Source organism: Musa acuminata, chromosome BXJ1-10 (genome assembly GCF_036884655.1).
Source record: "Musa acuminata AAA Group cultivar baxijiao chromosome BXJ1-10, Cavendish_Baxijiao_AAA, whole genome shotgun sequence".
In the NCBI taxonomy this organism is placed as follows: domain Eukaryota; kingdom Viridiplantae; phylum Streptophyta; class Magnoliopsida; order Zingiberales; family Musaceae; genus Musa; species Musa acuminata.
This window is the reverse complement of record NC_088336.1, coordinates 832,501-934,094: the sequence shown is the minus strand read 5'-3', so window position 1 is coordinate 934,094 and position 101,594 is coordinate 832,501. Positions and strand designations below refer to the sequence as shown.

At 42.9% G+C, this 101,594-nt stretch overlaps 1 protein-coding gene across 2 annotated transcripts; it reads left to right on the top strand.

Annotated features, from left to right (window-relative positions):
• Nucleotides 1-30,167: 30,167 nt before the first annotated feature.
• On the top strand, nucleotides 30,168-92,710 carry LOC135595140 (chromatin remodeling protein EBS-like). 2 transcript variants are annotated; one of them, XM_065085662.1, is made up of 6 exons: nucleotides 30,168-30,307; nucleotides 30,375-30,450; nucleotides 30,541-30,883; nucleotides 30,983-31,051; nucleotides 60,670-60,808; nucleotides 92,302-92,710. In XM_065085662.1, the coding sequence occupies exons 2-6, from the start codon at nucleotides 30,378-30,380 to the stop codon at nucleotides 92,326-92,328; spliced, it is 651 nt and encodes a 216-aa protein (XP_064941734.1). In that variant the 5' UTR covers nucleotides 30,168-30,307; nucleotides 30,375-30,377; the 3' UTR covers nucleotides 92,329-92,710. The 2 variants fall into 2 exon arrangements, with proteins under 2 accessions (XP_064941734.1, XP_064941733.1); XM_065085661.1 differs by having other exon boundaries at nucleotides 30,177-30,450.
• Nucleotides 92,711-101,594: the final 8,884 nt, after the last annotated feature.

The window sequence follows — 101,594 nt, the reverse complement described above, 5'->3', positions numbered from 1 at the left end:
AGTATATCAATGGCATATGGAATATTTCGGAGCATCCCAATAACAGATGAAACATTTTGGAGCATATCAATAGTGTATGAAACGTTCCAGAGCATATCAATGACATATGGAATATTTCGAAGTGTAACAATAACAGATGAAACATTTCGGAGCATATCAATGGGGTATGAAATGTTTCAGAGCATATCAATAACAAATGAAACATTTCGAAATATATCAATGGTATGTGAAACATTTCAAAATATATCAATGACATATGAACCATTTCGGAGTATATCAAAGAACGAATACGAAACAGAAGCTCAAACAACGAATTTGACATTGCATTCATATCATTCTTATCCAAAGCATGTATAGAAACATATAACCAAAGATCTAGATATCATATTAAACATACAGAAGGTGAAGTGGGATGATAACATAATATGGTACATCCATTTTTGAATGACCACCAAATATAAGTCTCTCACGTCTGGGAGCTCTCCCACGTTTGGGAGCTCCATCCACCCACGTCTGAGTGAAGTCATAAGGGCAGGTAGAGCATCATAGGCTCTATGCATAACTCCCTTCACCATTTCTGACAAAGGTTCACAATATCCTACAAACACTAGAGTACAAAAGGATAGCATGAACAATAAATAGCACATATCGGAAGCACATGGGGAACAATAAAACGTATATGTACCTTTACGAGTCAATATGAAGTAAGCAATAATCTTTCACAATTATATTCAGATTTGAAAAGAAATGAAAGCAAGAGTACACACGGATTTCAGGCAATCATATATAGCTCAATTCAAATAAGAAGGTTAGATGAATTCAATATCCAAAGGAATGAAACTGGAATAGGCACATATCGAAAGCAAAAGCGGAACAATGGGATATGCATGTGCCTATATGAGTCAATGTGATATAGCATAAACGTTACACAATATATTTCAAGAATGTAAATAATTTATAGACAAGAGCAAACCAGAATTCAAGCATTAATATAAGCCTCAATTGAGTAAAGGGAACTGAATGAAATCTATTTCCAAACGAATGAAAACAGATTATGCGAAATCGACCAAAGCTCGATTTCTAACAGAATTCGAGTGGCACACTGAACAAATGATTTAAACCATCAGTCATGCTCTAATTTACTAAAAAAAAATATCATTAGAAAGATATTTCAATCTAGTTTCTAATGAAATAAGTTTTGTATGAATTTCCAACAAGGAGTTACCATTGATTTAGTAACCAAAGGTCAAAAACAAAATCACTATTTTGCAAAACTCATAGGGTCTGATTCAACAGATAGCAGGATAGGCATTTGAATTCAAAATTTTTCAATCTATATAGAGAAAGAAAGGTCTACAAGTCTAGTTTCAAATGAAGTTAGTATGGTATAAATCAAAATTTTTAATAGGGACTTATAGGCGTTTTAGTATCAAAAGGTTAGAAATTTTGATCCTTGTTTTGTAGCATCCATAGACTCATTTAAAACAAAAGTTTGGATAAGTATTCGGTGTCCAAAATTTTCAATATTAGTGTTAAAAGAAAGTATAAGAGTCTAGTTTCAAACAAGTAAGGTCCTACCTAAATCCACGTTTGGTGCTAAAAATTATGGCTGAAACAATCTACAAGGGTTAGTTTACCGAAAAATTTCAGATCCATGGTTTTGTGTCTAACAAGAGAAAGATCATGTTCTAAGCAGAAATCTTTCAGATTATTCAGAATCAATATGAGAATAGAGACTAATATTTCTATAGGATGGGATTAGAACACTTGTTTTTGAGAATTATGACCCCAAATGGGAAGATTTGAGCAATAAACCTCAAAGCCCCAAATTTCTCTTCTTCTTCTTCCCCCTTTTTTTTTCTCTTTTTCTTTCTCTCTTCTTCTTTTCTTCCATGCAGCTGCCTTCTCAGGTTTCTTGAGAACTAAGGCAGAGAGGCTTAAGTAGTGGGTCTTGTAATTTTATATATTTTGCAGATTAGTCCTTGCATTATTATATTTACGACTAGGTCCTCAGGATTTACATATAGGTCTTCAGGATTTTTTTTTTTAAATAGATCCCCAAATCTTATGAATAAGTTCTTAGATTTATACTTTAGCTCTTTTATCGAATTTAAAATAGATACTTACATTATAACTAGAAACTTATACGAAAATTTTGAAATGGGGGATGTTATACTCTCCCCCCCCCTTTAAAGAAAAATTTAGTCCTATAAATTTATCATACCTCTATCGATGAAAAGTTGAGGATAAACTTTTTTCATTTCTTCCTCTAGCTCCCAGGTTGTTTCTTCTCCAGAATGATGTCTCCAAATTACTTAACCAGAGGGATGACCCGATTCCTTAGGATTTTTTATTTTTTATCAACAATCTGAGTGGGCTCTTCCACATAAGATAAATCTTTATCGATCTCCATCAGCTTGTACTTAATGATATGAGAAAGATCAGGTATATACTTTCTAATCATCGAACCATGAAATATATTATGGATATGGCACAACGATGGTGGCAAGACAATCATGTAAGCGACAGAACCAACCCTCTTAAGGACCTTAAAAGGTCCAATAAATCTTAGACTTAACTTTCCTTTCTTCCCAAATCTTATAATGCCTTTGGAATGAGAGACTTTTAAGAACACAAAATCTCTGATTTCGAACTCAATATCTCATCTTCTATTATCAGTATAACTCTTTTGACGATTTTGAGCAGTTTTTACCCTTTTCCTTATAATTTGAATTTTTTCGATAGTTTCTTGTACTTTGTCTAGTGCTAATAACTTTTTGTCACCAACTTCCTCCCAATATATAGGTGTTATGCACTTTCGCCCATATAAAGCTTTATAAGGAGCCATCTGAATACTTGAATGATAACTATTATTATAAGTGAACTCAATAAGTAAAATATCTTTATCCCATTCACCTTTCCAATCCATAACATAGGCTCTAAGTAAATCCTCAAATGTTTGAATTGTTCTTTCTGACTGACCATCAGTCTGAGGATGATATGCAGTACTAAACTTGACTTTAGTGCCCATAGATTCCGGTAATCTTCTCCAGAATCTAGAGAGAAATCTGAAGTCTCTATCAGAGGTGATCTCCTTTGGAATACCATGAAGTCTTACTATTTCATTGACATATAAATCTATAAGTCTATCAAGCGAATAAGTCATATTAATCGGTAGGAAATGTGCAGATTTTGTTAACCTATCAATGATAACCTAAATGGCATCATGCTTTCTAGAGGTTCTGGGTAGTCTTGAAACAAAATCCATGGTAACACATTCCCATTTCTATTCAGGAATATCTAAAGGTTGCAACACCCCTCCAGGTCTTTGGTGTTCTACTTTGATTTGCTGACAAGTCAAATATTTTGAAACATACTTTGCAATTTCTTTCTTCATGCCTTCCCACCAATAATGACTTTGGAGATCTCTATACATTTTAGTGCTCCCAGGATGCATGGTGTACTTTAAATTATGACTTTCCTTTAGGATTTGGTTCTTGATATCTGGTTCATTTGGTACACATACTCTATCCCCAAATCTCAATAGGCCATCCTTTGAAACTTGAAATTTTGGCTTCAATTTCTTTTCTACTTCATTCCTCAAGTAGATTAAACGTGGATCTCATAATTGTCATTCTTTAATTTGTTGAATAAGATCATATTACACTTGAATGGAGGCTATCAATATCATTGAGTCTTGCTCTTTCCTCATAGCATTCAAATTCAAATTTTCTTCTAATAACTTTCATTGCTTCATGACGAGACTAGCCATAAAACTTGTAAATTTTCTACTAAGTGCATCAGCTACAACATTGGCTTTGCTCGGGTGATAACGGATGGCACAATCATAATTCTTTAGAAGTTCTATCCACGTTCGCTGTCTCATGTTTAACTCTTTCTGAGTAAAAATATATTTTAAACTCTTGTGATTAGTAAAGATTTCAAATTGTCGACCATACAAATAATGTCTCTGAATCTTTAGAGCAAAAACAATTACTGCCAATTCTAAATCATGAGTTGGATAATTCAATTCATAACCTTTTAGTTGTCTAGAAGCATAAGCAATCACCCTCCCTTCCTGCATCAAAATACATCTAAGGCCTTTTCTTGAAGCATCAGTATAAACTACAAATCCCTCACTACCACTTGGAATAGTGAGAATATGGGCACTAGTCAATCTTCTTTTTAACTCTTGAAAACTTTGCTCACAATCATCACCCTATACAAATTTTACATTCTTTTTAGTGAGTTTGGTGAGAGGTTGAGCGATTCGAGAAAATCCCTCCATAAATCTCCTGTAATAACCTGCTATGCCCAAGAAGCTTCTAACTTCTGTTACATTTGTTGGTACTTCCCATTCAAGTACAGCTTCTACTTTCTTTGGATCAACAGATATACCCTTTCCTGAAATCACATGGCTTAAGAAAGCCACTTCAATTCAACCAAAATTCACATTTGTTGAACTTTGCATACAACTTCTTTTATCTGAGTATAGACAATACATTGCTAAGTGTTCCTCATGCTCCTGATTACTCCTTGAATACACCAATATGTCATCAATGAATACAATTACATAGTCATCCAAGAGCGGTTGAAATATCCTATTCATTAGTTCCATAAAAGCTGCAGGAGCATTAGTTAAACCAAAAGGCATCACCAAGAATTCATAGTGACCATATCGAGTTCTAAAAGTTGTTTTTGGAATATCCTCCTCCTTGATCTTTAATTGATAGTAACCTGACCTTAGGTCAATCTTAAAGAATACTCTTTTTTTTTATAGTCATCTGATTCAATTGTCTAAAATTAATGTAAAATCTCAATGTTCTATCCATCTTTTTAACTAATACCGGAGCACCCCATGATGAAATATTAAGCCAAATAAAATCCTTATTTAATAGTCCTTGTAGTTGCTTTTTCAATTCCACTTACTCAAATGATGTCATTCTGTAGAGAGGCTTAGATATTGGGATTGTCTCAAAGACCAAATCAAAAGCAAAGTTACGTTTTGGAGGTAATCCGGGCAAATCATCTTGGGATACATTAGGCAAGGAGATAAATCATGTCCAATACTCTCAAAATAAAAGATGGGTTGATCTAATATGCAAAAAGTGATCATTTGTTATATAACAATCTATACTGGTATGATAAGGAGATAACCAATCCATACCAAGTATAATATCAAAACTCCAAATCTCTATTAGAACTAAATAAGCAAAAAGTTTAAGTTCTCCAATAAAAATCAGACAAGAGAACTAGATTCAATTTCATTATCAAAGAATCTCCAATGATCGTATTTACAAATAGCACATAATGCATTAGTCTTGGATGAATACCAAAGTGGTAAGCAAAATATTTTGAATCAAATCATAGATGAGACCCATGGTCAAACAAATATTTGCATTCTTTCATAAACATGAATAATACCTTCGACCACTAATTCAGAAGTTTCAAAATCATATTCAGTGATAGCATATACTCTGACATGGGCTAATGATTCAGGAGGCAATGACTCTTTCTTCTTGTTCAAAGGGTAGTTTTTTATTTTATAATCCAACTTTCCATAAGCAAAATAGGCTCTAGTCACCCGAAAACATGAACTTGTTTCATAATTTAACTTGCAATTTACACATAATCGAGTCTTTTGTGATGACTTCCCTTTTCAAATTCAGAGGTCTTGACCCTCTTGTTATTACTTTCTGATTCATTTTCAATCATATTTTTTTGGTAAACTTCTCCTTATCATTATTTCCACTGATCTCCAAAAATTCTTTTCATTGTTCCCATTAATGACCAACCTCTACTTCCAATATACGATGGCAAAAAAAATCGTTTGATCATCGGAACAATTTTGAACATCAAATATCTTATCCATTTGCATTATCCATTTTCTTACCACCAATGAAATTAGATTCAGCATGCTTTCATTGCGCTATTCTGATTTAGTATCCTCGATCAACCCTTTCATCCCCCTTAATTAATCAGAAACAAATGAAATAAGAGGACCAAATGTTCTCATCATCCTAGATTCCTAAAATGCATCAAAGAAAATTTCTACCAATCAATATAGTTCACTAGACCTTAATATATTTTGCACGTTTACATATCAAATATTTCAGTGATCCTCAAACCATGCTCTGATACCACCTCTGTCACGCCTCTCAAAAATATCGATGATATTAAAATTTTCATCACAAACCAATCCAGGATCCAAACTAATATTTGAGGACACTGAAAAACATACTATCAAATTCACATCTATAAAACCTATCCAATTTATAATCATATATCATATCACTCGATAATTCACATTTATGACAACCCAAGCCAACTTAACAAACATGAACAATATTTATAAATCAAAAAGCTAAGTAATTTATATAATCAGAACTCTAACCATTTACCACAAGTTCATATCATCATAAACTAGACTTAACATTCCGAAATTCTAAATAAGAGAGATCTTGTAACACTTTTACAAGGTATATCCATTTCGGTTCATCGACAACATTTCATTACATACAAAATATACTTATACAACAATAACATAATAATCAACAAGACTTGCCCATAATTCTGAATAGCTCTCCACTGCCTTAGCCCAATTCAAACATCTCAAAGAGTGACAAGCTGACCTGAAAGATTTTATATAACAACAGAGTGAGCTAAAAATAGCTCAGCAAGTGACAAAGCATATTCAGAACAAAAGGAATGATTTCAAACAAGTAAGGTATCATAATGCAAGACAGAATACAAGAATTCTCAAGGATACCATCTCATTAGATACAAAATCATATGTGTCATGCCATTCAAAATATATTTGGTTCATAACAAATGGAGCATAGAGTAATTGGAGCATATCAATAGCGTAGGAAATGTTCCGGAGCATATCAAACGCAAATGGAATATTTCAGAGCATCCCAATAATAGATGAAACATTTCGGAGCATATTAATGGCGTATGAAATGTTCCGGAGCATATCAATGACATATGAAACATTTCGAAGCGTAACAATAACAGATGAAACATTTCAGAGCATATCAATGGGGTATGAAATATTTCATAACATATCAATAACAAATGAAATATTTTGGAATATATCAATGGTATGAGAAACATTTCAAAATATATTAATGACATATGAATCATTTCGGAGCATATCAAAGAACGAATATGAAATAGAAGCTCAAACGTCGAATTTGACATTGCATTCATATCATTCTTATCAAAAGCATGTATAGAAACACATAACTAAAGCTCTGGATATCATATCAAACATACAGAATGTGAAGTGGGACCATAACATAATATGGTATATCCATTATAAAATCATATCGGAAATATGTTTAACTTAAAAACATTCATAAGATTATAATGAGCAAGTAAAACAGTTTGCAACAAAGGTAAATAGTAAAATAGAAATATAAACTGAGTTTTATAGTAGTTTGATCGTCATGACCTACGTCCACCCCCGATTCCTCTTTCGTCGAGGCTATCAACGTGTTAGAACCCTTGCAGATTCTAAACTTGGGGTTGATCTCTTTAAGGGATCGGCCTCCTTGGAACTCTATAGGGGTTCATCCCTCCAAGTTGCTGCTCAAAGGCTGCACAAAAGATTCATCTATTGCTTGTGAAAAGAGGTGGAATACATGACTATTTATAGGGCTTCTAAACCCTAACTCCTAATAGGACTCCTACTCAAGACTCCTACTTCTAACCAACTCCTAATATGACTCATACTCAAGACTCATATTCCTTTACAACTCCTTATTTTTCTCTAAGAAACAACCTCCTACATGAATGTCCCTCTCAATTAGGACTCTCCTAGTTAGAGTCCTAACAGAATGTCCCTTTCAATTAGGACTCTCCTAGCTAGAGTCCTAACAGAATGTCCCTCTCAATTAGGACTCTCCCAGCTAGAGTCCTAACAGACCCACCCTCTTCAAATCAGCCTTGTCCTCAAGACTGAGATTCCATGAACTCAAGGAACCGGGTCTTCAGCTCCTCATATGGTTCCCATGTGGCGTCTTCAAGTGGTAGATTATTCCAATGCACTAGTACTTCGGTAGATGGATGTCGGCGATGCATCACGATCCTGCAATCGAGGATGGCTTGTGGTTGGGCTTGAATAACTCCATCCTCAGTTGTGTTGGGTAGTTGGATCTGGGGTGACTCGTGTTCTCTCAACTTGGGCTTTAGGCATGATACGTGGAAGACAGGGTGAATTTTGGCATCTTCAGGTAATTTAAGTATGTACGTCATGGCTCCAATACGCTCTGTGATCTGATAGGGCCCATAAAAACATGAGGATAGCTTCATGGAGGCTCGAGTGTTGATAGAGAGTTGCTTGTATGGTTGTAGGCGAAGATAAACCCAATCTCCCATTGAAAATTCTCTTTCACTTCGTCGTCTGTCGGCTTGCTGCTTCATTCTGGCTTGAGCGGTAGAGAGATTATCTTTTAACAGTTGTAAGAGTTTATCCCTATCAATCAATTCTTGGTCAACCTGATCTACCCTGGCTGAGCCAATTGCATACTTTGGAATCACAAGGGCTGGTCGACCATACAATGCTTCATAAGGGGCACATTTTGTAGATGAATGATATGTAGTATTATACCACCATTCGGCCCAGGGAAGCCATTTCGGCCACTCTTTTGGTCGGTCGCTAGCGAAACACCGGAGGTACGTCTCTAAGCACCTATTTACCACCTCTGTTTGGCCATTAGTTTGTGGATGATACGCTGTGCTCATCTTGAGTTTGGTGCCTTGTAACTGAAATAACTCGGTCCAAAATTTACTAGTGAAGATCCTGTCACGATCACTTACGATGGACCTTGGCATCCCATGCAGTTTAACAATATTTTCTATGAAAATCTGGGCAATACTAGCAGCAGTGTAGGGATTTCTCACAGCAGAGCATATTTCGTAAGTCAATCAACCACCACGAGAATCGTGCTTTTACCTTTGGAAGATGGCAGCCCTTCAATGAAGTCCATGGAGATGTCAGTCCACACTGAGTCTGGTATGGGTAGTGGTTGTAGCTTCCCTGGATTTGCCACAGTTTCACCCTTGTGCTGTTGACATACATCACATTGTGCCACATATTCAGCAATAATTTTTTTCATCCCTCTCCAATAAAAATTTTGCTTCACTCTTTTGTAGATTCTTAGGAATCCAGAGTGCCCTGCTGAAGGTATGAAGTGCATTTCATGCAAGATGATTGTGATGCAAGGGGAGTCAGGTATAAGCACAATGCGACCTTTGTAGCGTAGATCCCTCGAATCCCAGGTGTAGTGGGCTATTGCACTTGGATCCTCCTCCAATTTTTTTATGATGTTGCTGATCTCTGGATCCTTCTTCCATTCTTCCCTAATGTCCTCGAGGAGACCGGTGGTAGGAAGGGAGATGGCTGAAACCTTATCTTATTCAGGTAGCCGTGAGAGTCCATTTGCAACAACGTTTTCTTTCCCCTTTTTGTAAATAATTTCATAATCAAATCCAAGAAGTTTGGTTACCCATTTTTGCTGCTCAGGGGATGATATCTTTTGCTCCAAAAAGTACTTGAGGCTTTTATGGTCAGTTTTAATTTGAAATCACCGGCCGATCAAGTAGGGTCTCCACCTCGTTACTGCGTATACAATGGCAAGCATCTCCTTATCATATACTGACATGTTTTGATGGGAGGGAGATAATGCCTTGCTAGTGTATGCGAGTGGTCAACCATTTTGCATGAGAACAGCTCCAATTCCGACTCCAGATGCGTCGGCCTCAATGATGAAGGGTCTATTGAAATCTGGTAGTGCAAGCACCGGCGTCGTTGTCATGGCTGCTTTAAGTTTGTCGAAGGCAGCAGAGGCTTTGTCCGACCATTGGAAAGCATCTTTTTTCAGTAAAGAAGTGAGTGGTGCACTGATCTTCCCATAGTCCTTAACAAATTTTCGGTAGTAGCCCGTTAGTCCAAGGAACCCCCGCAGTAATTTCACGTTTGTAGGTTTCAGCCAGCCTTGCATTACCTCAATTTTTGTTGGGTCTACCGCCACTCCTTCTTCTGATATTATATGCCCAAGGTACTCTACTTTTTGCTGGAGAAAGCTGCACTTTGGTTGCTTAACAAAAAGAGTATTCTCCTGAAGGATCGTCAAAACAATCCGTAAATGCTGAAAGTGAGTCTCAAGAGAAGGGCTGTAAACGAGAATATCATCGAAAAATACCAGCACAAATTTACGAAGAAAGCTCCGAAATATATCATTCATGAGACTTTGAAAGGTTGAAAGAGCATTAGTGAGTCCAAAAGGCATTACCAAGAATTCATAATGGCCATCATGTGTGCGAAATGCAGTTTTTGGAATGTCATTGTCACATACCCGAATTTGGTGGTAACCGGATCGGAGGTCCAACTTCGTGAAGACTCGAGCTCCTTTCAATTCATCAAGAAGTTCATCCACCACTAGTATTGGGTATTTGTCCTTGATGGTGATGCCATTTAAAGCTCGATAGTCGATGCACATCCGCCAAGTTCCGTCCTTCTTGCGTACAAGTAGCACCGGTGAGGAATAGGGGCTGCAACTTGGCCGAATCACCCCTGTTTCAAGCATCTCCTTTGCGATCTTTTCAATTTTATCTTTCTGGAGATGAGGATATCGGTACGGTCGAGTGTTCGCTGGTGGCTTGCCCGAAAGGATTGGAATTCGATGGTCATGTTGCCGAGAAGGAGGAAGACCGCGCGGTTCAGCAAATATGTCGGCAAATTCAGTAAGCAATTGGGCAAGATTTTGATCTTCTATTTCTATTTTCTTCCCCTCTGGTTGCTGCTGGAGGTGCATCAAAAAGCCACCATTTACCTTGTGTAAAACTTTCTCCATTCGTTGGGTCGAAACAGTGGTAACGTTGCTTCCGCGCTTCCCGCGTAGGATGATCTGTTTGCCCTTACAGTAGAATTTCATAATTAATTTAGAAAAGTTCCAAGAGACATCACCTAGTGTAGTCAACCATTCTATACCAAGCACTGCCTCATAGTCATCGATTGGTAGGAGGAAGAAATCGATGATAATTTCTTGGTCTTGTAGTAATAGTTTCACCAGCGAGCATCTTTGGTCGCACTTTAGGATTCTGCTGTCGGCAACCTTTACATCGAACTTGCTGCAACCTTCAATATGCAGTACCATCCGAGCAGCAACCTTACTATTCAAGAAGTTATTAGTGCTATCCGTGTCGATAAGAACAATGATCGGCTGTTGTTTAAGAAGGCCTCCAACTTTCATCGTTTGCGGATTTGAGTAGCCGGCTAATGCGTGTACCATAATGTCGATCGGTTGTGGCTCTTCTTCCATATCTTCTTCTTCATGTTCAAGACTCTCTTCTAGATGTTCAATGACCTCTTCTTCTACTGGTTCAATCATAAGAAGTCTACCTTTTTTACAGCGATGCTCGCGGCTCCATAGCTCGTCGCAATGCCAACATAACCCCTTCGCAGATCGCTCCCGAAGTTCTTCTCTTATTAACCTTTTCGGTGCAGGGACTTGGTTGATAGTAGGGGGGGTTGAGGGTTTTAGTATTGTAGGTCGTGGAGTGATCCTAGTCCTCCGGGCTTCATGGTTCAATCGCTCCTCTTGAAGTCGTGCGAAAGAGATGGCTGCCATAAGCGTGTAAGGTTATCGCGCCTTAACTTCTCCCCGGATCTCCGGCTTTAAGCCCTCAATAAAGGTCCCCAATAACTGTTTTTCAGACCAATCACGAGTTTGATTAGATAACCTTTCAAACCTGGTCTGGTACTCCTGAATGGTGGAGGTTTGTCAGATCTTTGCTAGTTGTCCGTCAATGTTCTCGTAATAAGTTGGTCCGAAGCGGATCAGTAGTCCTTCTTTGAATTATCGCCATGAAAGGACTCCATAAGTATGTTCAAACCAGTCAAACCATTGTATGGCATCCCCTTCAAGATGTATAGCTGCAATTTCCACCATGGATGCATCCGCAGTTTTATGGTATCGAAAATATCGCTCCGCGCGCGAGATCCAACCAATTGGGTCTCCTTCTTCCCATCTAGGGAAGTCCACTCTCATGTGCGAATAGTTGGGGTCGATCATAGAGCCTCCCCTCTCTTGGAAGTCATCTCTTTGGGCATGATGTGATTGGTTAGAGCTCTCTCCTTGATGTGATTTCTTCGGGCTTGGTGGTTGTCCCAAACTGAATTCGGTAAGGAGAGTCCGAATCTTATCCTCCATTCGTGCTTCAAATTTAGCATTGATTGCCTCCTCAGATGCCATAGTATATGACTCCAAATCTGTGATGTTAAGATCTCTCTTTTGTTGACGGGTTAAAGGCATGTATAGGTTTGATAGAAATCAGTGAAAGTTTGCTGCAGAATTGTGTTGTCTTGTAAGAGCAGAATTATCGTCGAAAAAACAGCGGTTTCTCGACGAAATCTCCACAAAAAATTTGAAAGATTTGAGGAGGGAATTGACAGCAATATCTTAGTTTATATGATAGCAAGGATGTCCAATTTAATCAAGAAAATTTCGGTAGTAACAGCAAGAAAATTGGTGTAAGTTGCGATAACAGAATTCTCGTCGAAAAATTTCAGCAACTTACGATGAAAATTTGCAGCAATATAGGAACGAAATTTTTTTTTTTTTTTGGATTTTCGAATAGGGATAACTAAATTGCAGCAGCAGTAAGGTAGGAAACCAGAACCTGTTGCAATTCACGGGGAGATCAAAGGATGATCTGTGGTGGTGGAGATGACGGTGGAATTTGGCGACGATCTTTTAAGCAATTGTGGGAATTGCTTTGGGCGGTTGTGGAGGGTTGATGGATGGCTGTGGAAGGGCAGCGAGATGCCAAGAATGCTGCTCTGATACCAGGTGTTAGAACCCTTGCAGATTCTAAACTTGGGGTTGATCTCTTTAAGGGATCGGCCTCCTTGGAACTCTATAGGGGTTCCTCCCTCCAAGTTGCTGCTCAAAGGCTGCACAAAAGATTCATCTATTGCTTGTGAAAAAAGGTGGAATACATGACTATTTATAGGACTTCTAAACCCTAACTCCTAATAGGACTCCTACTTCTAACCAACTCATAATATGACTCATACTCAAGACTCCTATTCCTTTACAACTCCTTATTTTTCTCTAAGAAACAACCTCCTACATGAATGTCCCTCTCAATTAGGACTCTCCTAGCTAGAGTCCTAACAGAATGTCCCTCTCAATTAGGACTCTCCTAGCTAGAGTCGTAACAGAATGTCCCTCTCAATTAGGACTCTCCCAGCTAGAGTCCTAACACAACGTTCACTAATGATCTTCTTTCCAACAGGCAAAGATTAACTACTTTTACAACTCTTTCTCCTTTAGACCTCATAGGCTCAAGAGAGAACCTTTATACCTCTCTCTTTTAGACTTCACTCCTATCTTAGAAATCTTCTAACTCTAGAAGAAATAGACTCACTAACAACACTTTTTTCTCAAGTATATTTTTCCCCTTTTCTACTCAATTTCATGCTCTATTAAGCAAGAAAGGGTAGGGTATTCATAGATACCAAATGGCTTAGAAAATTAAGCCAAAAAAGTTCTTATCTTAGGTTTCCTGGGTCCTAGCGGTACCACCACCTATGCTGAGTGGTACCACCGCTTGACACTGGGCGGTACCACCGCCCGACCTAGTGGTACCACCGCTTGACAACATAGAAAAGTGTGCTCTTCCGTCGAGGCCATGACCTACTTCGAGACCACTCTCAATTCCTCTTCCGTCGAGGCCATCAACGTTCACTAACAATCTTCTTTCCAATAGGCGAAGATCAACTACTCTTACAACTCTTTCTCCTTTAGACCTCACAGGCTCATGAGAGAACCTTTACACCTCTCTTTTTTAGACCTCACTCCTCTCTTAGAAACATTTTAACTCTAGGAGGAAGAGACTCACTAACTTTAGAGAGATTATAACACTATTTTCTAAGTATATTTTTCCCCTTTTCTATTCAATTTTATGCTCTACTAAGCAGGAAAGGGTGGGGTATTCATAAACACCAAATGACTTCAAAAATGAACCCAAAAAAAGTCTCATCCTAGGTTTCCTGGGTCCTAGCGGTACCACCATCTATGTTGGGCGGTACCACCGCCTAACATTAGGTGGTACCACCGCTTGACCTGCTGGTACCACTACTTGACAACATGGAAAAGTGTGCTCTTGACTTTTTCAGCTCATAGGTGGTTTCATCTAATCTTGGGTGACCGAATGAGCCTTCCACTTAGCCCAAAATAGTCCCAACTTATGCCCAATAGGCTCCTAATTGAGTTATCATGGTTACACCCGAAACCAACTCAATTATGACCTAAACTAACTCGATCTAGACATAATTAATTACAGGCATTTATTGTTCGATATGTTATTGGTTCATCCGATGCTTCATCCGATGCTTCGATGCATCATCCTCTCCTTCGGTATATTGCCCAATCGACATGTTGACTCCAGTAACTTCTGATCTCCTTGGCGCAATGTCCGATCTTTTGGCTCGATGCTCAAACTCATGGCACAAACACCTTTTGCTGGAACGTCGACCGATCCTCCGGCTCGACATCTAATCTCTTGACATATTTCATTCTGGCCCAACGTCTGATTCATCTTGCTTTAATAGATTTATCTTTCCTGATCAAAGTTTATCCTACATCACTCAAAATGCAGATTAGATCATAAACTCATCAATTAATTTCATCATCAAAATATGAGATTCAACAAAGCAAAGATTGCTAGCTTGCAAATCTCAAGAGAAGTAAAATTGCTAACTTTCACATCTCTAAAACTTGCTAGCTTACATGTTCTAAAGTGTTGTAAAACTTGTATGTTTTAAAAAACTTGATAGTTGCACTTTTCTCCTTTTTGTTGATGACAAAGGGGGAGAAGTTATGATAATTTAAAATTTGAATCATGCATGGTGTGCTTTGATATTTTGAAATTATGATTATGCATAAAATACTCATGATTTTATGATGCATGCAATGATAAAATACTCATGATTTTTTGAATTCAAAATTTCTTTTAATATGTCATATTGATAGGGGGAGTTTAGTTTAAACTCCATCATCAATTGGTTGTCATCATCAAAAAGGGGGAGATAGTTGAATCTCATATTTTAACAATAAAATCAATTAATGAAGTTATGCTTTAATGTACATTTCAGTGACATAAGACTATCTTCGATTAGAAAAAGTAAATTAATTGAAGCAGGAAGAATCAGACATCGGGCCGAAGTGAACATGTTAGAAGATTGGACGTCGTGCCGAAGGATCAGTCGACGTACTGGCAGAAGAACTTCGTACCATGAGTTCAGGCATCGGGCCAAAGGATCGGACGTTGCACTAAGGAGATCAGATGTTGTGAATGGTCAAGATGTCGATTAGACAATACACTGAAAGAGAGGACAATGTACCGAAGGAGCGGATGAAGCATCGGATGAACCAATAACATATCTTATAATATAAGAGTCATGCTTGTAATCATTTATCTAGATCGAAGTAATTTAGGGGACTAATTGAGTTAGTTTTTGGTGTAATCATGCTAACTCAATTATGGGCCAATTGGGCCTAAATTGACTCTTTTGGGCCAAGAGGAAGGCTCATTCAGTGACCCAAAAGTTAGGTCAGACGATGGCACTACCTATGAGCTAGAAAAGTTAAAAACCCAATCTCTAAGGCTGTTAGGCGGTGGTCCCACCAGACTAGGCGATGGTACCACCTAGTGTCAGTGTGTTTAGTGATGGTACTACCAAATTGGGCAGTAGTACCACCCAATGTCCGACTGGCAAGCGTTGGTATCGCCTAGTACCGGCGATGGTATCGCTAGTGCACCTGAAACCAAGGATGACACTTTTGGCTCTATTTTTAAGCCATTTGGGGTCTATAAATACCCTGTTATTTCCTCTTTCCTACTTGAGGTAGCAAGAAAAAGAGTAGAAATAGAGAAAGAATCCTTGTGAAAAAGAATTGTAATCTCTCTCGAAGTATAGTCACTTCTTCCTAGTATTTAGAAAGTTCTTCTAAAAGGAGAAGTATGGTCTAAGTATCAAAGAGAGTGGTGTAATAGTTCTCTCCTAAGCCTATGAAAAAAAGAAAGAGTTGTAAGAGGGTAATTGATCTTCACCTATTGAAAGAAGATTGGTAGTTAAAGTCGGTAGCCTCGAGTGAAGAGGAATCGAGAGTAGACATAGGTCACAATAATCGAACTACTATAAATCGATTTGTATTTACTTTATGCTTTTCATTTTTATTATAAATTGATTTACTTATTCACTATGCTTACGAATGCTTTTAAGTTAAATATCTTTTCGATATGGTTTCTATCGAATGAAGCTTTTTTGAATCGACATAATTTTACCTAAATGCTAATTCACCCTTCTCCCTCCCCTCTTAGTGTCGAAACGATCCTAACACTTAATTATTTATTTTTATAAAATATTCATGTTATTTATTTCTATTATATATTTATTTTTGAAAAATATAGCTTTCAAATCCCTTATATGACATACTTGATATCAATTGCCTCATTGGTCCAAATTACATGAATTGGCTCCGCAACTTGAGAATCATTCTCATGGCGAAGAAGATCACGTATGTCCTTGATACAATAATACCTATGCCTGAGGAAGGGGCAAGCAAGGATGAGATTGCTCACTACGTAAAGTATATAAATGACTCCACTCTTGCTCAGTGTTATAAGTTGGGCTCCATCACTCTCGAGTTACAAAGACAGCTTGAAAGGATAAATGTCAAATCCAATCTCCTATATCTCTGTAAATTGTTTGAGGAACAAGGAAGGATTCAATGATATGAGATATCTAAAAGTCTCTTCCACGCTAGAATGACTAGGGGATACTAGTTTAGAACCATGTCCTTAAGATGATTGAGTGGCTAGAGAAACTCACGGGTCTAGGAATGGTCCCGAGGATAATATGTGTGTGAATCTTATGCTTCAGTCCCTACCATATTCATTTTCATAGTTCATCATGAATTTTAATATGAACAAGCTTGAGGTGACTCTCCTTGAGCTCTTCAATATGTTGAGGGAGGCTGAGAGCACCATCAAGAAAGAGAAGCTAGAAAGAAAAAGAAGAAAAGGAAGGCAGAGGAGTCTCTTAAGAAGGGCAAGGGCAAAGGCAAACTGAGTAAAGCAAAGGTTGCCAAGAAGGACCCAACAAAGGACAAAGACCAATGCTTCCACTACGGGAAAGACAAGCATTAGAAGAGGAACTGCAAAGAGTACCTTACAAAAAGGCGAAATAGAAGCTTGGAGAAGCTTCAGGTATATTAATGATCATTCTTCATTTGTCAGATTCTTATGATAACACATGAGTATTAGAAACCGATAGTGCTTATTAGATCTACAATTCGTTGAAGATTCAGGCAAGATTTAGGAGATTAGTTTCAGATATATTCATGATCATTCTCTATTTGTCAGATCTATAATACCTTAAGTACTTAAGAAAGACTAAGGATCTTTTACTAGTATATGGAGAAAGTTACCTTAGGGTTGAGGGCTATATAGACTTGAGTTTCCAATCTGATGTCGATGATAGCAAGTCTAATTCAAGGTATGTGTTCATATTGAATGAAGGAGCAGTATGCTAGAAGAGTTCCAAGTAAGATACTACTACTAACGACCATAGAGGCAGAGTACATTACTGCGATAGAAGCAATATAGGAGGGAGTCTAGATGAAGAAGTTCATCATGGATTTGGAGTCATGCCAAACAGTGAGAAGTCGATTCCCTTATATTGTGACAATAATGGGGTAATTGCTCAAGCAAAGAAACTCATGTCTTATCAGAAGCCTAAGCACGTTCTAAGGAGGTTCCACTTAATTAGAGAAATTGTGGCCTGAGGAGATATAATAGTAGAAAGAGTTCCACTCGAAGATAATATTGTAGATCCACTAACGAAGTCATTGTCTCATATTGTCTTTGAGTATCATAGGGGTTTGATATGAATCAAACACATAAGTGATTAGCTTTAGGTCAACTGGGAGATTGCTAGTCATAGGTGTCCTACAAGTTAATCACATGAGTGATGGCACATATGACATGATTCCTTTCCTTTTTTGCTTATTATTTATTTGATATTTTCTCACTCTATATTACCAGTTACATATATTGTTATGTCCATGGATCTATGCAATGAGAATCAGATCGTGATAAGATCACGAAAATAAAACCGATTCGCCTTTAAACCCAAACTCTAAATAATTTCGGTCATATGTTACTCGAGAGAGATATCGAGATAACCAGATAGACTGGTGTACTGCTCGTGATGGAGGTAGTTGGTCTCATAATTGCTCGTGAGGGGACATTAGGGATGTAATGCAGGTGCTCATTAGAGAATAAGTTCATTGATTGATCCACTCACAGAATACTAGATGGTTGATGATACCTTATTGTCATATAACGATTTCATCATCCTAGTGGTGTATCTGGTCCTTAGACTAGAGATACCAAGGATGTCTTGTATGAGTACTCCACTCTTTATATTGGACTTATAGATTTAGAAGTTCCAAATCTAACATAATCGGTCATCGAAAGTGACAGCTAACCTTATGAGGGCTATTGAGTATCGATAGAGGATTATCATCTCTCGGTGTCATGAGAGAAATATCTCAAATATTCTTACTCAAGCAAATTCTTGGCTAGGGTCATTCGGATTGAGAGAGAAAGAGTTCTCTGGGAGAATTTGATTAGAGCGAAACTCGAGTACATACCATATGGGCTTGACAGCATCATCCCTGATATATAGTCTATGAGATATTAGATGGATGAGGGACTATAGATAGGTCCAATGTATTAGATTCTCTGGTATCATCTAGGGACTATGGTGTAGTGGCCTAGTATGTATACAATCGATGAGTCAAGTGAATTATTTTAGAGATAGTGTTTTATTGAGCCAAAAAAAGTTTTGACAAGTATGACTCATAGCTAACTTGATATTGGGCCTAAAGGGTCACATATATATGGTAGGTATTACGACGAATAGAGATTTAGATATGAGATATATATTGGAGCCTCTATCTTATTGGATACCCAATAAGCTCCTAAATTATTGGATCCTATAGATGAGATCCAATAAAAGCCAATAAGAGATTATTGGATAGAGATGCACTAATCTAAGAGGCTTGGATAGTTGAATAGAGATCCAGTACCCAATAAGACATTAACCATTAGGGTTAAGTTGATAGGGGGGCCTCTATAAATAGGAGGAAAACTGTTGGGAAATCTTGGGGGCGACATCATATATGCAGCGGAAGAACAAGAAAACAAAATCCCCAATTCCCAAAAAGATGTTCGTCGTCGTGCAAAGATTGGTGCACAAAATCCGCGAAACTTAAAACTACGTATAGAGTAGATTATGTTACCTAGGGAGATCATATATCCATGTTTCCTTGCAGATCCTTAGGAGAGGGTGAAGGAGGTCAAGCGTCCTCCTCTCTAGCAGTGATCCACACAGTAGGGCTGCGACGACGCTCCTCAAAACTCCAGGCCTACTCTAAGATGGAGAGGGGGAGGAGAATAGGAGAGGCAAGCAAAGGCTCTAGCCTATGAGGCTCTGAATCCCTCCTATTTATAGAGGTCCCCTATCAAACCCTAATGGGTCCTCCCCTAGTGGGTATTGGATCTACATCCAATAAGACAAGGGCTCCGTCGGATATCTCATATCCGAACCTCTACTCATCGCAATGCCTACCATATGTGTGTGACCCTCTAGGCCCAATATCTTGCTGACCGTGAGTCATACCTGTCAGAACTCCTTCTAACTCAATGAATTATTATCTCTGTAATAATTCACTTGACTCATCGACTACGGACGTACCAGGCCACTACGCCGTAGTCCCCAAACGATACAGGGGAATCCAATCCATTGGACTTGTCTGTCCTCAGTTACCATGTACCTATAATCCATCATCCCTCTAATATCTTAGAGACCGTATATCGAGCATGGTGCTGTCAGACCCATACAATTTCTACTCGAGTCTCGCGCTAATCGGATTCTCTTAGAGAACTCTTTCTCTCTCAACCCGAATGACCCTAGCCAGGGATTTGTCTGAGCAAGAACACATGGGATATTCCTCTCATGACGCCGAGAGTGGATGATCCTCTATCGACACTCAATAGCCCTCGTAAGGTCGACTACCACTCCCAATGACTAGCTGTACTATATCTGGGACAGCCAAACCAATAAGTCTGGTATCAAAGAGTGGAGCACTCATATAGGACATCCTTGGTGTCTCAAGTCTAAGGACCAGATACACCACTAGGACTACGGAATCGCTGTCTAACAATAAGGTATCATCAACCATCCAGCATTCTGTAAGCGAATCAATCAGTGAACTCGTTCTCCAATGAGCACCTGTACTGTATCCCTAGTGTCCCTACACGAGCAGCTATGAGACCAGCTGCATCCATCATATGGATGGGTATATAGCACACCAGCATGTCCGGTTATCACGATGTCCCTCTCGAGTCACCTATGATCGGGATTATTTAGGATATCTATTTAAAGGTGAATTGATCTCATTATCGTGATCTCATCACGATCCGATTCCCATTGCACAAATCTAAGGACATCACAATATATATATGCACATATACAATAGTTATAAAGTGATATACGCCAAAATATAATAAGCAAAAAGATTCTGTATCAAGTCACACGTGCAATCACTCACGTGATTGGCTTGCTGGGCAACTATAACTAGCAATCTCCTGCTTGACCTAAAGCCAATCACCTATGTGTCTGATCCCCATCAGACCCCTGTGATGCTCAAAGACAAAATGAGACAACGGCTTTGTCAGTGGATCTGCAATGTTATCTTCGGATGGAACTTTTTCCACTGCTACATCTCCTCGGGTTACGATCTCTCTGATAAGCTGGAACCTCCTCATAACACTTCTAATGAGACCCGGGTTCCCTTATTTGAGTAATCGCCCCATAGTTGTCGCAATATAATGAAGTCGACTTCTCGCTATCCGGAACGACTCCCAAATCTGTGATAAACATCTTCAACTAGACTCCCTCCTTTGCTGCATCTGATGCAGCAATATACTTCGCTTCTGTGGTCGAGTCAGCATTAGTATCTTGCTTGGAACTCTTCCAGCACACTGCTCCTCCATTTAAGGTGTACACATACCCTGAATTTGACTTGCTATCATCGACATCAGTCTGAAAACTTGAGTCTGTGTAGCCTTCAACCTTAAGGCTACTACCTTCATATACTAGTAAAAGATCCTTAGTCCTTCTCAAGTACTTAAGGATACACTTTACTATTTTCCAGTGCTCCAAGCCTGGATCCGCCTAATACCTGCTCGTGACACTCAGAGCATGCGCTATATTAGGCCTAGTATATAGCATGGCATACATAATAGACCCTATTGCTGAGGCATAAGGTATCATATCCATGTTCGCCCTTTCTTGAAATTTTTCATGCCAAACCTTTTGACAATGGTTTCTATGTACCTGGACTGGGACAAGCCAAGCATCCTTTTGGATGTATCTCTATATATTCAAATCCCCAAGATATAGGATGCTTCCCCTAAGTCCTTCATGGAGAAGTGTCTAGATAACCAAGCCTTTACTATGGATAGCATTCCTACGTCATTCCCAATGATCAGGATGTCATCCACATATAATACCAAAAAGGTGATAGCACTCCCACTTACCTTCTTGTACACACAAGGCTCATCTTTGTTCTTAACGAAGTCATAAGATCTGATTGCCTCAACAATCTTATGTTCCAACTTCAGGAAGCTTGCTTTAGTCCATAAATGGATCTAAGCAACCTACACACCTTATCTGGGCAGTTCTTGGACATGAATCCCTCAGGTTGCATCATATACACCTCCTCCTCGAGGTTTCCATTGAGGAATGCGGTTTTTACAACCATCTGTCAGATCTCATAATTATAGTGTGCTGCAATAGCCAATAGAATTCTAATGGATTTTAGCATTGCTACGGGTGAGAAGGTTTCGTCGTAGTCAACACCTTGCCTTTGACGATACCCCTTAACCACTAGTCTTGCTTTATAGATCTCTACCTTTCCATCTACTCCGATCTTTTTCTTAAAGATCCACTTGCAACCGATGGGTACAATACCTTCGGGCGCATCAACCAAGTTCCAAACCTTATTGGAGTACATAGAATCCATCTTAGAATTCATGGCTTCTTGCCACTTCCCAGAGTCTATACTCATAATAGCCTCCTCGTAGGTCTGAGGATCAATATCCTCAACATCCTCTCCTCTAATATGTCCCACATATCTCTTAGGAGGATGAGATACTCTATCAGACCTACGTAAAGTTGAAACTTGTGTATTAGGTACCTGAACAGACTCGGGCTGTAGAGTGGTGCTTGAGCTTGGTTCTCTAACCTCGCTCAACTCTATCATTCTCCCACTGTCTCCGCCAAAAATGTGTTCCTTCTCAAGGAACACTGCTCTCTTAGCTACAAAGACATTTTGGTCTTCGAGATGATAGAAATAATACCCACAAGTTTCCTTGGAGTATCCCACAAATTTGCATCACTCTGTCCTTGATTCTAACTTATCGGGGTTGTGTCTTTTAACGTGGGCAGGGCAGCCCAAATCTTAACAACCTTAAGATCAAGCTTTTTCCCTTTCCATATCTCATATGGTGTAGACACTACCGACGTAGTTGGAACTCTATTCAGAAGGTAAGCTACGGTCTCTAGGGCATGTCCCCAGAATGAGATGGGTAGGTCAGCAAAACTCATCATGGACCGTACCATGTCTAATAACGTACGATTTCTCCTTTCAGAGACACCATTGAGCTGAGGTGTATAAGGAGGTGTCCATTGGGATAATATCCCATGGTCCTTGAGGAACTGAGTAAACTATGTACTTAAGTACTCATCTCCTCGATCTGATCGAAGAGTTTTGATACTCTTTCCAGTCTGGTTCTCCATCTCATTCTTATACTCTCTGAATTTCTCAAAGGCCTCGGACTTGTACTTCATTAAGTACACATATCCATACCTTGAGAAATCATCAGTAAAGGTAATGAAGTAGAAGTAACCACCAATGGCATGAGTTGACATGGGTCCACATACATCACTATGTATGAGTTCCAACAGCTCAGTGACTCTCTCTCCAGTTCCACTAAATGGAAAGTTGGTCAGTTTTCCACGAAGGCAAGGCTCGCAAGTTGCATATGACACATAGTCGAATGGATCTAGATATCCATCATTTAGTAACTTTTGAATCATTCTCTCATGTATATGACCTAGCCTATAATGCCATAGGTATGCACTGTTCACCTCATCTCGTTTCCTCTTAGACACTTTAAATTCATGATATGTGGAGTAGTGTCTAACATAAATAAACCATTATGCAATGTTATTTTCGTGATGATCTTATCATCTAATAATATCGAACAACCATTGTTCTCAAAAACAAAGTTATATCCACTAATTGTTAAACATGAAATGGAGATAATATTTTTGATAATAGAAGGAACAAAATAACATGTATCTAATGCAATAAAAGCTCCACTAGGTAGATGTTGGGCGACCTCGCCAACAGCTACTACAGCAACTTTTGCTCCATTACCCATCTTGAGGTCCATCTCGCCTCTCTCTAGTCTCCTAGGCCTTGCCAGAACCTGCAACGAATTGCATATATGATAAGCACTACCGGTATCCAATACCCATGTATTATCATAAGAGTCAGACAAATGGAGACTGATCATGAATGTATCTGAAGCTTCATCAAGCTTTTGTTTCGCCCTTTCTGCAAGGTGCTCTTTGCAGTTCCTCTTCCAGTGCCCATCTTTACCATAGTGGAAGCATTGGCCTTTGTCCTTTGTTGGGTCTTTCTTAGCAACCTTTGCTTTACCCGGTTTGCCCTTGCCCTTTCCCTTCTTAAGGGACCTTTCTGCTTTCCTTTTCTTTCTGGTCTCACCAGTGTAGAGAACTAGCTTCTCTTTCTTAATAGTACTCTCTGCCTCCCTTAACATATTTAGGAGCTCTGGGAGAGGCACCTCAAGCTTGTTCATATTAAAATTCATTATGAACTGTGAAAAGGAATCTGGTAGGGACTGAAGCACAATGTCCACACACAAGTTATCCTCTAGGACCATTCCTAGACCTGTGAGTTTCTCTATCCACTCAATCATCTTTAGGACATAATTCTGAACCGGTGTCCCCTCAGTCATCCTAGCACGGAAGAGGCTTTTGGATATCTCATATCACTAAGTCCTTCCCTATTCCTCAAACAATTTATGGACATGTAGGAGAATGGATCTGGCATCCATCTTTTCATGTTGTCTCTGTAACTCAGGAGTCAAAGAGCCCAACATATAGCACTGAGCAAGAGTGGAGTCATCAATGTACTTCACGCAGCAAGCGATATCATCCTCGCTTGTCCCTTCTTCGGGCGCAGGCATCACTGTATCAAGGACGTATACGATTTTCTCCACCATGAGAACAATTCTCAAGTTACGGAGCCAATCCGTATAATTTGGACCAGTGAGGCGGTTGACATCAAGTATGCCACGTAAGGGATTCGAAAACGACATTTTCTGAAAATAAAGATATAGCAAAAATGAAAAACATGCATATTTTGCAAGAAATAAACTATCAAGATATGGACTTCTATCTTAATATGCTCCCACTATTTTACTAACGAGTCACGCGACACCCTCAACACATGAAACGGAAGTCTCCGACAGACTTCTAGTGGGGATCAGGATCCAATCAGCGTCTTAGTGTAACCTCGAGGGACTCGACCAATCACACTAAGCCTAAAAGGTAGGCAACTCTTACCGATCACAACTCCTTGTGATTCCCGTCCTGTTCGGCCTCCGAATCACCATGGCCTCGAGGGACTCGACCAACCATGATGCTCGGTTAAGTCAACACCTTCGTTACAAGATGAGTCTGATTTGATGATATACCCTCGAGGGACTCGACCAAGCATACCATGCCCTCATGTCACCGGTAACATCTCTATGTCATAAGCAAGATAACGAATCGTGATATAGGTGAGTCTCGAGGGACTCGACCAACTCAACCTACACCGGGAATCGGTTCCTACTTATAACGATGGAAGGCCACGTGGGTCAATCTAATTGCCTCACGTTTACCGATTTAATATTATCGAGAGAGATGTTTCTATGATTTGGTCTCCTAATATGACATGTCACACATATACATATTTAATATATATCTACATCGCATGCAAATATATATACATATCTAGTATGTGTAAAAGCAATCACACCATATGATCATGAACCACAACCTAATGTGATTAGGCCCGAGCCAGTAGGCATAATCACTCACATCAAGATCTATATGTGCAACGATGCATCTCCATGCCCTGTGATCGTCCATCTCGTCCTCGTCGGTTCCGTCAACATCTTGATGCATCTTCATGCATCGCGATCATCCGTCTCGTGGGTCCCGCTATCGCATCCACGCTCCCGCTGCGCCTCCTCATGTGATTACAACTTAATCATAGGCACGCAGGCCTGACAATAAATGAAAAATATAATGGAGGCTCGCAGACCTCAATAATATTAATTACAAGTACAGACATCACACGGTTCATGATCATCCGTCCAAACATCATACATCACATGTATAAATAATCATCATCATGTAGGACTACTAGATAATAATAAAAATAACAATCAACTAAACTTTTTAATTAATTAATATTTTCTGAAATCAGGGACATGTAGGAAATTTCTCAATTCCTAAGGGTATTTTCGTAATTTGGACAAAAATAGAAACTGGAATTTCTCAAATTCACAGGGACAAAACTGTCTTTTTGTCCAAAACCCAAATTCCCTCTTACTGCTACCACCGCTGCCACCCTGCTGGCGGCGGCCTGTGCGGCGGGGCGAGGGCGCTACCCTCGCCTACAAGCGACACGCCCGCTGGCGGCGCTGCCGCTGCAGGTTGGCGCCTCCGCATGCGCCACCGCCTCCGCGGGCGGTTCTGCCGGCGGGGCAACGCCCGCAGGCGGTGTTGTCCCGCCGGGCGACCGCCCCTGTGGGGGGGGATTTCGCCCGCGGGAGCAACGGCGGCAAGCGCTGCTGCCCTGTGGCGCCTCACCCCGCGGGAGAAGCAGTCGCAGGCGCCTCTGCCCGCGGGCTGCCAGCCCCGCCGGACGCAAGCCTGCTGCAAGCAAGCTGCCGGCCGGCTGTTGCAGACGCAGTCCCTGTGCTGCCTGCCTTCGGTTGCGCTGCATGTACGTAGATCGAGGGCAGCAACTGTTGCTGCCCTTCCTTATTTTTGCGTCAACGATTTTGACGTCAAAATTCTTCCTAAACACAACACACGTAGTTCAAAACCAATCATTCGCACGAACAACCTGGCTCTGATACCACTGTTGGGAAATCTTGGGGGCGACATCATATGCGCAGCGGAAGAATAAGAAAACAAAATCCCCGATTCCCAAAGAGATGTTCGTCGTCGTGCGAAGATTGGTGTGCAAAATCCGCGAAACTTAAAACTGCGTATAGAGTAGATTGTGTTACCTAGGGAGATCGTATATCCCTGTTTCCTTGCAGATCCTTCGGAGAGGGTGAAGGAGGTCAAGCGTCCTCCTCTCTAGCGGTGATCCACACAGCAGGGCTGCGACAACGCTCCTCAAAACTCCAGGCCTACTCTAAGGTGGAGAGGGGGAGGAGAATAGGAGAGGCAAGCAAAGGCTCTAGCCTGTGAGGCTTTGAATCCCTCCTATTTATAGAGGTCCCCTGTCAAACCCTAATGGGTCCTCCCCTAGTGGGTATTGGATCTGCATCCAATAAGACAAGGGCTCAGTCGGATATCTCATATCCGAACCTCTACTCATCGCAATGCCTACCATATGTGTGTGACCCTCTAGGCCCAATATCGAGCTGGCCGTGAGTCATACCCGTCAGAACTCCTTCTAACTCAGTGAATTATTATCTCTGTAATAATTCACTTGACTCATCGACTACGGACGTACCAGGCCACTACGCCGTAGTCCCCAAACGGTACAGGGGAATCCAATCCATTGGACCTGTCTGTCATTAGTTACCATGTACCTATAGTCCCCCATCCCTCTAATATCCTAGAGACCGTATATCGAGCATGGTGCTGTCAGACCCATACGGTTTCTACTCGAGTCTCGCTCTAATCGGATTCTCCCAGAGAACTCTTTCTCTCTCAACCCGAATGACCCTGGCTAGGGATTTGTCTGAGCAAGAACATATGGGATATTCTTCTCATGACGTCGAGAGTGGATGATCCTCTATCGACACTCAATAGCCCTCGTAAGGTCGACTACCACTCCCAATGACCAACTGTACTAGATCTGGGAAAACTAAACCTATAAGTATGGTATTAAAGAGTGGAGCACTCATACAGAACATCCTTGGTGTCTCAAGTCAAAGGACCAGATACACCACTAGGACTACGAATCGCTGTCTAACAATAAGGCATCATCAACTATCCAGCATTCCGTAAGCGGATCAATCAGTGAACTCATTCTCCAATGAGCACCTGTATTGTATCCCTAGTGTCCCTACACGAGCAGCTATGAGACCAGCTTCATCCATCATATGGACGGGTATACAGCACACTAGTCTGTCCGGTTATCACGATGTCCCTCTCGAGTAACCTATGACCGGGATTATTTAGGATATGTGTTTAAAGGTGAATCGATCTCATTATCGTGGTCTCATCATGATCCGATTCCCATTGCACAAATCGAAGGACATCACAATATATATATGCACATATACAATAGTTATAAAGTGATATACGCCAAAATATAATAAGCAAAAAGATTCTGTATCAAGTCACATGTGCCATCACTCACGTGATTGGCTTGCTGGGCACTTATGACTAGCAAAAACAAAGGGCCATAGGCGAGACCCCTTTTGGCTGCCATCTCCTATTTTCCTCTCCCCCTCTCCTCTTCAGCCAACAGCCCCTATTTGGAGTTTGCGGACGGTAAGAAGAGGCGACCCCTTCTTTATCGTGTGGTGCGCATGGAAAGTAAGATTATGCAGCGATTTGAGGAGTGTCTTCGCAGCCTATATCATGTGGATCATCGTTAGCGAAGAGAATAGTTGACCTCCTTTATCCTCTCTCACGGATCGGTAAGTTTTCAGGGATATATGATCTCCCTAGGCAACATATCTCTCTTATATGTGTAGTTTTCGGTTTTGTAGGTTTTTGCGCACCAATCTTCGCACGAAAATGAAACCTTATTTTTCTATGGGAAATTCTAGGATTTTGTTTTCTATTCTTTCACTACGTATATGATGCTACCTTAGATTTCCCAATACACTAGTCATTGGATGAAGAGGGTTTTTTTAGAAGACTGCAATAACTACTACATCGAGAGGCCGACCCATTGCTTAGACTATCAAGAAGTGGAGACCCTACATACTCGATCAATGAGTCATGATGTGCCATAAATATCCTATGACTGAAGTGCTGAAAGAAAAGCTCCTAGAGTTTGATACTATTCAACCTTGAGGACAAAGTTAATTTGAAGGGAGAGAAATTATTAGGATCCCCTTTTATTTTCTGAGCTTTGAATAATATTTTATTGAGTTTGTCTAGTTTAGTAAGAGTCAGATAAGAGCTTATTTGAGATTTATTTATTTATTAGGAGTCAAAGTCTTGATGGACTTAGGGGTGGAACTCTATAAATATGGATGTATTTGTTTTTTTTCATCATCTATCAAATATTATTTCAACATTTTAGCAAAACCTAGGAGGCTGATCTCCTCGAAGTGATCAAAGAGGTCAATCCCCTCGAAATGATCATATCTTTTCTTCCTTTTTTTTCTATGATAAAATCCTAGAAATCTTATCGATTTCATAAAAAAATTGATATTTTTAGATTAAAAATAGATATACACAACTTACATTGTTTTTGAATGAGGTTATATAGAGCCCCAAAAATAGTACAACCCCATTAAAAAATGATGCAACTCAAGTTTTAAAAGAAATTTTTTGGTATCTTTAAATCCTTAGAAAACATTCTATAATTATATTCAAGTAGTTTTTGGACCATAATTTCAAACGCATAAAATGGTGCAAAATTCGTCAAAAACAAATATAAACTTTTCAGAAACATTTGAAATGATCTCAGATATACAAAATGACATGATTTTTGTCATTTTTATTGAGTCTTTTATGGTATATTCTAATTGCAAATGGGTTGAAATTTTCCAATTTCAACTAATTTTCATAAATTTTGATGAATCCTATGAACCAATTTGTATTATATACATACATACATACATACATACTATATATATATATATATATATACTTGTTATTAGTTGGGAAGAATTATGAAAGTTTGGTCCAAAAACAACTTAAATATAATTATAGAATGTTTTTAAGGTTTGAAATATACCATAAAGATTTTTAAGACTTGAGTTACATTGTTTTTAGATGATGTTATGCTGTGTTTAGGTCATATTAAAAAATAGAATAACCCCATTCAAAAATAGTATAAATTATGTGTATTTTTATCCAAAAATAATAACATTTTTAGATACATTGAAAATATCTAATGAAACCATATTTTACTATTTTTCTATCTTAAGCAATTAAAATAGATAATTTTGATTAAGTCAGCTTTTAAAAGTTAGATATTTTGATATTTTTGATAAATTTAAGATGAAATTAGAAGGTTGCAATTATGCCATTATTTTATCATAATTTTATTATTTTTATAATATTTGTATTGATAATTTTATTGTTAAAACACTATATATTAATATTATTTATTTCGAACCAATTCAAGTTTGGGTCAATTAAATACCATGTTATGATTTAATGTAATAAATTTGAAAAGAGAGAGAGAGAGAGAGAGAGAGAGAGAGAGGAGGAAAAGACATAAGAGTCGTTGAGGATTTGATTACCTTTATTATTTTGAAAATTAGGACTCTTTGTGAGAAAAAAATAAAAACAGGGATGTTTTGTAAAATTTTTTTAAAGAATTTATTCTTAAAATTTAAAATTTAGTATAAAATATAAATTTAGCATCTCAGCCATTCTTTCTAGGTGGAAATTGGTAACCAATGCATCTCCAAAGACACCCAGCTCAGAAAAAAAAAAAAAAATTAACGCAAATCCGTTACTTAACCGCACAAAACAAAGTATTAAAAAAGAAAAAAAAAAGAAAAAAAAGGGCCACCGCCACTCTTGTCGGAATCCAACCAGAGATACTCTTTCCCTAGGGTTTCCATGACTCTTGTCTTTCCCGTTTTCTCTACCCTCAACACCATCAGAGTTGGAGATCCAAACTATCCGTTACTCTAACCAAAAGTATGTCCTTTCTCTGAGAGAAAAAAACAGATCAAGTAGTTCGATTGATATCTTTTCTCTGTTTTAGCTGATGGCCAAGACCAAGCCGGGTAAGAAGGACCTCGACTCCTACACCATCAAAAGTACCAACAAGGTCGTCAAAGGTATTATGTCAATTTGTTTGCGAATGGCGTCCTTCTTGGATCTATTTCTCTGTTTTGGCTGCGATTTTTGTGTTCGTGATGGGGTTGTAGTGGGGGACTGTGTGTTGATGCGGCCTGCGGAATCGGGGAAGCCACCGTACGTTGCGCGGGTGGAGAAGATCGAGGCTGATCACCGCAACAATGTGAGGGTGCGTGTCCGGTGGTACTACCGCCCTGAGGAGTCTATCGGTGGCCGCCGGCAGTTCCATGGTGCGAAGGAGCTCTTTCTCTCCGATCACTATGATGTGCAGAGCGCTCACACCATCGAGGGCAAGTGCATTGTCCATTCCTTCAAAAACTATACCAAGCTGGAGAATGTTGGTGCCGAGGACTACTTCTGCCGCTTTGAGTACAAAGCGGCCACCGGGGCGTTCACCCCTGACCGCATCGCCGTGTAGGCTCTGCCTGCTTTGGATCTGTTTTCTTCCTTTTCTCGATCTTAGCTTTCTCCTAATTGTATGTATATCTGTTAAAGTGCTATTTTGCATTACAGGTACTGCAAATGTGAGATGCCTTACAACCCTGACGATCTCATGGTCCAATGTGAGGGATGCAAGGATTGGCAAGTGACTTCAGCTAACCTTTCAAACTCTGCTCTTTTTTGTTTTTCTTCGACTGTTCCATGCTTACTTGGAATTTTTCTTTTGACTCTTTTCTATCTACTCATGAAATTTTATAGATATGCTAGTTGCTGCTTACCAGTACTATTCTGTTCCTTCAAGCAAGGGGAGAACTACAGAAATATCAAGATTTTGTCATTCGTTTTCAGTTGACTTTCCCTACTTCAAGTTTGTGTGGCTGGTTCTTTTCATTGTGCTGCTTTTGTGATCGCCTTAAATCAAGGATGCCAATTTCAATGTGGAACTGTGGCGCACCAGCTGATCTTGCTCAACTAGGTTGGTTTAACCAATTTTGGCCTAGGAAGAGGGTGGGGTCGGGGCTAATATTCAAAGGCTGGGTTGGGTTGTGGTGGGTACAGTATCACTTAAAATGTGTGAGTCGGGGGTGATACCATATTTTTCTTAAAATGGATTGGGATTGAGGGGGAATTCAGGAATTTTTGAGTGATAGGGTGGAGGTGGGTTGAGTGAAACCCACAACTCACCTTTGCCCTATGTCATTGCCATCCCTACTATGAGTACCTAAACTGCTCAAATTACAAGATGATCTCTCTTAATATATCCTGATTAGTTTTTCTTCCTCACTTGCAACAATATTTCACCCTGTATAGTTGTATGAATTTGGATAGTAGTTGTTATTAGCCTTGAGCTTTTACCTTCTTGCATTAGGAGAAAGACAATGCTTTGTTTAGAGTTCCACATTAATTCTCCATAATATCTCCTTATTTCAATTTGACATAGTTAGAGTGTTAAGTGCATCACTATCATCTTAACTTCATAGAAAACCTGGACATCTATGGATATTTTATCAAGTATATCATCTACTATGCCATAGTAATAGTTAAAAGCATTGTTCATTGAGTAAAGTTAGGTAGTTAAAAGTGGAGACAAACATCATTAGTTATGTGATCTATAAACAAGATGGCCAAATGAGGTGAGATCTATAAATAGTGTAGCTAGATGAGGTGAGTCAATGATGATTATTGTTGTGAAGAGGGTAGGAGATAAAAGATCTAGAATGATATAAATGATAAAATGCTCTTGATTCAACTAGAAGATCCTCTAATTGTTCATGAATTATATGCCTTTATGTGTCCTTACGAGTGGTGGAGATTTTGTTGATGTGTCGAAAGGTTGCATGCATTGATTCATTAGAGCATTGATTAAGTCATCGTAGCTTTGGTTGAGTCATGGACCTGAATATACCCATATTGGCTTTGATTGGATTGTGTTGGGCCCTTACTAGGTTGATACATGCTTTAGTAGTGGCATCGCCCAAGTAAAGCGGTGGCATTGCCTAATGTTGGCGGTGGTACTATCTAGGTCATGGTGGTGAGCACTGAGCAATTCTTGATACTGAGATAATGAGGAATGAAATTTGAAAGGCTAATAGTTGTATTTGCTGGAATAAGTGTTTTGGATTGAAAAGAAATAATTCAAGATAATACTTTCATAAAATCGATAAATAGCTCATCACCAAATTTAAAATTACAAAGGGATACAGAAAATTCACCATCCCAAGGATATTAAACAAGGATATAGAATTGAAAATAAATAACTCAGCACTTAAGGAAATGTCCAAGAGATACAGAGACGAAACCCACCACTCTTTAGTAAATAAACCAAAGAGATACAGAGTTAAAAGAGAACTCAAAGAGGTTCTACAAATACAGTCAGATTCTAAAATTGTTTCTAACTTTAAAACACCAAAATAAGTATTAGTGCATGAAATAACCTTTCATGCATAGGGAACTACGAAATGTATTGTTTTGCAATTGATAACTAAGTCCTTTAATGCATTCCTTAGTCATGAAGAAAAGTTGAATTAGCTCTCTCTTTAAATTTGCTCACTAGCTGGAAGTTAAGAGTCTGAGTTTTTTCAACTTATAAAGGCATGCCCCTTAACTCTTTAGTAATCAATTTAGGCTATTCAATCAAGTTGGGCCATCTACAGGTTTGGATAATGGGCTTGCAACTCATTTGGCTTATGGGATATCATATCTGAAAGGTCTAGATTAAAGGCTATAAGACAAGCATTTTAGGCTGTAGAGAATACCATAGGATCATCAAGATTTACGCGAGTTGATTGTAGGAAATTAGGCACTCTCGTGTCAATCTCCCCTGGTTGAAAAAACTTGTCCTTAAGTCCTCATTTGTTCCTTCATCATGATAAGGACTTAAATTAGCCACATTGAATGTTGGAGACACTCCATAATCTTCTGATAGCTCGATCTCATAAGCGTTATTGCCAATTCTCTTAAGCATCATAAATGGACCATTAGCCTTTGGTTTCAATTTCCTAAATTTGCCTGGTGGAAACCTCTCATTCCTTAGATAAATCTAGACTAAATCAACATAATTAAACTCCACATGCTTTCTGTATTTGTTGGTAGCTTGCATGTACCTCTCATATTGCTTCTTAGTGGTTGCTTTAACACTCTCATGCAACTTCTTTATCTTCTTAGCTCTCTCTTTAGCATCTCCACTAAATTGTTTAGTTGTAGAATGAGGAACCAAGTCTAAAGGACCAATAGGATCAGCACCATGAACAACCTCAAAAGGACTCTTACCAATGCTGTGATGCATGAAACGGTTGTAGTCAAACTCAATTGTGGAAGAATGAGATCCCATTGCTTAATGTTCTTACCAACATTGCTTCTAAGCAAGTTTCCCAAGCTTCTGTTCGTTACCTCTGTTTGCCGAAAATGCTGAAGTTACTAAAAGATAATCTAACTACAGCCCAAGCAAGGATGAAATAGCAATATGATCAACACAAAGGCAAAAGAGAATTTTCAGTAGGAGATTGGGTCTTTCTACGCCTCCAACTATACAAGCAAACATCAATCCAGATCAGAGCATCTATGAAGCTTTCACCTCGGTTCTATAGTCCCTACCAAATTATGGAGCGTATCGGAGTGGTAGCATACAGATTGGACTTACTTGCTAGCACCCGAATCCATCCAATCTTTCATGTGTCGTGTTTAAAGCTCAAGCTGGGACAAAACGAGACAGCCCAAAGCCATCTACAAAATATAACTACCCAAGGAGAACTCCAGACCCAGCCGAGTGCCATTATTGATCGACGGATCGTGACTCGGCGTCGACGACCCACTACTGAAGTGCTAATACAGTGGACGAACCTACCAGCAGAAGATGTCACTTGGGAGAACTATGACGACTTGAAGATCAAATTTCCAGAATTCATGGATCGTCAGCCTCGAGGATAAGATTGATTTGAAGAGGGTGGGTCTGTTAGGACTCTTGCTAGAAGAGTCCTAATTGAGTTTCATTAAAAGTGACATTCATGTAAAACCTACCTAGTCGACCCCTATTAAAGAGGTGAAGAGATCGGCTAGGGTTAGGATTAGTTGGGAGGTTGCTTTTTAGAGTAGGAGTCTTATTAGGAGTTGGTTAGAAGTAGGAGTCTTGAGTAGGAGTCCTATTGGGAGTTGGGGTTTAGAAGCCCTATAAATAGTCATGTATTCATCCTCTTTTGACAATCAATATATGAATCTTCTTAGCAGCCTTTGAGCAGCAACTTGGAGGAAGGAACCCCTATAGAGTTCCAAGGAGGCCGATCCCCTAAAGAGATCAACCCCAAGCTTAGAATCCGCTAGGGTTTTAACAGTTGATTCAACAGTCATTATCCATGAGATGGTGATACCGTGTAGTCTTGGGTTTGGAAGGGTTGCACTACTTGCATTTGCACCATGAGTTTGTTGGACCATTTTTGAAATATATGCACAAACAATGATATGTCTGCCATTGGTGGTTGCAAATAGTTTTAGAGCCTCTTCTGTTAACATTGATAATTATCAAATTTTGGTAACTAGGGTGGGTCAACCATGATAGTCAAAATGTGAACATTTTGCCTTGAAGTGACCAATTTTACTGACTGGCCTATCTAGTTTTTTTTGGCCTTGAAGTTTTACCTGTATTGCAAGAAATGGGGTGACGTTGCATCCATTTTGCAGCTACTTGAGTTTTACACATTACATGGTGGTATTTTAAACTAGGAAGTGAGCTTGCTTCATATTTCTTTCATGAATTTCAAGCAAGTAGCATAGATGATTGCCCTTCTTGATTAGAAGATTAGAGGAAGATAGTTGGTTAAACAAGGGAAAAAAAAAACAAATGAAGGACATTGTAAAACACGATGATTTACAGAAATCTTAATTTAGACATTGAGAGAACAAGCATTGTTAATCAAACAACATGATAATCTACAAAAATCTTAATTTAGACAATGGGAGAACAAGCATTGTTAATCAAATGCGTATCAATTCCGATGAGGGGGAGAGGCCTTGGCTGCATATTAACTGTTTTGAGTTGGGTGAGAAGTTGATCCATGAGTCTCTAGTGCTGGGTGGCTCTAAGAACGTTAAGATTTCAATAATTTGATAATGGTGGATGTAGGCTATTTGGGGGGAAGAGAGGAAAGAAAGGTAGAGCGATAAATCTTAGATTTGTTCCAAGTCTTCTGGACTCACATCTAGCAGAAAATTATGGCCCTTATAGTGAAAAAATGATGTTTCATTTGTTCAATAACTTAAGATCTCATTTCAATCGTTTTGCCCCTTTCTGTAGGCTCCAAGTATAAGAAGAAAGGAAAAATAATAATAAGAATACAAAAAAATCATGCCAAGTCTAATCAATAATTTATGTTTTCGTTCATTAGAGAAGATAAGTATTTGTCTTGGAAAATAATTTTTTATAGCCTTTCATTTTCGGTTAGATATTCCTATCTCTCCTTTTTCTTTGTTTATTTTCCTTTGCTTTTTTCTTGATTAAGTTGGGAAATAGAGGTAGAAATGTAAGAGATGTTCCCATGTGGCAATCTTTAAGTATTCCACAGGATTTCTCTATGATATTAAAATTATTTTAAAGGTGAAAAATAAAAACTAAAATTTGAACATGTTAGTAGAATATGAACCCGAGTTCATCATGGATCCAAAGGGATTCCAGTTGACCTTTCTTCTTTTCATGCCTAGTATGAACCTAGAAAGTCTCAATTTCCAACACCTATCATTATAACAGTACATTTTAAAGCTAAAAACACGTTCAATATCTTTGGCACAGAAGTTAGTATTGTATAATCTTTTTAATGCATCTATATACTACAATATCGACATATTTAATACTTTTCTACTCCTAGCCAGTTATTTAAAAAACGCTATGTCACGAACGGTCGTCGCGCACCCGCAACAACTTCGTACAACGAATCGTTCGTCGCCCTCATCTACATGTACAGTTGCTTGGCAGCTTGTTTTGTCTTGGTTTTGAGTCCTTTTGCTTGTAAAAATGTAAGTTCGAACAAGTTGCAGCGCTATAATGCGACCGCTCACCGAACCAAGCAAAACAGCCCCAAAACGGCTCCGTTTTCGCGTGCCACGGGTTGATTTCTGCAGCCCACTGCCGTAGCCAAAACGTCAACCATCTCAGCCCTTTGGAACCACCCGGGTGGCACAGGGCTGGATGGGGCTTCGGTATAGTGTCGGGTGTTGAACAATCTTTCGCAAGTTCGCACGTTACCTTGACGGGAACTTGTTGTCGCGCCCGGCACTCGGTGAATAGCTGTTTGTGGACTTGCAGCTGTTCGTTCAACCTTCTAAATTCCTTGTTTCCCCCTCCCTCTTTTCTCTTGTGCACGCAATGTGCTCGCTGAATTGCTTGTAAAGCTTCCCTTTCTCGCGAGACGTCGGGACTTGTCAGTCGCTTGTTCTTCGAACTAATCAACTTTCTCTTTTTACAGGTCCTTCGGGACCTGCGAGAGGTTGCAAGTGGGCTGATCTTTGCGGACGCAAATCGCAAGGGCGAAGCGCGACTTAGGCAATGCAAGCTAAGTTCGCGCCTTTGCCGCAAGGGTGCCTCGCTGTCACGGCCTTAGCTGGAATTGCCCAAGGCGTGAGGCACCCTTGCGACAAAGACGCGAACTTAGCTTGCGTTGCCTAAGTCGCGAGGCACCCTTACGGCAAAGACGTGAACTTAGCTTACGTTGCCTAAGTCGCGCTTCGTCCTTGCGATTTGCATCCGCAAAGATCAGCCCACTTGCAACCTCTCGCAGGTTTCGAAGGACCTGTAAAAAGAGAAAGTTGATTAGTTCGAAGAACGAGCGACGGACAAGTCCCGACTTCTCGCGAAAAGGGGAAGCTTTACAAGCAATTCAGCGAGCACCTTGCGTGCACAAGAGAAGAGAGGGAGAGGGGGAAAACAAGGACTTCAGAAGGTTGAACGAACAGCTGCAAGTCCACAAACAACTGCTCACCGGGTGCCGGGCGCGACAACCCGTCAAGGTAACGTGTGAACTTGCGAAAGATTGTTCAACTCCCGGCACTATATCGAAGCCCCATCCAGCCTTGTGCCACCCGGGTGGTTCCAAGGGGCTGAGATGGCTGACGTTTTGTGAGCGGAATTGGATTGCAGAAAACAGCCCGTGGCACACGAAAACGAAGCTGTTTTGGGCTGTTTTGGGGCTGTTTTGCTCGGTTCGGTGAGCGGTCGCTTTGTAGCGTTGCAACTTGTTCGAACTTATATTTTTACAAGCAAAAGGGCTCAAAACCAAGACAAAATATGTTGCCAAGCAGCTGTGCATGTAGTTGAGAGCGACGAACGGTTCGTTGAACGGAGTTGTTGCGGGTGCGCGACGACCGTTCGTGACATTCTCCCCCACTTAAACTGTCGATGTCCTCGTCGACCCTTGTTGGTAGTTGTTGATAATTGTTTCTTCATGTCGCAGGGCGTCTTCGGGCTCCTAACTGACTTCAGTTCGGGGAAGCTTTTGCCACTTCACCAAGCACTCGGTTTGCTCAGCTCCATTGGGTAGCTTTATCTTGTGATCCACTAAAATGGTTTCAACTCGCTTCTCGTAGGAGACTTTGGTTGGGTGTAGCCGAGTTGGAACACTTCGGGAAGCATCTTGCGGATCCAGGTGGTAGGCTTTTAGGTTGCTGGCGTGAAGAACGTTATGAATTTTGAACAACGCCGGCAGCTGCAACTTGTAGGAGACGTTGCCTACCTTGCTGATAATTGGGAAGGACCCTTCATACTTGCGCACCAATCCTTTGTGGACTTTGTTCCTAAAGAATTGGAGTGATGCTGGTTGGAGCTTTACCAACACCAAATCGCCGACCTTGAACTCTTGCGGTCGCCTTCCCAAGTCTGCCCACTTCTTCATCCTTTTTGCCGCCTTCTCCAAGTAAGCCCGCGTAATATCTGCATTTCGGTGCCACTCCTTTGCGAAGTGGTAGGCTGACGAACTACTCCCAGTATACTCGATTGCCATGGTGTGAGGAGTTGACGGTTGTTGTCCTGTAATGATCTCGAAGGGGTTCTTGTTGGACGTAGAGCTCCGCTGTAAGTTGTAGGAGAATTGGGCAATGTCCAACAACTTCACCCAATCTCACTGGTTGGCACTCACGTAGTGCCGAAGATATTGCTCCAGGAGCGAGTTTATCCTCTCGGTTTGACCATCCGTTTGGGGGTGGAGGCTTGTGGAGAAGTATAACTTGGATCCCAACAATTTGAATAGCTCGGTCCAGAATCGTCCCAGGAACCGAGCATCTCGATCACTGATGATATTGTGCGGGACTCCCCAATACTTCACCACATCCTTCATCATCAGCTTGGCCGCCTCCTCTGCTGAACAGTGTAGGGGAGCAGTAATGAAAGTTGCATACTTTGAAAATCGATCGACTACCACGAGTATCGATCCGAGTCTCCCTACTAGTGGCAAGCTTGATATGAAGTCCAAGGAAATGCTCTCCCACGGCCTTTTTGGTACGGGCAATGACTCCAAAATTCCCACCGGCTTCTGCTGCTCCGTCTTGTCTTGTTGGCAAGTGTGACATGTTCGAACATATTCCTCCACATCAGTCCCCATCTTCGGCCAGTAGAAGGCCCTCTCCACGAGAGCCAACGTTCGGTGAATACTTGGGTGTCCAGCCCAAAGGGAATCGTGACACTCTCTTAAGACTTCACTCCTCAAATTGTACACTCGAGAAACATAAACCCTATTCCCTTTTGTGTAAACGAGTCCTTCTTGGACCCAAAATCGTCGTGCCTTGCCTTCTTTGATGAGCTGCATCAGGGCAAAGTAGCATTTCTCTCTTTTCACGAACTAAGTGTTCTCCCTGAGAACCTTGAAAATTGTCCGAAGGTGCTTGACATGCTCCTCGAGTGTTTGACTGTAGATAACGATATCGTCCAAGTAGACGACCACGAACTTATCCAAATACTCCTTGAATAGCTGATTCATGAGAGTGCAGAACATGGCCGGAGCGTTGGTTAAGTCGAAAGGCATCACCAAGAACTCAAACGCTCCATACCTGGTCACACAGGTAGTCTTCGCTTCATCGCCTTCATCAATGCGCACCTGCCAATACCCCGACCTAAGGTCGAGTTTTAAGAAATACTTGGCTTTGCCCAACTGGTCGAACAAGTCCGCGATGAGCGGGTTGGGATACTTGTTCTTCACCGTCACTTTGTTGAGGGCTCGGTAATCGACGCATAGTCGGAGGCTCCCATCTTGTTTCTTCTGGAAGAGAACGGGAGCTCCGAATGGTGCTTTAGAGCTGTAGATGAGACCACCGCAGAGCAGTTCACCTAACTGCTTCCTGAGTTCTGCCAACTCTGGCGGGGGCATGCGGTAGGGTGGTCTCGCTGGAGGCTTCACTCCTGGCTCCAGCTCGATGTTGTGATCCACGCCTCTGCGTGGTGGAAGAGTCTTTGGCAATTCGGGTGGCATAACGTCATTGAACTCTTTCAAGACGTTCGCCACCACAGCAGGTTCTTGAATGACCTTCTCGTCGAGTGGCTCTAGCTTCATAGCAGCTATGAATGTTAATTCACCTTTTCGCACCCCTTTCTTCAGTTGCAATGCCGATATATGTTGGGGTTCCTTGGTTCCTCTCCGAGAGACGGGAACCACGCAGGGGTCGTCAACTCCCATCATACACAGGGAGTTTAGGAACGGCGTTGGCACCAACTTCGCCGCGTGCATGAACTCCATTCCAAGAATCACTTGGAAGTCGTCCAGTGGCACCACCATTATGTTGGTGTTCCCGCTTTATGTTCCGATCTTGATGGGAACTCCTTTCGCCAACCCGGAGATTCGCTTGGCCTCTGAGTTCACCGCCTTCATCCGACTTGGGCTCTTCTCCAAGATCAACCCAAGTCGCTTTGCTTCTCGATCGGCAATGAAGTTGTGGGTAGCACCCGTGTCCACCATTGCATCGGTCGTTTGGCCATTTAGCTTGATGTCTACGTACATCAGCTCACCACTTCTTGCGTTTTATAGCTTTGTCTTCGTGTTCTCCCCCACTTGACCACACATGGCGTTCAACAAACGCATTGCTCCCATCCGGGGTCCTTGCGACTCCTCGTTGTCGCTGCTGTATTCAGAACTGCTCGAACTAAGAGCGACAGCTTTGCCCTTGTTCGATCGGGGGGGTGGATGAAAGCTGTTAAAGCATTGAGTGCCTGTTTTTGTGGGCAATCTCTCACCATATGCGACCCTCCGCACAAGAAGCATCATCCAGGTTTCGGGGCCTTGCCTTTCGGGCTTGGCCCTTTGTGGGAACTCTTCTTCCTTTGTTCGCCCCCGAGCTCCTTCCTTCGAGAATATTTTGGAGAGCGATTGCCTAAAGATTGTTTCCTTTTTCCCGGGTCTTCGGAGGAAACAAAGTCGGTGAGCCTTTCTGCGGCAGCAATTGCCCCGATCACGTCGATGACATTCCTTCGATTTAGTTCTTGTTGAGCCCATGACTTTAAACCATCGAGGAAGCTGAACAGCTTATTCTTTTCGGACATGTCCTGAATGTCTGGCATTAGCGCAGAAAAGTACTTCACATAGTCTCAGATGTAAGTATTTTGGCGGAGTTGTCTCAACTTCCTTCTTGCGACGAGCTCGGTGTTCTCCGGTAGGAACTGAGTTCTCAACTCCCGCTTCAAGTCCTTCCATGTGTCAACTCGACACTGACCTTGTTGGATCTCCTCCCAACGGGTTCTCCACCAAAGTTTTGCATCTCCGTTCAGATACATGGTTGCTATGGAAACTTTGGTTCTTCAGAATCAAGTCTCGTAACTCGAAAGTATTGTTCCATGTCAAATAGAAAATTCTCGAGCTCTTTGGCATCTCTGGTCCCTCCATAACCATGAGGCTCCGGTGCTCTCAAGTTTTGTGGCGGCGCAACGCGGGTGTTGCTTCCTCCCGCATTTAGTGCTCTTGTGAGCATGGTCACCCTCGAAGTGAGTTCCGCCATAACTTCTTGCAAGTGTTGTACGGAGTCTTTGGTGTCATCTGACAATCGGTCGACTAGGGCCTCAACCTTATCGATCCTGGACTCTGCTTCTTCTTGCGAGCTCTCTACCCCAACAAGCCTTTGTTGGCCTTGGTAGAGTTCCTCCAAGCTCGCTTCAAGAACATCCAAGCGGGTTTCCGCCGTTGTGAGTCTCTCCTTGTGACTCTTTTTCCCGGTTGGCGCTCTAGATTGCGCCTCCTCCGCTCGCGGAGAGTAGCCAACTTCTCGCTCATCTTGTTCGCTGTCGCGTTCCTCTTGAGTGGCTCCAACAACATGAGAGCGAGTGTGCACATACAGCCCACCTGCGGTTGCTTGGGGCAAGGGTCCGGCTTGCCCCGTCTTGCTGGATTCGCCACGATGCTTTGCCATGGCGAAGTTGCGAAGTTCCTTCGCTGCTCGCTTGAAGTGCTTGCCCGCTCTGATACCACAATGTCACAGCCTTAGCTGGAATTGCCTAAGGCGTGAGGCACCATTGCGATAAAGATGCGAACTTAGCTTGCGTTGCTTAAGTCGCGAGGCACCCTTGCGGCAAAGACGCGAACTTAGCTTGCGTTGCCTAAGTCGCGCTTCGCCCTTGCGATTTACGTCCGCAAAGATCAGCCCACTTGCAACCTCTCGCAGGTCCCGAAGGACCTGTAAAAAGAGAAAGTTGATTAGTTCGAAGAACGAGCGACGGACAAGTCCCGACATCTCGCGAAAAGGGGAAGCTTTACAAGCAATTCAGTGAGCACCTTGTATGTACAAGAGAAAAGAGGGAGAGGGGGAAAACAAGGACTTTAGAAGGTTGAACGAATAGCTGCAAGTCCACAAACAGTTGCTCACCGGGTGCCGGGCGCCGAGCGCGACAACAAGTTCCCGTCAAGGTAATGTTCGAACTTGCGAAAGATTGTTCAACGCCCGACACTATACCGAAGCCCTATCCAGCCTTATGCCACCCGGGTGGTTCCAAGGGGTTGAGATGGCTGACGTTTTGTGAGCGAAAGCGGACTGTAGAAAACAACCTATGGCACACGAAAACGGAGCTATTTTGGGTTGTTTTGGGGCTGTTTTGCTCGTTTCGGTGAGCGGTCGCTTTGTAGTGCTGCAACTTGTTCGAACTTACATTTCTACAAGCAAAATGACTCAAAACCAAGACAAAACATGCTACCAAGTAGCTGTACATGTAGATGAGAGCGACGAACAGTTCGTTGAACGGAGTTGTTGTGGGTCGTGACGATCGTTCGTGACATCGCGACTTAGGCAACGCAAGCTAAGATCGCGTCTTTGCCGCAAGGGTGCCTCACGCCTTAGGCAATTCTAGCTAAGGCCGTGACATTGTGGTATCAGAGCGGGCAGGCACTTCGAGCGAGCAGCGAAGGAACTTCGCAACTTCGCCATGGCAAAGCATCGTGATGAATCAAGCAAGACGGGGCAAGCCGGACCCTTGCCCCAAGCAGCCGCAGGTGGGCTGCATATGCACACTCGCTCTCATGCTGTTGGAGCCTTTCAAGAGGAGCGTGACAGCGAACATGATGAGCAAGAAGTTGGCTACTCTCCGCGAGCGGAGGAGGCGCAATCTGGAGCGCCAACCGGGAAAAAGAGTCACAAGGAGAGACTCACAACGGCGGAAACCCGCTTGGATGTTCTTGAAGCAAGCTTGGAGGAACTCTACCATGGCCACCAAAGGCTTGTTGGGGTAGAGAGCTCGCAATAAGAAGCAGAGTCCAGGATCGACAAGGTTGAGGCCCTAGTCGACCGATTGTCAGATGACACCAAAGACTCCGTACAACATTTGCAAGAAGTTGTGGCGGAACTCACTTCGAGGGTGACCATGCTTACAAGAGCGCTAAATGCGGGAGGAAGCAACACCTGCGTTGCGCCGTCATAAAACTTGAGGGCACCCGAGCCTCATGGTTATGGGGGGGCCAGAGATACTAAAGAGCTCAAGAATTTTCTATTCGACATGAAACAATACTTTCGAGCTACGAGGCCTGATTCTGAAGAAACCAAAGTTTCTATAGCAACCATGTATTTGAATGGAGATACAAAACTTTGGTGGAGAACCCGTTGGGAGGAGATCCAACAAGGTCGGTGTCGAGTTGACACAAGGGAGGACTTGAAGCGGGAGTTGAGAGCTCAGTTCCTACCGGAGAATATCGAGTTCGTCGCAAGAAGAAAGTTGAGACAACTCCGCCAAAATACTTCCATCCGAGACTATGTGAAGCAATTTTCTGCGCTAATGCTGGACATCCAAGACATGTTCGAGAAGGATAAGTTGTTTAGCTTCCTTGATGGTTTGAAGCCATGGGCGCAACAAGAACTACATCGAAGGAATGTCGCCGATTTGGTTGGGGCAATTACTGCCGCAGAAAGGCTCACCGACTTTGTTTCCTCCGAAGACCCGGGAAGAAGGAAACAATCTTCAAGTAATCACCCCCCAAAATATTCTCGAGGGAAGGAGCTCGGGGGCGAACAAAAGAAGAAGAGTTCCTATAAAGGGTCAAGCCCGAAAGGCAAGGCCCCGAAACCTGACAGATGCTTCTTGTGCGGAGGGCCACACATGGTGAGGGAGTGCCCACAAAAATAGGCACTCAATGCTTTAACAGCTTCCATTCACCCCCCCAAATTGGACAAGGGCAAGGCTGTCGCTCTTGGTTCGAGTAGTTCTGAAGCCAGCAGCGACGATGAGGAGTCGCAAGGACCCCGGATGGGAGCGATGCGTTTGTTGAATGCCATGCGGGGTCAAGTGGGGGAGAACATAAAGACAAGGCTACAAAAAGCAGGAAGTGGTGAGCTGATGTATGTAGACATCAAGCTTAATGGCCAAACGACCCGTGCAATGGTGGACACGGGCGCTACCCACAACTTTATTGCCGATCGAGAAGCAAAGCGACTTGGGTTGATCTTGGAGAAAAGCCTAAGTCGAATGAAGGCGGTGAACTCGGAGGCCAAGCGAATCTCCGGGTTGGCGAAGGGAGTTCTCATCAAGATTGGAACATGGAGCGGGAACACCAACATGATGGCGGTGCCACTGGACGACTTCTAAGTGATTCTTGGAATGGAGTTCATGCACGCGGCGAAGTTGGTGCCAATGCCGTTCCTAAACTCCCTGTGTATGATGGGAGTTGACGACCCCTATGTGGTTCCCATCTCTCGGAGAGGAACCAAGGAACCCCAACATATATCGGTATTGCAACTGAAGAAAGGGGTGCGAAAAGGTGAATTAACATTCGTGGCTGCTATGAAGCTAGAGCCACTCGACAAGAAGGCCATTCAAGAACCTGCTGCGGTGGCGAACGTCTTGAAAGAGTTCAATGACGTTATGCCACCCGAATTGCCAAAGACTCTTCCACCACGCAGAGTCGTGGATCACAACATCGAGCTGGAGCCAGGAGTGAAGCCTCCAGCGAGACCACCCTACCGCATGCCACCGCCAGAGTTGGCAGAACTCAGGAAGCAGTTAGGTGAACTGCTCTGCGGTGGTCTCATCTACAGCTCTAAAGCACCATTCGGAGCTCCCGTTCTCTTCCAGAAGAAACAAGATGGGAGCCTCCGACTATGCGTCGATTACCGAGCCCTCAACAAAGTGACGGTGAAGAACAAGTATCCCAACCCGCTCATCGCGGACTTGTTCGACCAGTTGGACAAAGCCAAGTATTTCTTAAAACTCGACCTTAGGTCGGGGTATTGGCAGGTGCGCATTGATGAAGGCGATGAAGCGAAGACTACCTGTGTGACCAGGTATGGAGCGTTTGAGTTCTTGGTGATGCCTTTCGGCTTAACCAATGCTCCGGCCACGTTCTGCACTTTCATGAATCAGCTATTAATGGAGTTTTTGGATAAGTTCGTGGTCGTCTACTTGGACGATATCATCGTCTACAGTCAAACGCTCGAGGAGCATGTCAAGCACCTTCGAACAATTTTCAAGGTTCTCAAGGAGAACACTTTGTTCGTGAAAAGGGAGAAATGCTACTTTGCCCAAACAGAGATTTTATTCTTGGGGCATCGAATCGGTGATGGCTCCATTCGGATGGACAAATCAAAAGTGCAAGCAGTTGCGGAATGGCGAACTCCAAAGAAGGTGCTAGAGTTGAGATCCTTCCTTGGTTTCGTCAACTACTATCGACGCTTTATAATGGGGTATTCGAAGCGTGCAACTCCACTGACGGAGTTGCTGAAGAAGGAGCAGCCTTAGAAGTGGTTTGACAAATGTGAAATAGTATTCCAAGATCTGAAGGCTGCTGTGTTGGAAGAACCAGTGCTCAAATTGCAAGACTATTGGGAGCTCTTTGAAGTCCATACAGATGCTTCAGACTTCGTTATTGGGGGAGTACTCATGCAGGAGGGTCATCCGGTGGCCTATGAGAGTGGCAAACTCAACGAGACCGAGCGGCGGTATCCGATGCATGAAAAGGAGATGATAGCGGTGATCCACTGTCTTCGAGTTTGGCGACACTACCTTCTTGGATCGCGATTTGTACTAAGGACATACAACATCGCTTTGAGCTATTTCAAAACTCAGAAGAAACTCTCCCCAAAGCAGGCACGATGGCAGGACTTCCTGGTTGAGTTTGATATGGTAATGGAGTATAAGCCCGGAAAGGCGAATGTCGTGACCGATGCATTGAGTCGGAAAGTGGAGCATGTGAATGTTAGGATCGGAGCGGCACTAAGAGGGGGGGGTGAATTAGTGCAGCGGATTAAAACTTCGATTTTAATCAAAATCTTTCGTACGTTAAGAACGAAACTTGAGAAATTTAACTTGAAGGCGTATTCTTAAAGTTGCGCAGCAAGAGTAATACAAACTAAAGCAGTAAGAAGATTTGCAGTAATGTAAATGACAATAATAAAAAGCAAACCAGAGATTACGCCGATTTTTAGAGTGGTTCGGTCAAATGACCTACTCCACTTGCGAGGCCCCTCTTCGATGAGGCTCCCACCTTCCACTAGCAAGTCTCTTGAAATGGAAGGGTAAACACCCCTCTTACAACCTTTTACAAGCAGCTCAACCTCTTACAAATTTTCAATAAGAAAGAAGGAGGAGAACTCTCTAGCAAATTGAAAACAAGACTTGCTAAGACTTTCTAAGACTTTTCTCTCAATCAAAATGCTTCTCAAAAGTTGTTCTCTCAGCTGAGATTAGAGGGGTATTTATAGGCCTCAAGAGGATTCAAATTTTGGGCTCCAAAATTTGAATTTTCTTAGGGTTTCCGGTGCTGGAGGTGCCACCGCCCAATCAGGCGGTGCCACCGCCCAGCGCTCGGGTGCTGGACGGTGCAACCGCCCAGCCAAGGAGGTGTCACCGCCCAGCTCTCGGGTGCTGGGCGGTGCCACCGCCCAGCTAGGCGGTGCCACCGCCTACAGTGTTTTCAGCCCGACTACAGTGTTTTCAGCCACTAGTTGGGCTTCAATCTTGGCTCTCTAGTTCGCTGGTTTAGCTTAATTTTTAGCCTAAACCAACTCTGACTTTGGGCCCAGTTGGCCCCTAACCAGGATATAGGATTATCTCTTAATCCTAATCCTAATTACAGGTGAACTACATAACACAAAAAAAACATCCTAAGCAAGTTTTTTAACCGCGAACGTCGAGTCTTGTTCCGGCGAGCTTTCCGACGAACTTCTTCCGACGGACTCCCTGCAAGCTCCCAATCTTTGTGATGACTTTAACGAGTAGCCGAGCCTTCTCGGTGATCTCCGCGAGCCTCCGACGATTTCTTCGGCGAACTTCCGACACGTTCCCGATTTCTTCTCGGATGGTTCCGGCAGCATCTCCGATGATTCTTCGGTCTCTTAAACGTCCATCGAGCTCGACTCCGGTATCCTTGCTTTATGTTTTCTGGTTATCGTAGTTAATCCTGCACACTTAACTCAATAATATGGATTAGATCAATTAACCCACCAATTGATTATATCATCAAAATCCGAGATTCAACAATCTCCCCCTTTTTGATGATGACAATCAATTGATGACGGAGTTAAACATAACTCCCCCTATCTATATGCCATATTATGAGAAGATAAAAAACACTTGAATTCCATCCCATTGGATTCAAGCATAACCCGATAAGTTCTAATCGTAGAACTCTATCGTTATCCTCATTAAACAATAGTAAGTACGAAACTTTGATGAAAATCTTTTTCAAGTCGAAAGATAAGAGACATTTTACTATGACAAGAGATAAAGATTTTCAACTTGAATTGCATGATTATACATTTTAGACATGCATTCAATATGATCAATCAATCTTACGATATTTTCAAGGATTTTGCAAGGCATATAAGATAATCATCGATCGATCACTTTTCTCAAGGATTTTGCAATTCATATTTTGTCATGCTATTAAGAATGCTATTAAGGATTTTGCAAGTCATCACTTTTCTCCCCCTTTGTCATCAACAAAAAGGAAAATGAGACTTGAAGCACATATTTTGTCATACAACGATTTTATCATTGAAAATTAAGTATGCAAAAATATTTACGCAGAGTTCATTTTAGAGGAAAATTCAGCATGCATTCATATTATCTAATCTCTTCTTTCTATGAATAATAGAAATTGTAGATGTATAAGAGAGAGATTGGGATAAAAAATTCAAGTAGTAATTTCACGAAGTCAAGATCATAATTCGAATACAAACTCATTCAAATCGTCAAATTCATGAAAATCTCAACATTACTTTTTAATCATCACATAAGGCATTTAAAGAATTTTTGAAACATAGGAGAATGATGAATTTAAGCATACAATGTTTCGATCAAATTCAAGTCATGAATGCCAATACTTTCATATTTGTAAGTATCAATTCATGAATGCCAAAAGATATTATTTGTGATTCCAATTTTGCAAGATCAAGATTATGATTTAGATAAAACTTATTTAAATCAAATCGCTAACTTGAAATTCATAATCAAGTCATCAAAGTCGATTTCGAGATTTCACAACATGTCATATGGAATTTGAAGGAGAATGAGAGATGGAAAGAAGATGAAAAACTTTACGGAAAATCCAATCAAACAAGTTTATTGTTTAAGGACAATTTAACATACCTAATTCCCTTCTAATGAATTCAAATTGGTCTTCATTCAAGGCTTTTGTGAATATATCTGCTAATTGATGCTTTGTGTCAATGAATTCTAGAACAACATTATTGTTAAGGACATGATCGCGTATGAAATGATGCCTAACGTCGATGTGCTTAGTTCTAGAATGCTGAATTGGATTTTTAGTAAGGCATATGGCACTAGTATTATCGCATTTTATGGGAATATTTTCAAGGTGAATTCCATAGTCTTCTAATGTATTTTTCATCCAAATTACTTGTGCACAACATGCACTTGCAGCAATGTATTCGGCTTCCGCCGTAGATAGTGCAACTGAATTTTGTTTCTTGGAAGTCCAAGAAACAAGTGCATGTCCTAAAAATTGGCATGTTCCGGATGTACTTTTTCTATCTATCCTGCATCCGCCAAAATCGGCATCTGCATAAGCTATTAGATCAAATTTTTCAGATTTTGGATACCACAATCCTAAATTTGGAGTTCCTTTAAGATACCTAAATATTCTTTTAACACTCTTAAGATGAGATAATTTAGGATTAGATTGAAACCTAGCGCAAAGTCCTACACTAAACATAATATCCGGTCTAGTCGCAGTGAGGTAGAGTAGACTACCTATCATTCCCCTATATGTTTTTTGATCGAAACTTTCACCATTTTCATCCATATCTAACTTAGTCGCAGTACTCATAGGGGTGTTTATTGCTTTTGAATTATCCATGTTAAATCGTTTTAACAATTCTAATGTATATTTGGATTAGTTAAGAAATATACCATCACTAAGTTGTTTGATTTGTAATCCCAAAAAGAAAGTTAATTCACCCATTAAACTCATTTCAAATTCAAGACTCATACATTTGGCAAATGATTCACATAGTGATTCATCCGAAGAGCCAAACACAATATCGTCAACATAAATTTGCACAATAAGAAAATTATTTTCAAAATGTTTAATAAACAATGTAGTATCAACCTTGCCTTTGGTAAAATTATTTAAAATAAGAAAGGAACTAAGCCTTTCATACCAAGCTCTAGGAGCTTGTTTTAAGCCATAGAGAGCTTTAGTCAATTTGAATACATGATTAGGAAGAAGAGAATTTTCAAATCCGGGAGGTTGTTCGACAAATACTTCTTCGGAAATAAAACCATTCAAGAAAGCACTTTTAACATCCATTTGAAATAGATTAAAATTATTACTACTAGAATAGGCAAGGAGCATCCTTATGGCTTCTAATCGAGCCACGGGAGCGAAGGTTTCTTCGTAATCGATACCTTCTTCTTGGTTGAAACCTTTGGCCACTAATCTAGCCTTGTTTCTAACCACGATACCATTTTCGTCTTGCTTGTTTCTAAAGACCCACTTAGTACCTATGACTAAGTGGTCACTTGGTCTAGGAACAAGCTTCCATACCTCATTCCTCTCAAATTGGTTCAATTCTTCTTGCATTGCAATGATCCAAAAATCATCTTTTAAGGCTTCGTCAATGCATTTAGGTTCAATTTGAGAAAGGAAAGCGGCGTTAGCACAGAAATTTTTGAAAGAAGAACGAGTTTGAACCTCTTTTGATGTATCTCCTATAATTTGCTCTTTTGGATGAGCATCTACATACTTCCATTCTTTTGGTAAAGAAATTTCGGAAGAAGATGCATTCAAATGGCTATTTTGAGGAGAGGGTTCATTTAAATTCAAATTATCAAAACCAAGATCATCATCAAAATCATTTTTCTTTAAATCGGAAATTTCATTAAAAACTACATGAATAGACTCTTCAATTACTAAAGTTCTTTTATTAAAAACCCGAAAAACTTTAGAAATGGAAGAGTAACCAAGAAAGATGCCTTCATCGGATTTAGCATCAAATTTTCCTAAAGCATCCCTTTCATTTAAAATAAAGCATTTACAACCAAAAACTTTAAAATAGGAGATGTTTGGTTTTTTGTTATTCCATAATTCATAGGGAGTTTTGGATAAGGATGGTCTTATTAGGACTCTATTCATGATGTAGCAAGCCGTATTTACGGCTTCGGCCCAAAAGTACTTAGGTAAACTATGTTCATTCAACATAGTTCTTGCCATTTCTTGTAGGTTTCTATTTTTCCTTTCAACTACTCCATTTTGTTGAGGATTTCTTGGAGTTGAGAAGTTGTGATTGTACCAATTACTTTCGCAAAAATTTTGAAAGTCACGGTTTTGGAATTCACCACCGTGATCACTCCGAATTGATGAAATCATGAAGCCTTTTTCGTTTTGAGTGAGTTTACAAAATTTAGAGAAACACTTGAAGTAATCACTTTTGTGGGCTAAGAAATAGGTCCAAGTGTATCTAGAGTAGTCATCCACAATCACAAAAGCATATTTGCTTCCACCTAGACTTGTTGTATCAATTGGTCCAAATAGGTCCAAATGGATCAATTGTAATGGTCTAGTAGTGCTAATTTGATTTTTTGGTTTGAAGCTTGTTTTTATTTGTTTGCCTAGTTGACATGCATCGCATACTTTGTCCTTAATAAACTTTATATTTGGAATTCCTCGTATTAATTCTTGAGATGAGATCTTAGATATTGTTTTCATGCTTGCATGGCCTAATCTCCTATGCCAAAGCCAAGCATCATTATTTACGGCGGAGAAACACATTTCATTACTTAGTTCATCAAGATTGATGGTATAGACATTATTTTGTTTTAAAGCAATCATAGTCATGTTATGATTTGGTTTTTTAATAATGCACATATTTGATTCAAATCTAACGATGTAACCTTTATCGCATAGTTGACTAATACTCAAGAGATTATGTTTCAATCCATCAACTAGTAAGACATCATCAATGGAAAAATTAAATTTGTTACCAATAGTTCCCTTGCCAATGATTTTGCTCTTGTTGTTGTCTCCGAAGGTAACGTACCCTTCTTCTTTGCTAGTGAGCATAGAGAAATGAGATGGATCTCCAGTCATATGTCTTGAGCATCCACTATCGAGATACCATCTCTTGCTCCTAGCTTGTGGGTTTGTCTACAAAAGAGGATGATTTTTAGGTACCCATTTGATTTTGGGTGCCTCAAAAATTGACCCACTAACTTTGTTATTTATTATTGAATTCTTTATAGTTCCTTTAGGAACCCATATTAATTTTTGTGAACTAATTTTCCTAAATGGGCATTTGTAGGCAATATGTCCGGATTTGCAACAAAAGTTGCATTTCATATAAGAGGAAACATGTAATGTAGGTCCTTTTATGAAAGTGGTAGGATTTTGATGTAATCCTTTTACAAATCCAATTCCATTTCTATTTACGATGTGACCCTTGTGTGCAAGGATCATATCTAATCCTTTGCTACCAACCTTAAACTTGTTTAAGGTTTCCTTAAGAAGCAAATTTTCATTTTTTATTGCTTCTAAGTGCTCACACTTAGAGCATGGAGGAGTTTGAAGACTATCAAACTTATCTTGTAGCAAAGCATGCTCTTTCTTTAAGATACTTAACTTCTTGCTAACAGCTCTACATTAATCAAATAATTCATGAAAAGCGATAGATAGTTCTTCAAAAGATAACTCTTCATTAAATAAATCACATACCTCTTCTCCTAACGCCATTAGCGCGTAATGAGCAACTTGCTCGGTGTTGGACTCCTCTTCTTCGGATGCGCTTGAATCATCCCACGTTGCCTTGAACGCCTTCTTCTTCGATGTTCTCTTTTTGGCTTGAGGACAATCGTTCTTGTAGTGTCCCGGTTTTTTGCATTCATAGCAAATCACTTGGTCCTTCTTTTGTTCAAATTTGTTTTTAAATTTGTTCTTTCTTAAGTATTTCTTAAATTTTTGAGTCAAAAGTGCAATGTCATTATCACTGTCCTCATCACTTGATGTTCCTTTCAAGTGGTCTTCTTGTGATTTGAGTGCCATATCCTTCCTGTTCTTTGGAAGGGGGTTCTCGAGCTCGTCATGAGCTTGACATGTCATTTCGTAGGTCATTAGAGACCCAATGAGTTCTTCAAGAGGGAATGCTTTAATGTCTTTGGCCTCTTGAATGGCCGTAACTTTTGGATCCCAACTTTTAGGGAGGGATCTTAAGATTTTAGTTACTCGTTCAAAGTTAGTAAAATCTTTACCAAGAGCTTTGAGTCCATTGATGACATCCGTAAACCGGGTGTACATGTCTCCGATGGACTCACTTGGTTTCATTTGGAAAAGTTCGTAAGAGTGCACAAGGATGTTGATTTTGGACTCTTTCACTCGGCTAGTGCCTTCATGAGTGACCTCAAGAGTTCTCCAAATATCAAAAGCCGAATCACACATTGAAACACGATTAAATTCGTTTTTGTCTAGTGCACAAAACAAGGCATTCATAGCCTTTGCATTTAAAGCAAAAACCTTCTTCTCCGATTCATCCCATTCGCTCATCGGAAGAGAAGATTTTTGAAATCCATTCTCGACAATAGACCAAAGCTCAAAGTCCATAGAAATGAGGAAGATTCTCATGCGAGTCTTCCAATATGTGTAATCCGACCCATTAAACAAAGGTGGTCGTGCAATAGAATGGCCCTCTTGCATGCCGGAGTAAGCCATCTCTCTTGGGTATTAAACCAAATATGAGAGATAACCTTGCTCTGATACCACTTGTTAGGATCGGAGCGGCACTAAGAGGGGGGGGTGAATTAGTGCAGCGGATTAAAACTTCGATTTTAATCAAAATCTTTCGTACGTTAAGAACGAAACTTGAGAAATTTAACTTAAAGGCGTATTCTTAAAGTTGCGCAGCAAGAGTAATACAAACTAAAGCAGTAAGAAGATTTGCAGTAATGTAAATGACAATAATAAAAAGCAAACCAGAGATTACGCCGATTTTTAGAGTGGTTCGGTCAAATGACCTACTCCACTTGCGAGGCCCCTCTTCGATGAGGCTCCCACCTTCCACTAGCAAGTCTCTTGAAATGGAAGGGTAAACACCCCTCTTACAACCTTTTACAAGCAGCTCAACCTCTTACAAATTTTCAATAAGAAAGAAGGAGGAGAACTCTCTAGCAAATTGAAAACAAGACTTGCTAAGACTTTCTAAGACTTTTCTCTCAATCAAAATGCTTCTCAAAAGTTGTTCTCTCAGCTGAGATTAGAGGGGTATTTATAGGCCTCAAGAGGATTCAAATTTTGGGCTCCAAAATTTGAATTTTCTTAGGGTTTCCGGTGCTGGAGGTGCCACCGCCCAATCAGGCGGTGCCACCGCCCAGCGCTCGGGTGCTGGACGGTGCAACCGCCCAGCCAAGGAGGTGTCACCGCCCAGCTCTCGGGTGCTGGGCGGTGCCACCGCCCAGCTAGGCGGTGCCACCGCCTACAGTGTTTTCAGCCCGACTACAGTGTTTTCAGCCACTAGTTGGGCTTCAATCTTGGCTCTCTAGTTCGCTGGTTTAGCTTAATTTTTAGCCTAAACCAACTCTGACTTTGGGCCCAGTTGGCCCCTAACCAGGATATAGGATTATCTCTTAATCCTAATCCTAATTACAGGTGAACTACATAACACAAAAAAAACATCCTAAGCAAGTTTTTTAACCGCGAACGTCGAGTCTTGTTCCGGCGAGCTTTCCGACGAACTTCTTCCGACGGACTCCCTGCAAGCTCCCAATCTTTGTGATGACTTTAACGAGTAGCCGAGCCTTCTCGGTGATCTCCGCGAGCCTCCGACGATTTCTTCGGCGAACTTCCGACACGTTCCCGATTTCTTCTCGGATGGTTCCGGCAGCATCTCCGATGATTCTTCGGTCTCTTAAACGTCCATCGAGCTCGACTCCGGTATCCTTGCTTTATGTTTTCTGGTTATCGTAGTTAATCCTACACACTTAACTCAATAATATGGATTAGATCAATTAACCCACCAATTGATTATATCATCAAAATCCGAGATTCAACAGTGAATGCCGTACAATTGGAGGGCAAAGGCAAAGCAAGTCAGTTGTACTCTAACTTGCTTTCCAGGATCAGGGATGGACTGTACAGTGATCCCCATGCAGAAGCCCTGATACAACTCATTAAAGAAGGCAAGGCACGACGGCTTTGGGTTCAAGAGGGACTTGTTTACACCAAAGGGAATAGGGTCTATGTTCCTCGAGTGGACAATCTGAGACGTGAACTCTTAAGAGAGTGTCACGATTCCCTTTGGGCTGGACACCCAGGTATTCACCGAACGTTGGCTCTCGTGGAGAGGGCCTTCTACTGGCCGAAGATGGGGACTGATGTGGAGGAATATGTTCGAACGTGCCTCACTTGCCAACAAGACAAGGTGGAGTAGCGGAAGCCGGTGGGACTTTTGGAGCCGTTGCCCGTACCAGAAAGGTCGTGGGAGAGCATTTCCTTGGACTTCATATCAAGCTTGCCACTAGTAGGGAGACTCGGATCGATACTCGTGGTAGTCGATCGATTTTCAAAGTCTGCAACTTTCATTGCTGCTCCCCTACACTTTTCAGCAGAGGAGGCAGCCAAGCTGATGATGAAGGATGTGGTGAAGTATTGGGGAGTCTTGCACAATATCATCAGTGATCGAGATGTTCGGTTCTTGGGACGATTTTGGACCGAGCTATTCAAACTGTTGGGATCTAAGTTATAATTCTCCACAAGCCTCCACCCCCAGACGGATGACCAAACCGAGAGGATAAACTCGCTCCTGGAGCAATATCTTCGGCACTACGTGAGTGCCAACCAACGAGATTGGGTGAAGCTATTGGACATTGCCCAATTCTCCTACAACTTGTAGCGGAGCTCTGTGTCTAATAAGAGCCTTTTTGAGATCATTACAGGACAACAACCATCAACTCCTCACACCATAGCAATCAGGTATACTGGGAGTAGTCCGTCAGCCTACCACTTCGCAAAGGAGTGGCACCGAAATGCAGATATTGTGCTGGCTTACTTGGAGAAGGTGGCAAAAAGGATGAAGAAGTGGGCAGACTTGGGAAGGAGACTACAAGAGTTCAAGGTCGGCGATTTGGTGTTGGTAAAGCTCCAACCAGCATCACTCCGATTCTTTAGGAACAAAGTCCACAAAGGATTATCAGCAGGGTAGGCAATGTCTCCTACAAGTTACAACTGCCGGCGTGGTTCAAAATTCACAACGTTCTTCACGCCAGCAACCTAAAAGCCTAACACTCAGATCCGTAAGATGCTTCCCGAAGTGTTCCAACTCGGCTACCCGCCACCAGGGTCTCTTACGAGAAGTGAGTTGAAACCATTTTAGCAGATCGCAAGATAAAGCTACCCAATGGAGCTGAGCAGACCGAGTACTTGGTGAAGTGACGAAAAGCTTCCCCGAACTGAAGCCAGTTGGGAGCTCGAAGACGCCCTACGACATGAAGAAACAATTATCAACAACTACTAACAAGCGTCGACGAAGGCGACGATAGTTTAAATGGGGTAGAATGTCACGAACGGTCGTCGCGCACCCGCAACAACTCCATTCAACGAACCGTTCATCGCCCTCATCTACATGTACAACTGCTTGGCAGCATGTTTTGTTTTGGTTTTGAGCCCTTTTGCTTGTAAAAATGTAAGTTCGAACAAGTTGCAGCGCTACAATGTGACCACTCACCGAACCAAGCAAAACAACCCAAAACGGCTCCGTTTTCGCGTGCCACGGGCTGATTTATGCAGCCCGCTGTCGCAGCCAAAACGTCAGCCATCTCAGCCCCTTAGAACCACCCGGATGGCACAGGGCTGGATGGGGCTTCGGTATAGTGTCGGGCGTTAACAATCTTTCGCAAGTTCGCACGTTACCTTGACAGGAACTTGTTGTCGCGCCCGGCACCCGGTGAGCAACTGTTTGTGGACTTGCAGCTATTCGTTCAACCTTCTAAAGTCCTTGTTTTCCCCCTCTCCCTCTTTTCTCTTGTGCACGCAAGGTGCTCGCTGAATTTCTTGTAAAGCTTCCCCTTTTTGCGAGACGTCGGGACTTGTCCATTGCTCGTTCTTCGAACTAATCAACTTTCTCCTTTTATAGGTCCTTCGGGACCTGCGAGAGGTTGAAAGTGGGCTGATCTTTGCGGACGCAAATCGCAAGGGCGAAGCGCGACTTAGGCAACGCAAACTAAGTTCGCGCTTTTCCCGCAAGGGTGCCTCGCGACTTAGGCAACGCAAGCTAAGTTCGCGTCTTTATCGCAAGGGTGCCTAATGCCTTAGGCAATTCCAGCTAAGGCCGTGACAGTTAGGCGAGGTCGAAAAACGCCCAAGGCGCTAAGCGCTCGCCTGAGCGAAGCGAGATGCTAAAATATAAAAATATATAATATAATTAATAAATATAATTATTTAAATAAAAATATGCTATTAAATTAAGAAAATCTAAGGTGTAAACTCACAATGTCATATTAACAAAAAGTCTCAAAATTCAAAATAATAAAATTTGACATCAAAGTCATTCATCATAATCAATATTATCATCATTTTCACATAAACCATCTTCATTGAATTCATCCTCTTCCTCGTCCTTCCTCTTTATCAAAATATGTTTCATTCTTTATCTTTAACAATAGCAGGAGCCAAGTTTGATGCTTTTGCACTCATTTTTCTCTTTGTCATCTATCTTGTATATATTTGTAATTCTCCAACACTTAAAGCTCTTGCCACATCTCTTCATTTCAATCAGTGTCTACCGTACGGAATCGTACCGCCCGGTACGGGCAGTACGTACCGATCCGACAGGCCAGCGGTACGCGGACCGCCCGGTACCGGTCCGTATTGTAGCAGTACAGTGCACTGCAACAGTGCACTGTAGCAGTGCACTGTTGCAGTGTAGCAGTGCAGTATACAGTGCTACAGTGTACTGGTGCACTGCTATAGTGCTCGGTACACCTGGGTGTACCGCTCGGTACACCGTACCGTACCGGTACCGAGCCCAGGTCGAAATACCGGTATGGTACGGTATTGCGAACCTTGATTTCAATCTATCATCTTCAAATACAAGTTCGTCTTCAGCATCTTGCAAGTTAGCACCCATTTATCCTACCAATCACTCATTTGAATCATCAATATCTTGTAATGAGATTGGATCAATTCTATTTCGCAAATCATGACGAGTCTTCAAAGCTTGATTATACTTTATGTAAACAAGATCATGTAATCGTTGATGTTCCAACCAATTTCTTCTTTTTCGGTGAATCTGTTATGTCATATAATTTAAAAATATATTAATACATCTATCTAAATAAATAAATTAATCGAAACAAAAATATTTGTGATCCTTACATGTTCAAAGACACTCCAATTTCGCTCACAACCCGAAGCATTACATGTCAAACAAAGTACTTTGATAGCAAATTGCTATAAGTTCGAGGTGAAATTTCTAAATAGACTCCACCATTCAGTTGCAAAATTTATGTTATTATTAGCAATAACATAGTAACATACTACATATTAAATTAATTATATCAAATTATTAATACTTGGAGATGTAGTTGTCCTGGATCGAATTGCCATTGGAATTCCAAGAAGACCTTTGACATTTTTATATAGAGATAATTTATGAATAATCTTATCTTGTACCTCAAGGCTTGGAACTAATCTTGCAACCAACTGATATAACACATCCAAAACTTCTGCATCAAACCCAATAGATTTAATCTTATAAAAGAATTCAGGGTTTTATTCTGATATATGTAAGGGACGATGAAGTTGACAATTCCCTCTGTCGTTAATGATTGTAAAAATTCTCATATTTTTCTTCATTTTCATTAAAAGACCTTTTAATCGTCTCCTTTACTCTATCCATAGCTACAGAAATATATTCCATTACAGACTTATTTTCATTATCCACCAACCGCAGGACTCGAACAAGAGGGCCCATTACCTTTAATATATAAACTACATGATTTCAAAAGGATGACATTAAGATGATATCAGTAGCCCTCTTGCCTTTTGCTTCTTTTGCCTATTTACTTGTTATCCATTTATTAAAGGTAAACATGTTTCTCAGATTATGTTTTTGACGATGCACGCTCTGTAATGTCAACAATGAAGTAGCAAATCAGATGACATCATATCTCACTAATTCTTTTTTGCCTGTGAATTCTCTCATCATATTCAAAGCCCCAATATGATTATAAAGAAATCCAACAATAAAAATTGCTTTTCTAAAGTTTTCTTGATGTTTGGGATCTTTTCAATATCCTCCAACATTAAATCAATACAATGTACTATACATAGAGTACACATGGAGTCCAATATAAGTGTTGTCTTTTTGTTTCAAGTAGTTTACCTGAGACAAATGATAAGACTTAAGAGTTTAACACATTTAATTGAAGATAAAGTAATTAAAAATAAAAAAAAAATCAAAAGATAAATATTATCAGCTAATACATAGTTGTTTCCATTGTCAGTTATGACTTGAACGATATTTTGTTCTCTAATTTCTTTCATGAACTTGTCAAGTAAATCATATATCTTGTCTTTAGATTTTATAAAAGATTAAACATTTATTGACTTCACAAACATAGTCCCTAAAGAATAGTTAACCATAAAATTAATTATACTCCTGCATCTCTTATCAGTCCAAATATTTGACATAATAGAGCAACCATGTATTACCCATGATTCTTTATGACTCTTTAGTAAGTCATTTGTATAATTCAACTCTTTTTGCCACAATGGAACTTGCATCTCATAATAACTTGGAGGTTTTAATCCCGCACCATATCTTCTAATAGCTTTAGTCATTTTCTTAAAATTGTCTAAACGAGCTGTACTAAGGGGAAGATCAGCTTGATAGAAGAAGCGAGCAATGTGCTGAATTGTTCTTCCTCTTATTTCTTTATCACAAGCATCACTTATATTTGTTTGTTTAAATTTTGAGCCTCCTGCTTGCTCTTGTTGCTTCAGTGATCATTGAAATATATATAGATCCCACGATCCCTTTTTACCCTTCTTAGTACTTATAACTTCATTTCCTTTTTTGTCATATATTTTTTTTCCACTTGGGTTTATATTCATAGAATAATCTTCTTCTTCATCCCTGAGATGTTCAACATTATCTTCTGGTAAATTTTCGTAATATTCATTCTTTTGCGTCTTCTTTTCGTTCATATAACTTAGCAACTTTTCTTTTACCTCAGGTGGACACTTTTTGTAAGCTGCTGCAGTCTTGAAATTTCCTACTAGATGTTGTTTTGTATGAAAAATACCACCTCTAGTAGTCTTATCGTAGAACATGCAAGTCATTGCATTAGGATCTTTCGGATCCTTTAGATGATTATACTTCCATGCAGGATCTTTTTTTGATGTCATTGGAGAATCTATTGAGTTGCTCTGTACACTTGCCATTTATCCTGGAACCTAGTAATAATTTTAAATAAATAAAAATTAACAGTATTAAAATCAAAATAATATGTTATTAATCTAATAAATAAAATTCTGTTACTAGTATACAAATAGTAGTATACTGTTAATACACTGTTAATAGTATACTATCGAAGTGAGAAGAGTGTGAGTAAAAGGAAGACCGAGGCTGCTGATTGAGAGCAGCAGTAGCGGGAGCAGGAGTGATGAGTGGCGACAGTGGTAATGACAGCGGTAGCAGCGAGCAGCAAGAACGGGAGTGGCGACAGTGGCAGTGGCAGCGGTAGCGGGAGCAGTAACAATGGTAGCGACAGCGGGAGCGGGAGCAGTAGCAGTGAGCAGCGGTAGGGGCAGCGGGAACGGCGAGTGGCAACGGTAGCAGCGACAGTAGTAGCAGCGAGCAACGGCAGTGGGAGCGGCGAGTAGGGTTAGGGTTGAAGTCGCGAGAGGAAGGCTGATATCGGTGCTTTAGTTGGTTCGATTGAACCAACTAAAGCACTGGAGACCGAACCAGACCTAAAACGCTGGTTTGGTCGCCTAGTTTAACCCGGGCGCTCGCTCGAAGTGCCCGGCGCCTGGGCTCAGGCAAGCGCCCAGGCGGTGCCTCTTTGAAGCGTGTCGCCTGGAAGTGAAGCAAGGCGCTCGGGCCTCGCCTTGCCTCGCCCGAGCGCCTATTGAAATCGCTACTCCTAGCAACATGATGTATTTGGAAATTTTAAGTTACATCCTGTGCTATGACGTTGCATGTGAAGCATCTGTTTCTTCATCAATCCTCAGGATGAAGTCCTTATACCAACGAGCAGTTATTGTTTCTGGTTTCACTTCTCTGCTGTAATTAAACTTTGGTTTACTTATATCACATTTCCTTTAATATAGATACGTATATTTGATTTTCTGAGGTGATAAAAATGATTATGCAAACAGGTTCCATCCATCTTGCATGGGCGTGACAATTGAACAAGCAAAAAAGTTGGATCACTTTCTTTGCTCAGATTGTGAGTCTGAAAATGATGCTGAAAGATCTATGAATGGATTTCCAGCTTCACCATCTTCCGAGCCCAAGGTGATGATAATATTACATATCTGCCCCTATTTCTTGATTGATATTTGCCTTGTTTATTAGAGAATATTATGAAAGGTTTTCCATTGTTGATCTTCCTAAGTTGATTGTTATGGAAAGTGCAAACTCCTGCTTTTTCTGATTTGTAGCTAGTTTTAAAGTCAAGCATCCACCTAACATATGCTTATGATACAATCTGTATTAACCTTAACTGAGTTAAGTTTAACTTTTATATCCATAAAAATTCTGTTACAGTTTATGATCTAAGCACCATCTTGTTGGTATCATCTTCAAAGATTTTGTTCTAACGCAATGTTTGGATTTTTCATTTCTGTAATTTTTAGCCATGTTGGATGTTTTAAACTGTCTTTCATGGTACAATTTTTGCAAACATCGGAGAATATTGTTCAAGATTGCCCAATCAGATCAAAATTAAGAATGTTAAAATAAGACAAACAAATGCACAATCTGAATCTAGAAGTGCATTTTAGAGAATGTATGTAGCAAACAAGTCGGTTTCTGGTCAAATCTATTACAATTAAATACTAGCTAACTGAAATAATGAAAGATAATAAAAACATTCTATTTGCGACTTTTAAATTTGTATGTTTGCATCATATCATTCGAGAATCAGAAAGATGAGCTTCTGAAATTGAGATTTCCATGTATTATCTATGGAATTGAGGTATCTTTGCGTTATCCATTTGAGAATTGAAGTAATAACAGAGAATCTCATTAGAGCTTAGCATGCGCGTGACATTGCCATCAAGTATGAAATTTGGATTAAATTGTGCAAGTCAAGAAGAACAAGTACAATAAACAATTTAAAGAAATCGTGGTTCCCTTAGACATCTAATTGTCTCTACCTTTGCATTTCTGACCATACTTAACAGATATGGATGTTTTAGTTTAAATATTTAAAAGTTGTTTGTGGGTTCTCTACTTTTCTGAAAATTTCTCAACCTTCAAATTATTAGGCTTTGCTCAACGCTGGTTAGTATAGTTCTAGTCTGACTGAAGCTTAACTCTATTTGAATAGTAAGGAGAGTAACTGTAGCCATATCCTTCAAATGCTAAAACAGGGGTTGCTTTGGATTGATTTCACCTGAGAAATTTTGAGGTCTGCAGAAACTTCAAAAGTTTCTTGATTATATGTTATTATTAAAAGGTGTGACAATTTGCATCATAAACATGATAATGAAAAAAATGGTTTTGATAATCTGAATGCAGTGGCATTGGGGATGCCATTATTTCTGTCATATGTGTGATAGAGAATCAATATCAAGTATTGTTATAAAAATCAGGATAACCTGCATCGAAGACAATTTATTTGGGCATCAAAAACAGAAAATACCCTGGCCAAATAATTAAATAAAGAGCAAGAAGTAAGATGATCATCTATTTAAAAAAAAATGATCATCTATATATTCTATGTATTTGTTTATTTACCCGTTCAGATAATCAAATGACTGCCATATTGAATATGTATGCATGACAATGGCAATAGCACGAGAGAAATTGTCATTACAACTATTTTACTCTTCTTCACCATAATGCTTATACAAAAATTAGAAAAAGAACATATAATGTGCATCATAATTTTGGAAGTTGTGACGTGATAATTGCAGGATATCAATTAAGATTGTAAATGAAGTTGATTTGGGGTATGGTGCTTGTTGAATTTGAAAATGAGGGTGTGAGAAAGCAATGTTTAAAATCCTAGTTTCCTGCCAACATCGGTTGGTGTTACGGCTTCAGCATGGATCGTTATACTGGCACTTAGTATTGGTCGGACTACAGAGAGAGAGAGAGAGAGAGAGAGAGAGAGGGAGGATTGATGGAGTAGAGATGGAGGAGATAGAGGGGGAGGTGAAGGAGAAAGAAGAAAAGAGGATGTGATGGAGGGGACAAAGAGGCATACTGGGGTAGTGGAGATGATGGCCCTTATGAGGCAACGATAATAATGTGGCATATGGCGATAGCAATCACGACATTGCAAGGCGGAGGTAGTGACATCAACATTAGGGAGGACAAAGAGGCAAAGGAAAGAGGGGAGAGGGATGCATGAAAGAGAGATCGCGTGTGGAGAGAGAAAGTAAAAAAGAAAATAAAAAAAAGAAAAGCTAGCTGTCAAGAGCTATCTAAATCAAGGTTTTTAATGTTAGGTTTCAAAGAGGCATACTGGGGTAGTGGAGATGATGGCCCTTATGAGGCAACGATAATAATGTGGCATGTTGTCACGGCCTTAGCTGGAATTACCTAAGGCGTGAGGCACCCTTGCGGCCAAAGACGCGAACTTAGCTTGCGTTGCCTAAGTCGCGAGTCACCCTTGCGGCATAGACGCGAACATAGCTTGCGTTGCCTAAGTCGCGCTTCGCCCTTGCGATATTGCTCCGCAAGGATCAGTCCACTTGTAACCTCTCGTAGGTCCCGCAGGACCTGTAAAAGAGAAAGTTGATTAGTTCGAAAGAACGAGCAACGGACAAGTCCCGAAGTCTCACGAAAAGGGGAAGCTTTACAAGCAATTCAGCGAGCACCTTGCGTGCACAAGAGAAAAGAGGGAGAGGGGGAAAACAAGGGCTTTAGAAGGTTGAACGAACAGCTGCAAGCCCATAAACAGCCGCTCACCTGGTCCCGGGCGCGACAACAAATTACCGTAAAGGCCACGTGCGAACTTGCGAAAGAGAGTTCAACGCTCGGTATATAACCGAAGCCCCATCTAGCCCTGTGCTACCCGGGGGGTTCAAAGGGGCTGAGATGGCTGACGTTTTGGTGAGCGGAGGTAGATTGCAGAAATCAGCTCGCGGCACACGAAAACATAGTTGTTTTGGGCTGTTTTGGGGCTGTTTTGCTCGGTTCGGTGAGCGGTCGCTTTGTAACGCTGCAGCTTGTTCGAACTTACATTTTTACAAGCAAAATGACCCAAAACCAAGAGAAAACATGCTGTCAAGCAGCTGTACATGTAGGTGTGAGCGACGAACGGTTCGTTGAATGGAGTTGTTGCGAGTGCGCAACGACCGTTCGTGACATTCTACCCCACTTAAACTGTCGACGTCCTCGTCGACGCTTGTTGGTAGTTGTTGATGATTTCTTCTTCATGTCGTAGGGCGTCTTCAGGCTCCCAACAGGCTTCAGTTCGGGGAAGCTTTCGCCACTTCACCAAGTACTCTGTCTGCTCAGCTCCGTTGGGTAGCTTTATCTTGCGGTCCGCCAGAATGGTTTCAACTCGCTTCTCGTAGGAGGCTGTGATGGGAGGTAGCCGAGTTGGAACACTTCGGGAAGCATATTGCGGATCCGAGTGGTAGGCTTTTAGGTTACTGTCGTGAAGAACGTTGTGAATTTTGAACCACGCCGGAAGCTGCAACTTGTAAGAGACGTTGCCTACCCTGCTGATGATTGGGAAGGGCCCTTCATACTTGCGCACCAATCCTTTGTTGACTCTGTTCCTAAAGAATTGGAGTGATGCCGGTTGGAGCTTTACCAACACTAAATCGCCAACTTTGAACTCTTGCGGTCGCCTTCCCAAGTCTGCCCACTTCTTCATCCTTTATGTCGCCTTCTCCAAGTAAGCCCGCACAATATCTGCATTTCGATGCCACTCCTTTGCGAAATGATAGGCTGATGGACTACTCCCAGTATACCCAATTGCCATGGTGTGCGGAGTCGACGGTTGTTATCCTGTGATGATCTCGAAGGGGCTCTTGTTGGATGCAGAGCTCCGCTGCAAGTTGTAGGAGAATTTGGCAATGTCCAACAACTTCACCCAATCTCGTTGGTTGGCACTCACGTAGTGTCGGAGATATTGCTCCAGGAGCGAGTTAATCCTTTCAGTCTGGCCATCCGTCTGGGGGGGGAGGCTTGTAGAGAAGTATAACTTTGACCCCAACAATTTGAATAGCTCGGTCCAGAATCGTCCCAGGAACCGAGCGTCTCGATCACTAATGATATTGTGCGGGACTCCCCAATACTTCACCACATCCGACATCATCAGCTTGGCCGCCTCCTCTGCTGAATAGTGTAGGGGAGCAGCAATGAAAGTTGCATACTTTGAAAACTGATCGACCACCACGAGTATCGATCCGAGTTCCCCTACAAGTGGCAAGCTTGATATGAAATCCAAGGAAATGCTCTCCCACGGCCTTTCTGGTACGGGCAACGGCTCAAAAGTCTCACCGGCTTCCGCTGTTCCACCTTGTCTTGTTGGCAAGTAAGGCATGTTCGAACATATTCCTCCACATCAGTCCCCATCTTCGGCCAGTAGAAGGCCCTCTCCATGAGAGCCAACGTTCTGTGAATGCCTGGGTGTCCAACCCAAAGGGAATCGTGACACTCTTTTAAGAGTTTACGCCTCAAATTGTCCACTCGGGGAACATAAATCCTATTCCCTTTTGTTTAAACGAGTCCCTCCTGGACCCAAAATCGTCGTGCCTTGTCTTCTTTGATGAGCTGCATCAGGATAACTGCTTGGGGGTCACTATACAGTCCATCCCTGATTCTAGAAAGGAAGTTGGAGTGCAACTGACTTGCTTGGCCTCCGCCCTCCAATTGTGCGGCATTCACACGCTCCACCTTCCGACTCAATGCATCGGCCACGACATTTGCCTTCCCAGGCTTATACTCCATTGCCATATCAAATTCAGCCAGGAAGTCCTGCCAACGCGCCTGCTTTGGGGAGAGCTTCTTCTGAGTTTGGAAATAGCTCAAAGCGATGTTGTCCGTCCTCAGCACAAATCGCGATCCGAGGAGATAGTGTTGCCAAACTCGTAGACAGTGGCTCACTGCTGTCATCTCCTTCTCATGCACTGGATACCGCCGCTCGGTCTCGTTGAGTTTGCGGCTCTCGTTGGCCACCGGATGACCCTCCTGCATGAGTACTCCCCCAATAGCGAAGTCCGAAGAATCTGTATGGACTTCAAAAGGCTCCCCATAGTCTGGCAATTTAAGCACTGGTTCTTCCATAACAGCAGCCTTCAGATCTTGGAATGCTAGTTCACAATTGTTAGACCACTTCTAAGGTTGCTCCTTCTTCAGCAACTCCGTCAGTGGGGTTGCACGCTTCGAATATCCCGCTATGAAGCGTCAATAATAATTGACGAAACCAAGGAAGGATCTCAACTCTGGCACCTTCTTTGGAGTTCGCCATTCCGCAACTGCTTGCACCTTCGACTTATCCATCCGAATGGAGCCATCACCGATTCGATGCCCCAAGAATAAGATCTCAGTTTGAGCAAAGTAGCATTTCTACCTTTTCACGAACAAAGTGTTCTCCCTGAGAACCTTGAAAATCGTCCGAAGGTGCTTGACGTGCTCCTCGAGCGTTTGACTGTAGACGACGATATCGTCCAAGTTGACGACCACGAACTTATCCAAATACTCCTTGAATAGCTGGTTCATGAGAGTGCAGAATGTGGCCGGAGCGTTGGTTAAGCCAAAAGGCATCACCAAGAACTCAAACGCTCCATACCTGGTCACACAGGTAGTCTTCGCTTCGTCGCCTTCAGCAATGCGCACCTGCCAATTCCCCGACGAAGGTCGAGTTTTGAGAAATACTTAGCTTTGCCCAATTGGTCGAACAAGTCCACAATGAGCGGGATGGGATACTTTTCCTTCACTGTCACTTTGTTGAGGGCTCGGTAGTCGACTCATAATCGGAGGCTCCCATCTTGTTTCTTCTGGAAGAGAACTAGAGCTCCGAAAGGTGCTTTAGAGCTGCGGATTAGACCATCGCTTAGCAGTTCACCTAACTGCTTCCTGAGTTCTGCCAACTCTGGCGGGGGCATGCGGTAGGGTGGTCTCGCTGGAGGCTTCACTCTTGGCACTAGCTCAATTTTATGATCCACGCCTCTGCATGGTGGAAGAGTCTTCGGTAACACGGGTGGCATAACGTCATTGAACTCTTTCAGGACGTTCGCCACCACAGCAGGTTCTTGAATGGCCTTCTCGTTGAGTGGCTCTAGCTTCATAGCAGCCACGAATGTCAATTCGCCTTTTTGCACCCCTTTCTTCAGTTGTAATGCCGATATGTGTTGGGGCTCCTTGGTTCCTCTCCGAGAGACGGGAACCACGCAGGGGTCATCGCCTCCCGTCATATATAAGGAGTTCAAGAATGGCATTGGCACCAACTTTGCCGCGTGCATAAACTCAATTCCAAGAATCACTTGGAAGTCGTCCAGTGGCACGGCCATCATGTTGGTGTTCCCGCTCCATGTCCCGATTTTGATGTGAACTCCCTTCGCCAACCCGGAGATTCGCCTGGCCTTCGAGTTCATCGCCTTCATTCGGCTTGGGCTCTTCTCCAAGATCAACCAAAGTCGCTGTGCTTCTCGATCGGCTATGAAGTTGTGGGTAGCGCCCGTGTCCACCATTGCACGGGTCGTTTGGCCATTTAGCTTGATGTCCACATACATCAGCTCACTACTTCCTGCTTTTTGTAACTTTGTCTTCATGCTCTCCCCCACATGACCTCGCATAGCGTTCAACAAACGCATTGCTCCCATTCGGGGTCCTTGCGACTCCTCGTCGTCGCTGTTGGATTCAGAACTGCTCGAATTAAGAGTAACAACTTTGCCCTTGTCCGATCGGGGGGGGGGGTTGGATGGAAGCCGTCAAAGCATTGAGTGCCTGTTTTTGTGGGCACTCCCTCACTATGTGCGGTCCTCCGCACAAGAAACATCCTCCGGGTTTTGAGGCCTTGCCTTTCTGGTTCGGCCGTTGTGGGAACTCTTCTTCTTTTGCTCGCCCCCGAGCTCCTTCCCTCGAGAATGTTTTGGAGGGCGATTACTTGAAGATTGTTTCCTTCTTGCTGGGTCTTCAGAGGAAACAAAGTCAGTGAGCCTTTCTGCATTAGCAATTGCCCCGACCATATCGGTAACATTCCTTCGATTTAGCTCCTTTTGAGCCCATGGCTTCAAACCATCGAGGAAGCTGACCAACTTGTCCTTCTCGGACATGTCCTGTATGTCCAGCATTAGTGTAGAAAATTGTTTCACATAGTCTCGGATGGTGGTACTCTGGCGGAGTTGTCTCAACTTCCTTCTTGCGACGAACTCGGTGTTCTCCGGTAGGAACTGAGTTCTCAACTCCCGCTTCAAGTCAACCCATGTGTCGACTCGACACCGACCTTGTTGGATCTCCTCCCAACGGGTTCACCACCAAAGTTTCGTATCTCCGTTCAGATACATTGTTGTTATAGAAACTTTGGTATCTTCAGAATCGGGCCTCGTAGCTCGGAAGTATTGTTCCATGTCGAACAGAAAGTTCTCGAGCTCTTTGGCATCTCTGGCCCCTCCATATCCATGAGGCTCAGGTGCCCTCAAATTTTGTGACGGTGCAACGCGGGTGTTGCTTCCTCCCGCATTTAGTGTTCTTGTGAGCATGGCCACCTTTGCAGTGAGTTCCGCCACAACATCCTGTAAGTGTTGCACGGAGTCTTTGGTATCATCAGACAGTCGGTCGACTAGGGCCTCGACCTTGTCGATCCTGGACTCCACTTCCTCTTGCGAGCTCTCTACCCCAACAAGCCTTTGTTGGCCTTGGTAGAGTTCCTCCATGCTCGCCTCAAGAACATCCATGCGGGTTTCCGCCGTTGTGAGTCTCTCTTTGTGACTCTTTTTCCCAGTTAGCACTCTAGATTGCGCTTCCTCCGCTCGCGGAGAGTAGCCAACTTTTCGCTCATCGTGTTCGCTGCCGCTCTCCTCTTGAGCGGCTCCAATAGCATGAGAGCGAGTGTGCACATGCAGCCCACCTGCGGCTGCTTGGGGCAATGGTCCGGCTTGCCCCGTCTTGCTTGATTCGCCACGATGCTTTGCCATGGCGAAGTTGCGAAGTTCGTTCGCTGTTCGATCGAAGAGCTTGCCCGCTCTGATACCACAATGTCACGACCTTAGCTGGAATTGCCTAAGGCGTGAGGCACCCTTGCGGCCAAAGACGCGAACTTAGCTTGCTTTGCCTAAGTCGCGAGTCTCCCTTGCGGCATAGACACGAACTTAGCTTCATTGCCAAAGTCGCGCTTCGCCCTTGCGATATTACTCTGCAAGGATCAGCCCACTTGTAACCTCTCGCAGGTCCCGAAGGACCTGTAAAAGAGAAAGTTGATTAGTTCGAAAGAACGAGCAACGGACAAGTCCCGAAGTCTCACGAAAAGGGGAAGCTTTACAAGCAATTCAGCGAGCACCTTGCGTGCACAAGAGAAAAGAGGGAGAGGGGGAAAACAAGGGCTTTAGAAGGTTGAACGAACAGCTGCAAGCCCACAAACAGCCGCTCACCTGGTCCCGGGCGCGACAACAAGTTCCCGTATAGGCCACGTGCGAACTTGCGAAAGAGAGTTCAACGCCCGGTATATAACCGAAGCCCCATCTAACCCTGTGCCACCCGGGGGCTTCAAAGGGGCTAAGATGGCTGACGTTTTGGTGAGCGGAGGCAGATTGCAGAAATCAGCTCGCGGCACGCGAAAACGGAGCTGTTTTGGGCTGTTTTGGGGATGTTTTGCTTGGTTCGGTGAGCGGTTGCTTTGTAACGCTGCAGCTTGTTCGAACTTACATATTTACAAGCAAAATGGCCCAAAACCAAGAGAAAACATTCTGTCAAGCAGTTGTACATGTAGGTTTGAGCGACGAACTGTCACGAACAGTCGTCGCGCACCCGCAAAACTCCGTTCAATGAACCGTTCGTCGCTCACACCTGCATGTACAGCTGCGTGGCAGCATGTTTTCTATTAGTTTTGGGTCATTTTGCTTGTAAAAATGTAAGTTCGAACAAGCTGCAGCGTTACAAAGCGACTGCTCACCGAACCGAGCGAAACAGCCCCAAAACAACCCAAAACAGCTCCGTTTTCACGTGCCGTGGGAGGGTTGCGGTGAACTGCCTCCGCTCACCAAAACGTAAGCAATCTCAGCCCCTTTGAACCCCCCGGGTGGCACAAGGCTGGATGGGGTTCGGTTATATACCGGGCGTTGAACTCTCTTTCGCAAGTTCGCACGTGGCCTTTACGGGAACTTGTCTTCGCGCCCGGGACCAGGTGAGCGGCTGTTTGTGGGCTTGCAGCTGTTCGTTCATCCTTCTAAAGCCTTGTTTTCTCCCTCTCCCTCTTTTCACTTATGCACACAAGGTGTTCGTCGAATTGCTTGTAAAGCTTCCCCTTTTCGCGAGACTTCGGGACTTGTCCGTTGCTCGTTCTTTCGAACTAACCAACTTTCTCTTTTACAGGTCCTTCGGGACCTGCGAGAGGTTACAAGTGGGCTGATCCTTGCGGAGCAATATCGCAAGGGCGAAGCGCGACTTAGGCAACGCAAGCTAAGTTCGCGTCTTTGGCCGCAAGGGTGCCTCACGCCTTAGGCAATTCCAGCTAAGGTCGTGACATTGTGGTATCAGAGCGGGCAAGCACTTCGAGCGAGCAGCGAACGAACTTCGCAACTTCGCCATGGCAAAGCATCGTGGCGAATCAAGCAAGACGGGGCAAGTCGGACCCTTGCCCCAAGCAGCCGCAGGTGGGCTGCATGTGCACACTCGCTCTCACGCTGTTGGAGCCGCTCCAGAGGAGCGCGACAGCGAACATGATGAGCGAGAAGTTGGCTACTCTCCGCGAGCGGAGGAAGCGCAATCTGGAGCGCTAACTGGGAAAAAGAGTCATAAGGAGAGACTCACGACGGCGGAAACCCGCCTGGATGTTCTTAAAGCGAGCATGGAGGAACTCTACCATGGCCAACAAAGACTTGTTGGGGTAGAGAGCTCGCAAGAGGAAACGGAGTCCAGGATCGACAAGGTCGAGGCCCTAGTCGACCGACTGTCTGATGACACTAAAGACTCCGTGCAACACTTACAGGATGTTGTGGCGGAACTCACTACAAAGGTGGCCATGCTCACAAGAACACTAAATGCGGGAGGAAGCAACACCCGCGTTGCACCGCCACAAAATTTGAGGGCACCTGAGCCTCATGGATATGGAGGGGCCAGAGATGCCAAAGAGCTCGAGAACTTTCTTTTCTTCATGGAGCAATACTTCCGAGCTACGAGGCCTGATTCTGAAGATACCAAAGTTTCTATAGCAATAATGTATCTGAACGGAGATGCGAAACTTTGGTGGCGAACTCGTTGGGAGGCGATCTAACAAGGTCGGTGTCGAGTCGACACATGGGAGGACTTGAAGCGGGGGTTGAAAACTCAGTTCCTACCGGAGAATACAGAGTTCGTCGCATGAAGGAAGTTGAGACAACTCCGCCAAAGTACCACCATCCGAGACTATGTGAAACAATTTTCTGCACTAATGCTGGACATACAGGACATGTCCGAGAAGGACAAGTTGTTCAGCTTCCTTGATGGTTTGAAACCATGGGCTCAACAGGAGCTAAATCGAAGGAATGTTACCGATGTGGTCAGGGAAATTGCTGCTGCAGAAAGGCTCACCGACTTTGTTTCCTCCGAAGACCCAACAAGGAGGAAACAATCTTCTGGCAATCGCCCTCCAAAACATTCTCGAGGGAAGGGGCTCGGGGGCGAACAAAAGAAGAAGAGGTCCCACAAAGGGCCGAACCCGAAAGGCAAGGCCTCAAAACCTGGAGGATGCTTCTTGTGCGGAGGTCCGCACATGGTAAGGGAGTGCCCACAAAAACAGGCACTCAATGCTTTGACGACTTCCATCCACCCCCCCCGATCGGACAAGGGCAAAGCTGTTGCTCTTAGTTCGAGCAGTTCTGAATCCAGCAGCGACGACAAGGAGTCGCAAAGACCCCGAATGGGAGCAATGCGTTTGTTGAACGCTATTCGGGGTCAAGTGGGGGAGAACATGAAGACAAAGGTACAAAAAGCAGGAAGTAGTGAGCTGATGTACGTGGACATCAAGCTAAATAGCCAAACGACCCGTGCAATGGTGGACACGGGCGCTACCCACAACTTCATAGCCGATCGTGAAGCACAGCGACTTGGGTTGACCTTGGAGAAGAGCCCAAGCCGAATGAAGGCGGTGAACTCGGAGGCCAGGCGAATCTCCGGGTTGGCGAAGGGAGTTCCCATCAAAATCGGGACTTGGAGCGGAAACACCAACATGATGGCCGTGCCACTGGACGACTTCCAAGTGATTCTTGGAATGGAGTTTATGCACGCGGCGAAGTTGGTGCCGATGCCGTTCTTGAACTCCCTATGTATGATGGGAGGCGATGACCCCTGCGTGGTTCCCGTCTCTCGGAGAGGAACTAAGGAGCCCCAAAACATTTCGGCATTACAACTGAAGAAAGGGGTGCGAAAAGGCGAATTGACATTCGTGGCTGTTATGAAGCTAGAGCCACTCAACGAGGAGGCCATTCAAGAACCTGCTGTGGTGGCGAACATCTTAAAAGAGTTCAAAGACGTTATGCCACCCGAGTTGCCGAAGACTCTTCCACCACGCAGAGGCGTGGATCACAGCATCGAGCTGGAGCCAGGAGTGAAGCCTCCAGCGAGACCACCCTACCGCATGCCCCCACCAGAGTTGGCAGAACTCAGGAAGCTGTTAGGTGAACAGCTAAGCGGTGGTCTCATCCGCAGCTCTAAAGCACCTTTTGGAGCTCCAGTTCTTTTCCAGAAGAAACAAGATGGGAGCCTCCGATTATGCGTCGACTACCGAGCCCTCAACAAAGTAACAGTGAAGAACAAGTATCCCATCCCGCTCATTGCGGACTTGTTCGACCAATTGGGCAAAGCAAAGTATTTCTCAAAACTTGACCTTCGGTCAGGGTATTGGCAGTTGCACATTGCTGATGGCGACGAAGGAAAGACTACCTGTGTGACCAGGTATGGAGCGTTTGAGTTCTTAGTGATGCCTTTCGGCTTAACCAACGCAACGACCACATTCTGCACTCTAATGTACCAGCTATTCAAGGAGTATTTGGATAAGTTCCTGGTCGTCTACTTGGACGATATCGTCGTATACAGTCAAACGCTCGAGGAGCACGTCAAGCACCTTCGGACTATTTTCAAGGTTCTCAGGGAGAATACTTTGTTCGTGAAAAGGGAGAAATGCTACTTTGCTCAAACTGAGATCTTATTCTTGGGGCATCGAATTGGTGATGGCTCCATTCGGATGGATAAGTCGAAGGTGCAAGCAGTTGCGGAATGGCGAACTCCAAAGAAGGTGCCAGAGTTGAGATCCTTCCTTGGTTTCGTCAATTACTATCGACGCTTCATAGCGGGATATTCGAAGCGAGCAACCCCACTGACGGAGTTGCTGAAGACGGAGCAGCCTTGGAAGTGGTCTGACAAATGTGAGATAGCATTCCAAGATCTGAAGGCTACTGTTCTGGAAAAACCGGTGCTGAAATTGCCGGACTATGGAGAGCCCTTTGAAGTCCATACAGACGCTTCGGACTTCGCTATTGGGGGAGTACTCATGCAGGAGGGTCATCCGGTGGCCTACGAGAGCCGCAAACTCAACGAGACCGAGCGACGGTATCCAGTGCATGAGAAGGAGATGACAGCAGTGATCCATTGTCTACGAGTTTGTCGACACTACCTCCTTGGGTCGCGATTTGTGCTGAGGACAGACAACATCGCCCTGAGCTATTCTCAAGGACCCCCCCACCTATCACCTAGAAAGCTCCAACCTAAATCGGTTAGAATTGTCTAGAAATTGGCACTCGAAGGATCTCGAACACTCATCTTCCAATCCCAATCCAAATTGATCAATTTTAAAAATTGTGTAATGTGTTCATCTAGTGGATGCTATATAACACTTTCTTTCATCCAATATAGAAATATAAGACTCCATCAATTTTTATTCTATCCTAACCAACTCAAGTTTTAGTTTTTTAAAATTTTGGAGTTTTGGCCGAAATAAATTGATTGGAGTAGTAACTAAGTTATCAATCTCATCCTTCTCTTTGTATTCAGCCTCACCTGAAAGTTTAATTGGTATCTTCTTGTTTAAGTCTTCTTGGATCTTGATAATCTTGTTATACAAGTGATATGGCCATTATTTTCAGTCACTCAAGACTCGTCATGTAAAATCCAATCAGTAGCACTTATTGGGCATGCCACGTCAACTACAACGTGCCACAATAACATAGCATTTAAAGGTATCTTCTCAGGTATGTATTAATTCCGGACTTGCTAAATGAATACCTATGATCTTTTGATGCCTACCGACACATACTAACTTAACTATGGAGGAATTTTGCCGACCAAACCCCCGACATAGTCTTTTGAGATGGGTGGGATATGGAATATGGATGTTTTTCATTCACAAAAGTACCAAATACTCAAGAAACTCTACTCTTTCGAACGCCACTGTCATTGAAAAGCTAGCCACATAGGATCAATTTCACCAAGCCAAATTGATATATAATACCATATTCATAAAATATTCAGCTCTTATTATTAGTCCTTTTAGTTTTGAAGGAAGAAGATGAACAGAAAAGATAGAGCAGAAAATACTCATTGAATTGAGTGTTGGTTCAAGCTTCCTAGTAGTCTAGAGAGAAGACGTGGCATGGGCTCTCTCCCTTGACCACCAAAGTTGAAGATGTATCCAAGGTTGACGGTCTTCCCAATTGAAAAGTTGCCGATCCACCCTATTGTCACGAACGGTCGTCGCGCACCCGCAACAACTCCGTTCAACGAACCGTTCGTCGCTCACACCTGCATGTACTGCTGCTTGACAGCATGTTTTCTCTTGGTTTTGGGTCATTTTGCTTGTAAATATGTCAGTTCGAACAAGCTGCAGTGTTACAAAGCGACCGCTCACCGAACCGAGCAAAACAGCCCCAAAACAGCCCAAAACAGCTCTGTTTTCGCGTGCCGCGGGAGGGTGGCGGAGAACTGCCTCCGCTCACCAAAACGTCAGCCATCTCAGACCCCAGGAACCACCCGGGTGGCACAGGGCTGGATGGGGCTTCGGTTATATACCGGGCGTTGAACTCTCTTTCGCAAGTTCGCACGTGACCTTTACGAGAACTTGTCTTCGCGCCCGGGACCAGGTGAGCGGCTGTTTGTGGGCTTGCAGCTGTTCGTTCATCCTTGAAAGCCTTGTTTTTCTCCCTCTCCCTCTTTTCTCTTGTGCACACAGGGTGTTCGTCGAATTGCTTGTAAAGCTTCCCCTTTTCGCGAGACTTCGGGACTCGTCCGTTGCTCGTTCTTTCGAATAACCATCTTTCTCTTTTACAGGTCCTTCGGGACCTGCGAGAGGTTACAAAGTGGGCTGATCCTTGCGGAGCAATATCGCAAGGGCGAAGCGCGACTTAGGCAACGCAAGCTAAGTGCGCGTCTTTGCCACAAGGGTGACTCGCGACTTAGGCAACGCAAGCTAAGTTCGCGTCTTCGGCCGCAAGGGTGCCTCACGCCTTAGGCAATTCCAGCTAAGGTCGTGACATTGTGGTATCAGAGCGGGCAAGCTCTTCGATCGAACAGCGAACGAACTTCGCAACTTCGCCATGGCAAAGCATCGTGGCGAATCAAGCAAGACGGGGCAAGCCGGACCCTTGCCCCAAGCAGCCGCAGGTGGGCTGTATGTGCACACTCGCTCTCATGCTGTTGGAGCCGCTCAAGAGGAGCGCGGCAGCGAACAAGATGAGCGAGAAGTTGGCTACTCTCCGCGAGCGGAGGAAGCGCAATCTGGAGCGCTAACTGGGAAAAAGAGTCACAAGGAGAGACTCACGACGACGGAAACCCGCCTGGATGTTCTTGAAGCAAGCATGGAGGAACTCTACCATGGCCAACAAAGGCTTGTTGGGGTAGAGAGCTCGCAAGAGGAAGCGGAGTCCAGGATCGACAAGGTCGAGGCCCTAGTCGACCGACTGTCTAATGACACCAAAGACTCCGTGCAACACTTACAGGATGTTGTGGCGGAACTCACTGCAAAGGTGGCTATGCTCACAAGAACACTAAATGCGGGAGGAGGCAACACCCGCGTTGCACCGCCACAAAACTTGAGGGCACTTGAGCCTCATGGATATGGAGGGGCCAGAGATGCCAAGGAGCTCGAGAACTTTCTGTTCGAAATGGAGCAATACTTCCGAGCTACGAGGCCCGATTCTGAAGATACCAAAGTTTCTATAGCAACAATGTATCTGAATGGAGATGCGAAACTTTGGTGGCGAACTCGTTGGGAGGAGATCCAACAGGGTTAGTGTCGAGTCGACACATGGGAGGACTTGAAGCGGGAGTTGAGAACTCAGTTCCTACCGGAGAACACAGAGTTCGTCGCAAGAAGGAAGTTGAGACAACTCCGCCAAAGTACCACCATCCGAGACTATGTGAAACAATTTTCTGCACTAATGCTGGACATACAGGACATGTCCGAGAAGGACAAGTTGTTCAGCTTCCTCGATGGGTTGAAACCATGGGCTCAACAGGAGCTAAATCGAAGGAATGTTACCGATGTGGTCGGGGCAATTGCTGCTACAGAAAGGCTCACCGACTTTGTTTCCTCTGAAGACCCAGCGAGAAGGAAACAATCTTCAGGCAATCGCCCTCCAAAACATTCTCGAGGGAAAGAGCTCGGAGGCGAACAGAAGAAGAAGAGCTCCCACAAAGGGCCGAACCCCAAAGGCAAGGCCTCAAAACCTGGAGGATGCTTCTTGTGCGGAGGACCGCACATGGTAAGGGAGTGCCCACAAAAATAGGCACTCAACGCGTTGACGGCTTCCATCCACCCCCCCCGATCGGACAAGGGCAAAGCTGTTGCTCTTAGTTCGAGCAGTTCAGAATCCAGCAGCGACGACGAGGAGTCGCAAGGACCCCGAATGGGAGCAATGCGTTTGTTGAACGCTATGCGGGGTCAAGTAGGGGAGAACATGAAGACAAAGGTACAAAAAGCAGGAAGTAGTGAACTGATGTATGTGGACATCAAGCTGAATGGCCAAACGACCCGTGCAATGGTGGACACGGGTGCTACCCACAACTTCATAGCCGATCGTGAAGCACAGCGACTTGGGATGACCTTGGAGAAGAGCCTAAGCCGAATGAAGGCGGTGAACTCGGAGGCCAGGCGAATCTCCGGGTTGGCGAAGGGAGTTCCCATCAAAATCGGGACATGGAGTAGGAACACCAACATGATGGCCGTGCCATTGGACGACTTCCAAGTGATTCTTGGAATGGAGTTTATGCACGCGGCGAAGTTGGTGCCGATGCCGTTCTTGAACTCCCTATGTATGATGGGAGGCGATGACCCCTGCGTGGTTCCCGTCTCTCGGAGAGGAACCAAGGAGCCCCAACACATTTCGGCATTACAATTGAAGAAAGAGGTGCGAAAAGGCGAATTGACATTCGTGGCTGCTATGAAGCTAGAGCCACTCAACGAGGAGGCCAATCAAGAACCTGCTGCGGTGGCGAATGTCCTGAAAGAGTTCAAGGACGTTATGTCACCCGAGTTGCCGAAGACTCTTCCACCACGTTGAGGCGTGGATCACAGTATCGAGCTGGAGCCAGGAGTGAAGCCTCTAGCGAGACCACCCTACCGTATGCCCCCGCCAGAGTTGGCAGAACTCAGGAAGCAGTTAGGTGAACTGCTAAGCGGTGGTCTCATCCGCAGCTCTAAAGCACCTTTCGGAGCTCCTGTTCTTTTCCAGAAGAAACAAGATGGGAGTCTCCGATTATGCGTCGACTACCGAGCCCTCAATAAAGTAACAGTGAAGAACAAGTATCCCATCCCGCTCATTGCGGACTTGTTCGACCAATTGGGCAAAGCAAAGTATTACTCAAAACTCGTCCTTCGGTCAGGGTATTGGCAGTTGCGCATTGCTGATGGCGACGAAGGAAAGACTACCTGTGTGTCCAGGTATGGAGCGTTTGAGTTCTTGGTGATGCCTTCGGCTTAACCAACGCAACGGCCACATTCTGCACTCTCATGTACCAGCTATTCAAGGAGTATTTGGATAAGTTCGTGGTCGTCTACTTGGACGATATCGTCGTCTACAGTCAAACGCTCGAGGAGCACGTCAAGCACCTTCGGACGATTTTCAAGGTTCTCGGGGAGAATACTTTGTTCGTGAAAAGGGAGAAATGCTACTTTGCTCAAACTGAGATCTTATTCTTGGGGCATCGAATTGGTGATGGCTCCATTCGGATGGATAAGTCGAAGGTGCAAGCAGTTGCGGAATGGCGAACTCCAAAGAAGGTGCCAGAGTTTGAGATCCTTCCTTGGTTTCGTCAATTACTATCGACGCTTCATAGCGGGATATTCGAAGCGAGCAACCCCACTGACGGAGTTGCTGAAGACGGAGCAGCCTTGGAAGTGGTCTGACAAATGTGAGATAGCATTCCAAGATCTGAAGGCTGCTGTTCTGGAAAAACCGGTGCTCAAATTGCTGGACTATGGAGAGCCCTTTGAAGTCCATACAGACGCTTCGGACTTCGCTATTGGGGGAGTACTCATGCAGGAGGGTCATCCGGTGGCCTACGAGAGCCGCAAACTCAACGAGACCGAGCGACGGTATCCAGTGCATGAGAAGGAGATGACAGCAGTGATCCATTGTCTACGAGTTTGGCGACACTACCTCCTCGGGTCGCGATTTGTGCTGAGGACAGACAACATCGCCCTGAGCTATTTCCAAACTCAGAAGAAGCTCTCCCCAAAGCAGGCGCGATGGCAGGACTTCTTGGCTGAATTTGATATGGCAATGGAGTACAAGCCCGGGAAGGCGAATGTCGTGGCCGATACGCTGAGTCGAAAAGTAGAACGCGTGAATGCCGTGCAACTGGAGGGCAGAGGCCAAGCAAGCCAGTTGCACTCCAACTTCCTTTCCCGAATCAGGGATGGACTGTATAGTGATCCCCAGGCAGTTACCCTGATGCAGCTCATCAAAGAAGGCAAGGCACGGCGATTTTGGATCCAAGAGGGACTTGTTTACACAAAAGGGAATAGGGTTTATTTTCCCCGAGTGGACAATTTAAGGCGTGAGCTCTTAAAAGAGTGTCACGATTCTCTTTGGGCTAGACACCCAGGCATTCACAGAACGTTGGCTCTTGTGGAGAGGGCCTTCTATTGGCCGAAGATGGGGATTGATGTGGAGGAATATGTTCGAACATGCCTTACTTGCCAACAAGACAAGGTGGAGCAGCGGAAGCCGGTGGGACTTTTGGAGCCGTTGCCCGTACTAGAAAGGCCGTGGGAGAGCATTTCCTTGGACTTCATATCAAGCTTGCCACCTGTAGGGGGACTCGGATCGATACTCGTGGTGGTCGATCGGTTTTCAAAGTATGCAACTTTCATCGCTGCTCCCCTACACTGTTCAGCAGAAGAGGCGGCCAGGCCGATGATGAAGGATGCAGTGAAGTATTGGGGAGTCCCGCACAATATCATTAGTGATTGAAACGCTCGGTTACTGGGACGATTCTGGACCGAGCTATTCAAATTGTTGGGGTCAAAGTTATACTTCTCTACAAGCCTCGACCCCCAGACGGATGGCCAGACTGAAAGGATAAACTCACTCTTGGAGCAATATCTCCGGCACTACGTGAGTGCCAATCAATGAGATTGGGTGAAGCTGTTGGACATTGCCCAATTCTCCTACAACTTGCAGCGTAGCTCTGCATCTAACAAGAGCCCCTTCGAGATTATCACAGGACAACAACCGTCGACTCCGCACACCATGGCAATTGGGTATACTGGGAGTAGTCCATTAGCCTATCATTTGGCAAAGGAGTAGCATCGAAATGCAGATATTGCGCGGGCTTACTTGGAGAAGGCGACAAAAAGGATGAAGAAGTGGGCAGACTTGGGAAGTCGACCGCAAGAGTTCAAAGTTGGCGATTTGGTGTTGGTAAAGCTCCAACCGGCATCACTCCAATTCTTTAGGAACAGAGTCCACAAAGGATTGGTGCGCAAGTATGAAGGGCCCTTCCCAATTATCAGCAGGGTAGGCAACGTCTCTTACAAGTTGCAGTTGCCGGCATGGTTCAAAATTCACAACGTTCTTCACGCCAGCAACCTGAAAGCCTACCACTCAGATCCGCAAGATGCTTCCCGAAGTGTTCCAACTCGGCTACCTCCCATCACAGCCCCCTACGAGAAGCGAGTGGAAACCATTTTGGTGGACCGCAAGATAAAGCTACCCAACGGAGCTGAGCAGACAGAGTACTTGGTGAAGTGGTGAAAGCTTCCCCGAACTGAAGCCAGTTGGGAGCCTGAAGACGCCCTGCGACATGAAGAAGAAGTCATCAACAACTACCAACAAGCATCGACGAGGGCGTCGACAGTTTAAGTGGGGGAGAATGTCACGAACGGTCGTCGCGCACCCGCAATAACTCCGTTCAACGAACCGTTCGTCGTCACACCTACATGTACAACTGCGTGGCAGCATGTTTTCTCTTGGTTTTGGGTCATTTTGCTTGTAAAAATGTAAGTTCGAACAAGCTGCATCGTTACAAAGCGACCGCTCACCGAACCGAGCAAAACAGCCCCAAAACAACCCAAAACAGCTCCGTTTTCGCGTGCCGCGGGAGGGTTGCGGTGAACTGCCTCCGCTCACCAAAACGTCAGCCATCTCAGCCCCTTTGAACCCCCCGGGTGGCATAGGGCTGGATGGGGCTTCGGTTATATACCGGGCGTTGAACTCTCTTTCGCAAGTTCGCACGTGGCCTTTACTGGAACTTGTCTTCGCGCTCGGGACCAGGTGAGCGGCTGTTTGTGGGCTTGCAGCTGTTCGTTCATCCTTCTAAAGCCTTGTTTTCTCCCTCTCCCTCTTTTCTCTTATGCACACAAGGTGTTCGTCGAATTGCTTGTAAATCTTCCCATTTTCGCAAGACTTTGGGACTTGTCCGTTGCTCGTTTTTTCGAACTGACCAACTTTCTCTTTTACAGGTCCTTCGGGACCTGCGAGAGGTTACAAGTTGGCTGATCCTTGTGGAGTAATATCGCAAGGGCGAAGCGTGACTTAGGCAACGCAAGCTAAGTTCGCGTCTTTGCCACAAGGGTAACTCGCGACTTAGGCAACGCAAGCTAAGTTCGCGTCTTTGGCCGCAAGGGTGCCTCACGCCTTAGGCAATTCTAGCTAAGGTCGTGACAGAACGGTTCGTTGAACGGAGTTGTTGCGAGTGCGCGACGACCGTTCGTGACAATGTGGCGGTAGCAACCACGACATTGCAAGGCGGAGGTAGTGACATCAACATTAGGGAGGACAAAGAGGCAAAGGAAAGAGGGGAGAGGGATGCATGAAAGAGAGATCGCGTGTGGAGAGAGAAAGTAAAAAAGAAAATAAAAAAAAGAAAAGCTAGCTGTCAAGAGCTATCAAAATCAAGGTTTTTAATGTCAGGTTTCAAACCTATAACGGTCCTGGCCCGAAGTGATATTGGGTCATATTGTGTTGGCACATTGGGCATGCCGATACATATCAAGTTTCAAAAAGAGTTTGAAAAGACTGAAAAACAAAAAGAATTACTGTCTGGTGTAGGTCCTGTGCTGGGTGGTATAGGCCCTGTACCAGGCGGAACAGGGGCTATGTTGGGTGTACCATCCAGTTTACCCTGATTCGCATAGCAGTAAGCTATTGGAAAGGTATATAGCATGTGTACTGAGTGGTATTGCAAACCTTGATTAGAGAGTTGGGTGATATGTTTATTGCATGATACATCTTATTCCATCCCTAAAAATTGGATGGGACATCAATGGGATGGTCATTCCAGTGATTAACCCTGGTATGAACCGGTGCCAGGTAAAAACCCCAAACCTCAGTACCATCAGTGGGATGGTCATTCCAGTGATTAACCCCGGTATGAACCGGTGCTAGGTAAAAACCCCAAACCTCAGTATAAAATTGGATCTATAAATGCTGATTTGTACCAACCCATATGCCCATCTATCAATACTTTGTGGCAAGGAATCTTCTAGCAAAAGGTAATTGGATATTGACACTAATTAAACAGGAGTTATTATGACAAGGTCCATTTGCATACTTTATTTTTGTTTGCTGCTGGTTTATCAAAAATATCAGAAATGTTTAATTCAGCTGCTGAACTATATCAAAAATGGTAAAATGAACCTAATAAGTTAAAACGATGATTTTTGTTTACTATAAGTGGCCACATTCATGGTTTTTCAAGATCAAAATTTCAAATTCTAGTTTGAGAACTATATGGGTCCTTTGTCAAGGTTTTTAATTTTGAATGATACCGCTCGTACCGGGCGGTATATACTGGTCCGCTAGTAGATCGGTACGTGGATTGCCTGCCACTGAGCGATACCATCGATTGGAGTTGTTTCCACCTCGTTACCACCCGAAATTGGTTGAAGGAAGAAGAGGAAGAAGAAAAAAAAGAACCTAGAGATCTGGTGCCACTCTCCCTCGACAATCCCGATCCATCATTGCCTTCCCTTGCAGGATGCCGTAGATGATATGTTGCCTCCTCGTTTGAGGCGACGATGCCTCGGCATCATCGGCGACTTCTCCTCATCCGCGCGGGGAGAAGAAGCCTCGGCGACATCGACGAGGCTTCATGGGGAGAAGAAATCGAGCAGAAGAAATCGTTTCTTCTCCCCACGTGGGCAGAAGAAATGAGGCAATGTCGTCGAGGCGTCGTCAATGACTTCTCGCGAGGAGAAGAAACCGAGCAGAAGAAACCATTTTCTCCCCACGCGAGCAGAAGAAACGAGGCGACGTCGCCTCTCTTTTTATTTTTGATATATATATATATATATATATATATATATATCAAGCGATATGCTTGAACGTATCACTCTGTATACTCGTACCGTACCATACTAAGCTGAAGTCGTTACTTCGGTACGGTACAAAATTACGAACCTTGTCCCTTGTTAGATTGGTCTGAGTCTCGGTGCACGGAGTGTTGCCGCATGCATATTGTCTGGTGCATACCAAATAAAAAGAGGGAGAGAAGAGATGGGGAGAGGAGGCTACACATCCTCGGATGTAGCAGCGATACAAGGCGTCGGCTTGGATGGGAGGTGGTTATGGTGGTGGTGAAGGCAAAGGATGTGCCTTTGCAACCAAGTAAAGGAAAGAGAGAAGAGAACCTTGCTTAAGCATTATGGGCCACATTAATCAATGTGCTTTGTACAAATTATAAGACAAGTAGGTTACCTGCTCATGATGAGTTATTAGCATGCAGTTGTCACTAATCAACTTTCAAGTAGTGGAGTCAAATTACAGTGAGCAACCAATCTATCCCCTAGAGAGGGATGGAGGGTAGAAATGAGGGAGAGTTTTAGACTATGTTCTTTCGAATGAAAGAATATTTGTGGCTCAGAAGTTGGGAGTTTTCAAAGTAAAATGTACGACAAGGTTGTCATTGTTATGACTTATGAGAATTACAAAATGTTTTCATGCAAAATTCTAGCAACCTGAACATCCTTCATGGGCCTTGACACCAGTTAAAAGAGAGCCAAAACATCCTGCACCAGCCCTACTAAGGTTGACCCAAGTTTTTTTTATGCTTGCCATGGTGTCACGACCTTAGCTGGAATTGCCTAAGGCGTGAGGCACCCTTGCGGCCAAAGACGCGAACTTAGCTTGCATTGCCTAAGTCGCGAGTCACCCTTGTGGCAAAGGCGCGCACTTAGCTTGCGTTGCCTAAGTCGCGCTTCGCCCATGCGATATTGCTCCGCAAGGATCAGCCCACTTTGTAACCTCTCGCAGGTCCCGAAGGACCTGTAAAAGAGAAAGATGGTTAGTTCGAAAGAACGAGCAACGGACAAGTCTCGAAGTCTCGCGAAAAAGGGAAGCTTTACAAGCAATTCGACGAACACCCTGTGTGCACAAGAGAAAAGAGGGAGAGGGAGAAAAACAAGGCTTTCAAGGATGAACGAACAACTGCAAGCCCACAAACAGCCGATCACCTGGTCCCGGGCGCGAAGACAAGTTCCCGTAAAGGTCACGTGCGAACTTGCGAAAGAGAGTTCAACGCCCGGTATATAACCGAAGCCCCATCCAGCCCTGTGCCACCCGGGTGGTTCCTGGGGTCTGAGATGGCTGACGTTTTGGTGAGCGGAGGCAGTTCTCCGCCACCCTCCCGCGGCACGCGAAAACGGAGCTGTTTTGGGCTGTTTTGGGGCTGTTTTGCTCGGTTCGGTGAGCGGTCACTTTGTAACGCTGCAGCTTGTTCGAACTTACATATTTACAAGCAAAATGACCCAAAACCAAGAGAAAACATGCTGTCAAGCAGCTGTACATGCAGGTGTGAGCGACGAATGGTTCATTGAACGGAGTTGTTGCGGGTGCGCGACGACCGTTCATGACATTCTCCCCCACTTAAACTATCGACGCCCTCGTCGACGCTTGTTGGTAGTTGTTGATGACTTCTTCTTCATGTCGTAGGGCGTCTTCAGACTCCCAACTAGCTTCAGTTCGTGGAAGCTTTCGCCACTTCACCAAGTATTCTGTCTGCTCAGCTCCGTTGGGTAGCTTTGTCTTGCGGTCCGCCAGGATGGTTTCCACTCGCTTCTCGTAGGAGGCTATGATGGGAGGTAGCCGAGTTGGAACATTTCGGGAAACATCTTGCGGATCCGAGTGGTAGGCTTTTAGGTTGCTGGCGTGAAGAACGTTGTGAATTTTGAACCACGCCGACAGCTGCAACTTGTAAGAGACGTTGCCTACCCTGCTGATAATTGGGAAGGGCCCTTCATACTTGCGCACCAATCCTTTGTGGACTCTGTTCCTGAAGAATTGGAGTGATACTGGTTGGAGCTTTACCAACACCAAATCGCCAACTTTGAACTCTTGCGGTCGCCTTCCCAAGTCTGCCCACTTCTTCATCCGTTTTGCCGCCTTCTCCAAGTAAGCCCGCGTAATATCTGCATTTCGATGCCACTCCTTTGCGAAATGATAGGCTGATGGACTACTCCCAGTATACCCAATTGCCATGGTGTGCGGAGTTGACGGTTGTTGTCCTGTGATAATCTCAAAGGGGCTCTTGTTGGATGCAGAGCTCCGCTGCAAGTTGTAGGAGAATTGGGCAATGTCCAACAGCTTCACCCAATCTCGTTGATTGGCACTCATGTAGTGCCGGAGATATTCCTCCAAGAGCGAGTTTATTCTTGCAGTCTGACCATCCGTTTGGGGGTGGAGGCTTGTAGAGAAGTATAACTTTGACCCTAACAATTTGAATAGCTCGGTCCAGAATCGTCCCAGGAACCGAGCGTCTCGATCACTAATGATATTGTGCGGGACTCCCCAATACTTCACTACATCCTTCATCATCAGTCTGGCCGCCTCTTCTGCTGAACAGTGTAGGGGAGCAGCAATGAAAGTTGTATACTTTGAAAACCGATCGACCACCACGAGTATCGATCCGAGTCCCCCTACAGGTGGCAAGCTTGATATTAAGTCTAAGGAAATGCTCTCCCACGACCTTTTTGGTACGGGCAACGGCTCCAAAAGTCCCACCGGCTTCCGCTGCTCCACCTTGTCTTGTTGGCAAGTATGGCATATTCGAACATACTCCTCCACATCAGTCCCCATCTTCGGCCAGTAGAAGGCCCTCTCCACGAGAGCCAACGTTCTGTGAATGCTTGGGTGTCCAGCCCAAAGGGAATCGTGACACTCTTTTAAGAGTTCACGCCTTAAATTGTCCAATCGGGGAACATAAACCCTATTCCCTTTTGTGTAAACAAGTCCCTACTGGACCCAAAATCGTCGTGCCTTGCCTTCTTTGATGAGCTGCATCAGGATAACTGCCCGGGGATCACTATACAGTCCATCCCTGATTCAGGAAAGGAAGTTGGAGTGCAACTTACTAGCTTGGCCTCTGCCCTCCAGTTGTGCAGCATTCACGCATTCCACTTTCCGACTCAGCGCATCAGCCACGACATTCGCCTTCCCGGGCTTGTACTCCATTGCCATATCAAATTCAGCCAGGAAGTCCTGCCACCGTGCCTGCTTTGGGGAGAGCTTCTTCTGAGTTTGGAAATAGCTCAGGGCGATGTTGTCTGTCCTCAGCACAAATCACGACCCGAGGAGGTAGCGTCGCCAAACTCGTAGACAGTGGATCACTGCTATCATCTCCTTCTCATGCAGTGGATACCGCCTCTCGGTCTCGTTGAGTTTGCGGCTCTCGTAGGCCACCGTATGACCTTCCTGCATGAGTACAACCCTAATAGCGAAGTCTAAAGCATCTGTATGGACTTCAAAGGGCTCTCCATAGTCCGGCAATTTGAGCACCGGTTTTTCCAGAACAGCAGCCTTCAGATCTTGGAATGCTATCTCACATTTGTCAGACCACTTCCAAGGCTGCTTCGTCTTTAGCAACTCCGTCAGTGGGGTTGCTCGCTTCGAATATCTCGCTATGAAGCGTCGATAGTAATTGACGAAACCAAGGAAGGATCTCAACTCTGGCACCATCTTTGGAGTTCGCCATTCCGCAACTGCTTGCACCTTCGACTTATCCATCCGAATGGAGCCATCACCAATTCGATGCCCCAAGAATAAGATATCAGTTTGAGCAAAGTAGCATTTCTCCCTTTTCACGAACAAAGTATTCTCCCTGAGAACCTTGAAAATCGTCCGAAGGTGCTTGACGTGCTCCTCGAGCGTTTGACTGTAGACGACGATATCGTCCAAGTAGACGACCACGAACTTATCCAAATACTCCTTGAATAGCTGGTACATGAGAGTGCAGAATGTGGCCGTTGCGTTGGTTAAGCCGAAAGGCATCACCAAGAACTCAAACGCTCCATACCTGGTCACACAGGTAGTCTTTCCTTCGTCGCCATCAGCAATGCGCAACTGCCAAAACCCTGACCGAAGGTCGAGTTTTGAGAAATACTTTGCTTTGCCCAATTGGTCGAATAAGTCCGCAATGAGCGGGATGGGATACTTGTTCTTCACTGTTACTTTGTTGAGGGCTCGGTAGTCGACGCATAATCGGAGACTCCCATCTTGTTTCTTCTGGAAAAGAACTGGAGCTCCGAAAGGTGCTTTAGAGCTGCGGATGAGACCACCGCTTAGTAGTTCACCTAACTGCTTCCTGAGTTCTGCCAACTCTGGCGGGGGCATGCGGTAGGGTGGTCTCGCTGGAGGCTTCACTCCTGGCTCCAGCTCGATACTGTGATCCACGCCTCTGCGTGGTGGAAGAGTCTTCGGCAACTCGGGTGGCATAACGTCTTTGAACTCTTTCAGGACGTTCGCCAACGCAGCAGGTTCTTGAATGGCCTCCTCGTTGAGTGGCTCTAGCTTCATAGCAGCCACGAATGTCAGTTCGCCTTTTCGCACCTCTTTCTTCAATTGTAATGCCGAAATGTGTTGGGGCTCCTTGGTTCCTCTCCGAGAGACGGGAACCACGCAGGGGTCATCGCCTCCCATCATACATAAGGAGTTCAAGAACGGCATCGGCACCAACTTCGCCGCGTGCATAAACTCCATTCCAAGAATCACTTGGAAGTCGTCCAATGGCACGGCCATCATGTTGGTGTTCCTGCTCCATGTCCCGATTTTGATGGGAACTCCCTTCGCCAACCCGGAGATTCGCCTGGCCTCCGAGTTCACCGCCTTCATTCGGCTTGGGCTCTTCTCCAAGGTCAACCCAAGTCGCTGTGCTTCACGATCGGCTATGAAGTTGTGGGTAGCACCCGTGTCCACCATTGCACGGGTCGTTTGGCCATTCAGCTTGATGTCCACATACATCAGTTCACTACTTCCTGCTTTTTGTACCTTTGTCTTAATGTTCTCCCCTACTTGACCCCGCATAGCGTTCAACAAACGCATTGCTCCCATTCGGGGTCCTTGCGACTCCTCGTCGTCGCTGCTGGATTCTGAACTGCTCGAACTAAGAGCAACAGCTTTGCCCTTGTCCGATCGGGGGGGGTGGATGGAAGCCGTCAACGCGTTGAGTGCCTGTTTTTGTGGGCACTCCCTTACCATGTGCGGTCCTCCGCACAAGAAGCATCCTCTAGGTTTTGAGGCCTTGCCTTTCGGGTTCGGCCCTTTGTGGGAGCTCTTATTCTTCTGTTCGCCCCCGAGCTCCTTCCCTCGAGAATGTTTTGGAGGGCGATTGCCTGAAGATTGTTTCCTTCTCGCTGGGTCTTCAGAGGAAACAAAGTCGGTGAGCCTTTCTGCAGCAGCAATTGCCCCGACCACATCGGTAACATTCCTTCGATTTAGCTCCTGTTGAGCCCATGTTTTCAACCCATCGAGGAAGCTGAACAACTTGTCCTTCTCGGACATGTCCTGTATGTCCAGCATTAGTGCAGAAAATTGTTTCACATAGTCTCGGATGGTGGTACTTTGGCGGAGTTGTCTCAACTTCCTTCTTGCGACGAACTCTGTGTTCTCCGGTAGGAACTGAGTTCTCAACTCCCGCTTCAAGTCCTCCCATGTGTCGACTCGACACTGACCCTGTTGGATCTCCTCCCAACGAGTTCGCCACCAAAGTTTCGCATCTCCATTTAGATACATTGTTGCTATAGAAACTTTGGTATCTTCAGAATTGGGCCTCGTAGCTCGGAAGTATTGCTCCATTTCGAACAGAAAGTTCTCGAGCTCCTTGGCATCTCTGGCCCCTCCATATCCATGAGGCTCAGGTGCCCTCAACTTTTGTGGCGGTGCAACGCGGGTGTTGCCTCCTCCCGCATTTAGTGTTCTTGTGAGCATAGCCACCTTTGCAGTGAGTTCCGCCACAACATCCTGTAAGTGTTGCACGGAGTCTTTGGTGTCATCAGACAGTCGGTCGACTAGGGCCTCGACCTTGTCGATCCTGGACTTCGCTTCCTCTTGCGAGCTCTCTACCCCAACAAGCCTTTGTTGGCCATGGTAGAGTTCCTCCATGCTTGCTTCAAGAACATCCAGGCGGGTTTCCGTCGTCGTGAGTCTCTCCTTGTGACTCTTTTTCCCAGTTAGCGCTCCAGATTGCGCTTCCTCCGCTCGCAGAGAGTAGCCAACTTCTCGCTCATCTTGTTCGCTGCCGCGCTCCTCTTGAGCGGCTCCAACAGCATGAGAGCGAGTGTGCACATACAGCCCACCTGCGGCTGCTTGGGGCAAGGGTCCGGCTTGCCCCGTCTTGCTTGATTCGCCACGATGCTTTGCCATGGCGAAGTTGCGAAGTTCGTTCGCTGTTCGATCGAAGAGCTTGCCCGCTCTGATACCACAATGTCACGACCTTAGCTGGAATTGCCTAAGGCGTGAGGCACCCTTGCGGCCAAAGACACGAACTTAGCTTGCGTTGCCGAAGTCGCGAGTCACCCTTGTGGCAAAGACGCGCACTTAGCTTGCGTTGCCTAAGTCGCGCTTCGCCCTTGCGATATTGCTCTGCAAGGATAAGCCCACTTTGTAACCTCTCGCAGGTCCCGAAGGACCTGTAAAAGAGAAAGATGGTTAGTTCGAAAGAACGAGCAACGGACGAGTCCCGAAGTCTCGCGAAAAGGGAAGCTTTGCAAGCAATTCGACGAACACCCTGTGTGCACAAGAGAAAAGAGGGAGAGGGAGAAAAACAAGGCTTTCAAGGATGAACGAACAGCTGCAAGCCCACAAACAGTCGCTCACCTGGTCCCGGGCGCGAAGACAAGTTCCCGTAAAGGTCACGTGCGAACTTGCGAAAGAGAGTTCAACGCCCGGTATATAACCGAAGCCCCATCCAGCCCTGTGCCACCCGGGTGGTTCCTGGGGTCTGAGATGGCTGACGTTTTGGGGAGCGGAGGCAGTTCTCCGCCACCCTCCCACGGCACGCGAAAACAGAGCTGTTTTGGGGCTGTTTTGCTCGGTTCGGTGAGCGGTCGCTTTGTAACGCTGCGGCTTGTTCGAACTTACATATTTACAAGCAAAATGACCCAAAACCAAGAGAAAACATGCTGTCAAGCAGTTGTACATGTAGGTTTGAGCGACGAACGGTTCGTTGAACGGAGTTGTTGCGGCTGCGCGACGACCGTTCGTGACAATGGGGTGGATCGGGAACTTGTCAATTGGGAAGACCGTCAACCTTAGATACATCTTCCACTTTGGTGGTCAAGGGAGAGAGCCCATGCCACGTCTTCTCTCTAGACTACTAGGAAGCTTGAACCAACACTCAACTCAATGAGTATTTTCTGCTCTATCTTTTCTGTTCATCTTCTTCCTTCAAAACTAAAAGGACTAATAATAAGAGCTGAATATTTTATGAATATGGTATTATATATCAATTTGGCTTGGTGAAATTGATCCTATGTGGCTAGTTTTTCAATGACAGTGGCGTTCGAAAGAGTAGAGTTTCTTGAGTATTTGGTACTTTTGTGAATGAAAAACATCCATATTCCATATCCCACCCATCTCAAAAGACTATGTCGGGGGTTTGGTTGGCAAAATTCCTCCATAGTTAAGTTAGTATGTGTCGGTAGGCATCAAAAGATCATAGGTATTCATTTAGCAAGTCCGGAATTAATACATACCTGAGAAGATACCTTTAAATGCTCTGTTATTGTGGCACGTTGTAGTTGATGTGGCATGCCCAATAAGTGCTACTGATTGGATTTTACATGACGAGTCTTGAGTGACTGAAAATAATGGCCATATCACTTGTATAACAAGATTATCAAGATCCAAGAAGACTTAAACAAGAAGATACCAATTGAACTTTCAGGTGAGGCTGAATACAAAGAGAAGGATGAGATTGATAACTTAGTTACAACTCCAATCAATTTATTTCGGCCAAAACTCCAAAATTTTAAAAACCTAAAACTTGAGTTGGTTAGGATAGAATAAAAATTGATGGAGTCTCATATTTCTATATTGGATGAAAGAAAGTGTTATATAGCATCCACTAGATGAACACATTACACAATTTTTAAAATCGATCAATTTGGATTGGGATTGGAAGATGAGTGTTTGAGATCCTTCGAGTGCCAATTTCTAGACAATTCTAACTGATTTAGGTTGGAGCTTTCTAGGTGATAGGTGGGGGGGTCCTTGAGAATTGCTGATTCCGACCAAAAGCTTTTAGAACATGGAAAATAGATCAAAAAGTGAGGGAAAAGAGAAAGGTGTGGGGGCAAGTGTAGTACATATGATAGGAGGGAAGGTGGATTTGAGTAAAGGAAGGGACTAGGGAGAGAGGACGGGAGCATGCCTTTAGGTTACAACTCAAACTCATTGTAGATTTTGTCCATCATGATTTGAGCAATCGTTGTTGCTCCTGATCAGTCACCACTACCATCATTAGTGTCATTGTCAAATTAGTGATAGTTGTAAATTTTGTTTACTTGCTACTGTTTAGTTGTTTAATGATATGTTATAGAATGTATAATATGTAAACATAAAAGATTATGTTACAATATACATTAGATATAGTTATGATGAACAATACATGTAAATTAGACATTAAACAAATTATTGGATGTTATGTATACCATTAAACAATAGAAGATATATTTATTCCCCTTGCCTTTGCTAGTCCTTGGACGACGACACTTTCAATCATCAATCAGCCACTCCTTGACTTGCGCCCATCCATTTTTACTAAGCACTTCCACTTGCATAGATCCCTGTCAAGCTAGGCTGATAATGTCAAGATTGAACTCAACCATCCCAGCCCTTTGCACATACACATTCTTCTAAAGTTGCTTGTCCTAGTGGTACTTCTCGCATGAGGGATTAGCTATGACCTTGAATGCCAATTTGGATGCCACTTCTCTAGGCAACTAAATCCACTTCCTCATGTCTCTACATTCGTTTTGCCCAAACAGTCATGTGTGCGGACTACCTCACCCTTGGCACACTAGTTCTCAAAGGATCAATCATCTTGGAACCTTGCGCGTCCAATAAGGATCTATACAGAAAGAAAACATGTTTGTGAAAAGGGAACATGCAGGACAAACAGCCATCATCACTTAGTCAAAGTGCAACTCGAGGTCACTCTAAAAATATATTAACAAAGTACTTTATTGGCAATAAAGAAATGGACATTGCTGCTCACTTAGAATGTTCGTGCAATAAATGGTCCATGGCTAGTCTGCCATATAGCTGCAAGGCATGTGACTACATAATCCTGGACACTACCCTGGAGCCTCATCCAGGCTTGTGCCACCTAAGAGGTTTCAAGGTGATTAGATGGCTGATGTTTCTGATGTCATTTTTGCACAGGAAATTCCATGCACAATGTGGGATGGAGGCTATGTTCTTTAGCAATCTTGCCTCTGTGTGATGACTACGTAAGGCAGGAATGGCCTGAAATGACGCATGACTAAGTATCTGCATGTTGCAGGCTTGCATGAGCAGGCTGTAACATAATGGTATTATGCAATAATGTCAGAAGCTTCTTTTCAACATATTTAATAATCATTCTCGATTTTAGTTTTGGTTCCTAGTATTCCTTGTATTTTGTCCATTCATACATTGTAGCATGCCTGAATTCATGTGAAAGAGGAGCCTTTTTTATCAACAATTGCTATAAAAACTCAGTGCAATGGTAGAATACTTTTTCTTTTTTACACAGTAGGACACTGGAAAAATATGTATCAAGCTGCTTGATGTAAAGCACTTTAGAATTACATTTTTTAGGTGTTAAATTTCTAGATGTCTCGGGGAACATTGCTTCTAAAAGAGGTCACTGTTCATAATTAGATATCCATCTCTCTCTAGTGGTCTTTTATTGGTCGGATTCTTTGTTTGCTATTGCAGGCTGAACCCAAGCGACGGAAGAGATAAACTGTTAATGCTGTAGATTTGGCTTACGAGGATGTATGCATTTCCTGAGAAGATTGCTTGTCTCGATGGTAACGTGAAATTGTACAGTGCAGAAAACAGACTGCTTGGGAAAAAAAAGAAAAAAACATGCCCATGTTTATGAACTAGTGATGTTTAAGTTGGTAATATTTGTACTTCGAAGTGAACAAGGGTGTTCTCACCGTTTTTATTGTCTTCGACTCTGTTCTATCCACCATACTAAGAAACAACAAATGACAGAGTGCCACCAATAGCTGATCATAAATCATTTACCATGACTATGAAAGTTACAGTACTTCCACTTGCATCCAATGATGTTGATGCTGATAAGTGAATAATGAAAAATGTCTCTTGATTTCTCGAATCTTCAGCACTAGCCTGAAAATTTTTCTAGAAAAAGTTGTTACTTCAACAAATGCACCATTATGATTTTCTAGCAGTAAAAGAAGGCTACATTATAGGGTGGGCGATTAGTCCACAAAAGCCAGTTTGTCCCTTTTTACCGTGCGGGAAGCTGATTTATTTTTTCGGAAGTTCTTATATTTGAAAATGATTTTTTTGTTTTTTTATTTCTCTCCATTTTTAAACTTGTTTAATCAAATTAACCCATTCAATTGAACCGATCTAAATTAAGAATTTTTTTAAATTATATAATATATTTATTTATAATAAAAAATATAAAATTATTCATAAAATTATAAATAAAATATTATAAAATATAAAATAAAATAAAGGTACTTTACGATAAAGCCTTTAACCAGTTTTTAATCGAAAGCACTCATTAGTTTGCATTCCTCTTCCCTTTCTTCGTTGTCTCCCCTGTTCTGTCTCCTAACCCTTTTCTTCTTCTTTTTCTTGTAAAATTAAAAAATATATTTTTATTATAACATCTTATTCTTATTGTCGCCTTTGCTCTATGTATAATTAAAGAAGGATATCATAATTTAATTTTTATTTCTATTATTGATAAAATTATAACGGAAAGTAGGTAATTTTAAAATTAAAATATGCTAACTTACTAAACAAAATGATAGGGTTTGTCCTATACGTAATATTTTTGACACATATACGTAATTATAATATTTAACTAAAAAAAGTACAAACATATCTAAAAGTTTTATAAATACAAATGCTTATCGGTCATCGTTCATATATGCACTTACATGGGCTTGCACATGGTTATTTCTTGACCCACTCACTTGGGTGGGGTACTAATATATATAAGGAAATCTAGGGGATGACATCACATACGCTAGGAAACAAAATTCTCATATTTTCTATAAATTGTATTTGTGGTCGTGTGAAGATTGGTGCGCAAAATCTATAAAACCAAAAACCACGGGTTAGATAGTTTGTGTTTTACCTAGAGAGATTGTATATCCCTAAATCCCTATAGATCTGTAGGAGAGATGAAAGAGATCAAGCGTTCTCCTCTCTATTGGGAAATCTAGGGCGACATCTCATGCGCAGTAGAAGAACTGAAAAATAAAATCCCAGAATTCCTACAGAAAAGAAGGTTTCATCATTGTGCAAAAGTTGGTGTGCAAAAACCTACGAAACCGAAAAACTACGTGTAAGAGAATTACCTAGGGAGATTGTATATCCCTGAAAACTTGAGGCCTATGGACTGGATGAAGGAGGTCAACTATCATCCTCTTTAGCAGTGATCCACACGATAGGGGTTGCGAAGATGCTTCTCAAATCGCTGCCTAAAACTCTACCTCGCGTGCACCACGCAATCAAGAAGGGGTTGCCCCTTCTTTCTATTCATACGCCCTAAATAGGGGCTGTAGTATGAGGAGGAAAGGGAGAGAGGAGAATAGGAGGTAGCCAAAAAGAGTCTTTAGCCTATGAGTCTTTAGTTCCATCCTATTTATAGAGGCTCCCTATTAACTTAACCATAATGGATCATATCATATTGGGTACTGAATCTCCATCCAACTACCCATGCCTCTTAGATTAGTGGGTCTCCATCAAATAATCTCTTATTAGCTTTTATTGGATTTCATCCATACGATCCAATAATTCATGGGCTTTTTAGATATCCAATAAGATAGGGGCTCCAACGGATATCTTATATTTGAACCTCTACTCATCGCAACGCTTACCATATGTGTGTGACCCTTTATGTCCAATATCGAGCTGGCCATGAGTCATACCAGTCAGAACTCCTTTTGACTCAGTGAATTATTATCTCCATAATAATTCATTGGACTCAACGATTGCAGACGTACTAAGCCACTACGCCGCAATCCTCAGACGATACAGGGGAATCCAATCATTTGGACTTATCTATTCTTAGTTACTGTATATCTATAGTCCCTCATCAATCTAATACCCTAGAAATCGTATACCAAGCATGCTATTGTTAGGCCCACATTGTTTATACTCAAGTCTCGTTATAATCGGATTCTCCTGTAGAACTCTTTCTTTGTCAATCCGAATGACCCTGGCTAGGGATTTGTCTAAGCAAGAACACATGAAATATTCCTCTCATGACATCAAGAGCAGATGATCCTCTATCGACACTCAATAACCCTCGTAATAATGGCTACCACTCACAATGACCGGTTGTGCAAAATCTGAAACCTCCAGACCTATAAGTCCGATAACAAAGAGTGGAGTACTAATGCAGGACATCCTTAGTGTCTTAAGTCTAAGGATCAGATACACCACTGGGATGACAGAATTGCTATTTGACAATAAGGCATCATCAATCATCTAACATTTCATGAGCGGATCAATCAGTGAACTCATTCTCTAATGAGCACTAGTATTATATCCCTAGTGTCCTTACACGAGCTGCTGTGAGACCAACTACATCCATCATATGGATGGGTATATAACACACTATTCTGTCTGGTTATCTCGATCTCCCTCTCAAGTAACCAATGACTAAGATTATTTATGATTTATGTTTAAAGGTGAATCGGTCTCATTATCGTGATCTCATCACGATCCGATTTCCATTGCATAGATCCATGGATATCACAATATATTCATGCAATAGACAATATAAAGTGATAAAATATCAAATAATAACAATATATCCATGGATATCATTATCGTGTCAAGTCACACATGCCATCACTCAGGTGATTGGCTCACAGGGCATCTATGACTAGCACTCTCTAGCGTTAGTCCACACAACAAGGCTGCGACAACGCTCCTCAAATCTCCAAGCCTATTATTTGAGGAGGAGAAGGGGAGAGGAGAATAGAAGCTAACAACCAAGAGAAGTTCTAGCCTATGAGTGTTTGGTTCCCTTCTAGTTATAGAGGTCTCTTGCACACTTAACCTTAATGGATCATGTCCTATAGAGTACTAGATCTCCATCCAACTACCCAAGCCACTTATATTAGTGAATCTCTATCCAATAATCTCTCACTGGCTCTTACTGGATCTCATCCACAGGATTCAATAATACATGGGCTTATTGGATATCTAATGAGATAGGAGCTCTGACGGATATCTCATATCCGAATCTTTACTTGTCACAATACCTACCATATGTGTATAACCCTTTAGGCCAAATATCGAGCTGGCCATTAATCATACCTGTCAGAACTCCTTCTAGCTTAGTGAATTATTATCTCCATAATAATTCACCCGACTCATCAACTACAGATGTACTAGGCCACTACACCGTAGTCCCTAGACGATACAAGAGAATCCAATCTATTGGATCGATTTATTCTCAGTTACTATGTACCTATAGTCTCTCATCTATCTAATATCCTAGAGATCATATATCGGGTGTGGTGTTGTCAGACCCATATAGTTTCTACTCGAGTTTCGCTCTAATCGGATTCTCCTAGATAACTATTTTTCAATCAATCCAAATGACCCTAACTAGGGATTTGTCTAAGCAAGAACACATGAGATATTCCTCTCATTACACCGAGAGTGGATGAACCTCTATCAATACTTAATAGTCCTCGTAAGGTTGACTGACTCTCCCGATGCCTAGTTATGTTAGATTTGGAACTTCCAAACATAGAGTACTAATACAGGACATCCTTAGTGTCTCAAGTCTAAGGACCAGGTACATAACTGGGACAATGAAACCACTGTCTGATAATGAGGTATCATTAACCATCTAATATTTCATGAGCGGATCAATTAATGAACTAATTCTCCAATGAGCATCTGCATTGTATCCCTAGTGTTCCCACATGAGCAGATATGAGACCAGTTGCCTCCATCATATATATGGGTATACAGTAAACCAGTCTATTTAGTTATCTCGATGTCCCTCTCGAGTAACCTATGACCGAGATTATTTAAGATTTGTATTTAAAGGTGAATCGGTCTCATTTAGTTATCCGATTCCCATTGCATAAATCTATCGACATCATAATATATTCATGCAATAGGCAATATAAAGTGATAAAATATCAAATAATAATAATAATAAGCAAAAAGATTGTATGTCAAGTCAAAAATGCCATCACTCACATGATTGGCTTATAGGGCACCTATGATTGGCAATCTCCCACTTGACCTAAAGTTAATCACATATGTGTCTGATTCCCATCATACCCCTATGATGCTCAAAGATAATCTAAGACAATGACTTTCTTAGTGGATCTATGATGTTATCTTCGGATGGAACTCTTTCCACTATAACATCTCCTCCGATTACATTCTCTCTAATAAGTTGGAACCTCCTTAGAACACTTTTGATGAGACCCACGTTCCCTCATTTGAGCAATCGCTCGATTGTTGTCACAATATAAGGGAATCAGCTCCTCGCTACTTGGCACAACTCCCAAATCAATGATGAACTTCTTCATCTAAACTCCCTCCTTTGCTACCTTTGCTGCAGCAATGTACTCTGCTTTTGTGGTCGAGTCAGTAGTAGTATCTTGCTTGGAACTCTTTCAGCATACTACTCCTCCATTCAAGGTGAACACATCCCTTGAATTAGACTTGCTATCATCAACATCGAATTGAAAACTCGAGTCCATGTAGCCTTTAACCCTTAGGCTACTACCTTCATATACTAGTAAAAGATCCTTAGTCATTCTCAAGTACTTAAGGATATACATTATTGCTTTCTAGTGCTCCAAGCTTGGATTCGCCTGATACCTGCTCATGACACTCAGAGCATGCGTTATATCAGGCCTAGTATATAGCTTGGCATATATGATAGACCCTTATCGCAAAGGCACAAGGTATCCTATCTATGTTCGCCCTTTTTACAAGAGTCTTTGGGGACATACTCTTATAAAGCGATATCTCATGTCTCATCGGTATGAGACCTCTCTTAAAATTTTTTATGCCAAACCTTTTGACAATGGTGTTTATGTACTTATGGACTGCACCATGTCTAACAATGTACAATTCTTCATTTTAGATACACCATTGAGCTGAGGTGTATTAGAAGGTGTCCATTTTGATAGAATCCCATAGTCCTTGAGGAATTGGGTGAACTCTGTAATCAAGTATCCGTCTCCTCAGTCTGATCGAAGAGTCTTGATACTCTTCCCAGTCTAGTTCTCCACTTCATTCTTATACTCTCTGAATTTCTCAAAGCCTCGGAATTGTACTTCATTAAGTATATATGTCCATAGCTTAAGAAATCATAAATTAAAGTAATAAAGTAGGAGTAACCACGTATGACATGAGTTGACATGGGTCTATATATATCACTATGTATGAGTTTCAATAGCTCAGTGGCTCTCTCTCTAGTTCCACTAAAAGGAGTATTAGTCAGTTTTCCACGAAGGCAAGGCTCTCAAGTTATATATGACTCATAGTTGAATGGGTTTGAATATCTATCCTTTAGCAACTTTTGAATCATTCTCTCATGGATATGACTTAGCCTATAATGTCATAGGTATGCACTGTTCACCTCATCTCGTTTCCTCTTGAACACACTTATATTCATGATATGTGGAGTAGTGTCTAGCATAAACAAACCATTATGCAATGTTTCTCTCGTGATGATCTCACCATCTAATAATATTGAACAACTATTATTCTCAAAAACTAATTTATATCCACTAATTATCAAAAATAAAATAGAAATAATATTTTTGATAATAGAAGGAACAAAATAGCATGCATCTAATGCAATAATAGCTCCATCAAGCATATGTAGGGTGACCTCGCCAATAGCTACTATAGTAACTTTTGCTCCATTGCCTATCTTGAGGTCCATCTCACCTCTCACCAATCTCCTAAGTCTTGCTATAACCTGCAATGAATTGCAAATATGATAAGCACTACTGGTATCTAATACCTACGTGTTATTATAAGAATACAACAAATGGAGACTGATTATGAATGTACTTAAAGCTTCTTCAAGCTTTTGTTTCACCCTCTCTACAAGATACTCTTTGTAGTTCCCCTTCCAATGCTCATCTTTGCCGTAGTGGAAGCACTAGCCTTTGTCCTTTGTTGGGACCTTTTTAGCAACCTTTGCTTTACTCAATCTGCTCGTGCCCTTGTCCTTTTTAAGGAACTTTTCTGCCTTCTTTTTCTCTCTGGTCTCACTAGTATAAAGAACTAGCTTATCTTTCTTGATAGTTCTCTCTGCCTCCCTCAACATATTGAGGAGCTTAATGAGATTCACCTCAAACTTGTTTATATTAAAATATATTATAAACTGTGAAAAGGAATTTGGTAGGGACTTAAGCATAAGATCCACACATAGGTTATCCTCTAGGACCATTCCCAAACTTGTGAGTTTCTCTATCCACTTAATTATCTTTAGGATATGGTTCTGAACCGGTATCCCCTTAGTCATCCTAGCATAGAAGAGGCTCTTGGATATCTCATATCGTTGAGTCCTTCTTTGTTCCTCAAACAGTTTATGGACATATTGGAGAATGGATCTAGCATCCATCTTTTCATGCTGTCTCTATAACTCAGGAGTCATGGAGTCCAACATGTAACATTGAGCAAGAGTGGAGTCATTTATGCACTTCATGTAGCAAGCTATCTCATCCTTGCTTGCCCCTTCTCGAGCGTCGACATTATTGTATCTTGGAAGTACACGATTTTATCCGTCATGAGAACAATTCTCAAGTTGCGGAGCCAATTAGTATAATTTGGATTAGTGAGGTGGTTGACATCAAGTATGCCACGTAAGAGATTTGAAAGCGATATTTTCTGAAAATAAAGATGTAATATAAAAAATAATAACATGCAGATTTTATAGAAAAATAAACAAATAAGATATGGACTTCTATCTTAATTTACTCCCACTATTTTCTCTTGAAACACATAACTCTCTTCGGTATATGAATTGGAGACCCCCAACGGATCTCTAGTGGGGATCGGGATCCAATTAGTATCTTAATGTAATCTCAAGAGACTCGACTAGTCACGCTAATCCCATAAAGGTAGGAAACTCTTGCCGATCACAACTCGTTGTAATTCTCATCCTATTCGGCCTTCGAACTACCATGGTCTCAAGGGACTCGGCCAACCATGATGTTTGGTTAAGTCAACATCATCGTTACAGAATGAGTCTGATTCGATGATATACCCTCGAGGGACTTGACTAAGCATACCATATCCTCAGGTCACCGGTGACATCTCTATGTTGTAGGCAAGATAGCAAATCACGATATAGGTGAGCCTCGAGGGACTTGACAAACTCAACCTATGTCGAGAATCGGTCCCTACCTATAACAATGGAGAGCCATGTGGATCAATCTAGTTGCCTCACATTTACAGACTTACTATTATCGAGAGAGTGGATTTTGATTTGGTCTCCTAATATGACATGTCATACACATACATATTTAATATATACCTATATCGCATGCAAATAGATATACATATCTAGTAGGTGTATAAGCAATCACACATCACATGAGCAATCACACTAGATGATTATGGACTATAGCCTAATATGATTAGGCCTGAGCTAGTGGTCCTAATCACTCAAATCAAGATCTATGTGTGCAGCAGTGCATCTTCATTCCATGTGATCATCTAACTTGTTCTCGTTTGTTCCATCAGCATCTCGGTGTTAGGAACGAGTCAGCACTATGAGGGGGGGGGGGGGGGGGGTGTGTGGGGGTGAATTAGTGCAACGGTAAAAATTACGTCGGTTCAAAATCTCAGTGCGATTAAACTCGTTTTGGAAGATGTTAACTTGAAAGCATACAGAAGAGTGTAGTGGATGTAGAGCAAGTAAAGAATGGCAGTTTCTAATAAATGTAAATTGCAAGAAGTAAATGCAAACCGAGTTATAGTGGTTCGGTCGTCGTGATATACATCCACTCCACCAATTCCTCTTCCGTTGAGGCCACCAGCATCCACTAACGATCTTCCTTTAATAGGCGAAGATCAACCTCCTTCTTACAACTCTATTTTCCTTTTGAGAGGCTCAGGAGAGAACCTTTACATGTTTCACACCTCTCTTAGAATGAACTCTAAACTCTAAGAGGTGGAGGGGAATATTCAACACATTTCAAGCTTTTGCAACCCTTTTTCGTCAAGGATTCTTTCCCCCTTTCTACCCTATTCTTTCCATTCTAAGCAAGAAAGAGTGGGGTATTTATAGGCCCCAAATGGATTCAAATTTAAAGCCCCTAAACTGCTTTGATCTTAGACATATGATTATAAAGCATGAATCATTTGTCCGGTATGTCATTGGTTCATCTGGCACTTGTCTGATCCTTCGGCGCATTGTCCTCTTTTACAGCTTTTTGCCTAATCGGCATGTTGACCTCTAAAACTCAGATTTCCTTGGCATAATGTCCGCTCCTTCGGCCCGATGCCCGAATTCACGACACGAGTCTTCTACCGACACGTCGATCGATCCTCTGGCTCAACGTCCAATCTTCTGACATGTTCAATCCGATTCAATATGATTCTTTCTACTTTAATTAATTTGTCTCTCCTTGATCGAAGCTAGTCCTGCATCACTCAAAAATACAGATTAAATCATAAACTCATCAATTGATTTTATCATCAAAATTCGAGATTCAACACTCGGTGCATCTCCATGCATCATGATCGTTTGTCTCGGCCTTGTGGGTCCCACTATTGCTTCCATGCTCCCATTGTGCCTCTTTGTGTGATTATAACTTAATCATAGACATACGGGCCCGACAGTAAACGAGAAATAAAGTGGTGGCTCGCAAACTCCGATAATAATAATAATCACAAGTACACATATGGTCCATAATCATCCATCCACATCATACATCACATGTAAATATCATTATTTAGGATTACTAGATAATAATAATAGTTAATTAAACCTTTTAATTAACTAATATTTT

Excerpts from the sequence above, each read along its gene's own strand:
- LOC135595140 (XM_065085662.1), top strand. The coding sequence starts at position 30,378 with ATGGCCAAGACCAAGCCGGGTAAGAAGGACCTCGACTCCTACACCATC. Across the intron at positions 30,451-30,540 it reads TACCAACAAGGTCGTCAAAG|TGGGGGACTGTGTGTTGATG; the intron begins GTATTATGTCAA and ends ATGGGGTTGTAG. Across the intron at positions 30,884-30,982 it reads ACCCCTGACCGCATCGCCGT|GTACTGCAAATGTGAGATGC; the intron begins GTAGGCTCTGCC and ends TTTGCATTACAG.